Source organism: Narcine bancroftii, chromosome 11, assembly GCF_036971445.1.
Source record: "Narcine bancroftii isolate sNarBan1 chromosome 11, sNarBan1.hap1, whole genome shotgun sequence".
NCBI lineage: Eukaryota > Metazoa > Chordata > Chondrichthyes > Torpediniformes > Narcinidae > Narcine > Narcine bancroftii.
In genome coordinates, this window is record NC_091479.1 from 7439214 (window position 1) to 7582356 (window position 143143).

General features: G+C 45.9%; 4 protein-coding genes across 14 annotated transcripts in view; all 4 read left to right on the forward strand.

The window, feature by feature from the left end:
• The first annotated feature begins 3673 nt into the window (after positions 1 to 3673).
• On the forward strand, positions 3674 to 40957 carry fes (FES proto-oncogene, tyrosine kinase). 4 transcript variants are annotated; one of them, XM_069902428.1, is made up of 21 exons: positions 3745 to 3818; positions 3929 to 4058; positions 4157 to 4277; positions 6838 to 7071; positions 9560 to 9733; positions 12847 to 12943; positions 14755 to 14938; positions 19842 to 19979; positions 20992 to 21111; positions 22839 to 22961; positions 24387 to 24573; positions 25671 to 25748; positions 27016 to 27225; positions 28558 to 28680; positions 28870 to 28923; positions 29664 to 29782; positions 30551 to 30645; positions 31812 to 31935; positions 34119 to 34276; positions 36223 to 36345; positions 38215 to 40957. In XM_069902428.1, exons 4-21 carry the CDS (start codon positions 6847 to 6849, stop codon positions 38355 to 38357), a joined length of 2475 nt encoding a protein of 824 aa, XP_069758529.1. In that variant the 5' UTR covers positions 3745 to 3818; positions 3929 to 4058; positions 4157 to 4277; positions 6838 to 6846; the 3' UTR covers positions 38358 to 40957. The 4 variants fall into 4 exon arrangements, with proteins under 4 accessions (XP_069758528.1, XP_069758527.1, XP_069758529.1 ...); XM_069902427.1 differs by lacking the exons at positions 3929 to 4058; positions 4157 to 4277 and having other exon boundaries at positions 3674 to 3789; positions 24387 to 24435; XM_069902426.1 differs by lacking the exons at positions 3929 to 4058; positions 4157 to 4277 and having other exon boundaries at positions 3675 to 3789.
• Positions 40958 to 49180: 8223 nt separating this feature from the next.
• On the forward strand, positions 49181 to 105615 carry man2a2 (mannosidase, alpha, class 2A, member 2). 8 transcript variants are annotated; one of them, XR_011346258.1, is made up of 23 exons: positions 49182 to 49505; positions 57936 to 58190; positions 61370 to 61514; positions 63146 to 63317; positions 64187 to 64314; positions 65429 to 65602; positions 67150 to 67336; positions 68710 to 68887; positions 70069 to 70271; positions 70603 to 70785; positions 71860 to 71974; positions 75589 to 75656; positions 81129 to 81294; positions 81949 to 82179; positions 82797 to 82919; positions 86129 to 86243; positions 87584 to 87732; positions 91000 to 91141; positions 92607 to 92740; positions 96566 to 96760; positions 97739 to 97849; positions 102116 to 103319; positions 105505 to 105615. XR_011346258.1 is itself a non-coding variant. In XM_069902430.1 (22 exons), the coding sequence occupies exons 1-22, from the start codon at positions 49374 to 49376 to the stop codon at positions 102263 to 102265; spliced, it is 3456 nt and encodes a 1151-aa protein (XP_069758531.1). In that variant the 5' UTR covers positions 49182 to 49373; the 3' UTR covers positions 102266 to 104290. The 8 variants fall into 8 exon arrangements, 7 of the variants coding, with proteins under 7 accessions (XP_069758533.1, XP_069758535.1, XP_069758536.1 ...); XM_069902430.1 differs by lacking the exon at positions 105505 to 105615 and having other exon boundaries at positions 102116 to 104290; XM_069902431.1 differs by lacking the exon at positions 105505 to 105615 and having other exon boundaries at positions 87584 to 87717; positions 102116 to 104290.
• Positions 105616 to 110063: 4448 nt separating this feature from the next.
• On the forward strand, positions 110064 to 119255 carry LOC138745173 (uncharacterized). Its single transcript, XM_069902229.1, has 6 exons — positions 110064 to 110164; positions 110898 to 111120; positions 111475 to 112476; positions 116010 to 116121; positions 117210 to 117417; positions 118607 to 119255. Exons 1-6 carry the CDS (start codon positions 110064 to 110066, stop codon positions 118827 to 118829), a joined length of 1869 nt encoding a protein of 622 aa, XP_069758330.1. The 3' UTR covers positions 118830 to 119255.
• A 3767-nt stretch (positions 119256 to 123022) lies between these two features.
• LOC138745428 (protein unc-45 homolog A-like) overlaps positions 123023 to 143143 on the forward strand; it is a 45558-nt gene continuing 25437 nt past the window's right edge. Inside the window, exons 1-7 of the mRNA XM_069902437.1 lie at positions 123023 to 123113; positions 128476 to 128634; positions 128792 to 128828; positions 132023 to 132198; positions 132797 to 132889; positions 133291 to 133458; positions 141036 to 141204. Coding sequence (XP_069758538.1) covers positions 123102 to 123113; positions 128476 to 128634; positions 128792 to 128828; positions 132023 to 132198; positions 132797 to 132889; positions 133291 to 133458; positions 141036 to 141204 — 814 coding nt within the window. The 5' untranslated portion in view covers positions 123023 to 123101. The remainder of the gene's footprint in view (positions 123114 to 128475; positions 128635 to 128791; positions 128829 to 132022; positions 132199 to 132796; positions 132890 to 133290; positions 133459 to 141035; positions 141205 to 143143) is intronic.

Sequence of the window (143143 nt, forward strand, 5' to 3'; positions counted from 1 at the left end):
ACTTTAGGCCAGGACCACAGGGGTGGACGGAGGTGAGGAAGGGGCTGGCGACCAGGTTCTGGTTCCAGGTGGACGACATCTGGAATATATCAACTGATGGGGATCCCAAACTTCCAGGCAGAGTCTTAATAAAGCAGCCTGTATCCTCAAGGACCCCCCCCCCCCCCACACACCCGAGGCCATGTCCTCTTCACTCTGCTACCATCGGGAAAGAGGTCCAGGAGCCTGAAGACGAGCACCCAGTGGCACAAGGACGGCTTCCTCCCCTCCACCAGCAGATTGGTGCCTCACTTTCACCTTTTCTTTTATCTTTGTCTTGTACTATTTTTGTACGGTGGTTTACATAAATGTTTTCACTGTGACACTGCCACAAAACAACGAGTTTTGTGACACGTTCTCGACAATATATTCTGATTAGGTTGCAGACTGCGGCAGGGCTGGGCGCAGGGTCAAAGCCCAAGAGTTCTGTGGATGTGATGTTAATCTTGAAAAATAAGATGTGACAATTGTTGAGTTGACAAGAAAAGTTCAGGGAATAACAGCCAGGACCTGGTTTTCTCCCATTAATTTCATTGACCTTCTTCCTGGGACTGAGGACACAGGTTTGATTGATAGAAGGGGGGGAGGGAGTGGTGGGCAGTGATTGGATAGCCATTTTCCCTTTCTGATTGGATGTGGTAAATCCATGAGGTCATGGGGCAAGGTAGCGGTAGGTAGGGCAGCTGGGCCTGTGGGCGTGGGAGGGCTGGGCTCAGAGATAGCAGGTGGTGGGAGCCACTGGTGGCTCTGGAAATGACCCCTGAGGGGACAATCACTGAGCGGCAGACAATCCCAGGCCCTGTCTCCCCTGATAGAGTTCCCCCTGTTGAAGTTCTTCCCACACCTCATCTTCCTACTGGCCACCCTCCATCCAGATGGCATTAATATTGACCTCTAACTTTTACTATACACCCCCCCCCCATCTTCCCTTATCATCTCTCCATCTCCCCTTTCACACAGACATGTTAAAGTCTTCCCTTGTCCCTTATCATTATCCATTTACCACCTTTTGTTGGTCTGGATTCCTCCCCCAGCAGCTCTGTCTGAATTCTGAGACTTTCTCAGATTTCCTGTTTCTGCCTCCTTCTGCTTATTCCTCGAGGAAGGGCTCAGGCCCGAAACGTCGGCAACATATCTTTGTTTCCTATGGATGCTGAAAGACCGGCTGAGTTCCTCCAGCATTTTGGTGTGTTTTTACAACAATTGACAAACTTTTATATTTCACTTCAAGAGGATATAGACAGGATGGAGAGTTGGGCGGAAAAGTGGCAGATGGAGTTCAACCCGGATAAGTGTGAGGGGATGCATTTTGCAAGGTCAAACCAGACGGCTGAGTACAGGGTTAATGGTCTGTTACGAGCCCAGAGGACCCCAACACCCAGCAGCCATAGATATTCACCATGACAAAGGGTTACTTAAACAAAAGTTGCTTTTAATTATCTTTGAACATGAAAACAGAATCAAACTTTAACTTGTCTCTATTGACTTACTTAACCTCCCTTTAATTCTAAGTGCATGTGTGTGTGTAATGTGTATATAAGAGTAGAAAAGTTCTTTGGTTCACAGCCCAATCGCACTGGTTGCAGGCAATTCTTGTACTGTGCACAGAAGTTAACATTAATACAGTTCACCAGGTTTTGGTGCTTAACAGCTAGATGGTTACCATTCAGGAGGGTTCTTGTTGGCTTTCAGAGAGAGTTTTCCTTGTTCCAGGACATTCACAACTGATTCCTTGTTGATCAGTGTCTTGCTGAGGAAACTTGCCCACTTCAAGGTTCTCCAGATGATAACCTCTTTCTTTCAAGACACTACAGAGTTCCTTTCTGTTTCACCTATTCCAAGGGAAACACCAGACAGCCAGTCCTCTCCTCTGACCAGGCCGTTTTCCAAAGCTTGCCAGCATGTCCCTCTGGAACCAAAGTCTCTGTCTCTCCTCTCTCTCACTCCCTCCCACTCTGAGAGAAAAGCTGTTCCCCCTCTGCCTGCAAAGATCACCTGCTCTTCCAGACAGCAAACTGTTTTCCAGACAATGTTGCTACAATGTGGCCTCTTGCAAACAGGGTCCATCATGAGTCTGTGAGCACTTTGCAAAACTCCTGCAAAAATTCTGTCTTTTAAAGTGTTTGTGTGTGACCTTTTCTAACAAATCTTTTCCAATTTCTATCCCAAACAACTCTATATACTCTGTCACAGGTCAGAAACTTAACAGTGTGGAGGAACAGAGGGACCTTGGGGACCAAATCCATGCATCCCTCAAGGTCGCCGCACAGGTTGACAGGATAGTTAGAAGGCCTATGGGATATTGGGCTTTATTAATTGGGGGGGATTGAGTTTAAGAGGTCATGTTGGAACTCTACAAATCTCTGGTGAGACCACACATGTTCAGTTCTGGTTACCTCATTATAGGAAGGTTGTGGAAGCTGTGGAGAGGGTGCAGAGGTTCACCAGAATGTTGCCTGGATTGGGAAACCAGTCTCATGAGGCAAGTTTAGCAGATCTGGGTCTTTTCTCTTTGGAGCATAGAAGGATGTGAGGAGACTTAATGGAGGTCTACAATATTCTGAGAGGCATAGATAGGGTGGACAGCCAGCACCTGTTTCCCAGGGTGGGAGTAGCAAACACCAGAGGACATCTGTACAAAGTGAAGGGAGGGAAGTTTAGGGGAGACATTAGGGTTAAATGTTTTCACAGAGAGTTGTGGGGGCCTGGAATGTGTTGCCAGGAATGGTGGTGGAGGCTGGAACATGATAGACACTTAAGAAGGCACTTTCAGGTGTTCCAACGAAGATCATACACTGGCAGTCGTAGCTGGGGGAGTGCAGCCGGCATGTTCAGGTGGCCGCGGAGAGGACATCTTTCTGTCACTTGAACGTGCCAGCTGATGGATAGCCGTCAACCAGCAAACGCCGGCTCCTTGGGACTGTGGCCTAGTCCTGCCCATGCTTTGGATCCTGCCACGACCTCATTCAGTTAAAGGTCAGGGAAAGGAAGTGTGGGGGAAAAGTATCCTCCTTTGAAGAAGACCGCAGAGCCCACCTCACTGACAAAAGGCAAAGGAGGAAAAACCCAACACCCAACCCCAACCAACCAATTTTCCCTTGCAACCGCTGCAATCGCGTCTGCCTGTCCCGCATCGGACTGGTCAGCCACAAACGAGCCTGCAGCTGACGTGGACTTTTTTACCCCCTCCATAAATCTTCGTCCGCGAAGCCAAGCCAAAGAACTTTCAAACTAAAGTGCTTTGAAGTTTTAATTTTGGGAATGGTCAGTTTAGAATTAGCATAAACAAGAAAACTTGCAGATGTTTAGGTCTAGAGCAATGCACAAAACTACTAGAGAAATACAAAAATAGACTTTTCAGGCTCGAAACGCCGGTTGCCTTTCACTTTCTATGGACGCTGCCTGACCTGCTGGGTTTCTCCAGCACTTTTGCGCACAAGTGTTTTGAAATGACTCGTCGAGAGCAGAAAATGGGGCAAAATCTCGCCTCTTTGCAGGATGGTGCGGGGGCCCCACAGCTGGACACCAAACCCCATTGAGGAAGCCTACCATTATACGGCTGGAATTAGTAAACAAGGTTTATGGCGGAGAAAATAGAATAAACAAATGGCTGAACTAAGAATGGGATTTTTTTTTTCCTTCCGGATAGGAATATGTCGCCCCTGTGGCATGTTGGCGTGTCCGAAGCACCTGCTTTCTAAGACAAATGTTTTCCGAGTTGAATCCGAAGGGCTGAAGCCCAACGCATTGGTTAAGTACCTTTATCTTTGCTGTATGAAGTACGTTGTCTGACCTGCTGAATTTCTCAACCATTTATTTGCTCTGCAATCATGGTGTCTGCAGACTTTAGATCTGAAATGAGGAGTACTGCTATTTGTTTTTCCACCAGCAATCCAAATACTACCACTCAAAAGTATAAAGCGGATTATGCTGGGGAACAAGTTGGAGATGTGGTGCACCGTGGGTGCTTTCCCAACCTATTAACCATTGATGTGATGACTTGAACGGCCGAAGTGCACGTACGTTGAGTCCTAACCCCGACGCTTTATGGCGGAATCTCCCACTTTACACGAGCAATCTTCATTCCCTGCTCTCTTGTCTTGCGTTATCACTGCAGTATACAGGACAGAGTTGATGGCTGTCGACGTCATTAGCCCACCCCCTGGCAGCCCCTGCTGCTTTCAGCTGCAATGGGGAATACTCCGACCAGGATATTACACCTACTGGAGAAGGGTTAGGTAAGTAGACCTCCTGGCCGGGTACTCCAGTTTCAGGTGGTCACCCAACAGCCACACAGCAGTACAATGTGCATCTTTACACCTGAAAGTGGCTAGAGAATCTTTGGCAGGCCCATGGGTTAAAGAAAAATTAAGGGTTATGAGACAGGAAGGGTTTTGTATTTTTTGTTCGGAATGTATGGGTCAGTACAATAGCGAGGGCTGAAGGACCTGTACTGTGCTGGAGTGTTTGATGTTCTCAATTAAAATCGGGTATCTGATGGCCACTCATTCTGGTCTGCTGATGGCTTCAGATTTAGGGGTTTCGTCATTGCCAGTTCTGCTTTGACTGCTTCGTGCTTTCTGCCTTTTAAGATTCCAGACCACAGAGGCTCAGACTATTCTGTAGACCACACATGTCAAACTCTGGCCCGCGTGCCAAATTTGGCCCGCGATATAATTATATTTGGCCTGCAAGATCATTTTAAAAATGTATTAGAGGTGGCCCGCCCTGCAGTGAGAGCCGATGCTGTTTTTTGGTCATGTCACCCCCACCATCCTCCCCCTTCATTGCACATCCTTCCCCATTTTAACACGAGAAATTGTAACACGAGAAGTCTGTCGATGTCATCAGCCGGCAAGCCGGTTGAAAGGCTCCCCGCACAACCAGTCACTTCTCCCACCTGTCGAGCGGTGCGGCGGATGGGCGAGCGCCTGTGATTGCCTGTCGGCGCGACGGGCATGGCAGGCTGCGCACGGCCCCCGGGCAGCGCGAGCCCCGCGCGACTGGCACCGGACGGCCCTTCCACAGCGCGAGTGCACTTCTCCCGGTCGCCATGGCCTTCAGCGCTTGCACCCGCGCGGACCCCAGGGACGGCTGGTTCGGCCCTGCACGTGAAGAGAGAGATGGTGGCTGTCCGCAAAGGCTGATCGGCAGCGCGCTGGGCCTGAGTGGGCGGGTAAGCAGGGGTGGGCAGAGGGTGTAGGTGAGGAGTAATGGGCAAGGGAAGTTATGGTGGTGCGAGGGGCAGTTAGAGGGAGGGATGAGTAGAAGGAGGGGTGGATAGGGAAGAGGTAAAAGGGGAGGGGCAGGGCGAGTAGGGGAGGGGTGATTAGAGGGTGAGTGACGGGTAGAGGGAGGAACAGGTTGAGGGGAGAGGCAGTAGAGGGGCGAGTATAGGATGGGGTGGGTAGAGGCAGAGTGAGGGGTGAGTAGAGGTTGGGTAAAGGACTGGTCAGGTAGAGGGATGGTGGGTCGAGGGTGAATAGAGGCCTAGAGCCTGAGGAGTGAGCAGGAAATGCTGAGTCCTGATGCAGGCCAAAATGGACACAGCCTGTGAATGCTGACTGCATCCACAGGGACCAAATAGGTTTCCCTCAGGTCAAGCAAAGGGTGAACTTGAGCTACCTACTCCTGACCTGTAACATTATCCTCCTAAAGTTATATCCTAAAGTTTAACATTACATGTGTTGAAAGAAGAGAAAACATGCAGATGTTGTTGAAAATTTTCAATAAATATTTAGTTCGGCCCTCGACTTAGTCCAAGTTTTTAATTTTGGCCCTCCGTGAATTTGAGTTTGACACCCCTGCTGTAGACGTTCACTTTCAAATCCTCTGTCCATAAGACTTTCACAATTAGGCAGCCCAAAGTCCGACGCTTTCACTCTGTCGGTCTTGTCCTTCTGTTACGGTGAGGCCCATAGCATGCTTGAGGAAGCACCTCATTTTTCTGTCTGGGCACACAGTTCTCCAACTTCAGGTAACTTGACATTTCCATCTGTATCTTGTCCATTTCTGATAGTCTCCCAGCTTTTTTTTTCAGATTTATTGTCAGAATCACACACAACCCTGAGATCTGTGGGTGAGCCAGAATAAGAGGCATTTATTAGAAATGCCAAAAAATGGTACTCAACGTGTAAACAAGTAAAAGCAGGACGCTGGAGAAACTCAGCAAGTCAGTCTCCTATATAGAGCAAAGGTGAAGGTACAGAACCCATGTTAGATTTTGAAATCTGCTGCCTCTAAAGTTTTATTCATGTAAACATTAACATTATTTTAAGCAGGTTTAAGGGAGAAACCTTTTAAGGTTTAAAAAAACCTGCGAACTTGCAGCTGCAACAGGATATCAGGAGAGCAGATGTGACTGGGGTAGTGATGGCTGATTTGAAGGCCCCAGCATCGCCTCCACCTGCGGCCGTCAGTCAAAGAGCAGCTGATGGGATCAGAATCTCACCTTTAATATCACTTCGCCCCTACTGTGGGAGAGATGGTGCTGAGGGAGTTCCCCACTGTGGGAGGGGAGGTGCTGAGGGAGCTCCCCACTGTGGGAGGGGAGGTGCTGAGGGAGCTCCCCACTGTGGGAGGGGTGGTGCTGAGGGAGCTCCCCACTGTGGGAGGAGTGGTGCTGAGGGAGCTCCCCACTGTGGGAGGGGCGGTATTGAATGAGGGCCAGACTGGGGGGTTGGTGGTGGACGAGGCCGAGGGACACAGGCCTTTGGTGTTGAGCTCCAAACTGGTCACGTGACCTGCCTTTCCTGGCTCAGTGATTGAGTAACGAGTTTCCTTCTCCTTTTGGTGAAGGTGCAGACGATGGGATTCAGCTCAGATCTCTGGTGCCCGCAGAGCCACACCGTACTTGTGCGCCTGCAGGACTCCGAGCTCCGGCTGATGGAGGTGATGAAGAAGTGGATGACCAATCGCACACGGAGCGACAAGGAATACTCCGTCTTGCTCCACCAGATGTTCTCCCAAGCGGAAAAGCAGGAGAGCAGCCTGCAGGCAGGAGCAGGAGATTATATCAGTCAGCTTAGCAAGGTAGGCTGGAACCTGGGCGTAGCTGCAGCCACAGTCGGGCCCCAGGACCGCAGCCGGCGGGCCCCAGGACAGTTTGTTGTGGTTGAAATCCCACTTTGGCCACTTTGATTCTCAGCACAGCGCTGAGGGAGGGGGTGGTGCTGGGGGGAGTGGGTGGGGGGGGGGCGACACTGAGGGAGAGAGACTAATGCTGAGTTAATGTTTCCCATGGCTGAGATATCACGACCCAGGGTCAGTATCTGAATCAGTTCCATGCACAGATAAAGGGAGATTTCTTTCTGCAGAAGGAAATGAATCTTGGGAATCCTCTACCCAACAGACCAAAAAACTAGATATTAGAAAAAAGATCAGCAATGGCTTTTTAAAAAAAAAACCAAATAATCCCATCGGACAGGTACAGGAAACAGTAAATATGGAGCTAAAGTTCCTCTATTCTGTCCTGTCACACTATTCCAGGACAGATCAGTAAGAATTAGAAGTCATGCAGGGAATCTCCCAGTGGCTCCCCGTCCCGCTCCCCGTCCCGCTCCCCGTCCCGCTCCCCGTCCCGCTCCCCGTCCCGCTCCCCGTCCCGCTCCCCGTCCCGCTCCCCGTCCCGCTCCCCGTCCCGCTCCCCGTCCCGCTCCCCGTCCCGCTCCCCGTCCCGCTCCCCGTCCCGCTCCCCGTCCCGCTCCCCGTCCCGCTCCCCGTCCCGCTCCCCGTCCCGCTCCCCGTCCCGCTCCCCGTCCCGCTCCCCGTCCCGCTCCCCGTCCCGCTCCCCGTCCCGCTCCCCGTCCCGCTCCCCGTCCCGCTCCCCGTCCCGCTCCCCGTCCCGCTCCCCGTCCCGCTCCCCGTCCCGCTCCCCGTCCCGCTCCCCGTCCCGCTCCCCGTCCCGCTCCCCGTCCCGCTCCCCGTCCCGCTCCCCGTCCCGCTCCCCGTCCCGCTCCCCGTCCCGCTCCCCGTCCCGCTCCCCGTCCCGCTCCCCGTCCCGCTCCCCGTCCCGCTCCCCGTCCCGCTCCCCGTCCCGCTCCCCGTCCCGCTCCCCGTCCCGCTCCCCGTCCCGCTCCCCGTCCCGCTCCCCGTCCCGCTCCCCGTCCCGCTCCCCGTCCCGCTCCCCGTCCCGCTCCCCGTCCCGCTCCCCGTCCCGCTCCCCGTCCCGCTCCCCGTCCCGCTCCCCGTCCCGCTCCCCGTCCCGCTCCCCGTCCCGCTCCCCGTCCCGCTCCCCGTCCCGCTCCCCGTCCCGCTCCCCGTCCCGCTCCCCGTCCCGCTCCCCGTCCCGCTCCCCGTCCCGCTCCCCGTCCCGCTCCCCGTCCCGCTCCCCGTCCCGCTCCCCGTCCCGCTCCCCGTCCCGCTCCCCGTCCCGCTCCCCGTCCCGCTCCCCGTCCCGCTCCCCGTCCCGCTCCCCGTCCCGCTCCCCGTCCCGCTCCCCTGCTGATATTCCTGCACCATGGTTTCATGCACTGTTAGACTGAGACCGTCTGCAAATTGGAGGAACAACACCGCATCTTCTGACTGGGCCCCTTCCAGCTGGATGACATTAAAATCTACTTCTCTGGCTTTCATTAACACCCCTCCCAATCTATCCCTGTCTCCCTACCCCCAGTCGGTTCTCATCTTTCCTTTCTCCTGTGTCCCATCCATGATCCAATTCACACCCTCTGTCTGTTGGTCTGTACTCCCCCTTTTCCCTGCTCTTTCTTCCCTCCCCAGCCGTTTAATTCGAGTGCCTGCCTGCTTTTTACTTGAAGAAAGGCTCAGGCCTGAAACATTGAATATTTATCTTTAATCCCAATGGACACTGCCAGACCTGTGAGTTTTGTGCTTTTACTTTCATTCAGGTGCCTTGCCGTTGGGCGTGGGCGATCATGTCTCTCCCTCCATCATGATCTCTGACCCTCCGAATTGTAATTGTTGCCTCCCTTATTCTCCTTTGGTCAAGGCTTCAAACTTTGAGCTGAGACCATAGTCAATGTTGAGTTCCTGATTATATAAGGGAAGAATACTGAAGTGGTTTCCCGTTGCCTTCTTCAGTCGCAATGTCTGTACTGGACGGGTAACCCTGCCCATTGAATCTGCCCAGTGTTTTTAGTTTTACAACCATAATTTCCAATTTGTAGAATCTGCTTGTAAAAATTATCCACCATGTGATATCCATGGTCTCACATGACCTTGATTGGGAGGCTAAACAGGTCCTACACCTTGTCCAAGGGTGACCTGTAGGCTATCGGACGGAAGAAGCACCTTACACCTGCTTTTGCTGAGCAATTGTGCAGCCTCGACACCAAAAATCTTCGACAGAGAATAAAGCTCCTTCTTTGTTGGTCCATCACAAATTCCTAGGGCAGGGACCCCTTAGGCCAGAAATGAGTGGAGCCCCTGTGACTCTGTGGAGTTCCATCTCTGCGAACTTTTCTACCCAGGCCTGGTTTAGTGGAGATGGTTGGAAGATCCTCTCTGTGCTAGGATGTCACAGTGCGGTTGTTTGAAAACTTGCTCCTTGTTCTTGCAGTCCTGGACCACGATTGTGAATCAGACGGAGGTGCTGAGTCGACTGATGAGGAAACATTCGGAAGATCTGAGCTCGGGGCCGATAAACAAATTGACCCTCCTGATGCGTGACAAACAGCTGCTGAAGAAGAGCTACAATGAGCAGTGGCAACACATCCATCAGGAGGTCCAGAAGGTATAAGCCCAGAGGGGGATCTGTTCGGCCACACATCAGGGAACCTCATCCCAGAAAACTGTTACTCTCTGGGGACCGACTTTCCTCCCTCCCTCTAAGGGTAAAGGGGTGGATTGATCTGGTCAGGATTTTGACTGTGCACTCCCCTGTGAACAAATCTTACCCCCTGATCTCCCCTCTTCCAGTGAACAAATCTTTACCCCTGATCTTTCCCCCTCCTCATCCCCCATGAACAAATCTCTCCCCGATCTCCCCTCTCCTCTGTACCCCACCCAGTGAACAAATTCCAGAAACACATTCCCCAGAATGTGCTGACCTGTTTTCCCTGGTTTTACCGTGCATACTGCACCGATAGTAAATTGTATCTGATTCCCCCACCTGCACTCCCCTCGTCCTCAATTTCCCCATTCATATTAATGATACAGGGCTCTCTCCTCAGAGTCGATAAACCTACCCTGTGCACTTTCCCAAAATCCAACTGATCTTCCTGAGATCTGCATCCCAATATTCTTACCTGACGATTCATCACGCCAGTCCTGAAGCCTCCATGCCTTTTCAGAGCCAATCAGAAAGCAAAACAAAATTTGGACATTGAATCCTCCTACCTTGACTAAGGGCGAAACATTGGTTCTGCACCTTTACTATAAAGGACACTGTTTGACCTGCTGAGTTTCTCCAGTGTTACCTCTTCTTCCTGTCTTTGAATGGCAAAGAAGAGGTCATTCAGCCGATCAAATTCGTGCTCTTTCCCCCCCCCCCACCCCCCCCGAAGAACGATTCCATCAGTTCCAGCCCTCCTCCTTGTTTCCCCGTATCCCTCCAACTGATTTTCGTTGCGGTCGTGTTCTTGCCTTTGTCGGGAGGAGAAGAGTGAGTGGGTCAGGATCACCCGTGTGGTGGTGAGCCAGTGAGAAGGTCAGAGGAGTTTAGCTGGGTGCTATTTGGGGAGTTGAAGATGCCATGTTGTGTCCAGTGGCTGGTCAGAGAAAGTCATCGTCTGCTGGAAGAAATTCTCAATTTGTTTGAAGCTGCGGTAATTCAGTCATCTTTGAGTATCGTTTGCCCTTCACTGCCACCAGAGGCAATTCACAGCAACCAATTAACCCAGCAAGCCATCCGCAGGCCTTTGGGAGGAAACTGGAGCTCCCTGGGGAAACCCATGGTGGTCTCAGGGAGAACATGCAAACTCCACGCAGACAGCACCCGAGATCAGGATGGCAGCTGGGCCGCAGGAGTTGTGAGGCAGCAACATGGCTGTGATACCAGCCAGTCCATCTCATATGTTTTTTGGCATGTGTAAGCGCAAAGAAAAATGAATTGATATAGCAAATGTTTGCAGTCGTTCTCTTGCTCCTGGGTTTGACACCCGCTGAGGCAGTCCTGTTTCTTGACCACTGGTGTCCCATTCCAAGGCCCCAACAGGGTGATGCCCACTGCTGGAACAGCCGTCTGTGTGAATCATAGGCTCCGATCCCTGCCTCTACCCCTTGACTGCAGCCCACCTGCCTGCAGGAACCTTGGACTTCAACACCGGCACGTTTTGTTTATTGAAGAATTAATGTTTCCTGTTCCAAGTTCCAGCTTTAGTAAATGTTCAGGAAGTTGTGAATGGGTGATATGGGTGGAGGGCTTCTGTGGTATGACAGACACACCCTCCACGTTATCCCTGTGGCAGCCTGAGTCGCAATCAAAACACTTCCACAACCAGTCTGGTGAGGTGCTGCACTCCCAAATATTTGCCAGTGTGTTAATTAAGATAACCTGACCCTTTAAGACTGGAAGAAGCCACATGTTTATTAGAGAGAGCAGCTCAATAGGAAATCCAGTCAACAATGACGTACCATTTTCAAATCTTCATCGGTCGCACAGCCCACCGTACCTGAGTCGACTCGAGGAGAGAGCTCTCTAACCAATCCCACTCTACAGGGCCAACATTGCCTCTGTCCGGTTCTCTGCACCTTCTCCCATTTTTTTTCGTCTTGCCCCATTCCCCCCCCCCATCCCACCAAAAGAAGAAATGATTATTCAATGTCTCCTACAAAGAATTCCCTGCTGCTCCTCTCCACTGTTCTCCTGCACCTCCAAAACTGAGGCCATTTACAGCGATGGTGTTGAATCCCAGGTTTAATTCCTGTGGAGGATCAGGAGGGGCCTGTGGATGAAAAGGACTGGATCCTCCCACGGACATTCTCCCCATCACCCCTTCTCTCCCCATCACCCCTCCCTACCCACTGAACCCCCACCCTCTCCCCATCAAACCATCCCACCCACTGAACCCCTACCCACTCCCCATCACCTCTTCCCACCCATTGAATCCCCACCCTCTCCCCATCACCCCACCCACTGAACCCCCACCTTCTCCCCATCACCTCTTCCCACCCACTGAACCCCCACCCTCTCCCCATCACCTCTTCCCACCCACTGAACCCCCACCCTCTCCCCATCACCCCACCCACTGAACCCCCACCCTCTCCCCATCACCCCTTCCCACCCACTGAACCCCCACCCTCTCCCCATCACCTCTTCCCACCCACTGAACCCCCACCCTCTCCCCATCACCCCACCCACTGAACCCCCACCCTCTCCCCATCACCCCTTCCCACCCACTGAACCCCCACCCTCTCCCCATCACCCCTTCCCACCCAGTGAACTTCCACCCTCTCCCCATCACCTCTTCCCACCCACTGAATCTCCACCCTCTCCCAACACCCCTTCCCACCCACTGAACCCCCCACCCTCTCCCCATCATCCCTTCCCACCCACTGAACCCCCCCACCCACACCCCAGTAGGGTATTTTGAAATGTCATTCACAAACACTTACCCCCCCCCCCCCCAATGCTGTGTGATTTTACTCCTTGCTGCGCTGTTTACATCAAGACATTTTATGCCATTAACTTTCTTTACGGGGTTTTGCCTCCCTGATCTGCCGTTGTTTCAACTTCTTTTCAGTCTTGTGCTGCAGCTAATCCTCTAAATCTTCTCACACCTGACAAATCACCGTGGGAAGTTCTTGATGTCCTCCCGTTCACCAATTACAAAATACTGACTGAGTTTCTCTAAAAGTGAATGCTTCTCGAGGCTGATTTTTCGGGATTTGTGTTCTCACTGACAGAGCACGCAGAGTGAAATCGAGAAGTTGAAGACACAGTACCGGCAGCAGGCCAGGGAGGTGAGCGCAGCGAAGAAGAAATTTCAAGAGGCCAGCAAAGGTAAGTGTGATGGGGAGGAGGCAGAGAGAGGAACCATCTCCATGAACACCTGGAGACCAGAAGGAACACAAGCAGAAGTAGGCTATTCGGCCCATCGAATCTGCTCTGCCACTCTATCACAAGCTGATCCATTCACCCACTCAGCCCTGTTCCTCAGACTGTTCAGATACCTATCAATCTCTGTCTTAAATACATACAATGTCCTGGCCTCCACAGCCGCTCATACAACAAGTTCCAGAGGTTCACCCCTCTTTGGTGTAAATGGGCTCCCTTCAATCCTGAAGTTGTGCCCTCTTGTCCTTGACTCCCCTACCATGGGAAACAACTTTGCCACATCTACTCTGTCCAGGCCTTTCAACGTTCGAAACATTACCACATCATTGATGCCTGTGAATGTGACACTGGGTACTCTGACCCGTGGACCCTCGATTCCAGCGGATGTGGCACTGCACAAGCTAAAATCTTACCAATCAGTCATTCACCCTCTGGACCTGATATTGTGAAGTCTCCCCACAGTCCTTGGAACTTTCACCACTCCACCAATCACTCCTGGAAATGCAGCAGTGGGAACTGGCCACTTGAGCCATCATTCTTGGAGACACAGTGGTGATCAACTATCTCCCTGGCCAAATCACGCAAGATATTCTCCAATCTCTCCAAGTCACGTAACATTTGATACTCTGTACCCACTTTGGGATCGAATGATACGGTAAAACCCCTGGTGTGTGGAATTCGAGCAAATGGCAAAAAAAATGAGGAAAATAAAAAAAATTAAAATAAATAAGAATAGAATAATAGGTTAAAATACGTGTTTAAAATTGTAGAAGTAAATTTTCTCTGAAGTAACGCATTGACCTTTGGTGAAGATGGGAACAAATATTCAAGCAGTGGAGGGTCTTGGTCGGGCTTTGCTTGTAGCAGGATGAAGGCTTGTAGCAGGATGAAGAGCTGGTTGATGCCGCTCGCCATTGGGGTGACTCTCATTATCCCTGATTAGTAAGTCATCCCAGTCAGACGCTTTATCTGTAAATTTGGGAAGGGGTGGGGTTAATTATCGATTGTATCGCCCACTACCCAGGAAACGCCCCAGTACACAAAATGGCGGACGAACATGGTGATCTCGCAAAGCCTGTGCAGGCGAATGATTTTCCTTCCCGGCTGACAGCCTGCGCAGTGGGAAAGCCAACCAATCAGTGGCCGGATGCTGTTGATGTCACTTCCGCCGGCCACGGTGGGAAAAACCGGGCCCAGCAGAGGGAAACTGGGCCTATATAAGCAAGGGCAGGGAGAGTTACAAAGCAGTCTTGCTGATAACTGAACCGTGTGTGTCGTTCTCCCACCTTCTGCTGCAGCGCATGCTACACTATAATGATATTGTTCATATTTTGAGCGGCTCCGTGGAGGGGGAGGAACCTGCAGATGCAGCGACGGTTAAATGTTTTCAAAGAATGTGACTGAAAATAAAGTAAAATGCTTTAATGTTTATTTATTCATGCACATGGAGTTTGTTCAGTGCAGTATTTTTGTCTTTTAAACTGGATATTCTTAATGTAATGGTTAGACTGTAAGAATGAGTCTTGGGAAATCCAGCATATACCAATCCCCACAGGTGCTGGATACCTGGGGTCACATTGTAAATACAAGTTGTATGTGAGGCACTTGGGTTTCAGAATCTTGGCTAGGGGTGCTCAGTGGGATTTCTGTCTGACGATATCGGGCTCTGTCCTGGACTGAACTTAATGCTGACCGCAGATATTTTTTTTCTCCAAGCTTAGCATTATTTAATTATACAAATTTCTTTTCAAAATTAGACAGGGAACGAGACAAAATGAAAGACAAGTATGTTAAGGCCGCCATGAAAATGCACATCCTCCACAATCAGTATGTCCTGGCTATCCGTTCGGCCGAGGTTCACCATCAGCAGTATTACCAGAACGAGTTACCAGGGCTACTGGATGCCCTGCAAGAGCTGCACGAAGAGATGGTTCACATCCTGTAAGTACAATCCCAGCCATGTTGCAAGTAACAGGGAGGCTTGGTTTTGGATCCTAGACTAAAGCTCCCAACGTCTCCTGGTTCATGGTTGGCAGCGTTATGTTCCACTTCAGTCACCACAGCCCACACTCCCACAGTATGATGTCGACCATAAGACATAGGAGCAGGAAAAGGCCACTCAGCCCATCGAATGGGGCAGCATGGTTGGGTAGTGGTTAGTGCAATGCTGTTACAGCGCTAGTGAGCAGGACCAGGGTTCGAATCCCGGCACTGTCTGTAAGAAGTTTGTGCATTCTACCCCCGTCTGTGTAGGTTTTCCCTGGGGGCTCCGGTTACCTCCCATCGTTCAAAAACTTACTGGGAGTTGTAGGTCAATTAGGTGTCATGGGCTCATGGGCTGAAAGGCCCTGTTACTGTTCTATGTGTCAAATTTGAAAAGATTAAATTAAATTTAGAAATTAAATTAATCTGCCCTGCCATTCAATCATGACCTGATCTATTTTCCCACGGCACCACTGCCCGCCCTTCTCTCCATAACTGTTGATGCCATGGCTAATCAAGAACCGATTAAACTCTGCCTTCGGCATGTAAAGCCCTTCCTCATTAAACAGCCCTACACTGCCTCATTAAACACTCCCAGGGCAGGGACACAGGTTAAATACAGAGTGAAGTTCCCTCTACCCTGTTCCATCACACACTCCCAGGGCAGGGACACGGGTTAGATACAGAGTGAAGCTCCCTCTACCCTGTCCCATCACACACTCCCAGGGCAGGGACACAGGCTGGATACAGAGTGAAGCTCCCTCTACCCTGCCCCATCACACACTCCCAGGGCAGGGACATGGGTTAGATACAGAGTGAAGCTCCCTCTACCCTGTCCCATCACACACTCCCAGGGCAGGGACACGGGTTAGATACAGAGTGAAGCTCCCTCTACACTGTCCCATTACACACTCCCAGGGCAGGGACACGGGTTGGATACAGAGTGAAACTCCCTCTACCCTGCCCCATCACACACTCCCAGGGCAGGAACACAGGTTGGATACAGAGTGAAACTCCCTCTACCCTGTCCCATCACACACTCCCAGGGCAGGGACATGGGTTAGATACAGAGTGAAGCTCCCTCTACCCTGTCCCCTCACACACTCCCAGGGCAGGGACATGGGTTAGATACAAGGTGAAGCTCCCTCTACCCTGCCCCATCACACACTCCAAGGGCGTGGGTCGATGCAGAGTAACATTTCCTTTACGTTATTATAAGAACAAATGAAATAGGAGCAGGAGTCGGCCATTGGGCCCGTTGAACCTGCTCCACCATTCAATGAGATCGTGGCTGATCTGATGATGGGCTCATCTCCACCGACCAGCTCTTTTAACTTATATTTGTAGGTGTGAGTTCTTAAACAACACATGAATGAAGGAAAAGGTTCTTTACTTTAAAGTTGTTATAAACAGCACCATGAGGCATACCAAGAGGCTGCAAGCTTCCATTACAGCTGTGACTTGCTTTGTGTCAGCACCCTGATGGCAGCCAAGTCTGATCAAACGGGAACTATAATCAAGGCCTTGCTAGTGGCCATGCAAACATGATCAAAATCATTGCACCTGCCTTTTCCCCATATCCCTCAATTCCCCTACTATGTAAAAATGTATTCAACCTTGTCTTCAATAGATTCACTGAGGTCACCTCCATGGCTTCAATGGGCAGTAAATTCCACAGATTCACCTCCCCCTGGGAAAAGCAGTTCCTCCTCACCTCCATCCTAAATCTACTCCCCTGGATCTTTGACCCCTCTTTCTGGTCTCCCTCACTGCAACAACTGATCTGCCTCTATCTTTCCTATCTCATCTTTTATAATTTTATACTTTCTACAAGATCCCCTCTCATTTTTCTAAATTCTAGTGATTCCAGCCCCAGACGCTTCAATCTCTCCTCATAGGTCAACCCCTTCATCCCTGGAACCAATCTGGTAAACTCGTCTGCACCCATCGCACACTGATGATGTTGAGCGTGAATGACTGAGGTGGATGACTGCTGCTGTAGGGGGGAGGTTGGGATGTTCACTTCATGAGAGGACCCGTTGGTCCATGTGGGATCAAGAGGCTGCCCCTCTTGTGTGCCTGAACACCTCTGTTTTTCTCTTTCTTCTCTCGTATTGGTGACCTCCCCCCGTACCCAACTGTGATGCAGCTGGTCAGCACGCTTTCCACCATGGTTCTAGAAATTTGCCAGGGTTTCTGGTTTCATACCAAACCTTCGCAAGCTCCTGAGGAAGTAGAGGTGCAGACGGGTTTTCTTCATGATGCCATTAGTATGTTTGGTCCAGGAAAGATCTTCTGAGACAGTGACTCCCAAGAACTTAAAGATCCCCCACTGATCACTGGATTGTACACCTCTTGATTTCCCTTCCTGTTGTCAACAGTCAGCTCCTTGGCTTTGGTGACATGGAGTGCGAGGTTGGTGCTCCCTTCAGTCAAGCTTGTGGTGCCTGATGAAATGAATGTGGAGTTCATTTGAGTGGGAGCTGTCGGAACTGGATATGTTTGGTTTATCACAGCTCAGCCTCCCAACGCTGAACAGCCGGACTATTTTAAGAGCTGTTAACAGTGCGTTTGTCATTCCAGAGCTGAAGTTGTCGAACCACCACGTTTATCTGTCAAACACCAGCCCACCCAGCGATGACCACATCCTGTTGATTAACAAATTTTAAAATAAATGCAAGCTCTTTCTTTTTCGTCCATTAATGAACTGATTGTGTGTGGCCTCTCGTCCACTGTGGCACTGAGCAGTTTGATCTTGGGCCTGGCTGCGACAGTGCACACCAGACATCCTTCACCTGTGTCCAGGTGTGATGGGGAAAATGACAATGCTGGAGAAACTCAGCTGGTCAGTGTACTTGATGAAGCATGGTCTGGCTGAGAAATTGAAGGACTATCACACCAGACCTGAAAATTGGAGGGACAACGCTTAATTTTCTGTCTGGGCCTTCTCCCAAATGGATGGCATTAATGTCGACTTCTCCAGTTTCTGCCAGCCCACTCTCCGTTCTTCTTCTCTTCCCCATCCCTCTGTCCTTCCTCCAGCTCTCCACCCCCTTTCCTCTCCATTCACAGAGCCATCCTCCCTGTTGCTGCCATGCCTTCCCTCCCTTATCCACATATTACCTCCTTCCTGTGGGACTTGCTCCTCCCCCCCACCATTTTGTTCGTGCGCCTGCCGACCATTTGCTCAGACCTTGATGAAGGGCTGAAGCCCAAAACGTTGGCTCTGCATCTTTATCTTTGCTGTTTCAAGGACACAGTTTGACCTGCCGAGTTTCTCCAGCGTCGTGTTTTTACTTCAACCACGGGTTTTACAGGTGTGTTTGGAAAGCCTGGCCCAGAATGGTGGGAGAACTCAGCAGCTGACTGTGGCAGTGTGGGAGCCCACCCACCATTGCACCTTCCGATAGTCCGAGGTGGAGACAATAAAAAATTAAACCTGGGCACTCTGAGCTAGTCAGGTAGCACCTAAAGAACGAGAAACAGAGCGAACAATTCGAATAATCTTGGCCTGAAGTGACAACATTTATATCAAAGCTTTCACAACCTCTGTTAGTTACAATTTGTGGAGGTGTGATCTACTGTTTTCGAGTAAACACGACAGCTAATTTATTCAGACCAAGCTGTCAGGTGTAGCAGTGTGACACTGATCTTATCTGTTCCAGAAATGGTGACCAGGGGAATCTCTTCTCCTTCAACATGCTGAAAATGGGACAGAGTTAAATCTGGCCCTTGGTTTCGTATCGCACACAGAGCAACCTGTCGGGCTGCAGAGACACAGCCTGGGTTTTCCACGGGCTGGGGTTTGAACCAATAGCCGCTGACTGAGCTCCACGCTGGCCCAATCACTGAGCTCCCTCTGCTGGACCAGGCAATAGATTTCCCCTTTCTCCCTCAGCCTCAGCCCACCACCCATTCAGGTCCATTTATCAGCCCTGTCTACCAGCAATTGGATCGAAATGGTTCACCAAAGAGTGCCCAAGAGTGTGTGTGTGTGTGTGTGTGTGTGTGTGTGTGTGTGTGTGTGTGTGTGTGTGTGTGTGTGTGTGTGTGTGTACCTATGTGTGCATCTGACGTGTGAGTGGGTGTGGGTACCTATGCATGGGTCTGGGTGTGTGTGTTTATGGAGGGTGTAAGATTTTGCATTTACTTGTGGATGTTGAGGGGACTGGTATCAAAAGCATCGCTTGCTTGACAACAGTGAAACCTCGAGAGAGTGAGGAAGGGAAGGCGCTGACAGAGGTGGAGACCCAGCAGAGCCTGCAGACTTTTGTGTTTGCTCCAGCTCTCCATCTGCCAATCTCAGTAAACCCTCAGATGTGGTGGGGTGTGGTTGGGGGGGGGAAATGCGGTGGATGTTGGGCTCACAGTCTGACCTTATCCATGGCAAATAATTCCGGAGGAGGTGCAAGTGTGGAGATTGCGTTGAGTACAAAGTTAACTGTCAGCTCCCCTTATAGTCTGGCTGACCCTCAGTCTTTCGAGTGAAGGGAGTCTGCCTTCTTTGTCGAATTTAAAACCTGGCGTATCTCTGACTGGCACAGCTCTGATCGACTTTCCCGGAGAGCCATATATCCACAGGACACGAGACAATAACAAAACCATTCAATGAGAAAAACTTTGAAATATTAGCTGTTTCTCTCTTACACTTGCTGCCTGATCTGCCCACTGTTTCCTCTCTTCTCTGCCTGTGTTTCCCATTTCCAGCATCGACAGTTTTTGCACGGACAGCTACAACTTTCCACGAGCACCCGCAACTGAAGGGTGCAGTCTGTGCTGTGGGGAGGACAAAGGCGTTGCTCTCAGCTGTGTCCAGGCCACTAACGCTTGTCTTCCTTTTGCTCTCCTCATTTTTCTGCAGCAAGGAGATTTTTCAGGAGTACGAAGAGCTGACGAGCCTGGTGCAAGAGGAAGTGGTGACGGTCCACAGGGAGATCAGCAGCGCTATTGAGGCCATTGACCCACGCAAGGAGTACGACAGCTTCATTGAGCAGAACAGGTGTGCAATCCATCAGTCTTGGCCTCTGGCCCTCCACTCCAGTGGTTCCCCATCCTTAGAACATCATAGTAAACATTATTCTGCCTAGCCCCACTGACCTGCACCCAGTCCATAGCCCTCCATTCCACACTCCCACCACTCTCTGTGTGAAGAACTTCCCCCTAAAATTTTCCCCTTTCACCCTTTAACCATGTCCTCTGGTTTGCATCTCACCCACCCGTGGAAAAAGCCGACCTACATTTATTCTGTCTGTCCCCCTCATAATTTTAAACACCTCCATCAAATCTCCTTCATTCTTCTACACTCCAGGGAATAAAGTCCTAACCTGTTTAACCTCTCCTTGTAACTCAGTTCCTGAAGTCCAGGCAACATCCTAGTAAATCTTCTCTGCACTCTCTCTGCCTTATTGATGTCTTTCCAGTAGTTCGATGACCAAAACTCCACATTATGCTCCCACGTTTGGCCTCACCCCACTTCCTCTTGACGATGCACTGTTCTTTTCCCAGTGAAGGAGCCAGGACAAGGACAATCCGACCATGGAATGCATCACAACTATTTAGATATTTAGTTATACAGCACGGTAACAGACCCTTTCAGTTCACGAGTCTGTGCCATCCAATTACACCTTCTGGACGCTTTGAATGGTGAGAGGAAACCGGAGCCCCCAGGGAAAACCCACGCAGACATGGAGAGAACGTACAAATTCCCTACAGACAGCGTGGGATATGAACCCCGGTCCTGATCGTTGATGCTGCAACAACATTGAGCTAATTGGAATGCCAACTATGCCACCCTAATACTAACAGCTATGTTGGTTAATACCCATTGACCCGGCATCCTCCTTGATTTCTCTCCACGTTGACCTTGTCCTCATCCAGGCTGCTACTCAACTATCGGTTCCCAACAGCCTGCCTGGAAGAGGTGAGGCTGGACTTTGGCTGGAGAACCAGCCAGGCGACAACATTTAGCACAAAAGACCTGACCTTTGTTGCTGTTCTGCACTCTTACGCAGGACGATGACCGAGGTGCCCCCACTTGTGACTTTCGATACCAGCCTGCTGGAGGACATGGATGACTTGCAAGCAGGAGAGTTACAGGTCAATGACCTGACCATCGAATCACTGCAGCACAGGTGAGTGGTGCAACTCGTGCTCTGTGGGTGCTTTCTGAATGTGCATTGAAGCACCATGTCGGGGAATTTGTCTGGAAGTGCATGTGATAGAGTTTGGATTATTTATCTTTGTTGTGTCCAACGTGGGCAGTGATGTTGACTGGTCTGTGTCATCCTCACTGGGACCAAGTCCCACACTGGACCGGAAGAGTTGGTGAATACAAGGAGGGTTGTCAAAGGATGTAGATTTAATTTTTAAAAATTTTGTTTGAAACACGGTAGAAGCCATTTGAACCCGTTTCACCCAATTACACCCAAATTAACATCTAACCCCATACGTTTTGAAGGGTGGGAGGAAACCAGAGCACCCGGAGGAAACCCGTGGAGAACATACAAACTCCTTACAGACAGCACCAGATTCGAACCCGGTTTGCTGGCGCTGTATCAGCGTTGTGCTAACCACTCAGATGAGAAGTTGGGCTGGATGTTGGCAGGTGGAATTTAGTTCCCAACGAGGGCAAGGTAGTACATTTTGGGAAGTTAAGGAGATAGTTTGGTCCTGAGGAATGGAGGGAATCTGAGGTCCAAGTCCGAGCTCCCTGGTGGTAACATGCCACGTGCCATTTTACCACTGAGGGCCGACTTGTTTTCATCGGACTGGGTGATGAGTATCAAAATCAAGTCACGTTGCCACTGTACAGAATGGAGTATTGTGTGCGGTTCTGGTCACAGATTTACAGGAGGGATGTGGAGGCTTTGGAGAGGGTGCAGAGAAGCTTCACCGGGATGTTGCTTGGGATCGGAGAGTGTTTGCTGTGAGGAGAGAGAGGACAAAGTTGGATTGCTCCTGCTGTCTGAGTGTCGGAGGCTGCAGGGAGACCAGAGAGCAGTTTATAAAGTTATGAGCCATTGTTGAGGCCAAGTCAAGAGTTTTTTTCACTTTTTCAGAAATATTTTTATAGAGTTTTATATTTAATTCCTTCAAACAAAGTAATCCAACTAATAGCAAAGAACAAGTCATAGCCTGTACATATCGTATATTAACCCTATGATGTTCATCAAAAGCCAATTCATGATTTATTGTACTTTTTTCCTTTAAGGTATCAAATTCTACACATATAATATTCAACAATTATCCCAATAAAATTTGGGTAGAAAAATAGATAAGATAAAATGAACAACCCCTTTATTTAGACAAAGGATAAATTCTATTTTAATTAAGGATATAATCCACGACAAACCATTATTAAACTTGTGTTTCTCATAAAAAAGAGAAAAAAATTAAAGAAAACTAATCCTAAAACTGATCTAACCCCTCCCCCTAACCAAGGTTAACTTGTGAAGAAGTGGATTGAATAGTGACCCTCAGACATGGAGTCTCCGGAGCGTCCAGACAGTTTAAATCTTCCAATGACGATAATCAATGGATGGGCCCCAAGAATCTTTTTCCCAGGATGGAAATGTCATGTACCACCAGGTCCCTTCAATAGCTTTACTCAAGTTGATGTATCCAACGTCCACTCCCTTTCCCACGTCGCTTCCTCCAAAAGCTCAACCATTTGTAAGTTACGACCTCTCCTAATCAAAGCCCGCTGCCTGCCCTCCGTGAGTCCCTGCTTTTCCAGATACAAGTCAATCCTATCCCAAGCACTGAGGTGAGGCTCACATTTCAGCCCTTCTTTTTCCTTGTTTCCGATGAACCTTTGGGCACTGTTGGGTGTGGACTGACAGCCTTGTGTTCCCTTCAGTTTAACATCCATCGAGGAGGAGCTGCAGTCTCTGACCGAGACCATTGACAACCGACAGGCAACCAGCAGGCAGATCTCCACAGAAATAACAGCAGAGGAGCAGTCCACGGGCTTCCGGTCACGGTGAGCACAACAGTAGCAGGGCCCAGGGCTTATTTTTGCTGTTTTTAAGGACGTTTTGGAGAGTTATATAATGAAGGGAAAGACCGGCTGCTCTTTACAGATGAACAACTGCCCCAGTAGTATTAGCTTCCTCACTGCAGCCACTATAACATATGAAATGGGAGCAAGAGTCGGCCATTCGGCCCATCGAGCCATCTCTGCCTTCAATGTGATCATGGCTGATCTGATGATGGGCTCATCTCCACCGACCTGCCTTTTCCCCATATCCCTTAATTTCCCTACTATGCAAAAATCTATCCAACCTTGTCTTAAATATATTTACTGAGGTCACCTCCACTACTTAAATGGGTAGCGAATTCCACAATTTCACCCACCTCTGGAAAAAGCAGTTCCTCCCCATCTCTGTCCTAAATCTACTCCCCTGGATCTTGTACCTTAGTTCCAGTCTCCCCACCAATGGGAACAACTTACCTACCTCTATCTTGTTTATATCTTTCATAATTTTATATGCTTCTATAAGATCTCCTCTTGTTCTTCTAAATTCTAATGAGTACAGCCCCAGACGACTTAATCTCTCCTCATAGGCCAACCCCCTCATCTCCAGAATCAACCTGGTGAACCTCCTCTGCACCCCCCTCCAAAGCCACTCCATCCTTCCTCAAGGAAGGAGACCAGAACTGCACGCAGTCCTCCAGATGCAGTCTCACCAGGACCTTGTCCAGTTGCAGCGTAACCTCCCTGCTCCTAAATTCAATCCCTCCAGCAATGACGGCCAACTTTCCTTTTGCCTTCTTGACAGCCAGCCGCACCTGCAAACCAACCTATTGCGATTCATGCACAAGTCCTTCCACGTGGCTACAATCGCTTGCCATTTAAGTAACACAGAAGTTCCTCACTTAACGTTGTTGATACGGTCTCGGAAAGTGCGACTCTTAATGAAATGATGTTAAACAAAACCAATTTTGTATCTCGGTAAAAAATCTTGTTTACTTTTCATCAACAGTATAACGAAATGACATTGAATGAAACAATGTTATTCAAGGACTTACTGTTTTCTGATCTTCCATTTTGGGTCATAGTTTGGAAAGGTTGAGAGGGCCATGGGTCAAAAGCAGGCGAATGGGAACTGACCCAGGTCAGCAACTTGTTCACGAGGACGGAGAAGTGTGGGAGCTGGGAGATTGTTTCCTCAGGCTGTGGTCTTCAGCTGGGAGCAAAGTCTTGGAGCCTATGAGGAATGATCCATGGAAGAATCCTTGGAATTCTGTCCCTGCGACAGGGGGCTGTCCATCATTGATGTGGAAATTAGGAGATTTTTTGGACATTGGGAGTAGGGAAGGTGTGAGCTTAGAGGATAGTAGAGCAGGATAGAGGGGCCAAGTGACCTCTTTCCCTGATGTGTCGATTCTTCCCTTTGCCTTCCAGTGTGTACGTCTTCAGCAAGAAGTGTGCTCTGGAGGAGAGTCACCAGCAGGTGAGGGCACAGCTGTGCAGCAAGGCACGGATGGATGGGCAGAGATTGTTACTGCTCCACAAGCTGAGGGACCTGGGGGACAATGAGCCTCCTCCAGCCCTGGGCCTCGAGGAGGATCGGTGCTCCGTCACCGTAACGGTGAGTTGCACCGTGAGGCAGGCAGCGGGCTTGAGAAATGGGCATGCTGCAGAGGCACCCATGATGGAGCTGGTGGGTGAGGGGACCGGGGGGAGGGAGTGAGGAGGGGACCGGGGGGAGGGAGTGAGGAGGGGACCGGGGGGAGGGAGTGAGGAGGGGACCGGGGGGAGGGAGTGAGGAGGGGACCGGGGGGAGGGAGTGAGGAGGGGAATGGGGGAGGGAATGAGGAGGGGAATGGGGGAGGGAGTGAGGGGAATGGGGGGAGGGAGTGAGGAGGGGAATGGGGGGAGGGAATGAGGAGGGGACCGGGGGGGGAGGAGGGGACCGGGGGGGGGAGGAGGGGACCGGGGGGGGGGAGGAGGGGACCGGGGGGGGAGGAGGGGTCTGGGGGGAAGGAGTGAGGAGGGGTCTGGGGGGAAGGAGTGAGGAGGGGTCTGGGGGGAAGGAGTGAGGAGGGGTCTGGGGGGCAGGAGTGAGGAGGGGTCTGGGGGGAAGGAGTGAGGAGGGGTCTGGGGGGAAGGAGTGAGGAGGGGTCTGGGGGGAAGGAGTGAGGAGGGGACTGGGGGTTAGGGAATGAGAAGGGGACTGGGGGTTAGGGAGGGAGGAGGGGATGGAGGGAGGAGGGGATGGAGGGAGGGAGTGAGGAGGGGACTGGAGGGAGGGAGGAGCGATGAGTGGAGGAGAGTTGAACTGGGAGGAATGACAAGGACGGTAGTGATCAGAATGGGGAGAAGGATGGGTGGAGATTGAGAGGGGGTGGGGAGGGGGAATGGGTGAGGGGGAAGATGCGGATGGGGAGAGGAACGGGTGAAGTGTGTTCGGGGTCTGTGCAGTTCACTGAGATCCTGTGTGTGTGGCCTGTTTGGTGGGTGAGGAGGAGCAGATTCTCCTTTGATAGCCTCAGCACCAGGAATCCCCACCCTCCCATTCCCCACCCACTGTTCAAAGACGGAGGGAGAACAACATGCAAATATCTGACCATCCAACCTGTCCCTGTAACCTGTCCTCCCCAAACCCCCGATGTCTGCAGACATTTACCACCCCATATGTTCTTTCAGCAGAAAGGAGTTTTGATCTCGTTTGTCTCTCATTCCCAGGGCAAGGATGGGGTCCGGCCCTTGACTCTGGAATCGCTGAAGAACCACATCTCAGGATTGTTCAAGCCCAAGTTCAGTGTAAGTGACAGTTGTGACCAAGTTCAAGTTTAGTGTGTGAAAAGTTTGTTTTGCAAGCAGTCCACCTGGGCAACTCGTACATAGTGCAGCAAGTGAACACACCTCGGAGTGCAGAGCTACCGAGGGAGATGAGTTGATACAGACAAAAACACTCCGAGGAGATATTGGAGGAACTCAGCCGGTCCCACCCTGTCCATAGGAGGTAGAGATATATGAACAACGTTTCGGGCCTGAGCCCTTCGTCAAGGTACATGTTAAAAGCAGGGAGGCGCCTTAGTGAAAAGGCCGGTGGGGGGGGGGGGGGGGTGGGTGGGGGAAGGTGAGGTGGGATGGAGGGCAAGGGGGAGGAGCACAGTCTAACAGACAGAAAGTGAAAATTGGATATGGATGGGGCAGGAGAGAAGAGGTGAGAACTGATCGGGGGATGGGGTGAGCCTGTGAAAGCAAGCTGGAGAAAAGGAGCCAGGGAAAAAAGAGAGAGAGAAGGAAAGGAGAAATCGGGATAGATGAGCGGTGCGTGGATCCCCCAGTCGCCGCCCATTTCAATTTCCCGTCCCACTCCCTTGCTGACAAATCTGTTCATGGTTTTATGCTCTGCCAGACTGAGACCACCTGTAAATTGAAGGACCTTCCGTCTGGGCACCCGCCAGCCGGATGGCATTAACGTTGACCTCCGGTTTCTCTTAGCTCCGCCCATCTTTTCCTCTGTCTCCTTTCCTCTCCCTCCCTCCCTCTCTCCTTCCCTCCCTCTCACCCTCTCTCCCTCCCTCCCTCCCTCCCTCTCTCCCTCCCTCTCTCTCTCTCTATCCTTTCCCTCTGTCTCCCTTCCCCCCCAGCTCTGCATTCACCCAGTACCCCCTCTCCTGATCAATTCTCCCCTTTCCCCTCCTGCCCTCCTATCTATGTCTGTTGGTCTGTGCTCCACCCCCTGCCCTTTCTTTCCTTTTGCACAGCTTTTTAATTCAGGTGTCTACCTGTTTTTAATTCAGACCTTGAAGGCGGCCTTAGGCCTGAAACGTCGGTGAGATATCCTTCCCTTCTCTGGACACTGCCAGACCGGCTGAGTTCCTCCAGCGTTTCTGTATTCTTACAGACTTGTGCTTCACTTCAGTGGTGGAGCAGGGCAGATCGCTGACTCCTGCTGTTATTTAGGGGATTCCTCTCCACTCTTGACAACATCATTCTGTGTAGGGAGTAGCACTTGTGTAGAGCGGGGTGATAGGAGGGGGTTGAATGGTGCTGACGTGGTGTTCTCTGCCCCCTGCAGCTGCCTCCTCTGCTACCGATCGTGCCGGCAGTGCAGAAACCTCTGGGCCAGCAGGCCTGGTATCATGGTGCCATCCCCCGCATGGAAACGCAGCAGCTCCTGACCACTGAGGGGGACTTTCTGGTGCGGGAGAGCCAGAATAAGGGGGAGTACGTCCTGTCCGTCATGTCCATGGGCCAGTGCCGCCATTTCATCATTCAACACGCAGACGTAAGTGGCGAGTGTCTGCATATGCGATTGGTGATGTTGTTTCTGACCATCTCCGTGTAAGAGCAGCTGAATTATCCTGAGTGTTCCTGCGGAATTCAGATGCTGGTGGGAGAGGGGTGGGGTTTTCTTCTTGGGTAATCTCCCTCATTGCCTGAATCAGCTGCGTATCAGACAGTGGTGGGATTTGGGCGGTCCCTGAGGGCTCGGTGTTCAGCCAAAAAAACATTGACTGAAATGGTCCAATAAAGTGCTCTGTGAGGATGGCCTCCCATTGGGAATATTCATCAGAGAGGAGCATAGTTCGTGGGTCAGGTCGAGGTGAGCTTATCGGGTAGTTTCTGTTCCTTGCGGGGCCAGCCCCGACTGTTAGGAGGATTGGAACTGGGCTGCTTCACTCTGGGTCTTTCAGAGCTGGAGAGAAACCCTGAACGCACAGCTGCTGGTGAGATTCCCTGCCGGACAGAGACATGTGCCGCAAGTGGAGTGCTGGATGGTCAAGTCAAGTTTATGCTCATCCGATTGGACAAGTATAGCCCAACAAAGCAACGTTCTCTGGTCCTCAGTGCAAAACATGCAGACACACACACCCAGACATAATACACACAGACAGATAATACACATGCAGGATAAGTATTCATAGATATAAATAAATGAATAGTTTTTTTTTGTGAAAATGAGGGTCTTCACCCACTTCCCTCTCCATTTACAGAGCCATCACCCCCCCCCCCTCCATTTGCTGCTGTTCCCTTATCCACCTATTACCTCCTGCTTGTGGGACCGGGCTCCTTCCCCCCACCATTTTGTTTGGGTGCCTGCCGACATTTTTACACACCTTGTTGAAAAGGCTCAAGCCCGAAACGTTGGTTCTGTATCATTATCTTTGCTCCAAAAAATGCAGTGGACATCCAAAATCTGGATGCCAGAAACCAAGACCACCTGAGAATCTCGACTTTACAAAAACTCGCAAATGGTTTAAATGTAGTGGCCTTTTGTGTGCATGCGCCACAGATACACAACGGCAACAAACAAGTGTACTTACTTTGTTTTAATTTGCTTTAAAACTGCTCATTTTGATAATTGAAGTGCTCTGTATTTGCTAATTAATAAACTATCAAAATTTACCCGTTTGCCTTTTCTTTACTCCTCCCTAAACCTGAAATTTAAAAGTACTGCCCAAGAATCTGTAAATTCCCCACCGACCCAATCCACGAGCAGTGCGGAGTGTTCGCTGTTTGACTAACTGAATTTCTCCAGCATTGTGTTTTAACTGCAAGCATGACATCTACAGACTTCTGTGTTTCACTCGATCACTGAATCTTGTGTGTTTCCCAGTCGCAGTATCGATTTGATGGCAATAGTTTCCCAACAATCCCTCTGCTCATCGACAACCTCTTGAAAACTCGGCAACCCGTCACCAAGAAAACTGGAGCAACCCTGATTAGGCCTATTGTTAAGGTACCTGTTCACCTCTCCCAGCAAACACTTTCACACTCTCCCTTTCTCACATTCACCCTCTCACTCCTCTTTCTTTACTCGCATCTTTTTCTCACCCATTCTTTCAATCAATTTTCCTCCCCCCCCCCCCCCCAATTCTTGGTGATGTTCCCTACAGTTGAACATGTTGCACCCTCTGTTATTTTCCAGGACAAGTGGGTTCTGGACCACGAGGACGTCCTGGTAGGAGATCAAATTGGTCGGGTAAGTGTTGGCAGAGGATCCCATTCTGTGGCCCTATACAACAAAATGGCCATCTGCGGCCTTCACCCTTGAAGTTTGGAGAGCTCATGATGCCTTGTGGGGTCGAAGTGCTGTATAGGCTCAATGTCTAGGCTACTGTGAGACCACTTGGCTGACGTGTGGGTCCATAAATACACTCACTCCTTGACAACTTCCCCCACTATCTCCATGGGTTGACAGAGACCTGCCTCAGACTGGATCTCACATGGAACTCTGTCACCCTGGTCGCAATCTCCTTGCACTTCTTCCCTCAGGAAGAAGACCGAAGTCTAGGTTCAACTATAGTTTTTATCCAACAACCATCACTCTTGAATCTCCCCATACAACTGCTTCCACACCAGGGTGACCGAGTTTCATGTGAGATCCAGTCTGAGTAAAGATTTTTGCACTCCCCTCTCTCCCAGACCTGTAATTCCCTGTTTGACCTACCACATTTCACCAGACCTATGAGCAGAATCAGGCCATTCAGCCCATCGAGGGGTCTCTGGCATTTGAGTTATCAACTCCTCTGAACTCCATTCTCTGCCTTTTCTCTGAAGGGGCCAAGTGTCACTCTTGTGTGTGGGGCAGCCTGGGCAGTGGTGATGGAGCAGTGTAAGGGGAGATGTAGAGTTGCAGCTGTTGGGCCAGGGAAGGGTTGGAGAGGCAGGATTGTGGAGATTGGCTGGCTTCCCCTCACCGTGTAACCCTTTCCTTGCCAGGGCAACTTTGGCGAGGTGTTCAGTGGGAGGATGAGGCACGACAACACACTGGTGGCCATCAAGATGTGCCGTGAGAACCTGCCGGCCGATCAGAAGAACAAGTTCCTGATGGAGGCCAGGTCAGTGTCCAGCAACCATGCCACACACCCACGTCTTGGCCTGTCAAGTCTGGTCCTCTCCATGTTGGTGTCCAGTGGGAGTGACCACTGTGGTGTCCAGCAGGGGGTGACCACTGTAGTGTCCAGCAGGGAGTGACCACTGTGGCGTCCAGCAGGGGGTGACCACTGTGGTGTCCAGCAGGGGGTGACCACTGTGGTGTCCAGCAGGGGGTGACCACTGTGGTGTCCAGCAGGGGGTGACCACTGTGGTGTCCAGCAGGGGGTGACCACTGTGGTGTCCAGCAGGGGGTGACCACTGTGGTGTCCAGCAGGGGGTGACCACTGTGGTGTCCAGCAGGGGGTGACCACTGTGGTGTCCAGCAGGGGGTGACCACTGTGGTGTCCAGCAGGGGGTGACCACTGTGGTGTCCAGCAGGGGGTGACCACTGTGGTGTCCAGCAGGGGGTGACCACTGTGGTGTCCAGCAGGGGGTGACCACTGTGGTGTCCAGCAGGGGATGACCACTGTGGCGCCCAGCGGGGATGACCACTATGGCATCCAGCATGGGGGGGGGGGTGAGCTGTCACTATTTTCCCTCATGCACATGTAGAACTGGGGCACAGTTCCTCAGGCTCGTAACATTGTGCCTGTCCAATCATCCTTGCATCTACTGGGTTTCTACCTTTCCTGTCCGGCACTCTGACGTCCTCCAGCATTGAAACCCAGGCAGGTGGGATTGTCCGAAGAGAGGTGACTCACCAAAGGTTCTTCTTGGATTTTGTTTTCCAGAATCCTTAAGCAGTACGACCACCCTAACATTGTCCGGTTGATTGGAGTTTGCACCCAGAAGCAGCCAATCTACATCATCATGGAGTTGGTGCAAGGTGAGGGGATTGAGGACCGTTAGAGAGGGTGCTGGAGGCTGAAGGCTTGTTCACCCCCTGGCCCCCTGCCTATGCAGCCCCTGACAACACAGACCAAGGGGTCAGGAGAAGAAGCAGAACCTCTCTCCACAACCCTGGTCCCTGTACCTCAACCCACATGCTTCTCTGTGCAAGGGGCTAGTCACCACTCCACTTATCCCAGGAGTCCTCGAGTGATTCCAGCCCCTGCCAGTTCCTCTCCAAGTGACACACCAGCCTGACCTAGAAATATATCACCATCCTTGGACTAAATCCTGGAATGTCCTCCCCAGCAGGTCTGGAAGGCAGCTCTCTGCCATCTTTTCAAAAGCAAACCGGTTTGGGCAATAAACGATGCTTTTGCCAGCAATGCCCGATCCCGAGAAATGAATCCTGTAGGAACATGACAGAGGTAACACTGGACAATTTTTTTCCCAAAGGTTTGCTTCCTGAAAAGTAATTGGGGATTATGATAGAGATGTTCAGGCTGAACTCAAGGATAATTTCAGATTTGCTGTTTCACATAGGAAGTGGGAGAAACATTAAATTAACTTTTATTGCATTTAGCATGTTTAATGACGCTGACACGTTGCGTTAGTTCAAACGACCTAAAAATGTTTTGCTGCTAATTTTCATTTGTACTCAGCATCTGATGCCCCTCATGTCAGTGTCCAACAATAGTTGGCAGCATTGATGGATTCTAGTTGCCCTGATATTGGTTTTCCAGGGTCACAATGTCCTGGTGAAACCTTTCACCGTGTTTGTCTCTGACGGCACCAAAATCAGCGGGGAAGGAGTCCAAGTGCGAATGCAGAAAGTGAATTTTCAATGCTGCGTTGCCCTTCATGGTTTTGACTGCTTGAAGTAGACTTAAAATATGACAGGAAATCACAAAATGGATTATATCAGTGAAAAAGGTACGTGATAGGTAAATGTTAAGGTGATTTTTGAGATCAACAGCCCAAATCCCAAAAGTGTTCAGGAAGAAAATTCTTTGCTGTCCAGCATAATCTCTCCTTGGTCTAGGTGTAAAATGCTCTGGTCCACTCACGGAGACGCTCAGCATCTGTGGGGGTGGGAAACCTTGCAGAGAGTTGTTGAACAGTTTTAAATCATTCAGTGTTTCACTCGTAAATCTTTCCATCCAGGAGGGGATTTCTTGTCATTTTTACGAAATGAAGCCAACTGCCTCAGCACCAAAGATCTGATTAAGATGGCAGAGAATGCTGCAGCAGGAATGGCCTATCTGGAGAGCAAGCACTGCATCCACAGGTCAGTGGTGATTCCAGGGGCACTGCATCCACAGGTCAGTGGTGATTCCAGGGGCACTGCATCCACAGGTGAGTGGTGGTTCCTGGGGCACTGCATCTACAGGTCAGTGGTGGTTCCAGGGGCACTGCATCCACAGGTCAGTGGTGGTTCCTGGGGCACTGCATCCACAGGTCAGTGGTGATTCCAGGGGCACTGCATCAACAGGTGAGTGGTGGTTCCTGGGGCACTGCATCCACAGGTCAGTGGTGGTTCCAGGGGCACTGCATCCACAGGTCAGTGGTGATTCCAGGGGCTCTGCGTCCACAGGTGAGTGGTGGTTCCAGGGGCACTGCATCCACAGGTCAGTGGTGGTTCCTGGGGCACTGCATCCACAGGTCAGTGGTGGTTCCTGGGGCACTGCGTCCACAGGTCAGTGGTGATTCCAGGGGCACTGCATTCACAGGTCAGTGGTGATTCCAGGGGCACTGCATCCACAGGTCAGTGGTGATTCCAGGGGCACTGCATCTACAGGTCAGTGGTGGTTCCTGGGGCACTGCGTCCACAGGTCAGTGGTGGTTACTGGGGCACTGCATCCACAGGTGAGTGGTGGTTCCTGGGGCACTGCATCCACAGGTCAGTGGTGGTTCCTGGGGCACTGCATCCACAGGTCAGTGGTGGTTCCTGGGGCACTGCGTCCACAGGTCAGTGGTGGTTACTGGGGCACTGCATCCACAGGTCAGTGGTGGTTCCTGGGGCACTGCATCCACAGGTGAGTGGTGGTTCCTGGGGCACTGCATCCACAGGTCAGTGGTGATTCCAGGGGCACTGCATCCACAGGTCAGTGGTGGTTCCTGGGGCACTGCGTCCACAGGTCAGTGGTGATTCCAGGGGCACTGCATCCACAGGTCAGTGGTGGTTCCTGGGGCACTGCGTCCACAGGTCAGTGGTGGTTCCTGGGGCACTGCGTCCACAGGTGAGTGGTGGTTCCTGGGGCACTGCATCCACAGGTGAGTGGTGGTTCCTGGGGCACTGCATCCACAGGTCAGTGGTGATTCCAGGGGCACTGCATCCACAGGTCAGTGGTGGTTCCTGGGGCACTGCGTCCACAGGTCAGTGGTCATTCCTATGGCACTAGCTCCAGGAGACCTCAGCCCCCAAACCTCAACATGGCAGGTCTCCAATGGTATTGGTTCCTGGAAGTCCCATTGGACTTTTTCCAACATTAGCCAACTAGCCAAGTGCTCTGACATGCCCTTTGAAAGTATGGGTAGCAAAGCAGTCACAGAAGGGGCAGCGAGTTCCAGTGGTCAACCAGTCTTACCAGAGCATCCTGTCAACTCTGGGGACCTGTAGTAAAGCTATCTCCACAGCAGGGTATGTACCAAAACAGGAGCGTTCATAAACATTCTGCTAAATTTAATGGGGTGTCCAGGAGAAACCCCTTCATCCGATTTAGGTTTCAGATTTATTGTCAGAGTACAGACATGAGATCACATACAACCCTGAGATTCTTTTTCCTGCAGATGTGGCAGAATTAACACTTAATGGTTGTGCAAAAAACCTGTACTCAAGAAAGTATGTTCACATGTAAACAAATAAAGATATGTAAACAAACTGTGCAATATAGAGAGAGAGAAAAATCAATAAAGTGCACAGGTAAGAGTCCTTAAATGAATCTCTGACTGAGTTTGTCGTTGAGGGGTCTGATGGTGGAGTGGTAGCAGCTGTTCCTGAACCTGGTGGTGTGAGTCTTGTAGCGCAGATACTTCTTTCCTGATGGCAGCAGTGAGAACAGTTGTCCTACCAAACCTCCACAAACTCCTGAGGAAGTAGAGGCCCTGACGTGCTTTCTTCGCGATGCCATTAGTGTCACCCAGAGTGTGGTTGAGGTGATGATTGTGGGGGCAATGAGAGGATACAAGATTAAAAGCCCAGACTGTGGGAACATCAAAGGATTACTTGAAGAGGGAACGAGATGCATAAAGTATAAACCAAATGGGCAGAATGGCCTCCTCAATACAATTCTGTGGAACAGACCAGACCAGGAATTCTTTTCTTTCCCAATAGTGACAGCACAGAAACACGCCCTGCAGCCCAACTTGTCCATGCTGGCCGATGTGCCTTCCTGAGCTTGGGTTTGGACCTGATATGTTTCATTGTGGGATCTTGCTGTGCATGAGTGGGCTAATACTGTTTCCTTGCAGAGATCTGGCAGCTCGGAACTGCCTGGTGTCTGAGAAGAATGTGCTGAAGATCAGTGATTTTGGGATGTCCCGTGAGGAAGAAGATGGGGTCTACTCCTCCACAGGAGGAATGAAGCAAATTCCAATCAAATGGACAGCACCCGAGGCACTCAATTATGGTAGGTCATGAGGCACCGAGGCGAAAATAAGCCATTCAGCCCATTGGGTCTCCCCCATCATTTAATCATGAGTGGATCCATTCTGCTCCAGTGCCCAGCCTTCTCCCCATAACCTTGGATGCCCTGGCTAATCAAGAACCTTCAATCTCTGCCTTTAAATAGACCCAATGACCTGGCCTCCACCCATCCCTGTGGCAACAAATTCCATGGTTTTACCACCTCCAGCTAAAGAACTTTGTTCTAAGCGATGCCCTTCAATCCTGAAGTCATGTCATATCCCAACCAGGACCAATGCGTGGTCAACCAATGGCAACGGTCGTCCACCCAGGGATTGCAGTCAAATTGGAGAAGTTAACCAGTCATAGGGAGCTCAAGAAAATAGGAGCGAAGAGAGGCCATTCAGCCCCTCAAACCTGTCCAGCTATTCAATGGCTGATGTATGCTAGCGTCAACTTCTCTTCCATTGCAGTTCACCATCACCCTCAATCTTTCAAATATTTATCTATCCCCATCTTAAATATTTTGGGGACAGAGAATTCCAGAGATTCGCCCCCTCTGAGAGAAGAAGACTCCAAGCACCTCAGTCTGAAATGACTGGCCTCTTGTTTGTCACTCTCCCACCAGTGAAAGCTCTGGTTTGTGTGAGCGAATGAGCCCACCCCTTATTCTTCCAAACTCCAAGGAATACAGTCCCAAACGATCTAATCTCTCTTGATAGGACATCCTCTTGTGCCAGTAGTTGGCCTAGTGACTCTCCAGTAGTTACTATCTGTGTACAATATTCCAGGCTTTGTCTCACCATCTCTGTTACTGTAACAAAATCTCCGTTTTTTAGAATACATGTGAGTTCGGTGCTGTCCTCCCACACACGCACTCAGCTCTCTACTGAGTTTTCTTCTTTTACTCCTCTCACCCATCCCTGTGGTCAAACGATGTGGGGTTGGGAATGGTACTCAGCCTTCAGTTTCATGTGTGGGGGGGGGGGGTGGGCTGCAAAATATAAGGAGTCATGGGTCAAACAGTGTTATGTCCGGCTGCTTTCAACTACCGTTGGGTCCTTTAACAGGCCATTTAAAGCCTGTACAGGGCCCACGGCAGTCAGACACAGTGGGGGAGTGCTGAGACTTAGCTCCCCATGGATCCGGGGCAGCCAGCACCGCCGTGTTTTCTGCTCTCTTATGGGCCACTTACAGTTGGACTGTGATCAGACCAGGGGCCGTAGTTTGGCAGCCCCTGGGGTAATGCTCAGGGCCAGGTAGGCAGGTGCATTCAGCCAGTGGCAAAGTGGGCTTGCACCACACGTGGCTTAAGGACAACGTGGCAGCTTTATGAATCCTATTTAATCTTTAGAAGAGAACTCAGCTGTCCAAGATTGATGCCAGGAAGCACATCGACAAACTGTTGGAATTCTGCTGGCAGTGCAATGGGTAACAGAATGAACGACCGAATATATGCGTGTAACAGTCGATACCGTGTAAATGTCAGACCCCCCCTCATTTTTGGCCCTGGCCTGCTGCAGCACTCCCGAAACCTCGACCACTGACTCTCAATTCTGTTGCTGCCCATCTGAGCTCCCAAAGCCCTGACTGTGGACTCTTGCCTAGGTCCTGGATGCCTGCCCATCGGAACTCCCGGTTCCTCGAACCATGCAGGTACTTACTACGGTCGAAGTAGTATGCGTGTTACAGTCAACCTCCCCTCCTTAAATTTTACCATAAAAATTGGTCCACAACATTCGACTATTACACGAGTGTATGCAGTAACTATTCAAATGCAATGCACCAGTTTTAATCTGCGCTTGGTTGGGGGGGGAATGTGGAGCTGATCTGGGAGATGTTCCCAGCCTGTTGGAAGATTGAGCTGTGTTGTGTTGTCTGGACCTGGCTCGGTGGCCAGCGGATCTGCTCTTTGCCTCTGGTTTATTTACCGGGCTGGTTACATCACAGGCCGCTACACAACCGAGAGCGACATCTGGAGTTTCGGTGTGCTGCTGTGGGAGACGTTCACTCTGGGTTCAACGCCGTACCCAACAATGACCAACCAGCAAACTCGGGAGGAAGTCGAGCAAGGTGAGAGTCTGCGTCATTAACATCCACTTGCTTTGACAGGCATTGAGGGCTTTTGTACAATTGATGTTGTGCATCTGCTCCAGATTCCATTCGAGTCCATCTGCTCCAGATTCCATTCGAGTCCATCTGCTCCAGATTCCATTCGAGTCCATCTGCTCCAGATTCCATTCGAGTCCATCTGCTCCAGATTCCATTCGAGTCCATCTGCTCCAGATTCCATTCGAGTCCATCTGCTCCAGATTCCATTCGAGTCCATCTGCTCCAGATTCCATTCGAGTCCATCTGCTCCAGATTCCATTCGAGTCCATCTGCTCCAGATTCCATTCGAGTCCATCTGCTCCAGATTCCATTCGAGTCCATCTGCTCCAGATTCCATTCGAGTCCATCTGCTCCAGATTCCATTCGAGTCCATCTGCTCCAGATTCCATTCGAGTCCATCTGCTCCAGATTCCATTCGAGTCCATCTGCTCCAGATTCCATTCGAGTCCATCTGCTCCAGATTCCATTCGAGTCCATCTGCTCCAGATTCCATTCGAGTCCATCTGCTCCAGATTCCATTCGAGTCCATCTGCTCCAGATTCCATTCGAGTCCATCTGCTCCAGATTCCATTCGAGTCCATCTGCTCCAGATTCCATTCGAGTCCATCTGCTCCAGATTCCATTCGAGTCCATCTGCTCCAGATTCCATTCGAGTCCATCTGCTCCAGATTCCATTCGAGTCCATCTGCTCCAGATTCCATTCGAGTCCATCTGCTCCAGATTCCATTCGAGTCCATCTGCTCCAGATTCCATTCGAGTCCATCTGCTCCAGATTCCATTCGAGTCCATCTGCTCCAGATTCCATTCGAGTCCATCTGCTCCAGATTCCATTCGAGTCCATCTGCTCCAGATTCCATTCGAGTCCATCTGCTCCAGATTCCATTCGAGTCCATCTGCTCCAGATTCCATTCTAGTTATTGTCAAGTAATTAAAATGTTAATATTACACGAAACACTTTTCACCTGCCGTTGTGCAGACAATGACTCACTATTAGCATAGCCCAGCGCTGCTTATCTTCAGCGAAAGAGTCACCAAGTGTCCATGGATTCACACAAGCCTCCAGTTTCGTTCCAACCATCAAAGCCCTAGCCCAGATCCAGACCTCCGACACGATTTGGAAGCCCTCAACACCAGGAGCCCTCAGCAGCTTCTGATAACTGGTCCTCATGAGCCCGGAGCCCATGTGGGTTCATCACCCGCAAGTCACCAGCAGCTCGCTGCCTGTGCCACTGGGCCCCTCGCTGGTCCGCCGCTCCCCCAGAGTCTGCCTGCTTCTCCTCCTCTACCTCCCCGTTACTGATGCCCTGCGCTGGTCCGCTGCTCCCCCAGAGTCTGTCACTCCTCGAGGCCACTGCCGATCATGGGCACCGCCATCTTGGGCGCAGACCCCACAGTCGCAGGATTTTAAATGAACACCGTCGGCTCCTTTAACAGGCTGTGTAAAGCCTGCACAGAGCCAACGGCATTAGTTTTGGGCAGTAGGACCCTTCAGAGAAGTGCTGCAGCTCCACCCCCCCCCCACCCCCATTACAGCACCCACCATTTTTGTTCCTTAATGGCACAATGTAGAGGGGGTATCTAACCTCTGCTGTCTATGATCAAGGAGTGTGTCAACACTCTGCTGTGAATCCCTACCCTGGGAGGTCATGATGGGACAGTGTGAAGCATTTTATTGTCCGTGTGACCGTTGTTGGAGCCTGACTCGCGGTACGGGAAGGAATGGGCCACAGGCCTGGTCGTCCGACAGCCTGCTGGCCTGAGGAGCAGTGTGGGGTTGTGGTTCAAGAGATTCGATAACTGACTGGCCAGTTCCTGTCATTCTTCTCCTAGGCTACCGGATGAGTTCTCCAGACTGTTGCCCGGAAGAGATTTACAGCATCATGACCTGTTGTTGGCAGTACGATCCAAAGAAACGGCCAAGTTTTAGTGCCATCCACCAGGAACTTACAAGCATCAGGAAAAAATGGAGATGAAACTGGAAGGAATGCTTTTTGCAACCGTCAGCCCCTGTTGCTGTGAGTGTGTGTGTTCCACACAAAGGAGGATAGTCTGAGGAGCAACATTGAATGTATCACACTTTAGGGGTGCTTGTGTTGCTAAGAACGCACATGTAAAGTCATTCCAATTGTTTTTTGTTTTCTTTGCATTATATGATTCCAGGCAATTTGTGTCCTATCCAAACAGCTGCGGTGTGAAGCTGCCTTAATGCTGAGCCAGCAGTTGGGTTCAGCCTCGGCTAAGGCAGGGGACCTATGCTGTCCTCGCCACACACCTTGTTCTCCCATTGCCCCAAGGACTTGGTGTGTAGCTTCCTGTATTTTTTGTGGCCCGAGGATTCGCTGGCTTGGGACTGGGCAGGGAGGTAGCCCCGGGCATGTTGCAAGGTGTTAACTCATTTTGATAGGGTGATAACTGCTGGGCACTGGCTTTGAGTGTGACAACTGAGAGACAGCGCGGTTGGCACAATGCTGTTCCAGCGCCAGGCACCGGGGCTCGAATCCAGTGCTGGCCTGTGAGGAGTTTGTTCTCCCTGTGTCTGCGTGGATTTTCCCCGGGGGCTATGGTTTCCTCCCACTGTTCAAAATGTTCCAGGGGTGTGGATGATTTGGGTAGCATGGGCTCATGGGCCAAGTGGCCTGCTACCGTGCTGTATGTCTAAATTTAAATTTAAAATCGTTTCAGTGCCATTGATCACACAGATGGATTGTGTCCTGGAACAGGACAAACGTAAGAGGCCTTTCTCCAGTCCGATGGTCCTAATTCCCTTGATTTGGGGTACAGGCAGCGATCCTCTCTCTCACGTCATGAAAGAGGGCCACAGCTCTCTCGCCAGCAGAGGTTGTTGGATGCGGGGGATGGATGAGGAGGACAGGACAGTTGGTCCAGGGCGACATTCTGAATCCCACCAGAGCAGCCGGGGAATTTCGACCATTGAGATGAACCTGCCATAAAAAGCCGCTACCAGACTGTGGTCCTTTGGGAACGCTGGTTTCTTCTGGAAAGGAAATCTGCCATCCTTGCCCAAGCTAAGTCCAGGCTCTGTACTTAATAATATTTATTCATGTATGTAGTTTTAAAACTGGAAATTTGTATTAGTTTTCATAATCATAAAGCATGTACCGTATATACGCATGTAATAGTCCAAGTTTGTGGGGTAATATTTTGGGTGAAATTTCTTTGGCTTGGCTTCGCGGACAAAGATTTATGGAGGGGTGAATGTCCACGTCAGCTGCAGGCTCATTTGTGGATGACAGGCAGACACGGTTGCTGGTTGGGGTTGGGTGTTGGGTTTTTCCTCCTTTGCCTTTTGTCAGTGAGGTGGGCTCTGCGGTCTTCTTTTAAGGAGGTTGCTGCCCGCCGAACTGTGAGGCGCTAAGATGCATGGTTGGAGGCGAGATCAGCCCACTGGCGGTGGTCAATGAGGCAGGCACCAAGAGCTTTCTTTAGGCAGTCTTTGTACCTCTTCTTTGGTGCACCTCTGACACGGTGGCCAGTGGAGAGCTCACCATAGAACACGATCTTGGGAAGGCGATGGTCCTCCATTCTGGAGACGTGACCTACCCAGCGCAGTTGGATCTTCAACAGCGTGGATTCGATGCTGTCGGCCTCTGCCATCTCGAGTACTTCGATGTTAGGGTTGAAGTCGCTCCAATGAATGTTGAGGATGGAGCGGAGACAACGCTGGTGGAAGCGTTCTAGGAGCTGTAGGTGATGCCAGTAGAGGACCCATGATTCGGAGCCAAACAGGAGTGTGGGTATGACAACGGCTCTGTATATGCTTATCTTTGTGAGGTTTTTCTTTTGGGGTGTCTGGAACTCCGATGGGTGGGCAGAATCAGGTGGTAGGTCCAAGTTTGGTGATTCGGGAGTTCAGGTGGGCGAGCGGCCAGAGGCGTAGGGAACTCCGAGGGGTGAGTGACTGTGCCCTGGGTTAGCGTCCGCAATCTGAATGTCAGGAGCTCGGAGGGGCAGACGGCTGGGGCCTAAAATTGGTGGGGGGGGGGGGGGGGTCGACTTTAACATGGTATTGACTATTACATGCGTTTATATGGTAAACATAACAAATATTTTCAACGGCAAGCCAGGCCCACTAACACTACCAGGCTCGTCAGAGTCCTGTCTCAGTCAATGTATTTCTGCGAGTCGCAGTTTGGCCACCCCTGCTCTATCCCAACCAGGCAATCTTCCTGAACACACCACCATGTTGAATAATTGCCTTAGAATGAGTTGTATTCTGGTTCCAAAGCTCTGCCCTGCAGGGATTCCTTTGGCTCTGGCCAAATCTGACCTCCGCTCCACGTTCCAGTCCCGAGAAGGGGATTGTACTTTGAATTTTACAGATTTGGAATCTTGAAAAGTGTTGCCTTATTGCTTGATTAAAAATCAGAGCAAGATGGTCTGACAGGCATCAGCAATAGATTAATGAGAACATTAATTAAAGCCCCCCGGAGACTATGTAAAGCCAGAAATCTTTGACTGCTCCATGTCTGCTCTGTGCCCCATAAAAGCAAACTGCAATAGTGAAGTGTCACCATCTGCTCAGTAATAAAGCTTCGAATAAGAGTGTTTTAAATGTTTGGCTCGTGCGATGAAATGATCCTGTGTGGTATGCTGCAAAATAAACACAGCTGCACCCTCGTGATATGGGGATAGTGCTGGAGGATTGGCGCATTGCGCATGTGGTTCCGTTATTTAAAAAGGGTTCAAGGAGGAAGCCTGGCAACTATCGGCCTGTAAGTTTGACGTCTGTGGTAGGTAAATTAATGGAGAAAATTCTTAGAGATAGTACTTATAAACATCTGGATAGACAGAGTCTGATCAGGAGCACTCAACATGGATTTGTGGGAGGAAGGTCATGTTTGACCAATCTGATTGCATTTTTTGACTAGGAATGTGGATGAGGGTAGTGCAATGGATGTTGTCTATATGGACTTCAGTAAGGCTTTCGATAAGGTACCACATGGAAGGTTAGTTAGGAAGGTGCAGTCTTTAGGTATAAATTTTGAGATAGTCAAATGGATTGAACATTGGCTGAAAGGGAGAGGCCAGAGAGTGGTAGTGGATAATTGTCTGTCAGGTTGGAGGCCGGTGACCAGTGGTGTGACTCAAGGATCTGTATTGGGCCCATTGTTGTTCGTTATAGACATTAATGATCTAGATGATGGGGTGGTGAATTGGATTAGTAAATATGCAGACGATACTAAGATAGGTGGAATAGTGGATAATGAAGAAGGTTTTCAAGGATTGCAGAGGGATTTGGGCTGCTTAGAAAAGTGGGCTGAAAAATGGCAGATGGAATTTAATGCTGATAAGTGTGAGGTGCTTCATTTTGGTAAGAAGAATCAGAACAGGACATACGTGGTAAATGGGAGAGCATTGAGGAATACAGAAGAGCAGAAAGATTTAGGAGTAACGGTACATCGTTCCCTGAAGGTAGAAACTCATGTGAATAGGGTGGTGAAGAAGGCTTTTAGTATGCTGGCCTTTATCAATCATTGCATGGAATATAGGAGTTAGGAGGTGATGTTGAGACTGTATAAGACGTTGGTGCGGCCTAATTTGGAGTTCTGTGTGCAGTTCTGGTCGCCTAATTATAGGAAGGATATAAACAGAGTGGAGAGAGTGCAGAGAAGGTTTACCAGAATGTTACCTGGGTTTAAGCATCTAGAGTATAGGGAGAGATTGGACAGATTAGGTCTTTATTCTTTGGAGCGTAGAAGGTTGAGAGGGGATTTGATAGAAGTATTTAAGATTATGAAAGGGATAGACAGAATGGATGTGGATAGACTATTTCCGTTAAGAGGAGGAAAGATTAAAACAAGAGGACATGAGTTAAGAATTAAGGGGCAGAGGTTTAGAGGTAACATGAGGGGGAACTTCTTTACTCAGAGAGTAGTAGCCGTGTGGAATGATCTTCCGGGAGAAATAGTGGCGGCGGAGTCAATTGTATTATTTAAGAAAAGGTTGGACAGGTATATGGATGAGAAGAAGATGGAGGGTTATAGGCATTGTGCAGGGAGGTGGGACTAGAAAGGGGTGTTTGGTTCGGTGCGGACTAGAAGGGCCTAATGGCCTGTTTCCGTGCTGTAAATTGTTATGTAATGTTATGGATGCGAGGGGCACATGGATGCTTCATCCAGTAGTGATCAACAGGGCTTCTGCACACTCCTGATGAAGAGATTCTTCTCAAGAAAGATTTGACAAGGAATTTCCTAAGTTGGAGATGTTACACCCTTTCAAAGGAGTCTTTGATTACACCTCTCTTTCTGTGACAGAGCTCAGAGGAGGTGCTCAAATGTTGCAGTGTTTCCGCCAGAGGCGACTGAGTAAAATTCGAGTTTGGGATGTCAGCGTTGTGCATCCTTCCAGTAGATTGGGCGGAAGGTGCCTCTCTGATGGTTGAGGTGCCTGCTGTGGGCCATCCAGGTCTCAGCATCCTGCAGAAGTCAGGTGGACCATGAACTTGGTGCTGGGATTCCTGTTCATCAGACGGTGGGTTTGGGCCATCATGGTTAGCCCAATGCTGTTACAGCGCCAGCGACCTGGGTTAGACTCTAGCGTTGTCTTCTTAAAGACTTATATATTCTCCCCGTGTCTGCGTAGGTTTATTTGGGGTGCTTCGGTTTCATTCAAAAACATATGGGGGGGGGGTGTTGTAGGCGAATTGGTGTATTTGGGTGGCATGGGCTGGAAGGGCCTGTTACCAAGCTGCATGTCTACATTTATAAACCAGCTGGGGCACTGAAATCAATCAACCACTGATTTCCAGCTTCCTTGAAAAATGATTCCTGCAACGTGGGAAATACTTCATTTTCAAGGGAGTCGAGGCTGGACTTTACCATCAGAACGATGATGTGTTTCCTGTCAACACTGCTCCAGATACTTTGGTCAAGCATACATTTACACCTACCCCATTTCATTCTCACCTTCTCCCACAGAAGCCTGAAAGTCTGGTTCGAGGTCAGTTGTTTCTTTCCCAATACCTGTCAGAACCTCCCTGTCTTATTTGCCTCAAGATTCAGGGGAGTAGATTTAGGACGGAGATGGGGAGGAACTGCTTCTCCCGGAGGGTGATGGATCTGTGGAATACGCTGCTCATTGAAGCAGTGGAAGTGACTTCAGTAAATATATTTAAGACTAGGTTGGAATTAAGGAATATGGGGAAAAGGCAGGTCGGTGGAAATGATACCATCATCAGATCAGCCATGATGGGCTGAATGGCCACTCCTGCTCCTATTTCTAAAGTACTGCCCAAACCACAAGGTCCAACAGGACCATAAACTACTGAGTTTAACATTGAACGTCTCTTCTTTTTAATTTTTTTAATTTTTCACATTCTGAACTATATCAATCAAAATAAACACAAAAATTTCCCTCTTGAATATACACAGTGGCATTTTCTTCCTTTTTTTATCCCCTCCCTCCTTCACACCCCCTTCAACCCCATTAAACGTTCAACATATACAATACAATAAACCCATTAAACCATGTCATCACACAATGAAAATAAACAAGAAAATTGTGTCATCTACTTTTACCCACTGGATCAGGTCATTTCGTCTTCCTCTCATTCTATCATTTTAGGGGGCTGGAGGTCTGAGGCAAGCCCTCTCTGTGGTGTTCCATGTACGGTTCCCAAATTTGTTCAAACAATGTGACTTTATTTTTTTAATTATATGTTATTTTTTCCAATGGAATACATTTATTCATTTCCATGTACCATTGCTGTATTCTCAGGCTCTCTTCCATTTTCCAAGTTGACATTATAAATTTAAGACCTAATTCCTTACTTCTTATATTACTTAGAAGAAAGATCTCTGGATTTTTTGGGATGTAATTTTTTGTGATTTTATTTAATATCTGATTTAGATCTTCCCAAAACTTTTTCACTTTCTCATTGCCCAAATTGCATGTACTGTTGTTCCCGTTTCCTTCTTACAGTGAAAACATCTGTCTGATACTGTTAGGTCCCATTTATTTAACTTTTGGGGCATGATATACAACCTGTGTAACCAATTATACTGTATCATGCGTAACCTCGTGTTTATTATATTCTTCATAGTTCCAGAGCATAACTTTTCCCATATTTCAATTTTTATCTTTATGTTTAAATCTTTTTCCCACTTTTGTTTGGGTTTACAGCTTATTTCATCATTTTCCTTCTTTTGCAGCTTGATGTACATGTTGGTTATAAATCTCTTTATTATCGTTTTTTCTGTAATCACATATTCAAAGCTGCTTCCTTCTGGTAACCTCAGTCTGCTTCCCAATTTGTCCTTTAAGTAGGTTTTCAGCTGGTGGTATGCAAACATTGTACCATGAGTTATTCCATATTTGTACTTCAATTGTTCAAATGATAATAAATTATTTCCAAAAAAACAATTTTCTATTCTTTTAATTCCTTTTCTCTTCTATTCTCTAAAGGAAAGGTTATCTATTGTGAAAGGGATTAATTGATTTTGGTAGTTGATAATTTGTTTTTTTCTTTTCTAAATGAATCTTCTTCCATATATTGAGTAAATGATGCAGTACTGGTGAACTTTTATATTGCATCAGCTTTTCATCCCACTTATAAAGTATATGTTCCAGAACCTTCTCCCCTATTTTATCTAGCTCTATCTTAGTCCAATCTGGTTTTTCCCTTGTCTGATAAAAATCTGATAAATACCTTAATTGTGCTGCTCTATAATAATTTTTAAAGTTTGGTATCTGCAAACCACTTTGTTTGTACCACTCTGTTAATTTATCTAGAGCTATCCTCGGTTTCCCCCCTTTCCATAAGAATTTCTTTAATATTCCCTCTAGTTCATTGAAGAATTTATCTGTTAAGAGAATTGGTAACGATTGAAATAAGTATTGTATCCTTGGGAAGACATTCATTTTAATGCAATTTACCCTCCCTATCAATATTAGTGGTAATTCTTTCCAATGTTCTAAGTCTTCCTGTAATTTCTTCATTAATGGCTGATAATTTGTACAGGTGGCTTAAATTATTATCTAACCTGATCCCAAGGTATCGGATTGCTTGTGTTTGCCCTTTAAATGGTGATTCTCTTTTAAATTCTGTATAATCCGCATTATTCATTGGCATCGCTTCACTTTTATTTGCGTTGATCTTGTACCCCAATATTTCTCCATATTCCTTCAATTTCTTATGTAGTTCTTGATATTTCTGATTCTGTTAGGTATACTATGATGTCATCTGCGAATAGACTGATTTCATATTCCTTCTCCTTTATTTTTATCCTTTTTATTTTATTTTCTATTCTTATCAGTTCTGCCAATGGTTCTATTGCTAAAGCGAACAATAAGGGGGATAATGGGCATCCCTGTCTAGTTGACCTACTTAATTTAAATTGGTTCGATACATATCCATTTACTGTCACCTTTGCCAATGGTCCATTATATAATGCTTTAATCCAATTAATATATTTTTCTGGTAGGTTGAACCTCTGTAATACATTGAATAAATAATTCCATTCTACTCTGTCAAAGGCATTTTCTGCATCTAAAGCAACAGCCACTGTTGGCTTCTTATTTCCTTGAACTGCATGAATTAAATTAATAAATTTACAGACATTGTCCGCTGTTCATCTTTTCTTAATAAATCCAGTTTGATCTTGTTTTACTATTTTTGGTACACAATCAGCCAATCTGTTTGCTAATAACTTTGCTATTATCTTATAATCTGAGTTAAGTAGAGATATTGGTCTATATGATGCTGGTGTTAGTGGATCCTTCCCCAACTTTGGTATTACTGTAATTATTTACGTCTCCAGAATGGAGGACCATCGCCTTCCCAAGATCGTGTTATATGGCGAGCTCTCCACTGGCCACCGTGACAGAGGTGCACCAAAGAAAAGGTACAAGGACTGCCTAAAGAAATCTCTTGGTGCCTGCCACATTGACCACCGCCAGTGGGCTGATAACGCCTCAAACCGTGCATCTTGGCGCCTCACAGTTTGGCGGGCAGCAGCCTCCTTTGAAGAAGACCGCAGAGCCCACCTCACTGACAAAAGGCAAAGGAGGAAAAACCCAACACCCAACCCCAACCAACCAATTTTCCCTTGCAACCGCTGCAATCGTGTCTGCCTGTCCCGCATCGGACTGGTCAGCCACAAACGAGCCTGCAGCTGACGTGGACTTTTTACCCCCTCCATAAATCTTCGTCCGCGAAGCCAAGCCAAAGACATGAATCTGGCAAGTTTTGTGTTTCTTCTATCTGGTTCATTACTTCCAGGAGAGGAGGAATTAATAACTCTTTAAATGTTTTATAGAATTCTATTGGGAATCCATCCTCTCCAGGCGTTTTATTGTTCGGCAGCTTTTTTAATATATCCTGTATTTCCTCTATTTCAAATGGTTTTATCAGCTTGTTTTGCTCCTCTTCTTGCAATTTCGGCAGTTCAATTTTAGCTAAAAACTCTTCTATTTTGTCTTCTTTCCCCTCGTTCTCAGTTTGGTTAATTGTTCATAAAATTCCTTAAAGTTTTCATTAATCTCTGTTGGATTATATGTAATTTGTTTGTCCTTTTTCCTTGATGCCAATACAGTTCTTTTAGCTTGTTCTGTTTTAAGTTGCCAGGCTAATATTTTGTGTGTTTTTTCTCCTAGCTAATAATACTTTTGCTTTATTTTCATTATGTTCTTGTCTGCCTTATACGTTGGTAATGTTTTGTATTTTTTTTTGTCCGCCAATTCTCTCTTTTTTGTTATATCATCCCTTTTTACTAATTCCTTTTCTGTACTTATTATCTCCCTTTCCAACTGTTCTGTTTGACGTCTCCTTTCTTGAAGATGATCACAGTTGCTGACACTAAGTGCGTTGCCACCTATTCACGCCACTTGGGTGAATGGGGGGGGGGTGGGGGGAGGGGAGGAATCAGCTTCTCCACGTCGATATGATGGGGTGGGAGAACTGCTCCATCAGAAGCTGGAGGGGCTCAGCAGGGTCAGGGCAGTATCCACAGGTGGAGATGGTAAGAACCTTTGGAGTCAGGATCCTTAATCAAGGAAATCTGCTCCACCAACCATGGACTCACCCAGACTCACTTCTACAGCCATGTTCCTTTCCTCTCCACTTCCCCTCTCTTAGCTACCTATTACCTCCTGCCAGCTCATGTGACTGGCCCACGACTGTATCATCAGATCCAGCTCCAACAGTGTCATCAAGTTTACAGACGACGCAACAGTCGTCGGCCTCATCAGCAACAATGAGTTGCCCTGCAGAGAAGTGGTGGGAAATCTCGTGCAATGGTGCGAGAGGAACAGCCTGAGTCTCAACGTGGACAAGGTGATTGTGGACTTCAGGAGGAACAGGAACGACCACGACACATCAATAGCTCGAGTAGAGAGAGTGGAGAGCACCAGGTCCCTTGGAGTTCACTTAACTCGTGACTTATCATGGACACTCAACATCTCCTCACTTGTCAGGAAGGCGCAACAGTGACTACTTTCTGAGAAGACTGAAGCAGGAAAGGCTACCGGCCACCATCATGTCAACCTTCTTCAGGAGCTCCATCGAGAGCATCCAGCCGGCTGCATCACTGTGTGGGTACAGTTGCTGAAGGGAAATGGATTGGAGCTCAATCCTCAGGACCATAAGAGTGGCAGAGAGGATCACTGGAGTCTCCCTCCCCCCCCACCCCCACCATTGACGTGATCTACTGGGATCATTGAAGAGGGCGAGCAAAATCATTGAGGACCCCTTTCACTCCCCACACAGCATCTTTCAGCTGCTACCATCAGGGAAGAGAACCAGGAGGATCAGAGCCAGCACCACCAGGCTGAGGAACAGCTTCTTCCCACGGGCAGAGAGAATGTTGAACGACCAAAGGAAGTACTCACATGAACCCTCCAAAACTCTCATTCTCACAAAGCAATATTTATTTATTTGAGTAGATGCAATACTTGTCCTGCATATATATTGTTTGTCTGTACGTGTGTTCTGTCTGGTGGTACGTCTGCGTGTTTTGCACCGAGGACCGGAGAACACAGTTTCATTGGGTTGTACAATCAGATGACAGTAAACTTAACTGTAAAACATGAAAGTCTGCAGACGCTGTTTGTTAAAGTAAAAACACAAAGCTGGAAAAACTCAGCAGATCAAACAGGGTACTTTATTTCGCATAGATGATACATGAAAAACGTTTCGGGCTTGAGCCCTTCATCAAGGTATGGGAGAATGTTGGCATCTGAACAAAAGGCTTGGTGGGGGGGGCAGGAGTTGATAGGTGGAGGAGGGAGGGAGGGAGGGAGGGGATGATGGCGATGAGGGAGGGGACGGCTGGCTGGAGAAGTCAGGGGAGAAGTGGTAAAACTGGAAGCGGGAGGGGAAAGAAAAGGTGGGGAAGTTCGCAGAAAGCGGAGAGGTCGATGTTAACGCTGCCTGGCTGGGGCGTGGCCAGATGGGAAATAAGGTGTTGCTCCTCCAATGTGGACCATCAGGCCAACTCCACCATCAGGCCAACTCCACCAGGACTTGTGCAACTCTATCGATTGTGGCCCTCTCTCGTTTGCACAGTCAGGGGGTTGACATTTCTTAATTTGTTGACCTGTGTCCAGTTTTTGTTTTTGCACTCCCAATAAATGGTAATGGCCCGCAGGATAAAGAATCTCAGGGTTGTATGTGATATTATTTATGAACCCTGACAATAAATCTGAAATCAATGAAAGGACTGACCTGAGTTTCTCCAGCCTTGTGCTTTCTCCTCCGCACCACTAGATGGCAGCAAAGAGTAGGGGTTTTTTTTTTGTGTGTGCGAGAAGTGGGAGGTCTGGCCGCTAGGGGCGCTGCGCCGGGCGCCTGTGGTCAGTGGGAGGGAGGAGGCGCTCGGAGTGGTCCCCGGCCGACCCCCGCCCGGCGCTGAGGGAGCCCGCTGGCGTGCCGGGGAGGAGGAGGAGCTGGGGCTGCGCGCCACGGCCTGCAGGCCGAGGATGGAGCGGCGGCGGCGGCGGCGGCGGCGAGGGGCCTAGGCGCGGGCGGGACGATGAAGCTGAGGAAGCAGGTGACGGTGTGTGGCGGCGCCATCTTCTGCGTGGCCGTCTTCTCGCTCTACCTCATGTTGGACCGGGTGCAGCACGACCCGGGCCGGCGGCACGGCGGCGTCAGCTTCCCCCGGGTAAGGGCGGCGCACGGCCGGGCTGTGGGCGCAGGCGTCGGCGCCCGAGGGTGCTGATCACAGGCGCTCCCGGCACCATCCACCGTCACTCCCCGGCATCCGGCACCATCCACCGTCACTCCCCGGCATCCGGCACCATCCACCGTCACTCCCCGGCATCCGGCATCATCCACCGTCACTCCCCGGCATCCGGCATCATCCACCGACACCCCGGCATCCGGCATCATCCACCGACACCCCGGCATCCGGCACCACCCACCGTCACTCCCCGGCATCCGGCATCATCCACCGACACCCCGGCATCCGGCATCATCCACCGTCACTCCCCGGCATCCGGCATCATCCACCGTCACTCCCCGGCATCCGGCATCATCCACCGACACCCCGGCATCCGGCATCACCCACCGTCACTCCCCGGCATCCGGCATCATCCACCGTCACTCCCCGGCATCCGGCATCATCCACCGACACCCCGGCATCCGGCACCATCCACCGTCACTCCCCGGCATCCGGCACCATCCACCGTCACTCCCCGGCATCCGGCACCACCCACCGTCACTCCCCGGCATCCGGCATCACCCCGGCACCCACCATCACTATCCGGCATCACCCCAGCACCCATCGTCACCCTGGCTCCCGGCATCACCCCAGCACCCATCGTCACCCTGGCTCCCGGCATCACCCCGTATCTTCAACATCCCGCCAGCACCCAGCATCACCCTGTATCCCTGGACCCAGCTTAACCCTGTATACTACCCGGCACCCAGCATTACCCCAGTTCCCAGCATCATCCCGCATCCCCAGCACCCAACATCACTTCATCTCCCCAACACCTCCAGCATCACCTCAAACTCTAGCACCAATCCATAACCCCTGGAATCGCCCATAACCCCAGCCCTCAGCATCACCCCGTATCCTCGGGCACCCAGCAACATCAGGGCATCTTTCACCAGCAGGTCACCCCAGTCCTGCCGTCCACTTCCACCGCTGATGCCTTTTGTGATCTGATACTAGACCCCCGGCACCTTGTTTTGAACCTGATTAACCAGGATGCAACACTTAGCCTCAGCCAAACAGTGAGCTGAACTTTGTTCTCCTGCTGTCAGTCCTTTCACCGTTTTAAGCTGCATACTAAATTACAAACAAAACACTTCACAATGAGCAGTAATAATCTGGATCTGCTTGAAAAGCTGATGCAAGAAGATTAAGTTGTGTTAATAAAAACATTTAAAAATCTTGACCATTGCAAGGAAAGGGCGTCAGTCATAAGAGAACATTCAAATCAGTGAGCACGATAGACTTGATGATCTTTGGTCTTCTTAGAGCATAGAACATTGCAACACAGAACAGGCTCTTCGACCCATGACGTTGTGTCAACCTATATGAACCTCAGCAATATGAACCTTCCCTACCTAGTCCCTTTTTTTTGCATCCATGTGCACGTCTGAGTGTTTTTTAATTTCCTGGTCGTCCAAGCCTCCACTGCCACCCCTGGCAATGCATTCTAGGCACCCACTAGAGTTTTAAAACACCAAGAGGTGTTTTTTAAAAAAATCTTTCCCCTGACGTCTGCCCTAATCTTCCCTCCCCTTACACAGATGTCCTCTGGTATTTGCTACTGTAACCCCAGAGAAAAGGTGCTGGCTGTCCACTTGTATGCCTCTCATCATGGAGAAACCTGTTTGTATTTGAAACACAAAATATTTAATGCATTATTAGAAGATTAATGTTTTGTGTAAGTCACCTACTTGCATTTCCAATGAGAACAGTTGTCACAGTTTCTTGTTAGCACACAACAAAGGACAAAGCTTCCTCATAAATTTGGAAATCGGGATGTCTTCTGACCATGAACAATGCACAATTCCATCTGTAACCTCCACAACAAATTAAGCAGGAAATTCCGAGTAGCAAGAACTAGATAATGTTTGGACAGAGAAGACAAGTAACATTCAAGCTACAAAATGACCTTCAGTAGCAAAGATTTGAACAACCAACCCTTGACTTTCAGAGACGTTGCCACTGAAGGGTGCCTGTTATCAACAACCTGGAGAAGGATGTGGCTTGATATAGCCGCTTGCATGCGGTAGCTACAAATATGTGGAGTGACTTGCCTCCCACGTCGTTAGCACCATCTGCAAGGCTCAAGTCAAGAGTGAGATGGAATCTTTCTTGGATAACAAAAAGCTCAGCGCAATCCAGGCAGCTCTTGCGATTGGCATCTCATTCACCACCCTGAACTTAATTTCTCCCCTTTACCATTAGCTGTTGGGTGTGACATTTATAAAATGTGTTGGAGGTTACTCAGACTTCACCTCCCCACCCCAAAGGCGAGTAGCATCCTGGGCGACACCATTTTTATTCAAACACAACTTTATTCAAACAGCTGATATGAACAAAGTACGACCAAGTCCCTCTGCTGGCTGAAGACTTGCTCCCATCTTCATCAAAGTTTTAAAATTATTTCAGAGGACATTTATTTTTACAATTTAAAACTTATTTATTTTTGTGTTTTTTTAAATTGTAATTTATTTATTTCATCAGTTTTTTTTTTGCCGCTTACTTGAGGTTTTACTGTATCACCATTCCTTCATCAAGTACTTAGTCAAAATCCTGGAATTCTCCCCAGTAGCATTTAAGAGAACCGATACCTTCACCAGATGAAGTGCAGCAGTTGAAGGTGTTACCAGTGAATGCCAGCATCCTGAAAATTGACAAAAAACAAATCCAGAGATAAAAAGCAATCCTCTTATCAATCAGTTAAAGTACATGTTGGCTTGGTTAATTTTGTGGGAAAATAAATAAAATTTTGCTAAGTTGATTTTCCCTGTCTTTTTTTTTACGTTAAGATCATTAATAATTAAGTGCTCTTGATTTGATGCAAATACCTTTCTTTTGTGGGGTTTGGCTCTATTTAATTTGGTAATTTGCCTGAATGTCACTGCTCTATATTTTTCCCAGTAGGATTGTTAAATGCGAGCAGGGACATTGATTCCCTCTCCCCTTCACCTTGAGCACTTTCAGTCATTAAATATATGTACTCTCTCTCTCTCTCTCTCTCTCTCTCTCTCTCTCTCTCTCTCTCTCTCTCTCTCTCTCTCTCTCTCTCTCTCTCTGTGAACTCGACAGCCCAAGGATGCAACCTGAATGTGGCTCAATTCTGCATTATTTGAGGCATTAATCATGCACCTGCAAGGAAACGAGTCGTGCAGAGGACAAAACACATTCCATGGACAAATGTGTGTGTCCCCTGTTAGAGCTGCAACACAATTATTAACAAATGGATCAATCGTCTGTTGACAATAATAAATGTTATGTATTTCTTGAACCATTTATAATGCATTTTTTATCAAATATGTTATTTGCATTGCGTCTAAGACATCTGCTGCTATTGATTGCACTATAATAATGGATAATTAGTCTCTGTTTTCTGCCTATTACCTTCTCCCAGACAGCTTTAACCCCACCCCTCCCCTTCTGAAGGATCTGAATGAGGTATTATTTCACAATCACTGGTCACGGATTAAATGACAGATTTACTGCATTAGTAAACAGTTAGGGGAGTGATGCAAATGCACGTTGCCTCCACTTTGAAGTTCGTGAAGAATAGATCTGGACCTTGGTAACCCGTTAAGTTTAGCTGAGTTTTTACACTGGTGCCCAGGAGCAAAATATGAAAGTCTGCAGTCAATTTCAAAATATGAAAATGATTGTGCAAACACAAGGCTGGAGAAACTGTTCTTTATCGAGCAAAGATACATAACCAATGTTTCAGTCTTGAGCCCTCCCTACTTTTTGCTCATATCTTGATGAAAACACTGGTTATGTATCTTAATCTTTGCTCTATTAAGTACGCTGTGTGACCTCCTGAGTTTCTCTAGCACTGTGTTTTTACTTTTGCCCAGTATTCTATTCAAGTGGAGCTCTTGATTATCCTTGTCCTCTACATTGTGAATTTATTTCTTCATGTAATAGACTTTATCCTCTGTTTGTCTTATCTCAAAGACAGTTTTAGTCATTGGATAAACTTAGTTGGAGTTTTATGTGCAATCACAAAAGTAAATATTTATTTCAGGTTTGGCAAATTTATGGGCCTCCTGCCACTCGTGTGTGTTGCCCAGTGAACTAGTGACAGTTTGGACCAGCAGATTATTGGACCGAAACTCGTCCCTATCTGATATGTGATTTAATTATGACATATCCAGGCGGGCAGCAACCTCCTTTGAAGAAGACCGCAGAGCCCACCTCACTGACAAAAGGCAAAGGAGGAAAAACCCAACACCCAACCCCAACCAACCAATTTTCCCCTGCAACCGCTGCAACCGTGTCTGCCTGTCCCGCATCGGACTTGTCAGCCACAAACGAGCCTGCAGCTGACGTGGACATTACCCCTCCTTAAATCTTCGTCCGCGAAGCCAAGCCAAAGAAGATCCAGGCAGGTTATGCAGCAAGATCCTATTTCCCTTGCAGACAAGACAGTGATTAAGGATGGATTGTTGAGAGAAGATTGCAGCAGAAATTGTTTCTCGATAGATAGTGGGGCTCTGAAACTCACTGCCAAGTCCTACGTTAATCCCATTATTTATTCCCACCCACATACCCATCAACTCACCTGAGATTCACCCACTCACACGGGCCAAGTAGTCTACTGCCTCACACATTTGTCAGATTTCCTCTTGTAGAACCAGAGTTTTCAATAAATGGGTCAAGACCTGTGAAGCAAAATTAATTGGAATAGTTAATGTTTGGCTTGAACGGATAGCAATGGGATGCGCATCTGGAATATTAATTCCAAAATTAATTGGAATAGTCAATGTTTGGCATGAACGGATACAATGGGATGTACATCTGGAATATTAATTCCAAAATTAACATAACATATAACATAACAATTACAGCACGGAAACAGGCCATTAGGCCCTTCTAGTCCGCACCGAACCAAACACCCCTTTCTAGTCCCACCTCCCTGCACAATGCCCATATCCCTCCATCTTCTTCTCATCCATATACCTGTCCAACCTTTTCTTAAATAATACAATTGACTCCGCCGCCACTATTTCTCCCGGAAGATCATTCCACACGGCTACCACTCTCTGAGTAAAGAAGTTCCCCCTCATGTTACCTCTAAACCTCTGCCCCTTAATTCTTAACTCATGTCCTCTTGTTTTAATCTTTCCTCCTCTTAACGGAAATAGTCTATCCACATCCACTCTGTCTATCCCTTTCATAATCTTAAATACTTCTATCAAATCCCCTCTCAACCTTCTACGCTCCAAAGAATAAAGACCTAATCTGTCCAATCTCTCCCCATACTCTAGATGCTTAAACCCAGGTAACATTCTGGTAAACCTTCTCTGCACTCTCTCCACTCTGTTTATATCCTTCCTATAATTAGGCGACCAGAACTGCACACAGAACTCCAAATTAGGCCGCACCAACGTCTTATACAATCTCAACAACACCTCCCAACTCCTATATTCCATGCAATGATTGATAAAGGCCAGCATACTAAAAGCCTTCTTCACCACCCTATTCACGTGAGTTTCTACCTTCAGGGAACGATGTACCGTTACTCCTAAATCTTTCTGCTCTTCTGTATTCCTCAATGCTCTCCCATTTACCACATATGTCCTGTTCTGATTCTTCTTACCAAAATGAAGCACCTCACACTTATCAGCATTAAATTCCATCTGCCATTTTTCAGCCCACTTTTCTAAGCAGCCCAAATCCCTCTGCAATCCTTGTAAACCTTCTTCATTATCCACTATTCCACCTATCTTAGTATCGTCTGCATATTTACTAATCCAATTCACCACCCCATCATCTAGATCATTAATGTATATAACGAATTGGAAAATTAATTGGAATAGTCAATGTTTGGCTTGAATGGATACAATGGGATGTACATCTGGAATATTAATTCCAAAATTAATTGGAAAATTAATTGGAATAGTCAATGTTTGGCTTGAATGGTTACAATGGGATGCACATTTGGAATATTAATTCCAAAATTAATTGGAATAGTCAGTGTTTGACTTGAACGGATACAATGGGATGTACATCTGCTAGATTTGCAAAATAATTTTGGGTTCTTTCAAAGAAGTTTGCTTTGTTATTTCGTAGTGGTAGCCGGCTCAGTGGCCTATGCATCAGATGTTTTATTGTATATATGATGTAGTAGCAGCAAGTTTCATTATTCAGCCCTCTTTATCTACATGACTTTCATATAGTCATAGAGCTGTTCAACATTGAAGGCCCTCCAGCCTCATGATGTCTATCTATACTAATTGCCTGCAATTGGTGTGTAAGCCTCTCCTTTGCTATCCAAGTACCTGTCCAAATGCATTTTAAATGTTATAATTGTATCTGCCTTTAAAATCTCATATAAAAAGACTTGTCCCTTAAATCTCTTTTTTTTTTCACTTCTCAAATTTATGCATTCTAATTTTAATCTTACCTATCCTTGGAAGAGAAAATTGGTGATGTCTGCCTCATCTATGCCCCTCATAATCTTATAAATCTCTGTAAGTCACCCCTCAAACTACAGTGTTGCGGTAAAAACAATCTCTCCTTGTAACCAACACCCTGGGTTCCAGGCAATATTTTGATGAATCTTCTTCAAATGTTGCTACATCGTTTCTGTCGTGTGGGCACCAGAATGGAACACAATACTGGAAGTGTTATCTATCCAACGTGTAAGAGTTATCTGATTAGCCAAAGTGGAAGCTGTAAGGCCATGACATAAGATGCTATTACTAAAGAAGTGGGTGGGTGAGGCAAGGTTTTCAACACTAATAAAGAATAAAAGGATTGGGTGTATCTCCTTGAACCCGACAGGAAGGATGGGAAGAGGATACTGACCAGGATATGAATAGGCTTGTACCAGGTTAGTTGCTAAACATGAGCCATCGAGTTTTCTTTCTGCTACTGCGTAAACAAATTTAAAAAAACAACTGATGCTGGTTCAATGCCTCTTCTCATCCCTTCATCACCACCTTCCCAGCCCAAAGGAAGAGGATGTTTAAACTCCAAGGCAGGTTTTCTTTCACCCGTCCCAAGTGATCTTGTTCAGATATCTCTCATTATATTAATGTAACTATATGTCTTGAGTGGAAAAAAATGTCTTAAGAAGATGGGTGTCTTGATTTTTGTTGTTGTTGGAGAATGAGAAGATTATTTTTGGGTCATTGATCTTATACTTCTCTTTGTAATCCAATTAGCCCCACTCTCTTCCTCTTCACATTGAGCTCTGCTGCACTCTTTATCCAATACCTTGGGGAAGGTTGTGATGGAAAATGCTTCCAGCATCCTTGAGGCAATAAGTTCTAAAACACAACCACTTGCTGCATTAAAGAAAAGACCTTTTCTTATTTGGCTCCAATGCCAATCCCCTGTCTAAATCACCTGGTTTTCAATTCTTCGGCCCTTGATGTCATTTTTATTGACCTTGAGGGGACTCACTGACAAAAGGCAAAGGAGGAAAAACCCAACACCCAACCCCAACCAACCAATTTTCCCCTGCAACCGCTGCAATCGTGTCTGCCTGTCCTGCATCGGACTTGTCAGCCACAAACGAGCCTGCAGCTGACGTGGACTTTTTACCCCCTCCATAAATCTTCGTCCGCGAAGCCAAGCCAAAGAAAGAGGGGAGGGGCAGAGGGGTGCTTTCCTAGATTTTTGGATATTACTTTCAACTGTCCATCAACACTGCCTGCTCTAAGGATATTCCCCACTCCCTCCCACCGCTTCCCCAGTCAATCCATGTAACTGAAGTCCTTCATTTGTAGAATCATTCTTGTGAATTTCTTCTGGACTGCTTCACCCCTTTGAGTAATGTGCCCAGAATTGAACACTGTACTTATCATTGATAAGGATGGGAACCTTGCCGAGTTCATGAAATCAAGAGGGGGTGTGAAGGAAGAAGGACGAACTCGATTTCTTTGGAGGAATGGGGGTTTGTGAGTTTGGATTTTTCAGGATGCTTGTGTTCATATAAAGTACACAACACCGAATTAGTGTCAAGTAAACAGTCTTGAAGATTCTTTCTTATCCTTGTAAGTTTCAGGTGCCAGATCAGAAATGGGAATAGATGATTGGCTTGTACTTAACTTCAGTATCATCCTGTTGAGAATGAAATGTGTGTTAAATGATAGAACATATGCTCTTAAAGTTGGTGATTTGATCATGAATGGATTGACTTGCGTAGAGTTCTGTATTCCTTGCCAGAAAATGATGCACATGTGGAAGTGCATCTTGGGTCTATGACTTTCACATTATTTAAGCATCTAGAAGTGATTGTTGAAAATTTTTGAGGATATGTTGGATACATGTACAATATATTTTTTCATCTGTTCTGAAGACAGCAAATTAAAGCAGTAAAATTTGCTGAATGTACAATGTAAAATTCCCCAATCTTTTGTTTCGCCCGTGTAGAATCAGATCTCGGTGTTGCAAAATCGCATTGAGCAATTGGAGCAGCTTTTGGAGGAAAATCACCAAATCGTCAACCACATCAAGGACTCTGTCCTGGAGCTCACCGGGAATGCAGATGCGCATCCTGGTCTGCTGGCTTTGCAAGGAAATGGCTCCTGGGTTTTACCAACCGACAATCACCAGACCTTCCTCTCCGTGTTTCCACAGGATTGTCAGTTTGCCCTCTGGAATAAAGAACAAAATACTGACCTGCAGGTAGGGAAAGCTGATTGAATGCTCACCCTGCATAATACCGCTGGGTTGTATCTGTTTCTAATCCATATGGATCAGTGACACACTTCTTTATCCAAAGCTGTTTTGATGAGATTGTAAAACCGATTAGAAGGTACAATTAATTTTAAACTGTCAGCCTTCAATGTGACTGTAATTTTTATCCCGTTTTGATAATCTATCATATATGCCGACGTATAAGACAATCCCCAGAATTTCTACTTACAATGTAGATTTTGAGCTGTACTCGCTGTATAAGACTACCCCAAATCTGGCACTTACCATTGACCAGTGGAGCGATGCTGTCACAATATTTTAAAATCGAATTACCCAGTGAAGGTTTATATTTTATGAGCATATTTTAAAATAAACCACCATCGGCTCCTTCTGCAACCGCTGCAACCGTGTCTGCCTGTCCCGCATCGGACTTGTCAGCCACAAACGAGCCTGCAGCTGACGTGGACTTTTTACCCCCTCCATAAATCTTCGTCCGCGAAGCCAAGCCAAAGAAGAAGAGAGCTGATAGCACTCGTGGGGGAACCCTGATATTTCACTCTCAAGGTTTGGAGTTTATACTTGCCATAACAGGTGACCGCTGGATTTTGTGGTGACACTTTTAAGTTTCATGTCTCATCTTATACACTGGCATATATGTTCTGATCCTGCAGTCCCTTCCCCCATCACTGCCACTTTACTCAAGGATTTGGTGATATAACCTGGGTCAATGTTTGGGGGCAAAGCTTGGAATTTTTACACAGAAACTTCGTAATTATTTTTTAAAAAATAGCATACTGGACCCCCGTGTGTCCCAATGTGGTCTTTTCCACAGGGGCACTTTGAGGGCACTTTTGTACTGCCTTCCTGTGTTGCTGGAGTTTGTCAGAGTGGAACGTTGTATTCATTAGGTCTATTTCTATTGAGTGGCTGTGGTCATTCTACCCTGCTGCTGCTCTGTAAAAATGTGTAGGGGTCCCAGTGGAAAATTTGCAGGAAGGAATTTACACGATAAATTCCGTTGTGGCATTTTAACTCTGCCACCAAAGCAGAAAATGTCCTGTGTAAAAGTGCCCAGAGTCACGTTGCAAATGTCAAAGTAAATGTGAAGCCTTGAGGCACTATCTGAAGAATGATGTTGTATTTTCCTGGCCAGTGTTTATTCTTCAGGAAGCTGTTCTGTGAATCTTTGTTGTTGTATGTTTAAGTCGTACAAGTTCAAAACCAGTGTATTTTGTCTCAAGGCACTTTGAAGACATAAATGCAAATTTGTTCTCATTGGAGGGTGATAAAAGGTCTCCCATTAACTTTGAATGCCAACAGTGGTAAAAATCACCTGCTTAAATGTTAATCACCTTCTCGCCTCTGATGGTTTCTGTCTTCTTGGAGCCCACTGCAAAGCACAGCATTTTAGTCATTGTCCAGAAATTAAGAACCTCATTGACAAACAAGTTCAGTGCCCAAGCTTTGATGCTCTGACATTGGAAGCCATTCAGTGGAGAGCCGGGCTAATTCCTAACTTCAAAGTATTATCTGGGAGAAATGTGGGACCTACTCAGGAAGAGGCAGAAATGAAGTAACTATTTAGATTGACAAGAAGTGGAAGGAGAAAGGTAAATTAGAGAAGCAAATTCAAATCATGTCAGGCAAGTGTTCAAATCTGCAGAGGATTCATTTCAGGCAGGTATGTGTTCCTCAACCATTGATAAGTGTGGGTGATCTTCAAGTATGCTCATCTAGGCAAAACTAAAGCAGCTCTCTATCCTGTGTCCATGGATAGGGGAGGATGTTGGTTGGTTGGTTGGTTGGGTGAGGGGTGGGGGGAAGAGGAGGGTGAGGCATTTATTATTTCACTGTTACGGTTCTTCTGAGTGAACAGTGATGTAATGAACACATCATCCTCTTACACCCCCCCCCCCCCCACCCCAACACCCTAACACCCTCCCCTTGTGCTGCTTTGTATAGGTCCTCTCTGACTAATTGGTATTATGAATGAGCTTGCAGCATGGATGGGAATAATGATTCAAGATTCCTTCTTGTCATGTAATATTACAGGACATTAATATTTGCATGAAATTGTCTGCTGTAAGGCAGATTGAGAGTCGCCCGGTGCCCCTCACAGGACGAGAAAAAAGGGAAGCAAAAGAGAGTCCGATCAAAGTCATTGAGCATTTCTGCAGCCTCTGCACAGACCCCATTTGATCCATTGGGAGCCCGGGCTCCAACATAATCAGGAAGCCTTCAGTGCCCAAGGCCATTCGAGAGACCTTTTTGCCCTCAGCGACCTCTTGAATCCCAGCTCCGATGCCTGGTTCCCCGAGCCAGTCTCCCTCAGCCTGTGCAGGTCCCCCGATGGTGTCACCCGCAGCCTGTGTGGATCCTTCAACCGGTGAGTGAGCCGTGGTCACCGTCCTGTAGGGTTGTCTCTGCCTCTCCTGCTCAACAGTGGATGCTCTCCCCTGTTTCTGCTGCCCTGCGCCGATCTGCTGCTCCCCAGAGATGGCAGCCCCACCTGACCATTGCTGAGCAAAGTCGCCACCATCTTGGGCACACATCCAAGGTTGCAGATTTTAGTTAAAAGCACCATTAGCTCCTCTACAACAGGCCACTTAATACCTGTACACAACCACTGGCAATAGGACCGGGCGGTTGAATCCTTTGGAGCAACCCTGTGTCTCTTCTCTCCCAAGATCCACATCCAGTGGATTTTCTTCCCAGATTCTGCAGGGATGAAGGCACTTCCGGTAGGAGAGAGCAGGGCATTTCCACATACCTTTTCTTGCCATCTCCTCTCTCCTGAGCTGGGTTGAGCTAAGCAGATCCAGTGAGGTCACTGATGGCGACTCTTGCCTCGCCTGCTCTCTGTCCTCAGTCCCACAGCTGTTTCTGTGACTCGTGATCAAAGGAAGTAATCCGTGCTGATATTTGGAGTTAACATTTTCAGTCAGATACCAAATCCTGCAGTGTGCTTGGAGCATGAGTAAATAAAGGGATGCACAAGCCTATGGTCACCTGGGTTTTATCTGAGAATATTATGACTGCCTCATTCTCCCTTTCCCATGTTTCTGAATTTCTGGCAAGTGCCTTGGGGCACAGGCCAGTTGTTCACCTGTCAGTTTAATAATTCCAGACCGTCTTCGTCTATGTGTCTTTTTTTTTTGCGCTGATAGATGCTGGATGTTTATTCAGCCCTGAAGTTTGATAATGTGGATGGTGGTGCTTGGAAGCAGGGCTTTGAGATCACCTATGAACAGCACGAGTGGGACAATGAACCATTGCAGGTGTTTGTGGTGCCCCATTCTCACAATGATCCAGGTAAGGGGGACGTTTTGAAGGATTTCCAGAATTGCCTCAAATCGATATTATGATGAAATAACATGATGTCTTTTGTTTTGGGTGTTATTGTTTATTAGAAAATAGCTGGAGCTTTATAGGAATTGGGTTTTTAGGGACAGAATGATTGGTTAAATCCTTGACAGGGTTCCCGAATGTTTAGATTGTAAACTAAAACAGTAGAGATGTAAACTCTGGACACGTGCATTTGCTTTTGCTTTGGTGTTAGATGTGCAGCAGGTCAGCTTTGTTGAGCTGGTGAGAAGACCCTGCACAAAAGAAAGCTTACTGGAAGATTGGATTTCTTTATCAGACACTTCTTGCGTCTGACATTGGAGCTTCAAGTCAAGGGCTTCAGCACAGTCTTGGTTGTTGCAGTAAAGCTCCAATAATCCACCACCCTCAGAACTTTGATGCTGGACTTGCAGACTTTCTGGATGTTCATCCTACCAATACCTCGAAACACTTTTATTTCAAATTTTTTTATAACTTGTTACACAGTAGCGTAATAAATTTTCCAATGTACCTGGTGACTTAATAGAACCCAGTAAGCTTCAGCTTGTGTATTTCAAAACCAGCTGAAATACAAACCTAGCCACATCCTTGACCCTGACCCAAGTTCGAGCAGTACACCTGTCCAGAATCTGGACCTCCATCCCAGTTTATGTTGGTAGTCCTTTGATTTGAAGAAGATTCCCTGTTGTGCAGTTCATCTGTGGACTTGGACTGAGATGAATCGCACAAAAACCTGTGTGTGATGGAGTTTTAAGGGGAACAGCAGTTGCGCAGGGGCAGTCCCACTCTCTCGGGAGAAGAGAGTTTGATCCAGTGGCACAGAAAACTGTTTCACTGGAGATCTTTCTTGCTGCAGTGGATGACCAGTGTCTTGTCATGTTGTTAGCAGTCCTCAAAGCCTGCTGGGCCTGCCTTCTTGACTGTTGGACCATTAATCTCCTACCTCACCGAGGGGCGAAGACCTGTTGGCTACCCTAGCCTGGTTTAGCCTGTCTGCTGAGACAGGGGTGTGGCCGCTGCGCGTGCTGCAGCTACTTGGAGCCACAGGTGAGAGCTGAGTGCCAGGTGGGGACCAAAGGTGGACGAGCTGCCCAAAAAGAGCACGGAAGGCCTCCTCACCAGAGGTGCTACCTCTCCCTAGACACTCCATACACCCCAGTAAAATAACCCTTTCACACTCCATTCCCCCAGCTCACACTCCACACAATTGAGAGGGTCAAATATCGTGCCAGCCATCAGCATTTCAAAACAATCAGATAAAGGATTATTTCTGTTTTACTGAACTCTGTGTAACATCCAGGGAATATTGAATTGTCTTCTTTCAACAGTGATATTAAGTGAAGAGTCCAACAGCCTGATGGTTCTGCAAAGCATAGTTAAAAGGCACTGACCTTTGACATTTTGTTCAGCATTATGCTGTCAACCATCGTAGCAGATTCATGCAGTTCATGTGCTTGATCCTGCCATAGATTGTCATACAAATTGAGTTGCTTTGGCTGTATATCTCGTTGACTCTCTATGGATTTCCAATTGTTTCTGAGACATTTGAGAAAAATATACTGCACATTGGGACCTTCACATCTGATTCTGTTCTGCAGGATGGATTAAGACATTTGACAAATATTACTTTGACCAGACGCAGCACATCCTGAACAACATGCTGCTGAAGCTCCAGGAGGACACGAAGCGTCGCTTTATTTGGGCAGAGATCTCCTTTTTCTCCAAGTGGTGGGACAACATTGATGCTCAGAAAAAGGCAGCTGTCCGCCGGTATGCAAAGATGGGAATTTTCTTTTGTGAAAGCAATGCCTTGTTTTGGTCAAGGTGCACAGTTCCCTAGCCCTGTCCCATTACCCTTTTGTGCTGCAGACAGTCATCGAGCCGAGACAGGCTTTGGATGAAGAGGGACAGTAGGGGTCAGTCTTTCTTTTTTTTAATTTAAAAAAATTTTTCACACTATGAACCATATTAACCAAAATACACACAAACATTTCCCTCTTGAATATACAGTGTCATTTTCTCCCCTTTTTCCCACTCCCTCCTTCCCACCCCCTCCCTTCTTCCCACCCCCCTCCAAACCCACTAAATGTTCAACATATACAATAAACCCATTAAACCATGTCATCACACAATGAAAATAAACAAGAAAATTGTGTCATCTACTTTTACACACTGGGTCAGTTCATTTCGTCATTTTCTCATTCTATCATTTTAGGGGGAAGAGGTCCGCAGTAGGCCCTCTCTGTTGTGTTCCATGTACGGTTCCCAAATTTGTTCGAATACTGTGACTTTATTTTTTAAATTATATGTTATTTTTTCCAATGGAATACATTTATTCATTTCTATGTACCATTGCTGTACTCTCAGGCTCTCTTCTGATTTCCAGGTTGGGGGTCAGTCTTTCTGATGACATTGTCTATGTAGCCATTCTGCGATAGATGGCTAAAAACTAATCACACCTTTCAGAATACTTTGTCATGAACCAACCCCCAGAATTAATTCCACAGGATCAATTATCAGATGTTGATGCTGTTTCATCTTGGAATTAATTTTAAAGTCAAGGGGCGTCTTTCCTCCAGTTGAGTTTGTGCCGTGTGTGATTTACTGCCACTTTCCTCGATGTTTATTTTGGTCACCAGGCTGGCAGCTGAAGGTCAGTTGGAGTTTGTAACTGGAGGCTGGGTAATGACAGATGAAGCCAACTCTCACTATTTTGCAATGGTTGATCAACTAATCGAAGGACATCAGTGGCTGGAGAACAATATCGGTAACTATCTACGTTGACAAACCACGAAGTTGACAAACTGGTGCTTTGGCATCTGAGAGATTATGTTGAAGTATGGATTTCTTGTCAAAGGGCAGAATATTGATCTGAAACTGGGGTTCCCATTGTCAATTACAAGCTCCCTACAAAAAGGTATTTTCTAATCACAAATTATATGGCTTCTTCCCCATGGTTGGCAGCACAGGTTAGGTACAGAGTATAGCTCCATTTACAGGGCTGCATCAAATGGTCCAGGACAGGGTCAGCATGTCTTAGATAACACTATATCTCCTACACTGTCCCATCCAACATGCCTGGGAGAGTTGGAAACTCTGCAAGTTGACACATATACCCCGTTTCTTTGGATGATGAGGCAATAATTTTGGCTAGATGATTGCAGTTCAGATAACTCCCTAGAAGTGTGAGAGCATACAGAACAGTCCTGTTTTTGATTTCCCAAGCTCTATGCAAAGCATTAATTCTTTGCACAACTTCGCCGTGGACACAATATATACCATGTGGCTCATCTCGGATATTTTGGCAGTATCTCCCAGTCCTGCGAACTCTCTCACCAGAAAGGACAAGGTCAGCAATCTTAAATTAAATGACCACCTGTAGGTTCCTTTTTTAAGTTGCAGATTGTTATCATTTGGCAAAAGGTTGTTTCTTTGTGAGTTCGTGCTGCTCCATCTCCAACCTTGTAATGGAGTACCTTCAGCGCATTGACTGCAGCAATTCAAGAAGGTAGTTCATCACTACCATCTCAAGAGGAATGACCAGAGTGTGAACTTCATCAATGTTGTCCTCATCTTATCAATGAAAAGAAAATATTGTGAGCAATGATTCCCCCACCCCAGTTTCTAAACTTTCAGGCTGGAGCATTAAAGTTTCTGAGATTAAAACATCTGACCCTGACATTGGATCAGCAAGGATTCCCTTGAAGAGCCAAACTTCCATTCCAGAGCTTGAAGTTGGACTTTTATCTTAAACTTGTTCTCTTTGGGAGTGTTTAAAAATATGTTTGTAATATTACCTTTCCATGGACATGAGATGATCAACAGTTCTGTTGATTTGATGAGTATACCTTGTAGTGAGTTCCTGTATTTTGTATTTCCAGGAGTGATCCCAAAATCGGGTTGGGCAATCGATCCTTTTGGACACAGCTCAACCATGTCCTATCTGCTCAAGCGCTCCAACTTGACCAGTATGCTCATCCAGAGAGTACACTACTCCATTAAGAAACACTTTGCAGCCAACAAAATTCTGGAATTCATGTGGAGGCAGACCTGGGGTAGGTGAGAACAGCTCTTCAAAGAAGCCCTGTGAATTTGAAATTCAGAAAAAAAGCTGCTGGAGTGACAAGTGCCAAAATAAAAACTCAGCAGATTAGACAGCGTCTGTGAAAAGAAAAGCAGTTAACGATTTGGATGTGAAATCCTGTGTCAAACCAAGCAAGTTTTCAATAGGAGGAAGGGCTGAGCAGGGCAAATGGAACAGCTCCCCGAGAGGGAGATGCATTATTGCTTCATTGTCTGCATAATGTATCGTTGGCAGCAGGACAGGGACACACCCAGCAGACCAGGCCGTTCTTTAGAAACAAAATAAGCCAAAATGCTGACAGACAGAAAGAGTCCGATAGAGTCAGAGGAAAAAGTGAGTTCCTAAAGTTCAAAGATGTTCTGTCGAATCCAGACGGGTAGGTGAGTTATTGTTCCAAAAGCCTGCATTCAGTCTGCTGGTTCAAACAGTGAAGAAAGCCACAGACATAGGTCAGAGAAGGATGAAGACATGAAGTGGCCAGCAGCTGGAAACTCAGCATCACTCCTGCAGACTAAATACAGATTATCTGCAAAATGATCACCCAGTCTTCATTTGGGGCTGCATTGCACACAGCCGACATGGTAGACCAGCGTGGAAGAAGTACGAGTGAATTGGAAAGGCTGGGCTAGTGAAAAGAGAATTAGCGAACGGACAGGTGTTGCATCTTCTGTGATTTCATGGGAAAGTGTGGCATAAGTTGTGGAGTGGTTAGTAGCAAAAGACCTTCATCATAGTGACAGGAAGTGTAGAGATAGGACTACAGGTATCCCCCGCTTTTTGAAAGATCGCTTCTTGTCACTTCGCTTTTACGAAAGACCTTTATTAGTACCTATTTTCACTAACCGAAAAATCCGAAGAGGATTTTCACTTTTACAAAGAAAAGCGAAAATAGCGTTCAGCATTTGTTTTGCAGTGAGCCGTTATCGAGGCAGCGCACACTCCAAGCAGCGAGAGTGACATCACCAAGCTCCTTCACTGGGAACTACACTCAGCATCAAGCCGCCTTAGCTTTGAACTTTGTCTGTGAGCACCTGTGCTTTATCTCGATTTATTTTGTACACCCATTAGCAAGATGTGTCCGAAGATATCAGAAAAGCCTAAGGGAGCTCGTAAGGGTGTTGTGCTTAGTGTAAAACTGGACTGGGAAATTCCCATACAAATTAATGGTAATTGCTTCTTTGCTTTACGCCATTTTGGCTTACAAAGGTTTTCATAGGAATGCTGTACTTTCGGGTAGTGGGGGAACCCTGTACCGTGAAGATGAATTGGTTGGAAGCGGAGAAGTGGAAGCTGTAATTGAGGAGAGACTGGGCCAGGGCAGAAAGGACATGGATTATTTTGTATCTGAAAGTAGACTCTTCCAACTGCTGATTTGATCAGTTTCAATGTCGTATTTTGTTTCTTTTAATTCACCAATTTGAAGGTGCGAAAGGAATTCCATACAATTCAACGTTTCTCAAAACTGAAGTTTTTGACTTGAATATTTTTCTTCCCACAACCCCATGTTTTTTTTTCTAGACACTGACTCAAGCACAGATATCTTCTGTCACCTGATGCCTTTCTACAGTTATGACGTTCCACACACCTGTGGACCTGACCCCAAAACCTGCTGCCAGTTTGACTTCCGACGCCTCCCCGGAGGACGCATCAGTTGTCCTTGGAAAGTCCCACCTAAAGTGATAAATGATGCCAATGTGGCAGAGAGGTAGGAGCTGATCTAATGGACTATCATGGGTTCTGTGGTTATCGACTGAGTTCTCTCTTGTTCCTGAGATAACATTTTGGTTTGTCTGAATGGGTGGAGGAGCAGATAATGTGGAGAAAACACGAACACCACAGAAGGATTTAAACCAATTTGGAGAATGGGCGGAGAAGAGGGAAAAGAAATATAATGTCAGAAAGTGTCATTCACATGCTTTGGTAGAGGAAATAAACGGACAGATTATTTTCTAAATGGGGAGAAAATTAAACATACCCAGGTGCAAAGGGACCTGAGAGTCCTCGTGCAGGACAGCCTGAAGGTAAACTTTCATGTTGAGCCGGTGGTGAAGAAGGCAAATGCAACGCTGGCGTTCACTTCAAGAGGAATAGAAGACCAGAGCAGGGATGTGATTTTAAGGCACTGGTGAGACCTCACTTGGAGAATTGTGAGCAGTTTTGGGCTCTTCATTTAAGAAATTATGTGCTGACGTTGAAGAGGGTTCAGAGAAGGTTCACAAGGATGATTCCGGCAATGAAAGGGTTAGAGGAGGCTTATGGAGCCAGGTTTTGGGGCCGGGATTCGAGAGGGATCTGAGGGCTTCTCAAGGTTCCTGGATGCTGAAGGCTTATTGTGTCTAAGCTATGGATCTGGGCTCGGGTTGCCGATGGATTGAACTGAACTGGAATCTTGTGTGGCTGCAGAGGCTGCGAGTGTAAATCCTTGGACATTCGGACTCTCTTTTGCTTCTTTTTCTCTGACTGTAAGGGGCAAGGCTAATGGCAAATCTTAGCCTTATGGTGGACTAAAGGCAATTTTGTGTAATATTTCATGTCTGTTTTATTATGACAATAAAAAATAGTGTATCTGATCTCCCAAGTCTGCATGCAAGTAATCAAGATTGGAGTTTGTGCAGAGAGTTCCGCTCTATAATATAGGAAGTTGAAGCTTCAGAGAGGATGCAACTTGATTGGGATGCTGCAAAACACAGAAAGCGTGGTGAATATTTTGAAAATTGGTGGCTGGAACTGGGCAGATCGTGGGACATGATTGACGTGCAATTTTACCTTCATTTCTATGTTTCACATTAATATTGGAATCTGTCAGTCAAAATGAGTTAACCTTGTTTACCTGGTCCCAACACTTAGTGTGATCAAGACATCTCTGCCAGCAAGTGCTCAATTACAGCTTGATGTGTTTCCACAGACGTGGAATTTATATCTGTGTCCAAAATAATTGCCTTTATCAGTTCATTTTGGTATCCCTACTTGTATTAGTTTCTGCTGTCATTCACATTTCAAGGAATATTGAGATTGATTGGTATGGTCCAGTTGCCTTCTGTCTACACCTATTTGATTCTATTTTTTCTCTTCTCTCAGGGCAAGTTTACTTTTGGATCAATACCGGAAAAAGTCCAAGCTATTTAAAAGCAAGGTTGTACTGATTCCGCTTGGAGATGACTTTCGATATGACAAAGCTCTGGAGTGGGACCAGCAGTTCCAGAATTATGAGAAACTCTTCAACTACATGAACTCTCACCCAGACCTCCACGTGCAAGTAAGTCCTCTGTGTTTTTTTTTTTAATTTTTTATTTTTCACACTATAAACCATATTGATCAAGATACATACATTTTCCTTTTCAAATATATACAGTGTCGTTTTCTCCCCCCCTTCCCTCCTCCCCTCCCTCCCTCCCTCACCTCTCCTCCCACTTATTTAAAGTTCAGAATCTAAGATACATTAAACCCTTTAAACAATGTTGTCACTCAATAAAAATAAACAAGAAATTCCACTGAGTCAGTTCTTTTCATTCTCTTCTCCTTCTGTCATTTTAGATGGTAGATGTCCCCGGTAGGTTTTCTAAGTCCTCTGTGTTGAGAGCAGGTTTTGTTGGTTCAGATTCCTTTGGTTCATTTCTAAAGTCTCTAGCTATGAGCTGTGCTGATCAGAAATACCCCTATATGCTGTTGTCTAGGACAACTCATGTGAAGGATGACCCTGCCCCCCACCAAAATCTGGCACTTTCTGCTGACCAGCAGATGTTGTTAAAAGCCAAACCACAGTATTTTAATAAATTATCATTTAAAGGTTTATATTTTATTTGTATATTTTAAAATAAACTGCTATTGACTTGTGTAACAGGCCATTTAAAGCCTGTACCGAGCCAATAGCCGTCGGACCGGGCAGATGAACCCCGTGGAGGTGCGCTGAGACTTTGTAAATAACTAGTGGGGCATGCATGAGATTGTATTGGAGCCAGTGGGAAGATGGCAGCGGTGTTGAGGCTTTGTTGTCAAGGTAAGAATTTTAGACACTTAGTATGGACGATACAATTTTAAGGTGAAAGTTTAAGTTTCGGGTTATCCTATACAATGGCATATGCGGCATTTCCAATCCAATCTCTGCCCTCAGTAACTTAGCCTTGGTCGTGATTGGAACAGGAGGTTGTGGTGTCTGGGATAGTTGAGGGAAAATTACTGGAATTCTGTCTGTCCATTGCTGCTGGAGGAAAAAACCTGGAAGTACATGGCAGTTTATGAGGTCAAATTGAACTCGCCCTTGATGGCTTCCACTATTGCATCGTCTCTACAACACTCCTGGAAGAATTATCATCTCTGGTAAAAGTACTTGAGGACCACCGTAAAAATAAACTGACTTTTGAAGCCTATTGTGGGAATTTGAGGGTGAAAACGTTATTTGCTCATGGGGTGTCCTGAATGTCTCTTGTTCACTTCCAGATACAGTTTGGGTCCCTATCTGAATACTTTGATGCAGTTTACAAGGCAAATGGTGTCAGTCCCGGCAGCAAGCCTCCATCCTACCCAGTCCTCAGTGGTGACTTCTTCACATATGCCGATCGTGAGGATCATTATTGGAGTGGATATTTTACATCGAGGCCTTTCTATAAGAACCTGGACCGAGTGCTGGAATCACATCTCAGGTAAGGAGCCTCCACAGGGCATGTCCAAGCACTTCTGCTCCTGCAGCTTTCATAGTGTCGTACTGAAAACGATTGAGAAGCTCTTGAGAAAACAATTACAAAACAAAATGTAGTAGATGTAAAAGAAAGAGAAAACAAATGGGCAGAGAAGACGAGGGAGAGTTCAGAAAGAGGGAAAGTCAAACTTTATTTTTAGTGAGTGTCAGTCCAGGGATTTGGGCTGGAGTATTAAACTGAATGACTTCCACCTGTACATTTTTGATAATATGGAACGTGTCTGATTATTTTTGGGAAATAATATCAGCCTTCTGTGAATCCTGTTTTATTCCAGAGCAGCTGAGATCCTGTACAGTTTGGCCTTGAATCATGTTCGCCGCACCGGTGTGGGCATTCGCTACCCCGTTTCTGATTACCGCTTCTTGACAGAGGCCCGGCGAAACATAGGCTTGTTCCAGCATCATGATGCCATAACTGGCACCTCAAAAGAAGTTGTGGTTGTTGACTACGGGCTCAGGTACCTGTTGCTTTTAATGAAACTAAAATTCCCAATTTGAGCAATACTGGGATCTATTAGTTTGAAAGTCCATCACTCCATTCTGAATATCAAGTACACACACAAATGGTTTCTGTTAGCCTGGCACGAAGGCATGTGTGGTGAGATTGGCATGACCGAAGGGTTGGGGGCCCTTAAGTAGAATGTGAACAAAGGACACCATTGGTGATTAATCTTCCTGTCTTGCTTTTACTGTGTGGAATTTTTATTCCTGTTCCTCAGGGACAAGCTCTGCTGTTACAGAAATAAATAACTAGTGCGTAAATGTTCCTGACAATGAACTGTGCAGTAGTGGCCTGGTGTACGAAGACTAATGAAGTCTTATTGCAGCAATTTATACTTATTAATTTAACTCAGCAGGCTGTTATATAAAGTTCCCACTCTTAATGCCAAACCCGAGGATTTCAGAGAGTACTCAGGGGAACCAGCTGGGGCAGTACCGTATATGCCATTGTATAGAACGACTCTTGATAGGACGCCCCTCAGAATTTACACCTAAAACGATGGTTTTGAGGGATGTCACCCCCCCCCCCCCCAAAAAAGCTGGCATGTACCACTGACCAGTGTATACTGTTAAAAGCCAATCACAACATTTTAATAACAAATGGTCATTTAAAAGTTTAAATTTTATTTGGACATTTTAAAATTAACCACTGTCGGTACCTGTAAAAGGCCATTTAAAGCCTGTCCAGGACTGACAGCGGATGGACCCCACGGAGGAGCGCTGATACTTCGCTGAACCCTATCGGGGCGTGTGCTAGATTGCATCAGAGCTGGTGAGAAGACGGCAACGATGTTGAGAGTTTGTTGTCAAGGTAAGAATTTTAGACCCAGCGTAAAAGACAACCCCAATTTTAAGGTGTGACGTTCAAGGATCGTGCCATACAACGACATATACGGTGTAGAAACATGAGTATGACGAAGATTTGAAGAGCGACTGGACACTTGATAAGATGCTGGTGTGCCATATAAATGCAAGTCTTCATGCTGCGATTTGATGGGATGTTGTGTAATGTGGGTATTCTTCCTTTTCAGGCTTTTTCACTCTCTCATGAATTTGAAACGGGTGATAATTAACGCAGCTCACTTCTTGGTGCTTCAGAGCAAAAATGACTACAAATACGACGAATCTTCCCTTTTCCTACAACTGGTAAATTGAACCTGTGATATTTGGTGTAGCGGTTAGTGCAACACCTTTACAGAGCCAGTGATCGGGACGAGGGTTCAAATCCCGTGCTGTCTGTAAGGAGTTTGTACGTTCTCCCCGTGTCTGTGTGGTTTTCCCTGGGGGCTCTGGTTTCCTCCCACCATTAGAAACTTACCGGGGGTGTAGGTTAATTGGGTATAAATTGGGCGGCACAAACACATTGGCCAAAATGGCCTGTTACTGTGCTGTGTGTTTAAATTTAAAAAAATGTATTCCTTTTGAAAAAACTGAACATCCAGTGTGAGCACCTTTTTCTAAGATACAGGCTGTTTGTTCCTGCTGAGTGCAGTATTCCAAAATTGAGTATTAGACTCCAAAATTAGCACCAAACTGATTTGTCTGTGATGTCAACATACAAAGTTGTTCTAATCAGATGAATTGGCATTAAGAGCTGCCTGTTAGATTGCCTCTCATGTACTGAGTTTGTTTCTGAATGCGGTTCAGAGAATCATTGCATTAGTCCTCAGTCTCAGAGGGTTGAGTTACACAAAGACCTAACTTAGTACTGCCTTGAAAAGTGTCTGTTCATTATATTGCTCTTAGCTCTCCATTCAACACAGACATAACCACCTGTAAGTTAAGAAAGGCAGTTCATTCCAGGATGGCAGATAGCCCCCTTAGTTCTCCTCTAAATTTTGCACACCCTAACCCTAAATCTATCCTCTAGCTTTATTCACAACTGATAGGAGAAAAAGTTTCCTGTAGTCAACCCTTTTGTTGCCCCTCATAATTTTGTCAACCAAAATAATGTGCCCTCTTAACTTCCTGTGCCACAGGGGAACTCTCCTCAAAGCTCCATCTCAGCTCAGTGAATCTCCTGTGCACCTTCTCCAGTGCTATCCTATTTCTCCTATGGACTCCAGGGGCTTTGCAATTTAGATGTTGTCAGAGGCCTTACTGAAGACCGTGTGACCCACATCAAATATACTGTCCTCTTCAATGCATGTTGTAGTTCCTCAAAATATGCCTTCTCATTTGTTGGACATGATCTTTTCTGATAACGCCATATTTCTGTTTGTGATTACATTGGCTAGAAGTGCAAGTCCCTAGAAACACATCCTGAGTGAAAAATAAGGACCAATATATTAGTAAATGTGATGCCATTACGAGGGAAGGAGACAGAACTGTCCATCTACATCAGTGGGGGAAAAAAATGCTTGAATGTGCAATGAATGACTTGAAAAGGATAATAAGATTGAGCAGTATCAATATAGATTTAGGAAAGAAGAATCATGGTGGACTAATCTATTGGAATTCTTTGACGAGTAGAATAACAAAAGGGAGAAACGTGCGGTGGATGCGGTGTTTTTAGATTTCTAGAAGGCTTTCAATACCGGAGGTAGAGTTGGGGGCTAAAGTACAGTCATGGTGAGGATTGGTTGTTATTGGTTCAAGCAAACAATGGGAATAAACGGAGCCTTCTCAGGTTGACAGTCTGTGACCAGTCTGACACTCCAGGTATTGGTTCTTGGAGCCCTGGTTCACCCATTTATATTAACAATTTGGCTCAAAGAAAGAAAGGTCATATTTCCAGGTTTGATGATAACATTGAACTAGATAGGATTATGGAGCATGCAGAAAGATATGAAGAGCCTTCAAACTAAGTGAGCATGAGCCAAATTGACAGATGTAATAAAGTGCAGAAAGTTGTGAAGTCAACACAGAAAAGCAGAAGATTTGGTAAATTGTGAGAGATTGTTCACTTGTACATAGGTTAACCTGCAGGAAGGATTCAAGCTAGTAAATAATATCTTGGCATTTATTACAAGAGGGTTTAATTACAGGAGTAAGGAAGTCTTATGGCAACCATCTAAGACCTTGTGTGCTGATGTGCAGTTTTGGTCTCCTTACTCAAGAAGAAGTACTTATCATAGAATGTGCGCAGCAAAGATTCACTAAACTGGTGACAGAAATGGCAGATCTTTGAGGGAGGAAAGCTGAACACAATTAAGATTCCAGGAGGACCTTGCTGGTCATTATTTCCCTTGTAATAGAAGTTTCGTCTGGTGATTAAGGTAGGTCGAGGTACTCTAGTTGTGACTCTTGTTTCAATACTTCCTGACATCCTCTTTGCATAACCCGACTGCACATTTTTACTCCACATGGTAAGTGAATTATGGTGGAGTTGAATGGAAGGTCGACCTCTGTATAAAAAAAAAAACCCTCTGTCTATCCCTCTCATAATTTGATATACTTCTATATATCCCTCAGCCTCCCACGCTTCAGAGAAAAAAAATCCAAATTTGTCTAATTTCTCCTTGGAGCTAATCCTGTGTAACACCCTGGTGATCCTATCTGCACCCTTTTCAAAGTCTCCACCTCCTTCCTACTAAAGTTCTGGTTACCACACTATACCTCAAATGTGGGCGAACCAAAGTTTAAAATAGTTGCAACTTATATACTCAATCCCTCAACCGAAAAATTGCTCAAACTTCTCAGTGACTTCACTATTTAGTAACACCAAACAGAAAAGAAACGGCAGCAATCAAACCCTTGGATATCTGGGAATCACCTCGTTAGAAGTGAGGGGAAAAATAAAGACGACAAAGGATTCTTCAGATTTTTGAACTGACAAATACTTGTTACTGAGGTGATATTCATCCTTCATCCTAAATTAGATCAGATCATTAGACATTGTTTTGAGAACATCCACTGCAACCTTTATCGATCATCTTGGATGTGAAAAAACCAGAATGGAATATCATTACCAATGAACTAGATTTTGAGCTTGAGTCTTCAGGCTGTTAATAATAATAGCTCAACCTAAATACAGTAAAAACCCCTGGTATCCGGCATGTATAGGAATTGGTAGATGCCGGATAAGTATTTTCTGGTTGCTTGAGATTGTGTGATGGCACACCAATTTTAAACCCGTATTTTTTACCAATTTATTTCCCTCAAATTTTTTTGCCGGTTGCTTGAATTCCATATTACAGAGGTTTTAATGTGCTAAAAAACACATTACAAATCTTGTCATTTATTATTTTATTTTTTTTCCCCCCCCCCCTTTAATTTCATACACCTTGGGCCAGATGATTGCTGCTTCTTGGGTACTTTTGGGGACAGATAAATTGGTTACTGCTGAGTTATCGCAGACTTCTCAAAGCTGGGGTTGGGGTTACCTGTGATCCTGACATTACACTTGGTCTTGCCACATTGTTTTGATCTGAGTCTGCACCTCAGCCAGTTTTGGATATCCAGAAGAGAAGACTGCAAGAAATCCAGTGGCATGAGCTGTAGTCAAACTAACTATCATTTTTCCTGGGTTTCCTTTACTGTCATAATTTCCTGTTACTTTTTTTCTTAGCCAGTATGCCAAGTGAAATGGTGAGTCTGAACACTGACATAGGTGCTTTACACCTCCTCCCCTTGGGAAAGGCAGAGCTCATTCATGTCCCTGGCTTTAATTACATTTCCATTCTAAGGCCAGACGCCACAGTAGAAAGGGCACATGTTCTGTAATCTAGATCAGAGCTGGAGCCTGTCGCAATTCACAAGTGGCGTAGCAGATTTATCTATGTTTGAGAATTATAATGCCTTTTCTTTTTTAATTTTAGGATGACAGACGCCAAACTCATGATACACTTCCAGAGAAAACAGTGATAAAACTTGAATCTCTTCCCAGGTATAAATTTATATTACTGGTAATTAAGGCAACGAGTTTCATCAATTTTGAATAGAACAAGCCTCTGGACATCTCAGTGGACACTAGGATTTTCGAAATGCAGTTGCCTTTAATATGTGGAAAATCGAGCAGTTGACAATGTGCTCAAAGCAATAATGTGATATTGAACAGCTGATCTGCATGCTTTTAGGTTGAAGGTGAATATTATCTCACTAACTAACGAGAACCTGTAAGTTAACATTTGTCTATCCAACAATTTAAAGAACCTTTTGTTGTTGTTATTTCACCGCCCCCCCCCCCCCCCCCCACCATCCCTGAAGAGGTCCAGGTGGATCACAGTCACCTTGGGGTTAGATGGCTGTTCAGTGCCTTCTCTGTTAGCTATAGTCAAATATTAAACTTTTTTTTAATTTTTTATTTTTATTTTTTTGTTTTTCACACCATAAATCACATTAGCCATGATGTACACTTTTTCTTTTTCACACATATACAGTGACTTTTTCTCCCTCCCTCCTCCCACGCCACCCCCCCACCCCCCCCTCTCATCCATTTTAGGTATACAATCAAGGTTGCATTAAACCCGTCAGACAATGTTGTCATTCAACAAAAATACACCAGAAATTCTACTGAGTCCATTCTTTTCTTTCCTTCTCCTTCCATCAACTTAGGTAATGTTTGTCCCCGGTAGGTTTTCGCTATTGTATTTAATGTAAGGCTCCCATACTTGTTCGAATATTTCAATATCATTTCTTAAACTATATGTTATTTTTTCTAATGGAATACATTTATTCGTTTCTATATACCATTGTTGTATTTTCAAATTATATACCAAAGAACCCAGAGATCTTTCTCCTAAGTAACATAAAAAACAAAGAATTTGGAATTGATTTGGAGGATGCACAAAAAAGATTTGTTAAGATAGCCCTAGCCGTAGCAAAAAAATGTAGTATGTCAACCTGGAAATATTAAACTTTGAAGGAATTCACTTTTTCTGTGTGAGGAGGTGTCACCAATGCATTCAAAATTGTAGAAATGTCAATGACAGCACCTGAGGCCATTCCACCAAATATTTAACAATTGAGACTCATCCCACCTTTTAGTTCTTGTGCCATAGTTTTATTGGTCACAGCATTTAAACTTGTCATGCAGTACATTTTGAATGTAATAAGAATTTATGTCTTCATAATTCTTTCACGCGGTGCGTTCCGGAGCACCATGTCTCTTAGGAGAAAATAAAAATCCTCCTCTTTGCCCATTCCTCCAAGGATCCTAAACCTGCATTCTGCAGCTATCACCTCTCTGGTGAATAAATTTCCTTTCTGTGCATCAGCTCGAGACTTCTCAAGATTAAATCCTGTTTAAACCTCTCAAATAAACATCCTAGTCTCATTCAGAAATAACAGCCCAAAATGCTGGATTAACTCAACAGGTCAGACAGCATCTGTGGCGAGCGTGATCTTTCCTCAGTGGGAGGCAGTCTATCAACTTGTACAACCTTAAAAGATAACCTCCCTGATGCAGGTTTTAAATTTTCTCCTTGCCCCTGTCGTATTTAAATCCTTGGATAATACAGTACCACAAATGAGTGGTGGACTAGCCTCGCCAAATTAACCCAGCTTAGCGCCGACATTGGCGACTTCAGGGGTTTTTACGAGGCTCTAAAGGCTGTGTACGGCCCCTCACCCCAAGTCCAAAGCCCTCTGCGCAGCTCAGATGGCGAAGTCCTCCTCAGCGACAAGATCTCCATCCTCAATCGATGGTCAGAACACTTCCAATCTCTTTTCAGTGCCAACCACTCAGTCCAAGAATACACCCTGCTCCAGCTCCCTCAACAACCCTTGAGGCTAGAGCTGGATGAGGTCCTTACCCGGGAAGAGACATATAAGTCAATTGAACAACTGAAAAGAGGCAAAGCAGCAGGTATGGATGGAATCCCCCCCCCCCCCCAGAAGTCTGGAAGGCTGGCGGCAAAACTCTGCATACCAAACGGCATGAGTTTTTCATGCTCTGCTGGGACCATGGAAAGCTGCCTCAGGACCTTCGTGATGCCATCATCATCACCCTGTGCAAAAACAAAGGCAAGAAATCAGGCTGCTCAAACTACAGGGGAATCACGCTGCTCTCCATTGCAAGCAAAGTCTTCGCTAGGATTCTCCTTAATAGACTAATACCTAGTGTCGTCGAAAATGTCCTCCCAGAATCACAGTGTGGCTTTCGCGCAAACAGAGGAACTACTGACATGGTCTTTGCCCTCAGACAGCTCCAAGAAAAGTGCAGATAACAAAACAAAGGACTCTACATCACCTTTGTTGACCTCAGCAAAGCCTTTGACACCGTGAGCAGGAAAGAGTTTTGGCAAATACTAGAGCGCCTCGGATGCCCCCCTCAACATGGTTATCCAACTGCACGAAAACCAACAAGGTCGGGTCAGATACAGCAATGAGCTCTCCGAAACCTTCTCCATTGACAACGGCATGAAGCAAGGCTGCGTCCTCGCACCAACCCTCTTTACTATCTTCTTCAGCATGATGCTGAAACAAGCCAATAAAGACCTCAACAATGAAGACGGTGTTTACATCCGGTACCGCACGGATGGCAGTCTCTTCAATCTGAGGCGCCTGCAAGCTCACACCAAAACAAAAGAGCAACTTGTCCGTGAACTACTCTTTGCAGACGATGCCGCTTTAGTTGCCCATTCAGAGCCAGCTCTCCAGCGCTTGACGTCCTGCTTTGCGGAAACTGCCAAAATGTTTGGCCTGGAAGTCAGCCTGAAGAAAACTGAGGTCCTCCATCAGCCAGCTCCCCACCATGACTACCAGCCCCCCCACATCTCCATCGGGCACACAGAACTCAAAACGGTCAACCAGTTTACCTACCTCGGATGCACCATTTCATCTGATGTAAGGATCGACAAAGAGATAGACAACAGACTCGCCAAGGCAAATAGCACCTTTGGAAGACTACACAAAAGAGTCCGGAAAAAGAACCACCTGAAGAAACACACAAAGATCAGCGTGTACAGAGCCGTTGTCGTACCCACGCTCCTGTTCGGCTCCGAATCATGGGTCCTCTACCAGCATCACCTATGGCTCCAGAACGCTTCCATCAGCGCTGTCTCCGCTCCATCCTCAACATTCATTGGAATGACTTCATCACCAACATCGAAGTACTCGAGCTGGCAGAGTTCGCAAGCATCGAATCCACGCTGCTGAAGACCCAACTGGGCTGGATGGGTCACGTCTCCAGAATGGAGGACCATCGCCTTCCCAAGATCGTGTTCTATGGTGAGCTCTTCACTGGCCACCGAGACAGAGGTGCACCAAAGAAGAGGTACAAGGACTGCTTCAAGAAATCTCTTGGTGCCTCCCCCATTGACCACCGCCAGTGGGCTGATCTCGCCTCCAACCGTACATCTTGGCGCCTCACAGTTCGGCGGGCAGCAACCTCCTTTGAAGAAGACCGCAGAGCCCACCTCACTGACAAAAGACAAAGGAGGAAAAACCCAACACCCAACCCCAACCCACCAATTTTCCGCTGCAACCGTGCCTGCCTGTCCCGCATCGGACTTATCAGTCACCAACGAGCCTGCAACAGACGAGGACATACCCCTCCATAAATCTTTATCCGCGAAGCCAAGCCAAAGAAGAAAAAAAGAAAGAATACAGTACACACTGCTCCAGACGTGGTTTCCCTGATTCCATATTTATCCAAGAACAATTTTGCTGTTTTTTTAAATTTGGTTTCTCTCACAATAAAACAATTCTGTTAGCTTACTGATGTGTAATACCTGTAGCCCAATCTTTTGCAAGCCAAGAATCACAGATCCCTCTGCATTTGACTCTGCAATCTTAGACGACTCTAGTCATATCCTTTTTAAAATTTGTTCCAGCCACATTATTATCCTTTTTCTACTCACAATCTATCCATCTTTGTATCATTCGCAAAGTTAGCAATCATCCCTTTAGCACCTTGAAGTGGCACGGTTGGCCTAGCAGTTAGCGAAATGCCCTTACAGCGCCAGTAATCAGGTCCGGGGTTCAAATCCCAAGCTGTCCGTAAGGAGTTGGTACGTTCTCTCTATGTCTGCATGGGTTTTTCCCCAGGGACTCAGTTTCTCTCTGTGTCTGCATGGGTTTTCCCCGGGGACTCCAGTTTTCTCACACTGTTTGAAACGTACCAGGGGTGTAAGTTAACTGAGTGTAAATTAGGGGGCATGGACTCGTGGGCCGAAATGGCCTGTTTCCATTCTGAACTGTCAGTTATATATTCTGCAGTGGGGTCCCCCCACCACTCTGTTGCTTTGCCACTCATTATGTCTTGCATCCAAAAAAAAGTCTTATGTGTCTGTGGCCATTTTCCTGATAGCAACCTGATCCTTTGTCCTTGCCATTATGTCTTCTGCTATGTAGATCTTCAATCTTCTGCAATAACGTCTGTTACTCTCTGGAAATCTAAATACAGTGCATTCATTGGATTCCCTTTATCCACAGCAAGTATCACTTTTTTCAAGAAACTCCAAGAATCTGGTCCATCGTGATTTTTCCTTCACAAATCCGTGATGATAGTTTGATTACTTTGAATTTTCTGAAGTGCCCTACCATGTTTTGAACAATAGCTTCTAACATTTTCTCTGTCTGCCTATAATTAAGCAATTTTCCCTGCTCTCCTGCTATTTCTCAGTCCATTAGGATCTTCCCCAATAAAGAAATGTTGGAAAAATTAAAATAAATGCAGTAGCTGTCCTTCTGGCCAGTTCCTTTCAGACCATAAAAGTGGAATCCTGTGCATGAGCAGCTTCGACGATTTGATCGATCCCGCTTCTTTTATTCCTTCCTTCTTCATTCTAATTCCTGATTCATAACTATTTCTGGCAGTTTGCTTGTCCCCTCCATAGAGAAGAGTGTTGCAAAATTTCTGATCACTTCATCTGCTGTCTTTTTGTTTCATTACTAATTCCCCTGAATCCCTTCCTATGGGACCAACACTCGCTTTAATCATTTTTTTCTTTCTGAAATATCCGTAGAAACTCTTGAAATTTAAATTTCTGCAATATTGAAGGTGGCCGCAGACTCACTGCTAGTGAGGAATGATGGAACTGTTGGGTACTCTTAAAAGGAGCACCTTCCTTAACCAAACCAGCTTTCACACCTTGATGAAGGGCTCAAGCACGAAACGTTGGTTCTGTATTTTTACCTTTGCTCTATAAAGGACACTGTTTGACTTGCCGAGTTTCCCAGCTTTGTTTGTTTTTACTTCAACTAGGATGTCGACCAATTTTGGTGATTTATTACTTCATTGGTTCTAAAGTACTTTGGGACTTCCTACGGTTTTGAAATTCATCGTAACAGTGCCTTGCCACCTTGAATCCAAAGTCAGAATCCGAATTTATCGTCATGAAATTCATTGTTTTGCATGAGCAACACAGTGCAAAAGTTGGTAAAGTGAGGCTTGTGTTGTTTATATCTTTAATAGGTACGTGGTTGTCTTTAATCCCATTGAACAAGACCGTCTCTGTGTAATTTCTGTTCTTACCACCACACCACGGGTCAAGGTTACACTAATCGATGGCAGCAATCTCCCCACACAGATCAGTGCAGTGTGGAAATCTCCGACTGACATGGCAACAGATGCATACCAGGTGGGAATCTAAATCTGTTGGTGTGTTTTTGAATTTCGTTATCTGTCATGTTCCAGTTGTGTTCATTTTGATTGTTGCGACACATTATGGGACAGAAGGTGGGCCAAGCAGGTTGATATTTTGAAGGCCTTTGCAGCCACCCCCCCCACCCCACCCCCACAGCCATCTGATTCCCATGAATATGATCTTTCTCCACGTGGACAGAGATTCCCAGGAGTTACTGGGGATGCTTCATTTCTTCGAACCAGCACGGAAGGCAGGCCGTACTATTGATCTGCCTGGTCCCACTGACCTGCACCCAGCCCTCCATACCCCTCCCATCCATACACCTGTCTAAAGTTTTTTGAATGTTAAAATTGAACCTGCATTCACCATTTCAGCTGACAGCTCGTTCCAAACTCCCACCACTCTCTTTGTGAAGAAGTTCCCCCTAAACGTTTACCCTTTCACCTGAGCTCAAATGTTCTAATTTAATTTAAATTCAAGTAATTTAATAAATCTGGAATTCCAGCCAAAAATTGGTTTCAATGATCTTGTTCAGCAAAGAAAATCTCTTGATGGATTTGTGACTTCAATGAGTGAACCCCTTTATTTGGTACAAAATAATTTGTTGAAGCAATCTCCACTATAACATCATGTTGTCTTTCACTTCAGGTCTCCTTTGTTGCTCGCCTCCCTGCTCTGGGACTTGCTGTGTTTCAGCTGTCTGAAACATTTACCGCCCCAGTGAATTCCAACGTGGCCATCTACCTTCGCAACAGAGACGTAACTGTGAGTAAGAAGGAGCCATTCAGCGTGAAGATCCTGGAGTCTTCGATCAATGATTTCTTCATCGAAAACCAGCACATGCAAGTGTGGTTTAATGGAGTAACCGGTCTGATGGAGGTAGGTCTCAATTCAGAAATAAAGAAAATGCTGGGGAATATTGAAGTCAGTTGTATGCAATTCTTGATTGTCTACAGATATTTCTGTAGGAGAGCTGAACAAGATGGAAGCATTTTACCTGGATTGAGAGACTTCACTGATTTGTGCTTTTGGGTTTGTGGTTATTTCCCAACATTCTGGTGTGAGGCAAATCTGCTTGTATTGAAAAGCTTTTTTGTAAAACAAATTAATAAGTTTATACTTTCACAATTTGGAGGCTGACCTTCAATAGGTTATATAGTTTTAAACTCAGAAGGTAAGTGTACTTAATGTAGCAAAAATAACATAATCAACATTTCGGGCTTGAATATACCTTGATGAAGGCCTCAAGCCCAAAAAGTTAGTTATATATATATTTATCTTTGCTAGATAAAGGATACTGTTTCTCTGACGTTGTGTTTTTACTTCAACTACGGTGTCTGCAGACTTTGTTTTACAGGTGTATAGTTTTGTCGTTTGGAACTCAGAATTAGTGATGCATTTTTTCAGTCTGATGTATTTTATTCTTTGTTAATGATGTAGGTCAGATGGAATATGGCCATTCTGGTTGCTCATTAACTGTGCGATTTCTTTTCCAGAACATCAAAAGAAAAGACGACCAACAGGAACAAAAGGTGCGGACGGAGTTTGTTTGGTACGGGACACGGACATTTAAAGATAAAAGTGGAGCATATCTCTTCCTGCCAGATGGTGAAGCCAGGGTAAGAAGCTTTAAAGCTGCAGTCAAACTGGTCAGCACTTAAGTGTGGAGGGGCTTCAGTGGTGTGAGATGTTCTTTATGCATGTCGTGCAAAACCTTCACTGACACAGGAGAAAAGCTGTCAAAAGATCATTTAAAACAAAAGTACCTGTACTCTGTAATTTACTTGTAGACTCTTGTAAGTTTTATATCTGAATCTTTAAACAAATAATTGGGATTCATCAAAAACTATCCATTTTTGGGGGCTGTTGTCTCAAGGATATTCAGTTGGATTTTATTTTATACTCCAGTTAATCTACATTCTTTATAGACTCTCCATTTTTGGTGTTGTTCCCAGTTGACAGATTACTGTCTTGTATTACGGGATTGCTTGAACTCCTCAGTAATTCTGAAAGCACGTTTATGAAGTGCATAAATTGCAATACTTCATGCCTTCTTGACCAGTGTGCTGCTTCAGAGTAGTTTAGTGATTTCCTCCTGTTCAACTTCCCAGTGCTGCCCCCTGTTGTCAAACAGTTTCTGCCTCTCATCATTAATGAATCTTCAAATGTTTGGCTTGTCAAATTGAAGCAGCTCTCTCTCTCAACATATTCCGTTCAGATACTCATCCAGCTCCCTTTTTACTGGTACAATTGAATCTTTTTCTGGCAGAATATTCCAGCCCTAGCCATCCCCTGCATAGAGTAGCCTCCAGTCACGTTTGCCTTTGGCCGCCTCCTTCACTTTAATGGGCCCTAGGTTTTGATGCTTCCTCTCAAAATGGCACTGTTGGGAACAGCTTTCCATAATCATTACACTGAATGTCTGATCATTTTCGACCTTCCTTGGACCAGCTTCTCTAGTTTGTCCTTGCAACTGAAGTCCCTCATCCCACAAAACCTGCAGTTCACCTAATTGGGGCATCGAAACCTTCAATTCTGGCAGGGGTGGCGAAACCACACCTCATGAGCCACCAAGCAGCTCTTTGACATATATATGCAGATCCAGAAATATATTGGCTGAGACCATCTGAGCTCCCGGTGCCCTGACCGCAGACTCTCACCTAGGCCCTGGCCATCTGCCCATCTGAGCTCCCGATGCCCTGACCGCAGACTCTCACCTAGGCCCTGGCCATCTGCCCATCTGAGCTCCCGATGCCCTGACCGCAGACTCTCACCTAGGCCCTGGCCACCTGCCCATCTGAGCTCCCGATGCCTCGACCGCAGACTTAACCCTTCTGTCCCAGCTGTCTGCCCATCTGAGCTCCCGACACCCCGAACGATGCAGATACTTATAGGATCAAAAATAGATGACCCCCTAAATTTTGCCCTAAAAATTGGTCCACAAAATTCGACTATTATATGCCTATATACAGTACGTGTACTTTTTGAATGTTGAAACTAATACAAATTAGCAGTTTAAAAACTGCAGTACATGAATAAAGATTATTATGTACATGTATTTCTTAATATTTCTATAAAATTTTTGTAACAAAATGCATTTAAGAGTAAAGATTTTTTTATAAAAGAATAATTTTTTTCATGTCTTGTGGCTCTCAAACATCTGAAGTTTATCGTATATGGCTCTTGTGTGAAGTAAGTTTGGCCACCCCTGAGTTATGGCCAAACCAATGCTTAGTAAAGGTTGGTCCTTACTCTTGCATCCTCTTCTTCCGTGCACTAAGCCCAGGATCCCATTCTGATTTTTTTTTAATGTAAGCACTTCCTCCTGCTCTGCCCCTTTTCAAAAAGCTGTGCGCATGTCTCCCCACACCTCTCTGTCCTTGTTCCCCTCTGTCCCCACACCTCTCTGTCCTTGTTCCCCTCTGTCCCCACACCTCTCTGTCCTTATTCCCCTCTGTCCCCACACCTCTCTGTCCTTATTCCCCTCTGTCCCCACACCTCTCTGTCCTTGTTCCCCTCTGTCCCCACACCTCTCTGTCCTTGTTCCCCTCTGTCCCCACACCTCTCTGTCCTTGTTCCCCTCTGTCCCCACACCTCTCTGTCCTTGTTCCCCTCTGTCCCCACACCTCTCTGTCCTTGTTCCCCTCTGTCCCCACACCTCTCTGTCCTTGTTCCCCTCTGTCCCCACACCTCTCTGTCCTTGTTCCCCTCTGTCCCCACACCTCTCTGTCCTTGTTCCCCTCTGTCCCCACACCTCTCTGTCCTTGTTCCCCTCTGTCCCCACACCTCTCTGTCCTTGTTCCCCTCTGTCTCCACACCTCTCTGTCCTTGTTCCCTTCTGTCTCCACACCTCTCTGTCCTTGTTCCCCTCTGAGACTTGTGCCCTCTAAATTAAAGAAATGGCTCTTCTCATCTTCCTATGATGTAACAACTCAGAAATCCCAGCATTAAATATCATCTACAATGTGATTCACAGAGAAGCTGCTGGAACTAGACACTTTCTTTAATCTGCACATTCCCTATACAACAATGATAATATTTGGGAGTAAAACACAAGAGTCTGTGGGCGTCGTGGTTGAAGTAAAAGCACGATGCTGGAGAAACTCAGCAGGAAAAACAGGGTAATTTATCGAGCAAAGGTAAAGATACAGAACCAACGTTTTGGGCTTGAGCCCTTCATCAAGGTCTGGAAAAATGTAGACAGGCCTGAACAAAGTGGTGGGGGGAAGGGGTAGGGAGCACGGTCCTACAGGCAGGAGGAAATAGGTGGATAAGGGGAAGAAGGGCACAGCAGCAAACAGGGGGGTGAGGGATGGCTCTTTGAATGGCGAGGAAAGAGGGTGGAGAGTTGGAGGAAAGAAGGCTGAGGGACAGGGAAGAGAGGGAGGATGGATAGTGGGCTGGCAGAAATGAGAGAAATTGACATTAATGGTATCCAGTTGGAGAGGGCCTAAATGGAAAATTAGGTCTTGCTCCTCCAATTTACAGGTGGCCTTGGTTTGACAATACGAGGCCATGGACAGACAGATCAGTGTGGGAGGGGGAGCAGTATTGAGATCCCTGTCACTGATACGCACAGAGCGAAGCTATAAAATGTAACATTTTTAAGTGTTTGTAAGTCACCTGAGCCATCCTGAGGCAGTAAAATTCATTGTGGAAGTGCAGCCTTTTTCCTTGAGATACCATTAAAGCTTCAGCTCTGAACTAATTCCAACATTGAGAATAAATTCTTGAGGAGACATTGAAACAGTATTCTCACTTGGATGCTTTTTATCCAGTTTAATTTTGTTTTTCTGTCATGGCTGTGCATTTTTGTTTCTGGTTACAGGCCTATATTTCCAAACAGACTCCGATCACCCGCATTACACAAGGCCCTTTGTTCTCTGAGGTTATTAGCTTCTATCGGCATTTCCATCAGATAATTCGTCTTTACAATTTACCAGGTAATAGCAGCTTTCTTTGTCTATAGCACCTTCTCATGTGCAGAATTTCTCTGGAGTTGCAAGGAGGGGTAGGAGACACTGAGACATTAACTCGACTAATCACTGGAATGAGAGGTCTATCCGTCCATAAACTGATGAAAAAAGATTAATGTTCTTTGGAGATTAGAAGAATGAGGGGCGATCTGAACCTTTTGGATAAGGTCTCTACAATGCATTAGGAAGGCAACATTTGGAATACTGTGTTCAGTTCTGGAAAGTGCAATGAAAAGATTCACAAGGATGCTACCGGGGTCTGGAGGGCATCCGGAACTTTTTTTCCCTGCAGCAGAGGAGATTGAGAGTCATAGTCTTTTCCCCAGGGTAGGAAATTCCAAAACCAGAGGGCATGTATTTCAGGTGAGGGGAACATTTAAAAGGGTTCTGAGGGGTAAATGTGTCACACTGGATGGGTAAGTGCAATGTGCTGACAGAGAAAATGGTAGAGGTGGCTAAAACGAAGACTTTTAAAAGACATTGGACAGACACATGGATCGGAAAGATTGGGAGGTTTCAGGGCCAACAACAGGAAAATGGGTCATTATGGACACGTGGGGCCGAGAGGCCTGTGTCCGTGCTGTGCATCTCTGACGCTGAAACATCTTTGGATGGAACAACGTGGAAATGGCTCTTTAAATTTTTTAATTAATTTAAAAATTCTTTACAATACAATAGAAACCGATTCACTCATTTAAAACCATGCCACCTAATTTCACCTAAATTAACATGCGTCCTCGTACGCTTTGGAGGGTGGGAGGAAACCAGAGCGTCCGGAGAAAACCCAGGCAGACACAGGGAGAACGTAAAAACTCCTAACAGACAGCACAGGATTTGGATGTGGTCTCTGGCACTGCAGTAGCATCACACTAGCATTTCATTAGTAGGCACATAGTTAGAGATAGTCATTTAAAACTGAGGTTTTCATGAACAACCTCGCAGAAGATGGAGAATCACTGGAATATTCCACCTCAGGGTTGTAGAGGGTAGATTATCAGATATTTTAAAATAGAAAGGAGATATTTTTTGAAATTAGAAAATTGAGGGCTTCAGGGGACTGGCACAAAAGAGAAAATTGGTCATGGAACATATTGAATGCAGGGTAGGCTTGAGTGGGTAATGCATACTCCTCGTATCTTGGCACTACCTAACAGTACAGAGAAGCGCCTGGGATCCAGGAGGTTTGAGCAGAGAATGTTAAGGACTGCTGAAGCTGGAGCTGGATTGAAGGGAATGGTTCTGGTCATTATGATGGACTCTGTCAAATGCCTCTCCTTGTTAACACGGTGCATCCATTGTACTGACAGGAGCTGAAGGACTTTCGTTGGATGTTTCCATTGTCGTTGACATTCACGATCAGGTCAACAGGGAGCTGGCAATGCGACTTTCCACTGGTATTGAAAGCGGAGACATGTTCTTCACTGATCTGAATGCGTTTCAGGTAACTCCATCGAAAGTTAGTACACAAATGAAGTATCATGCAATGTCCTGGAAAGTTGTATATGGTGGATGGTCGAACATTAAACAAAATGTGTTTCAAAACAAATCCAGCCTTGATGTTAGCTATTTCTCCAGAGCAGCTCCACTTGGCAAGAAGGATGAGAATAGTTTTGTCCTATTATCTGAAGGCCTGACGGCTGTCCTGAGGTACGACGAATATCAAACATAGATTAGCTGCTTAGTCATCTATTATGGTTTAGGCCCATTAATGTGCAGTGTGATCTCTGTGTACAAAACCCTCACTGACCTTCAAGAATAATTCATTATGTGAAACACCAAGATATCACCATGTTGACAGGTGCTATATAAATCTATTGATTTATTTTTCAAACAGTGGACATATCATGGGCTACAGAGCCAGTCAAGGAAATTAATTAATAGGTATTTGATGGTAATGACATTTGGAACAGGATCCACAGATATAATCACTCCCTGTTGCATTTTGGCCTAATATTTCCCCATCATCTCTTCATTCAGAACTCACAATGGAATCAAATTGAACTTTTATTGCCCTGCTATTACACCTTCCTGGTGTTAAGTGAAGTCAGAATAATCGCAGCCTGCATTAGAAATACAGAAACCTAGTTTTGATGGAAAGTGCACGCAGACCATAGAATTTTATACAGCGTAAATTTATAGATGTTAAATGGATCCTCCATTCCTATCCCTGACTCCAGTCCACGAGAGATCAGATCTGGAATCTGGTTCAGTGGTTTCGGAAACGTCCAGTGGTGGGAGGGTACATGAGGGGCATTATACTCAACAGTCTGCCAATGTTATCCACTGCCTTTCTTTTTTGCACAAAGCCCGCTTCGTCATTATTTATTAGTTTCAGAAAATGTTTTGGCAATCAATTTGCCAGGACTTGGCAAGTATCTTATAGTCTGTGTTTAAAAGTGAAATGGGTCCATAAGAAAATGGCGTTAGCGGACCTTTGTCTTTTTTAAGATTGCTGTCAAAAAAGATTCTAGGAGGGTATGGGTCTCCATTGCCTGGTCTACCACCTCTATATAGAGGCATCAATAAATCCTTAAATTCCCTTATAAAACTCAGGTGGAAACCCATCCTGTCCCTGGAAACTTGTTAGTCTGCAGTGAATTCAATGCTTCCCCTAGCTCTTCTTCCGTGAAGGGAAGATCTAGCCCTTCCTGTTCTTCTGGGTCTAAATTTGGTAACTCTAATTTGGACAGGAACTCATTGGCTTTATCGGACTTCCCTGTCAATTCTGATTTATATAAACCCTCATAGGATTCCTTGAAGATCTCCTTAATCTATTTTGGTTTATGCGAGATCCTGCCATTCCCTGTTGGTGTCACATTGATTGTCTTTGAGGCCTGTTATGTTCTCAGCTGCCAAGAGAGGACTTTGTGGGCTCTCTCTTCCAATTCATAGTATTTTTGTTTTGGCCATAATATGGCCTTTTCCATACTATACATTTGGAACATATTGTATCCTTTTGTAGGCAAGTAATTTCCTGTTCTAATTCATCCACTTCCCTCACTTTTTAAAATGTTTTGTTTTATCCAATTATTTGACCTCTCAAATAAGTTTTGAGGGTATCCCATTGAAGAAATATATCTGGGGTAGAGGTACAGTTGATCTCACAGAACTGCAAAACTCCAGCTTCTTTAACAATTTATGAAAATGCCATCTGTGTACCGTTTCCTGCTTACCTGGAATTTCTATTGTTAGTACCAGGGGTTCTCAGCCTCCATAATCCTACTCCCTACCAGGGCTGAAGCCAGAAAAAAATAATTCTAGAGTAAGAGTCGTGTTGTTTTGAGTAGAAGGAATAGTCCCTCTCCCTTGGATGTTTCTGCCTCCACACGTCTATTAAATTCCGCTCCTTCATACAGTTAATGGTAGCCCTCGCTGCCTTTGTTTAGTTATCTTCTTTGTTGATTTATCTAGGACAGGATTCAGACAAAAATTTAAATCTTTTCTGACCAAGATGTTCTCTTTTCCTCTGCCAATCTCAGGAAAGTGGCCTGTATAAACTTTTTGTCATCAAAGTTGGGGGCATACACGTTTCTCACAGTGCACCATTCCTGTTCTATCTGTAATCACATTCTGCACTCTCACTGGAACACTCTTCCCTATCAGGATTGCTGCCCCCTCCCCCTTGCCTTTGAGCCAAACGGGGAGGATATTACCTGGCCCGGTCATCCCCTTTTTAGTTTTGGTGCTTCTGTTCTGTTAAATGTGTTTCTTGGAGAAATGCCAGATCTGCTCCCTTTTTTTTAATGTGTCCCAAGACTCTTTTCCTCTTCACCATCCTGTTCAGACCAAACATTTTTTTTATTCTTGGCCATTGCTCCAGAGACTCTCAGACCTGTGTTTCCCTCACACCTCCACCGTGCCTGCTCCAACCCACCGGGCCCGCGGCAAAACCTGGAAAGATAAAACAAGAACAAAGACAACAAAACCACAAGAGTCAGATAAAAGAAAAAATATCTGACAAAAAAAAAGGGAAAAGCAAAGACAACACATAATCCTGCAACAAACCTCATTCCCTTGCCATGTTCCCTTCTCCTATCCCCCCTAAAACCAGGCCAACTCTTACTAAGTAGGCATAAGGAGACACTTTAAGAGAGTCACCCAAACAGCAAGTGCCATCAACCAACTCTTCATCCTGGGTGGCGCCATTGCTGCATTTATGGAAACTGCTGCGACAAGCAAAGGCCCTCCTCCGCTGGCTGAATATTTGCTCCCATCTTCACCAAAGATTTACAAGTTACTTCAGAGAACATTCACTTTCCTCATTTTAAACCTGCTTATTTTTACCTATTATTTTATTCTTCTTTATTTTAATTTTTAAAATTTATTTTCCTTAATTTTTATTTTGCCAATTGCTTGAGATTGCCGGTTGCTTGAATTCCTGATACCAGGTGTTTTATTGTAAATATTTTCTTCAGTCTCTGTTTTCCAGAATCCAGCCATCATGAGTAATCCTCCATTTATTACCCATCTTGAGTTGTCCTTACCAGAGCCTTTCAGAGAGAGCAAGCAAAGTTCAACAGGTCTGGAGTTGCATCAGGATCACACATTCCTTCCCTAAATGGCAGTGATTTAAGTTAGGTTGTATAACAATTTTGCCTTTTCCTGGTTATTGCAGTAACACTCTGATTTCCAGATTTTTGCATTTAAATTCCCAATTGATATTATTATTTCAAATAAAGAAGATTTTGCACGGTAGAATGGATATTTCTCTAATTTGATACAGATTCAACCGAGAAAATACTTTCAAAAATTGCCACTTCAAGCCAACTTCTACCCAATGCCAGCCATGGCCTATATTCAGGACAACCATTCTCGCCTCACGATACACACGGCTCAATCTCTGGGCGTGTCAAGCCTACGGAGTGGTAAGTAACTTTTATCACAACTCCTGGACACCATTAGAGCGGGAATAAAATAGGTTTGTGGTAGAGGTGGAAATTATGACCTTCCCTCTCTCTGTGGTCAGTAGCAATCCCAGGGTCAATGTAGTTGGGAGAGCTTGAAGGTAGCATTGTGAAGTCCTGTGCTCTAGGTTCAGAAAATGATATGGTTGCAATATAATTTTTGTACACCTTTATTTTGCTTTGGCTTGCTACACAAGCTGTCTTGCTTCAAAAAGAACTGATTTCAGAATTCCTCCTGAGGAAGGTAAGGTCCGTTAAGAAAATATATAAGCATTGAAAGTGGTCCAAAGGAGATTTGTCAAACCTAATTCCTGAATCGAGAGCATTGTCCTATCCAGAGAGGTTAAACAGATAGGCTCTCTATTCATTGGAGTTTAGAATGAGGGATGATCTTATTGAAACATACAAGATCCTACAGTGACCAACATGGTAGATGTTGAGATATTTTCACTGGTGGGGGTGTCTCAAGCAAAGGGACATAGATAGAAGAGACCAATTTAAAACTGATGTGCGTGGGAGCTTCTTCTTGCAGAGGCTAGTGAATTCCTGGCATCCTCTGCATACAGAGTTATGGTAGCTAGATCATGAGAAATATTTAAATTTAAATAAATATATTTTTGAATTGGAGAACTGAGGGCTATGAAGAAGTGGCATATAGGAGGAGTTAAGGTCTCAGGTAGATCAGCCATGATCGTAATGAGTGGGGAGCAGGTGACCTATTCCCATTTAGTTGTGTTCTTATGTGCCATGTTCATACAGACCAGAGCTGCGTAAATTCTGTCCATTTTTAATAATATCATGCAGGGTGGGGAATAGTAAACAGGTAGGAGCATAGAAGAATGAGGGAAGATTTGATGGAGGTTTACAAAATTATGAGGGGTATAGACAAGAAATGCGAGTAGGCTCTTTCCACTAAGATTAGGAGAGATAAATACGAGAGGACGTGGCTTTAGGGTGAAAGGGGGAACCTTTTCACAGCGAGTGGTGGGAGTGTGGAACCAGCTGCCATCTGACATGGTAAATGCTGGCTCACTCTTAAGTTTTAAGAATAAATTGGATAGATACATGGACGGGAAAGGCCTAGAGTATTATGGAACTGGTTCAGGTCAGTGGTATGATGTTTTGGCCTGTGCTCGAGTGTTCTATGGAATGGTGGTGTGACTGCTTGGAAATGTCCCTCATGTTGGTCGCAATACAGAGAATTTGTTTCACCATCCTGTTGTGAGGGAGCAATGGAGAATTTCCGTGATCCATTGACAAAGTTTTTCATCATTATTAACCACTTGTAGGCTTTATTGTGGTTGCACAGTTAGCAGTGAAGAACTATAAAACTGTCGGGTAAATTTATAAAGCCCCTTCCGTGAGGACACCTGTGATGTTTCACTGTCAAAACCTGAGTTGATATGTATCCCCCTTTTATTCACAGGTCAGTTGGAAATTATTTTGGATCGTCGCTTGATGCAGGATGATAATCGAGGCCTGGGACAAGGGCTAAAGGACAATAAATTGACCTGCAACAGATTTCGTATCTTGCTGGAGAGGAGAGTGACATCAAACAAAGTATTTATTGCTTTGCAAACTGTTGTGAATGACCCATTGCCTCTGTGGAGAGGAGATAGATTGAAATTAAAGTGTTGGTTCTCAGTTTCAGTTTGGATTAACGATCCATTTGACATTGGCTTTCAGAGATGTCCATCCATACCTGGTTTGAATTGAGGCACTAATGGCCTTGGTGTTTGAGAAGTTGGGAGAATGAGAAGATGTTGAGATGCACCTGCTGTTGTCCAGTGATCTTACTGGCTGAGAGCAGGGGAGGTTTCACTTGAAATCCTGCCTGAGATCAGTGGGCCACAACAAATACTGGGTTTGCAAAAGTTGAATGCAGCTTGAGGAAACAGGATAGGATGGAAGAAGAGAGGAAAGGAACAAATTGGGGAGATTGGCGTGGACTTTATGGAATTTGTTTTCTCTCTGTTGTCTCCTTTTCACACTGTTCTGAATTTAGTAAGTTGTGTGGATGTTGACGTGTCTTTAAAAAAAAAGACGAAGTCCGAAGAGTATCTCTTGTCTTACATTTCATGCCAGACAGCCGCTCCCATTAATGATGTTGCTTTAATGACGTCCACGTGAGCCAATGTATGAAAGGGGAAACCTATTAAATATCACTGAAGTTCAGTCTGAATGCAGGTGTGTGAGCATGTATGCTCAGGGAAGGAGCATGTGGGGAGATGCTGAGTATTTTATGTATCATCTGTGGCAGAGTCTGCAGATCCCATTAGGATTCTTCATCTACCTTGGAATGTGCAGAACTCAAATGGAAAAAAAATCATCCTTTACCCTGAGGGACTGGCTCAGGAGAGAAGCCTTTGTGTTTCAGTCGGAGTGTCAGCTGAAATTTTTCATGATCAAACTTTATTTTGCTCCCTTTATGACCAGTCACTGATAAAAGAGTGAATAAGGAGTCAAGGTCACTGTGCAGGTGGATAGGATAGTTAAGAAGGCCTATGGGATGCTGGGCTTCTTTTTTTTTAATTTTTTTTTTCACACCATAAATCACATTAACCATGGTACACACTTTTTCCTTTTCACACATATACAGTACCATTTTCTTCCCCCCCCATCCCACCCTCCCTACCTCCCCCCTCCTGTCCATTTAAGGTATACAATCTAGGATACATTAAACCAGTCAGACAATGTTGTCATTCAATAAAAATACACCAGAAATTCTACTGAGTCCATTCTTTTCATTTCCTTTTCCTTCCGTTAACTTAGGTAATGATTGTCCCCGGTAGGTTTTCGCTATTGTATTTAATGTAAGGCTCCCATATTTGTTCGAATATTTCAATATTATTTCTTAAACTATATGTTATTTTTTCTAATGGAATACATTTATTCATTTCTATATACCATTGTTGTATTTTCAAATTATCTTCCAATTTCCAGGTTGACATAATACATTTTTTTGCTTGCTGGGCTTCTTTAGTCAGGGGATTGAATTCAGGAGTTGAGAGGTCATGTTGCAGCTCTACAAATCTCTGGTGAGAACACACTTAGAATATTGTGTTCGGTTTTAGTCATCTCATTACAGGAAGGATGTGGAAGCCGTGGAGAGGGTGCAGAGGAGATTCACCAGGATGTTGCCTGGACTGGAGAAATAAGTCTCATGAGGCAAGGGCGGCAGAGCTGGGACTTTTCTCTTTGGAGCAAAGAAGGATGAGAGGTGACCTAATAGAGGTTGACAAGATTCTGAGAGGTACAGAATAGAGTGGACAGCCAGAGGACATCCATGCAAAGAGAAGGGAGGGAAGCTTAGGTGAGACATTGGGGTTAAGGTTTTCACTCAAAGTTGATGGTGGTGGTTGAGGCTGAAACATGAGACGCATTTAAGAGATTCTTAGGTAGACACATGGATGAAGGGAAAATAGAGGATTATGAGGAAGGAAGGCCTTAGGTTTTTTTTTGGTAGGAATGTATAGGTCAGCACAACATGAGGGCCAAAGACTTTTTTTGGTAGGAATGTATAGGTCGGCATAACATTGAGAGCCAAAGGGCCTGTACGGTGCTGTAATGGTCTAAAATGCCCTTTCTGTACTACACATTAGCAGAGGTTGAAGGAAAAGTTATGGGAAATGTCGAAGCAGTGAAACCAGTGACTGGTGCAGAGCAGACACCTGTAAATAGTTGGGGAACAATTAATACGAATTGCTTGGGCTCAGGTCTGAAACATCAGTAATATATCTTTACCTCCTATGGTCTCTGCGAGACCAGACAAGCTCCTCCAGCATTTCTGTGTGTTTTTATTACCATCACAGCATCTGCAAACTTCCGTGTTTCTCTCTATTGTCAATTGTTGTGTCTCAGATTGGAACCTGGGTTTCACAAATGTAAGCCAACTATTGCGTTCCAGGGTATAAACTGCCTGGGGGTTTGCCAGGCTACTTGTTGGGGGAGCTCATAAGGAAGCTGCAGATTTCTCCTCTGGCAGGGCGAGGAGAGGAGATTGGTGGTTTTGGGTATGACTGGTGGATAATGTGTGACAGGCAGGATTTGCCCATTTGCTGTACTGCTTTCCGACATGTTCATTCTTTTCTTCATTCCCTTTGCTGCTCCTCAGCACCAAGGCTGTACTCCATGTTTCAGGCACTGACAGCCTCCGTCTTTCCCCAGAGCAGCATGCATCAGGTAACCTTTCAGCGAGAAGCCTAGGTCATAGTATAGTTTGCTAGTTAACTTTGACCTCCTCAGTCCCATCAGTTGTAGCTGCCTGTGCAGTGTAGCCTGTAGCTGCCTCTCTGTGTATGTGTCCCAGTCGCTGCTTAGCACTTCAACTTTGCCCCACGTTGGTAAGCAAGATCACTCACTCAGCAACTCCAATAACTCACTGCTGTTCCCTGACCCCTGCTGTGAAATTCTGATCAGGATGGGTTGGCTGTGACACTTGAGAGAGATCTGTTAACAGTGCCAATTTAAGGTAGAGTGAACTGCAGCTGAGTTCCCTCCAGCTCAGTGTGTTGTCTCTAACTCCCCAAGCCATATCAGTGGAGCTGATCTCTGGCTCTCCCATCCTGGTTGAATCTGATGGTTTGGGAGTGCAGTTACTCACTGGAAACAAGCTCCAGCCTTACTCGAGTCAGTTGTTTGCAGACATGAGAACTGATTAAGACTGAATTCGGCAGGTCAAGCGAGGAATGTGGATTATGTTTGGATACTCTCTTGGGGGAAAAAAAACACCCGTAAATTGGAGGAACAACACCTTATCTTCCAACCTGATGCCATTAATATTGAATGCTCTGGGTTTTATTAAACCACTCCCCACAACCCCCTGCTTCTTCCGGTCATCTCTCCATTCCTGTCTCCTTTCACACAGGCATAATCAATTCTACCTAATATTCATTTAACACCTTTTGTTGGTCTGGATTCCTCCCCCATTGTTTGAATTCTAAACTTTCTGATATCTCCTACTTCTGCCTTTTCTCATTATTCTTTGAAGAGGGGCTCAGGCCCGAAATGTCCGCGATATCTCTTTGACTTCTACAGATGCTGAAAAGAGCGGCCAAGTTCCTCCAGCATCTTGGTGTGTTTACTACAATCACAGCTTCTGCAGCCGATCACGTTTCACTCTCAGCAGGGCTGAGATGGTGCAGTATTGATGTTTCTGGGGGTGGTTAAATTAATCCATTGGCTTCTGGGAGTCCAGGGTGGAGTTTAGGGATTGGTGGATTTGGAAGAGTTCTCCTCTTCAACTCCCCCAAGGATTAGCTGAATTGGAGAACTGAGGGCTATGAAGAAGTGGCATATAGGAGGAGTTAAGGTCTCAGGTAGATCAGCCATGGTCCACTGCAGGCTATTGGTCTCACTCCAGATGTTGATCTGTGTCCACTGCAGGTACAGGACAGCAGGCCTGTGAGCTTCCCCTCTCTGCTTAGTCACATGACATCGATGCTGATGAACCATGAGGTCCTGGCGATGCCTGTGGTACCTCGGCCAGAAAAGATTCCACCCATCCGAACCTGGCACCCGCTTTCCACCGCTGTTCCTTGTGACTTCCACGTGCTGAATGTCAGAACTCTGCAGTCTGAGGTGAGAAATGTGATGGGGAGCTGGGCTGGTCACTAGCCACCCCACGCCGGAGTACCTCTTTGCCCAAACATGGCAAGTTGATGGTCCTGGAGCCTCGTAATTCACCGAGTTTCTCATGGGGATCCCTTGGTTCTTCAAGCTTTGCCCTCCTGCAAATGGTCCGACAAAGCTGGGCAGAGCTTTCCACTCTGCACGGGAGAGTTGGGTCAAAACAGCATTGGAGCAATCCTTGCTATGTGGACGGTAGCAGTTGAAGAAAGCTGGGTCATCACATCTTAAGGTTGGCTATACATCAATCCCACAGATAAAAGACACTGTGGGATTGAACAGTGTCCAACAGGATGCATGTGCAAAGCATTACTGCTCATGGTAATTTGAGTATGGACACTGCTTTTGATCCCCCAGCCCCAGCTGGACATGGTGTGAAATTTTAACTGAGTGAATATCCTCCCCTAACATCACGCAATCCCAACATGGATACCTCTCACACCCTTTGTCACTCTCTCTCACCACACCTCTCTCTTGATTCAAAAATCTGTGGATGTGAATGTCACTTCCATGCAGATATGGCTCTCTCTCTCTTGCATGCTCTGAGTATCTCTCCCCCTCTCCTCTCTCTCACAGGAGCCTGAAGACGAGCACAAGGCGGCACAAGGACTGTTTCTTCCCCTCTGCCATCAGATTTTTGAATGAACAATGAACCATAGACATTATCTCACTTTGTCTTTTTCATGCACTATTTTATTTATTTTGTAAGGTGGTTTATATAAATGTTTGCCCTGTGATGCTGCCACAAAACAATGAATTTCGTGACGTTTATGACAGTAAATTCTTATTCTGATCACTCTCTTGCATCCTGTGTATGTATTTCTCACCCCCTTGTCTCTCTCTTTCACCCCTTTGTCTCACTCTCACTCTTTGTATCTCTCTCACCCCACCTCTCTCTCTCTCTCTCTCTCACACACTTTCTTGCTGCAGGTAGCTTCAGCCCCTGGATTAGAGGCTGCGCTGATCCTTCATCGGAAAGGCTTTGACTGTGGGCTTGAGGCCAGGAACCTGGGCTTCAATTGCACAACCACGCAGGGCAAGGTACGAAACAGATTACTGAACTCGGTCGAAAGTCTGATCACTGAGCTGAAATCGATGAATCACAACCTTTACACAATTTTTACTTTTCCCAGACATGGGTCAGGCACAGTCCGTTATGCTGTTATCTAATTGTGGGATCCACGATTCAGCCGCTTGTTTCAGAGGAACTCCTAATGTTTTCTGCAAATTCCAATTTTAAAAGAAGCAGTGGCTGATTTTCACAAGCAATCTTGGTTCTCTTCATTTTGATATTTGTCTCCCAGATGAGGCTTTGCCCAGTGACTTCCTTAAAAATGCTGTGTCCTGTGGTGGATCTGCCCACTAAGGGGCAAAGGGTCCTGCAGTTTCTTCCCCATATCTGCCCACTACCTCTATCCTGGGTCTGGTACAGATGCTCAAGTTGGCAGCACTGGAGAGGGAGAAAGGACGATCATGGACTTGCTGTCTTTAATGCTGATCTCCGGCTGCGTGCATGTGGAACTCACCTCATGCTGAGCCATGGCAGCAGCAGGTCGACCTGTTGAGCTCCTACCCTGTAATTGAAAAGCTGGGGATGCCAGAGACCTGAAATAAAAGCAGAATGGTGGAAATATTTAGCAGGTCAGAGAGAAAAAGCAAGAGTTGATGACCATAGAACATTACAGGATAGAACAGACCCTCGATTTGTGCTGACCTCTGTATTCCTGCCAAAAAACGAAACCCTTCCTACCTCGTAACCCTCTATTTTTCTTTCATCCATGCGCCTCTCTAACTCTCTTAAATACCCCTAATGTTTCAGCCTCCACCACCATCCCTGGTAAGGCATTCCAGAACCCCCCAACTCTCTGTATAAAAAAAAAATTACCCCCTATGTCTCTCTTAAACTTTACTCCCTTCAGTTTGTACAGATAGCCCCTAGTGTTTGCTATTCCCTGGGAAAAGAGCGCTGGCTGTCCACCCTATCTATGCCTCTCAGAATCTTGTAGTCCTTTATCTCTTCTCATCCTTCACTCTAAAGAGAGAAATCCCTGCTCTGCTGACCTTGCGTCATAACTCTTATTTTCTAATCCAGGAAACATCCTGGTAAATCACCTCTGCACCATTTCCACAGCTTCCACATCTTTCCCAAAATGAAGTGACCAGAACTGAAAACAATATTCTTAAGTGTAGTCTCACCAGAGATTTACACATGACCTCTTGACTCTTGAACTCAATCCCTCTATTAATGAAGCCCAACATCCCCTAGGTCTTCTTATGAACCTGTGCAGCAACCTTGAGAGATCTATGGATTTTGACCCCAATGTTTCTGTTCCTCCACACTTAAAGTAACCGACCATTAACTCTGTACTCAGCCTTCTGGTTTGTCCTTCCAAAATGCATCACCTCACTCTTATCTGGTTGAACTCCCTCTGCCACTTTTCCTCCCAACTCCGCATCCTGTCTCTATCCTTTAGTAACCTACGGTAATCTCAGCCCTCTCCACATCTCCTCCAACTTTCGTATCATGACCCATCTTTCCACTTCTTCATCCAGGTCATTTATAAAAATCACAAAGACCAGGGGTCCGAGAACAGATCCCTGCAGAACTCCACTGATGGACTTTCATCAAAATTATTGATCTTTCCATCCATAGATGCTGTTGGATATTTCTAGCATTTTAGTCTGAGTTTCCCACTTTTAACTGCTGATCAAACGGGTGGATAATGGTCTGCCTGGGGAGAAGGCGATAATTCTTTAATTTCTAGTTAAATCTCTTGTAAAGCAGTGTGTCAAAACTCATCTAAAGTTTCAAGTTGCTGTACATTGGTTTATAATTCCAAAAGCACAGCAAGAACTGGAAAAATAAATATATATATTTTGTATACACAGTAGATATGTGCCTGTGTATGAGATATATATATTTTTGCTCAGCAAGAGGAGATGTAAGGCGCTCATTCTGTCCAATAGCCTACCGCTCACCCTTCGTCAAGGTGTTGAACCTGTTTAGCCTCCCAATCAGGGTCATGGATTGCAGATGGTGGATGGTTTTTACAAGCAGATTCTACAAATTGGAATTTATGACTGTGAAACTAAAACCCTGGGCAGATGAATCTGCTGATCAATGGGCAGGGTTACCCGTCCAGTCCGGACACTGCGACTGAAGAAGGCAACGGGAAACCACTTCAGTATAATCATGAACTCAACATCGACTACGGTCTCAGCTCAAAAGATGTCAGGGGAGGCAAGAACTACAATTCAGAGCATCAAGTGATTGCAGAGTGAATTCAGAGTGAATCAAGTGAATTCAGAGCATCAAGTGATTGCAGAGTGAATTCAGAGTGAATCAAGTGAATTCAGAGCATCAAGTGATTGCAGAGTGAATTCAGAGTGAATCAAGTGAATTCAGAGCATCAAGTGATTGCAGAGTGAATTCAGAGTGAATCAAGTGAATTCAGAGCATCAAGTGATTGCAGAGTGAATTCAGAGTGAATCAAGTGAATTCAGAGCATCAAGTGATTGCAGAGTGAATTCAGAGTGAATCAAGTGAATTCAGAGCATCAAGTGATTGCAGAGTGAATTCAGAGTGAATCAAGTGAATTCAGAGCATCAAGTGATTGCAGAGTGAATTCAGAGTGAATCAAGTGAATTCAGAGCATCAAGTGATTGCAGAGTGAATTCAGAGTGAATCAAGTGAATTCAGAGCATCAAGTGATTGCAGAGTGAATTCAGAGTGAATCAAGTGAATTCAGAGCATCAAGTGATTGCAGAGTGAATTCAGAGTGAATCAAGTGAATTCAGAGCATCAAGTGATTGCAGAGTGAATTCAGAGTGGATCAAGTGAATTCAGAGCATCAAGTGATTGCAGAGTGAATTCAGAGTGAATCAAGTGAATTCAGAGCATCAAGTGATTGCAGAGTGAATTCAGAGTGAATCAAGTGAATTCAGAGCATCAAGTGATTGCAGAGTGAATTCAAAGTGAATTCAGAGTGGATCAAGTGAATTCAGAGCATCAAGTGATTGCAGAGTGAATTCAGAGTGGATCAAGTGAATTCAGAGCATCAAGTGATTGCAGAGTGAATTCAGAGTGAATCAAGTGAATTCAGAGCATCAAGTGATTGCAGAGTGAATTCAGAGTGAATCAAGTGAATTCAGAGCATCAAGTGATTGCAGAGTGAATTCAAAGTGAATTCAGAGTGGATCAAGTGAATTCAGAGCATCAAGTGATTGCAGAGTGAATTCAGAGTGAATCAAGTGAATTCAGAGCATCAAGTGATTGCAGAGTGAATTCAGAGTGAATCAAGTGAATTCAGAGCATCAAGTGATTGCAGAGTGAATTCAGAGTGAATCCAGTGAATTCAGAGCATCAAGTGATTGCAGAGTGAATTCAGAGTGAATCAAGTGAATTCAGAGCATCAAGTGATTGCAGAGTGAATTCAGAGTGAATCAAGTGAATTCAGAGCATCAAGTGATTGCAGAGTGAATTCAGAGTGAATCAAGTGAATTCAGAGCATCAAGTGATTGCAGAGTGAATTCAGAGTGAATCAAGTGAATTCAGAGCATCAAGTGATTGCAGAGTGAATCAAGTGAATTCAGAGCATCAAGTGATTGCAGAGTGAATCAAGTGAATTCAGAGCATCAAGTGATTGCAGAGTGAATTCAGAGTGAATCAAGTGAATTCAGAGCATCAAGTGATTGCAGAGTGAATTCAAAGTGAATTCAGAGTGGATCAAGTGAATTCAGAGTGAATCAAGTGAATTCAGAGCATCAAGTGATTGCAGAGTGAATTCAGAGTGAATCAAGTGAATTCAGAGCATCAAGTGATTGCAGAGTGAATTCAAAGTGAAATCAGAGTGGATCAAGTGAATTCAGAGCATCAAGTGATTGCAGAGTGAATTCAGAGTGAATCAAGTGAATTCAGAGCATCAAGTGATTGCAGAGTGAATTCAGAGTGAATCAAGTGAATTCAGAGCATCAAGTGATTGCAGAGTGAATTCAGAGTGAATCAAGTGAATTCAGAGCGTCAAGTGATTGCAACAGATAGAGTGACAAGGACACTCATGCCGAATGGCAAGGTACCTGAATGAATGAATGAATGATATCTATATCTATACAGTAGATATATTGATTTACACGCTTCATATTACATTATTCACTTCTGTATTAAATATTATTTCAATTATTGTGACGTGTTTTATGTACTGAAAAGCTGTAGCAATAAAGCCGTTCTGTACTTTATACCTATGTATGTGACAAAAAAAACATTCAATACTTGATTACAGCCTTATGTGTCTTGCTTTTCTGTTGCAGTTATCCTTGGGCAGCCTGTTTCAGGGTCTTGATGTCGTGAATGTGCAGCCAACCGCCCTGTCCCTCCTGTATCCCGCCAAGCCCTCCAACAACAGCCTTGTCTTCCTGAAACCCATGGAGATTTCCACCTTTCGTATCCGGATGGTTTGAGCGATTTAACAACATTGCTTCTTCAACTGGAGCTTGGAGTTGCAAGATAGGTACCAATTACCAGTAGGAACCATAGCTCTTGGATCCATAACCCCCAAGGAGTTGATGGGGAGGGGAATGGTTGTGGTGCAGCCGCAGACAGAGCTGGAAAATGTGGAACTGAACAAACCTCAGTTTGAATCAAACCGTGGATTTCAAGTTGCTTATGTTGTGACAACAGAGAACAACCACCCAAACCAATGCACTTTCTGTAGAAGCTCTACATGCAGTTTATGCATTTGCCACTCAAAGTATGTCACTGCATCACTTTAATGGGCAGGCCTGATGTGACTGTAAATTAATTCCTTGTAAAGCAAGGTGTAGAGTTCTGGGGAATGTGAAAGAGGTCAGTTTACATGTCTCAGTGATACAAGAGTGCAAGAACAGACTAAGCAGGTGTGAACATGTCATTTGTGTGCATGGGTGTCCGAGTCGTCAAAGTCAATGTGTGGACCTGACTTGTGCAATGCATTTCTGAAAGGACTGACAGTGAATTTTCTCCTTGAGCTCTCTCCCATTCAAAGCTAGGGTGGCGGTGTGGGGGTAGTTCTTTGGAAATGATTTCCCAGTTACAGTTGGATTCAAAGTTCATGTCCTCGCCTTCCTGCTGCATTTTGTCACCTAAATCCAAGGCCAGTTGGTCTCCCAGTAACACACTGTTCAGGATGTTTTTGTTCTAGTGACTGAACATGCAGTCTTGGTTTCATTCGTTGACATCTCTTGGGGGCGTTTGTGCCATGAGTATGTGGTTTTGCTGAACGTTCAGAGCTGAAGAGTGCGGGCTGTGCTCCAGTCTCTTCAAACTCAACTGAACTGCACTCTGCCTTGTGACTGTCGTAATATTTATATCCAGCACAAAGACCTGAAGTGTCCTAATCAGTGACATTTGGAAAAAAACGCTGGAACTGTTCAGCATGTCTGGAACCAAAAATACCGTGCCATGTCTGGGCTTTCCTGTCCCGCAGTCACCTGAGCTCTCAGATAGGAACTTCTGGCTTTCCACTTTCTGAAGGAGGTGCTGTGTATTTTCACCATTTCTCTCATTCATTTTTCAATGTTCTTTTGATGTGATATGATTCACAATGTGTGCTGTAGGATCATTTGCAAACTGATGGGAATAAATTCTACTGGAAGGTTTTTTTTTGGTTTTTTTTAAATTTTTTATTACTGGAAGGTTTTTTAACGTTAATTTACTGCTCTTGGAGTTTTTAAAAATAGATGTCAAAGGCAATAGGGAATATATTAGGAAAATGAGAATTGAAAATTATGAAAAGTATTCCTAATTGAAACTAGGAAAATGTCCAGAAGAAACTTAAAACAAAAAAAAAAAATCCAGAATAATTTAGTCTTGTGTCGAAGCAGCTGTAAGGCAAAGTATTCTTTGAAAAAAACAGTTCTGTGGAAAAATAATGTAAAGGCATCCAAGTGTGAATAGTTACTAAAATTAATTTAATTGACTGATCTTCTAAAGGAATTTTTTTCTTGCACTGATGAGAACCAGGCTTCCCGAAATGGGGCTGGAATTTTAATGTCTTCACTTTAGCAGGTCAACTTTTGTCTCCGTCCTTTCAAAGGGGAAATGTTGGAGAAGCTCATTGGAGCTGAACCTGAAGCTTGGGGTAGAGCCTCACACTCGTTGAGAGTCATTTGGCACTGCCTAAGAGGGCAAGTTAAAGGTCGATCAATTCATTTGTTTATTACCATGGTACCGACCCTTTATACAAGAATCATATCCTATTTGCTGCAGTTGCCTGGTGTTTTTGTTGTAATATCTTCAGTTTAGGGGCTACTTTATGAAAGTCTAGATTCAACCATCCTCCGTTTCTGAAAAAGACCCACAATTCTCCTGATGGAATCGGACCGCCGTCTCCTGCTGCCGGCAGTATTGCCTGAACTTGGGGGGTATTTGATTTTCCACTGTGAGAGTTGCATTTTTGTCGGCGCAAAACACAGTTGCAAATACTCAATAAAACTTCAGAGAAAGTGGGTACTGTGGATTGTGAGCTTTGTGCACCTGGAGCTGGAGACCAAAGAGAGAGTACAAAACATTGCAATGCTGGAGACCTAAAGTTGACAATGCGCAGATCTGTGGGGAAAGAAGGAAAAGAACATTTCTCCCTCTAATGGTGCTGCCTGAATCTTGCTGCCGCTTTCTGTTTGGGTTTTGGTGAATGGAGCTCACTTCCATTTCTGGCTTTCACCACTCAGATAGAAAAGGGCCCCACCATAAACTCGTGGCATTAAAGAGGTGTTACACCCAAGCACTGAGAAAACTTCAAAGTGAGTGGTTAGTGCATGGCTGATGCAGTGCCAACAACCTGGGTTCGAATCCAGTGCTGTCCGTAAGGAGCTTGTATGTTCTCCCTTTATCTGCGTGGGTTTCCTCCAGGTGCTCCTGTTTACTCCCACTGTTCAAAAACGTACGGGAGTTGTAGGTGAATTGGGGTGTTTGGGCAGCACAGGCTCATGGACCGGAAGGGCCTATTACTGTGCAACGACTACATTTTTAAAAACATAATCGGGCGCAGAGACAACATGATTTATAAAAGGGATAGTGCGTTTGAATGATTTATCGGAGTTGTGTGAAGAGATAACGAGTGGTGGGTAAAGGGGGAACTGGTCGATTATCCTCACATTTCTCGGAGTCACCTCAGAGGTTATTAAGGGAGATTGGAGGAGGAGGTAATATTGTGGATAAAAATCTGAAACTAAAGAGAAACTGATGTGCTACAGGGATCAGTGCTGGGACCTTTTTAAAATTCATACAACTGACTGGATAAAAGCCACTGAAATGGTTCCTAAATTGCAGATGATGCAAGATAAGAAAATTGTCGAGAGAACACAAGAAGCTATAAGGGGATAGAGATGGGCTAAGTGAGTGAGCAAAGATCAAGTGGAGGTGGGAAAATATAGAGGCTTGGGAATCAAATGCTTGATGAACAAAAGATCAGTATGCAGGTACACAACAGATTGTTAGGGTTTCCGACCTGAAAAGTTGGTTCTTTTTCTTTTTCCACGACTTATATTTTCATGAACAGTAATACATCCAACCTTGACAGGTTGAGATTACAAGTGACACTCAAGCAAAAGTTTGAATCTGGATGAGCAGATCCATTTTTCCAGCTGCCATCAGCCTCTTCTAGCTAGAGCCTGTCGTGTCCGTTGCAAATGTCCCTTAACTCTTGCATTCTTCCTGTTAGAACGTGTTCAACTAACTCCATGCGTGCCAATTAGTTTTGGAAAAAGAAAACTGCAGATGCTGGAAGGATGCAATGAAAACTGAAGAAAAGGGTAGCCATGTTCAGCAGATCAGGAAACAGCCGCAGTGGAGAGAGAAGCGAGGTCAGTGTTTCAAGTCGTTGACCTTTTGCCAGAACTTGGAAAAGTTGGTTATTACATTAAATTAAATTTAAAGTTTCAGATAGGGCGAAAAGAACAATGTTCGCAATAGGTCGCTGTCCTCTTGAAATTGGGTCTCTATCTTTTCCCATTTTGGATGAAAGGTAACAGGCACCAACTCTCCTTCTCTCTCCATGCTGCTTCCTGATCTGAGATTTTTCCAGCATTTGCAGTATTCAGCAATTTAAATTTTAACATTTAAGAACATTTTGGTCAGGTGCATGGGTGGGATATGGACTGGGTGAAAATCCGTGAGACGAGGCAATGGCCTTTTTTTTGTGCTGTCATGTACTATGGTTCTATTCATGAATCTCCTGTAAAGATTCTCCTCCCTGAGGTGATGCCAGCTTTTATTTTTAATCATGCCCTTCGGTGAATTATCGGATGCTAGGCAGGAACGTAATGAAGCCCAGAATCCAATGAGTAATCAATATCGACCCCCTTCATCCAGGTCCAAGGCAGTCAGAAAGGGAGGACTCGGACACTTTAGTTTCCCAGAACAGTCGCTCGCCCCTGAATGCAGGGGATATGTTCCCAGATTCCAGTGGATGCCTGAAACTGCGGATGGTACCTATATACATTCTGATTTTTCCTATACATAAATACTATGTTAAATTTAATTTATAAATTAGGCACCATAACTAATAATAAAATAGGACAATAGAAATAAAGGGTTACCTGAACACAAGCGCTGCGATACCACGACAGTTGATCTGATAACCGAGACGGCTACTAAATGACTAACGGGCAGGTAGCTCATACAGCGTGAATACGCTGGACAAAGGGATGATTCATGTCCTGGGTGGAACAGTGTGAGATCCCATCACGCTACTCAGAACAGTGCTCAAATTTAAACTTATGAATTGTTTATTTCTGGTATTTTTATTTAATATTTTTGGACCACGGTTGACCGCGGGTAACTGAAACTGCAGATAAGGGGTCCACTATATTCCTTTATGTACACACAAGTTTGGTGGGATGTCCATCATGTTCCCCCTCCCCGGATCCAGCAGATCACCGAACATCAATTTGTTTACCCCGCCACAATCAGATTGACCAATCAAGAAACTTTCCCCCCATGTGACAAGTATCACCCTATCAGGATTAAGCTACACATTATTCATCTGCAAATGGGATGATTATGTGAACCAATCATGTAACCAGGTTCCCCCTTTCCTCTGGCATTGTTCTTACACGTAACCTGATCTGGGGAAACTCCAGGCTTATGGAGATTTGGCCTCACCAATGTCTTATACAACTTTACCATAACATCCCGACTCCTATACTCAGTACTTCGATTTATGAAGGCCAATATGCCAAAAGCTTTCTTTACAACCCTATCTATCTGTGACCCCACTCTCAGGGAATAATGTGTCTGTTTCCAGTACCCTCTGTTCTACCGCATTCCTCAGGGCCCGACCATTTACCGTATACATCCTTTCTTGGTTTGTCCTTCCAAAATGCAAAACCTCACACTTGTCTGCATTAAATTCCATATGCCATTTTCAGCCCATTTTCCCAGCTGGTCCAGGTCTCTCTGCAAACCTTCACTGTCCACCACATGTCCCATCTTAGTGTCGTCTGCAAACTTGCTGATCTAATTGATCACATTATCATCCAGATCATTGATATAGATGACAAACAACAAATGGGGGCATTCTACCAGTACTCAACCTAGTCTGTAATGGTAATGGTATTGGAGGTGGGGTGCCGTCCGTCATTAAACACATTGATAACCAGTGACTCCCATCTAGCTGGTTTATGTTTGGCAACCATCAGTAATAGGGTCGTTGATCTTCAAGTGTGAAATCCACTCAGAACGACACATTTCTCTTACTGAGTGGTTTACAGTGGCAGAGAGGGGTGTCATTTCTCCAGATTTCCTTCTCATGATGGCATTAATGCATTCCATGTTTGTTGTTAGTTACCACTGTTCTCTGTAAACATGGAAAATTATTCCATACAGTCACTTGAGCATTGGCAGAAGGCAATAATGTGAAGCTGGTTGACAGAGAGTGGTAAGTGGAGAAGCCTTGAGAATTGTTCGTAGCAGTGGAAATTCAGCAGGAGACCATTTAGCACAACTCGTGTATAATCTTGAAGGTGATTCAACAAGTATCCTGCACTGAACTGTCTGGAATTAAACTTATTTAAGGGCTTGTTAAAGCAGACTTAAGATTACTTAACAAGCGAATGCAAATACGGCTACAAATTTATGGTTGCTTTGCAAAGCGCGAGAACTCTTGTTACAGCAAGAGGCATTGCCACCTGCAGCTAGGGAGTCTGGCATGTGGCTCATGGGTTGCATATTTCTACAAACTTTCAGCTTTCCAGAACATTTGAACATAATTACACAGAAACATTTCCATGTAAATACATGTTTCTAGGACTCGTTATACTGCACCCCTTACCCAATGGTCAATTGTCTACTGTCTTTGCCAAGTAAACTTCACAATCAACCTTCACCTTGCTGAATCATCGCCAATATTTTAAGATACATTCTCACGCTGGCCCTTTTGGATTCATTTGGGGGTTGTAAATCCTTGGAATTCCCTACACCAGCTTTCAAATTTAATAGATTTTTGAATGATGTGAAATCTGGGATTGAGTAGGAAAGTGGAGTTTTGGTTAAGTAGCTTTGACCTTTGTGAAAGGTGGATGAACAGTAACACATTTTATTTTTGTTAAAACCTCAACCCATTTTAAAAAGTTACAGTACCATAAGAACGAGCAAAGTGTATTGTTTTTCCAACGAGCTAGCACGGGGCTCTTGGGCTGAAAAACTTCAAGTATTACATTTCCGTGGGAGTTCTAGGTGTTGTTCTGGTGTTCCTGGAAATTTTACTCCAGTGAAAGTTGGCATTCACTGCATTGGGGAGGGAAAACTTGGGTTGGGGTCCAGTCATAAGAACTTAAGAAATAGGAGTAGGGGTCGGCCATCCGGCCAGTCAAATCTGCTCTGCCGTTCCATGTGATCATGGCTGATCTGATGATGGGCTCATCTCTACTATCTGTAAAAATGTGATAGTCGTCCAATCCTTACACCTAAATTACTTCTAGTTCTCTGCAAAGGTTGCACATCTGTTCAATTTTGTTTGTTACGGTCAGATCAAGGGAAGTGTATTTGTAACCTTTCCTTATCATTTCAGTCGGCTAAATGTCAATCATCCTGTGATTGTGAATAAGGTCAATATAATGAAGTTGACAGTCGTGTGAAAGCTGAAATGGAAATCTTTTTTTATAAATGCTGTCAGGATTGAAAGATGTGTATGGAATGCAGTCAATGGGAAGCAAATTATTCAGCCAACTCCATCAATGCTGACATTAATGTCAACATTTCCCTCTCGACCCGTTCTAACCTTCACTCCAGTCCCAACCCCCCCCCCCACCCCACCATCTTCATACCAATCTCCTTTCCCCCCTCTCTCTCTCTTTTCCCCTGTCTCCTTTCACAGAGCCAAAATCAATTCTCACCTCTTATCATATCCAATCAACACCTTTTGTTTGTTAGTTTGGACTCCTCCCCCATTCTTCCCTCTTTCTCGCCTCAGTCTTTATTTAGATGTCTGCCTGCTTCTTGCCTATACTTTGAAGAAGGGCTCAGGCCCGAAACTTCGGTAATATACTTTGACAGTGAGATCCTCCACCATTTCTGTGTTTTTACGACAATCACCATCATGTTGCACTCCTTTTAAAGCTATTCATTTCAACTCTCTTTGGCAGCAGTGAAAATCAGTCTTGCTATTCCAGTGTCTGGAGACCGCCCTGTATCATCATAAACCCCCAAATAATTTCTCACCATGTCAGCCCACCTTACAGCTCTTTTTAACTCTTCCAATCGACATCCCCAGGGCCAACCCATAGAATTAATTTCACCTCATCCTCTCCATTAAAGTAGTGATTACTTTTCAGACGTATTCAGTGATGACAGTGTTCTCACATCGTTATGGTGAGGTGGAACTTGTCAGAAGGAGGAATTAATATTTGCCTGGTAATTTGGTGAATCAGAAGAGGGTACAAGTTAGAAGGAGCATTAGGGTGAGGGAGCCAATGGATGACAGGAAGTGAAGAATTGGGAGAGGCATTTATTCAAAAACCATATTTGGAGAAAAAAACGGGCTGATGTCAGACTTCTTTCATTGAAAGGAATTGCTCATAAATTTCAAATATGTTTCTGTATCTGTAGGATAATGAGTCGTCAGGTTTATTGTCACCTGATTGTACAAGAACAACCCAGCGAAGAAGCGTTCTCTGGTCCTCAGTGCAAAAACACGCAGACACACACCCAGACATAACACATACATACAGACAAACAATGCATCTATAAATAGATAAATATTATTTTGTGAATATGAGAGTCATGGAGGGTCAGTGTGAGCTGTTCCTTTGGGCGTGCATCATTCTCACGGCCTGTGGAAAGAAGCTGTTCCTCAGCCTGGTGGTGCTGGCTCTGATCCTCCTGTACCCCTTCCCCTGATGGGAGCAGCTGAAAGATGCTGTGTGTGGGGTGGAAGGGGTCTTAAATGATTTTGCACGCCCTTTTGAGACAACAATCTGGGAAAGGGGTAGGAGTGGAGGGAAACACCCGTGATCATCTCTGCCACTCTTATGGTCCGATGGATTAACCTCTGATCCATTTCTCTGAAGTAGCCGTTCCCCCCTGTGATGCAGCGGCCTGGACGCTCCCAATAGAGCTCCTGTATAAGGTTGACATGATGGTGGCCTTGCCCACCTCAGTCTTCTCAGGAAGTGCAGTCGCTGTTGCCCTTCCTGACAAGTGAGATGGGGGACGTGTTTGAGGAAAAGAGCTGATGGCAGAGAATTCAGTAACAACTCTGCACAGCTTTGTATTGTTGACAAGACTCCATTCCTGAGCTTGACAATGCACTCCAGTGGACAAGTGCAATATCCATGAGGGTTGGCTCCGCGCAGGGCAACACAGTGAGTTTACTTGGCACTCCATCCACCAATGAAGAGTAGCTAAGATGCCTGTCGCCGTGGAATGCACGATGACAACTTCCCAGAATAACTTAGTTTGAATCTCTCAAACTTGTGATCCCCTCCATTGACCAGAGCAAGGCCATTATCTCCAAGCACGGGATCGCGGCCTCCACTCCAGCAGTGCCGTTTGGATGTTCTCCCCATGACCACGTGGCTCTAATCTTGGTTCTTCAGTTCTGCCCACATCCCTAAGATGTGATGGGGTGTTTGCTGCAATCCACAAACGTGCTGGAGAAACTCAGCAGGTCACGCAGCATCTGGAGGAAGTAAAGGGTGACCTGCGTTTTGGGCCAGAGCCCATCGACTTGGGCTCAGTCGATTGCCCCTTGTGTGCAGATTTCAGATTTATTGCCACCACATTGTGGTCAATGGCTGTCATGTATAATGATCTAGTCAAGCAAGCCTATTGGTCGGTTGTACCTGTGGCCCCCTGCAACTCAGTGCAGGACAGCTCAACAGGATGGATGTGCTGTGTTCTCAAGTGAATCAAAGCCTTTTGGTTTCTCCACAATCATCTCCTGAGTGCATCAGACACAACCCCAAGGTTCTTTTTCCCGCCGGCGCGGCAGAATTTCCACTTATTAATAGTGCAAAAAATCTACTCAGCTTATACAAGTAAACAAAGAAAGAAAGTAATCAAACTCTGCATCAGAGAAGTGCACAAGTTCGAGACCCTGATGGAGATTATTGTTGAGGAGTCTGGTGGTGGAGGGGGAGCAGTTGGTCCTGGACCTGGGGGAGTTAAGGTGATATGTGCGAGGGGGAGGTAGTTGAGAACCACAAGGTTAGTGGGATTTCTGGGTCACTGCCAGGGACCCAGGGATGGGACCTTGCCAGCCTCGCTCGCATCCTGTCCCACCAGGAGCCAGCCAGTTTGCCGGGGTTTGAACCGCAGTTCCCCTCGACGTGGCAAGTCTGAGCCAGACTCCACCTTAACCCGGGGCTCCCCTCTCCCTGGGACGGTGCCGTCACTCCCCTCTCCCTGGGTCGGTGCCGTCACTCCCTTCTCCCTGGGTCGGTGCCGTCACTCCCCTCTCCCTGGGACGGTGCCGTCACTCCCCTCTCCCTGGGACGGTGCCGTCACTCCCTTCTCCCTGGGACGGTGCCGTCACTCCCCTCTCCCTGGGACGGTACCGTCACTCCCCTCTCCCTGGGACGGTGCCGTCACTCCCTTCTCCCTGGGACGGTGCCGTCACTCCCTTCTCCCTGGACGGTGCTGTCACTCCCCTCTCCCTGGGACGGTGCCGTCACTCCCTTCTCCCTGGGACGGTACCGTCACTCCCCTCTCCCTGGGACGGTGCCGTCACTCCCTTCTCCCTGGGACGGTGCCGTCACTCCCTTCTCCCTGGGACGGTGCCGTCACTCCCCTCTCGCTGGGACGGTGCCGTCACTCCCTTCTCCCTGGGACGGTGCCGTCACTCCCTTCTCCCTGGGACGGTGCCGTCACTCCCTTCTCCCTGGGACGGTGCTGTCACTCCCCTCTCCCTGGGTCGGTGCCGTCACTCCCTTCTCCCTGGGTCGGTGCCGTCACTCCCCTCTCCCTGGGTCGGTGCCGTAACTCCCCTCTCCCTGGGACGGTGCCGTCACTCCCCTCTCCCTGGGACGGTGCCGGTTGCCGAAGAGATTGGAGCGGCCGGAGAGGTTCCTCGCTGGCTGCCGTGGCGATGAACCTGAGACCCGGACACGAAGCTCTTCCCGCTGCATCCGTGCCAAGCGGAGGATCCGCGCCGAGACGCGGTCCAGGCTGGACGAAGAGGCGGCCGCTCAGACTGGTAAGCAGAGTTGCAGAACAGCCTTGGGGGGTGGACGACTGGGCTTCGACCCTCTCGCACCCTCCTTGAATTCAACGGCACAAGGCAAACTCCCTCGGTTAAGGGCTCAAGCCCGAAGCGTCCGTTCTATATCTCTCTTTCCCATGGAAAGGACTTTGAGCTGCGGGGTTTCTCCAGCGCTGTGTGTTCAATCAGCGCCTATGGTTGAACTCTTGAAATAGCGACTTGGATCCAGGTTCGCGAACGGGAGAGGTTGCATTTAATTCTCGGGGCTGAGTGGCCACCAGTGACCTTCCACCAACCTCCTGCTGCTTCGGAATCTCTCCATTTCTGCAAAGGAAGAGAGTTCCAGGACACTCAGTGATTCTGAGCGGATCCTCTCTCTGTCATCGGTGCTCTGTGGAGAGTAAGGGAGGACTTAACGTGGATGTGAAGAACCCCTGTCTGACTGGAAGGGCGCCTGGCAAATCAGAACTTATTCTCATGAACAAGTCGTGAAATTTGGGGTTTGCCGCAGCATCACAGGGCAGACGTTCATAGTATAACCCTCTTACAACATTACTGTAAAAAAAATAGGGAATGAAAAGTAAGGCAAGGGTCTGTGGTTCACTGTTCATTCAGGAATCTGATGGTGGAGGGGAAGAAGCCGCCCTTGAGCCGATGGGAACTTTTTCCCCATGGTTGAGTGAAGAGGGCCTGGCCTGGGTGGTGGGGGTCCTTGAGGATAGAGGCTGCTTTCTTCAGACACCGCCTCTTGTGGAATTGTCCTCAATGGACTAAAGGCTGTGATGTAGCGAGCTGAGGTAACGACCCTCTGGAGATTTTCTTGTCCTGAGAGATGGCACTGCTGTACCAGACAGTGATACAACCAGGCAGAATGCTCTCCATCGTACACCTGTAGAAGTTTACGAGAGTCTTCAGTGACTGATCAAATCTCCTCAAACATCCCACAGAGTATAGCCACTGGTGAGCCTTCATCCTGATTGCCTCAACATGGAGGCTCCAGGCAGACAAAAGGGAAATTGTGTGTAAAATTACATTTTCTGTTTTATGACATGACAATAACTGAGTCTTGTCCCTCTCCAAGGAATGGCAGGGTCAGTGGTTGTTGCTGGACCATGATCCAAATCCTGCCAAAGAATTTCAACAAAGCAAATTAATGCCAAATTTAAAAAAGAACAAAAGTATTGGCAGTGAACAGGGAATGACTGGTTGTTGTAAGCGCCCCTCAGGTTTTGAAGGGAGCTCACCCAGAACAAAGGTGGAAAAGAGCTTATGGCTGAGGCTGGTAAATCTCTGGGTCACCGGGTGGGGGGGGGGGGGCGCAGAGAGGAGGCGGACATTAGAATGCAAGTTTTAAAGTAGAGACTAAAATAATAGGAACGTTCCATGGTAGGTTTTGGTCGTTCAGCAAGATTGAAGAACAACAACGGCTCCATATTTTAGCGTTAAGAGACACGACCTGATTAACAAATCCCAAGAAAATTTTAAGGGATACGGAGCAGTCTATTAGAATGTTCTAAAAACCCAAGGGGGAGGTCTGATGGTAGAGATATAGATTTATGACGTGTAAGCCACATAGCAGAGCAGACTCTCTCGGGGGTGAGACTAGCTTCTTGTGACTGTGCTTCTTGCTGTAAAGAAGTTCTCACACTTTGCAAAGTGATTAAAGATTTGCATCACTGACTGGTACAGCGGTAGCGGTGTTCAATGTGGGAATGAAAATGAGACAAGCCTGGCATAGCCTGTAACTTCAGGGATTTTATATGTTGACAAATTGCACACTAAACCCTTTCATTTTTTTCAGCATATTTTCCAAGCAATTTCTCATTGTTAGATTGAAAACTAATACTAAAAGTTACGCCTTAACATGCAAAATAACGTGACATTGTTGGAAGGTGTTCAGATGGAGAACAACTCCCTGTGCAGCAGAGAGGATTTCAGAATCTGCAGGTGAAATCATTCCTAGAAACGCAAATAAATCAGAACCAAAACAAAACAGAACAGGAACAAACCGATGTAGAAATGGCACATTCATTATATGAAAAGGTATTTTTGCTTCAAAGAATAATGGAGTGCGAGGAGAGGCCCTTTGGGGACAAGGGGATGCTTGTGAGCTAACATTCATTCACGAGGCCAAATGTTAGGAACTATGTCTGGAACGTCACTCTGCATCAACGCTGATTCCCTCTGAGGTGACATTTAATCATGTTCCACTGGGGAAGGGGTGTTCCAACATGAGAGTCTGCAGACACCGCGGTCGAAGTAAAAACTCAATTGGAGAAACTCAGCAGGTCAAACGGTGTCCTTTATACAGCAAAGATAAAGGTACAGAACCAACATTTTGGGCTTGAGCCCTTCATCAGGGTATTGGGGAAAAGTTTGTCTGGTCACTAATGGGGTAAGGACTGCAAGAAGTCACCAAGGATGTTCATGAACACTAGAAGACAGAAGCAGGAGTAGGCCGTTCAGCCCCTCATTCCTACCCCAATAATTCAACATGATGTTCAGGGACTTAACTTCCATTCTGCCCTAGTTCCCTGCTGCCCTCTTATCCCTAGAGCTTTCAAATGTCTATCTGTTCAAGTGGGCCTTTGGTTGTTTGAAAACAAGCATGAATACAGCTGAAAAAACACCATCAATGCTGGGGGACGGTAATTACAACATGACAGTTATGTGATACACGTTAGCATAGCAGTTAATTGCAGAAATAATCTTAAACGTATGTCTTAACAAATTGAACCAATCTCAGGGTTCAAGCACACCCTGGTGTGCTTTTGAGCATATTCCACATCTTCATGACTGCCATATAGTTGAGAGATAAACTAATAACACATCAAAGTTTTGATTGGTCCGGAATTACAGATGGGGGGGGGGGGTCAACAACCCTTTATTCCGTGTTAAGTTTCTGAGGAACCAAAAGAGAGAGAGAAAATAACAAGCAATATTTCCCCGTGGCGGAGGACCCGGATTTAAAGAAAGGACAGTGAGGGTGGATTGGGGGAGGGCTTTTTCACTCAGAGCGCGATTGGAATTTGGAATGTACTACCTGAGAAAGAGGGTAGGCGCATTTAGACGAGCAGATGAAGTGCCAGGGTCAATGGTCATAATGGGCCCAAAGGCCTGTTTATCTGCTATATATTTAAGAAAAGGTTGGGTCGATATTTAGGGGAATTAAAGGATATGGGGAAAAGACAGGTAGGTGGAGATGAGCCCATCATCAGATCGAGATTGGTTCAATTTGTTAAGATTATTTCTGCAATTCTATGCTAACATGTATCACATAACTGTCATGTTGTAATTACCGTCCCCCAGCATTGATGGTGTTTTTTCAGCTGTATTCATGTGAGCTCATTGAATGGTGGTGCAGGATCGATGGGGCAGGTGGCTGACTCCTCCTTGTGTCTTTATATGTCTGTCTGTTAACTACAATTGCCCACTTTACGTGCAACTTCACCTGGCCGCAAGAAGTCAGGTCACAGGTGGAAGTGGTGAGTGAGTAGACAGGAAGTAAATGGTTTACTTTGTTGTAGGGTTTGGTCCCGGCATTTGGGATGAAAAGTAGGCGCCCAGGGTGTGGGAGTTACAAATTGTCGCACTCCAAACAGTTCCAGATTTTGCTGCTCTGTGGGTTACTGGCAACAGGTGAGTAGAGAAAGCGGTTTTACCACCAACACCTTTCACATCTCGGAATTCCCCAATGTTCCAATCCAACCTGCTCCATGACCACTTTTTGAAGTCCTATTTCAGAACCATTTTTACACAATGTTTCACAAATGGCTTTTTAAATGTTATTCATCATATAAATATATTTTTTGAGAAGGAGAAAGTGGAAAGCTCTTTATATTCGTGGTGTCAGTCAGTGTTACTGGTTCTGTCAGTCATTTGTTGTACGTGGCCACTTGTGTCATTTGAGGGACTTCTCAACCTCAATCCCTCCAAGATGTGGATTTACGGATAGATCTTGGCTGAAGGAAAGTGGTTGTCATCTTCAGTGGAATTTCTTGCCTCATTTGGAGACGAGGGCAGAAGCATGACCTGAGTTGGATGTGTTGTCTGACCGATGCCACCTGCAGTCATCTGGCTGTACTCTCTGCACATGACTAGAATGCATCTTTTTTATTGTCCACTTCAGAACCATAGAATATTACAACACAGAAAGCAGGCCCTTCGGCCCTTCTACTCTGTGCCAAACTACTATTCTGCCTAGTCCCACCGACCTGCACCCAGTCCATAGCCCTCCATACCCCTCCCAACCACGTACCTGATCACATACTTAAATGTTAAAATTGAGCCCACATTCACCACTCCAGCTGGCAGCTTGTTCCACACCCCCACCGTTCTCTGTGTGAAGAAATTCCCCCTCATGTTCTCCCTAAACATTTCTCCTTTCACCCTTAACCCATGTCCTCTGGTCTGTATCTCAGTGGGGGAAAAAGCTGACCTACATTTACTCTGTCTGTCCCCCTCATAATTTTAAACACCTCCCCTCATTCTTCTATGTTCCAGGGAATAGTCCGAACCTGTTTAATCTTTCCCTGTATCTCAGTCCCTGAAGTCCCAGGGACATCCTAGTGAACCTTCTCTGTACTCTTTCTCTCTGAGTGATACCCTTCCTCTCATTAGGTGACTAAATATCCCCGGCCTTGTGAACCAGACTCTCCCAAATCACAATTAGGCCACGAGTCTGTCAGTACGAACAATGATGTGACAATTAACCCTTCCCTGCCCAGTTTCCTCCGTGAAGTGTGGGACCTGTGAGCCGTATTTGGATGCTGCAGGAACGTATCACTTTGGATTCCACTGCCCACGGCTGAATGATGAGAGGAGACAGAGTTACTGCTGTCGACAGAGTAACCAGACCCTGAAGTACTGCTGCAGCAAGTCAGAATTTCAGAGCATGATGAGAATCAACCAGACTGTGGCTGCCAGGAGCCCCATGTATGTATGGGTTTGTTGATCACAGTGTAACAATTACAGCACAGAAACAGGCCATTTGCCCCCCCCCCCACCGCCACAGTCCATGCTGAACACTTTCTCCCACATAGTCCCATAGGGAATGCTGGCTGCTGCAGAGGGTTCGGGTGTTGGTGGGGGGGTTAACCATACGGATTGGTGATGCAATCCGTGAGTAGTTCAGGTGGACTGTGGGCTCAGACAGGCAGGGGAAGAGGTAACCCATCCTGTGGGCCACACCATTCAGTGACCGCGGGGCCTGTGCAGGATTAGTGTAAACCACAGCTGGTGTGGATTCGATAGTTCACAAACCCTGTTTCCATGTTGTCTCACCCTGGGGACATTTTGGCTGACCCATGACCTTAAAATTGCTTGTTCAAGTTCAAGATTATTGTCACCTGTGCCAAGATGCAGCGATGGCATGATGTTTTGCGGGCACCCCAATCAGACATCTCGTATGTAGTACAAGTATGGGCCAGTTCAGGAGCGGAGTTAAAGAAAGAGAGATCAGTTGGCATGGGGCAGATGGTGGGGGGGGGGAAGGATGGGAAGGGGCAGAAGGTAGTGAGAGTGAGGGGGTGAAGGTAGGATGGGGTAGGAGGTAGTGAGAGTGGGATGGGGGTCGGAGGAGGGGAGATGGTGGGTTAAAGGGAGAGGTTGGGGCTGCAGGGAGGGTGGGGTTGGGGAGGGTGAGTGAGGGAAGGAGGTAGGAGTGGGATAGGGGAGATGGTTGGGGTGGGGGTGGGGTGAGGTGGCAGTGAGGGAGGGGATGTGGTGGGAAGGGAGTGGGGGTGGTGTGAGGTGGATGAGGGTGGTGGAGGGTGGGGTGAGGGTGGTGGGAGTAGGGTGGGGAGCAGATGACATTGGGTGGTGGGTCTGGGAGGGGTAGGATGGCGTCAAAAGGGTGTTGGTCAGCAGATGTTCCCCAGCTGTGAGCTGCCTGTTGGAGCCATCCCCACCTCCACATCCAGCCTGCTTGAAGTCAGTGGTGACTGGCCATGCTCCCCCCCACCCCCCATCCCCCTGGAGCACTGAACCATGACTAGGGTCAGGGCTGAGATCTCGGCCTCCCTCTGCTTGGGTAGCACCGATCCCCATGGCCCTGGGCAGGGTTGGGGGGAGGTTGTCAAACTGTGTCGGTTGGTGCTCACTCTCCCGCTCTCTCCCCCTCCAGTGACTATGGCCTAATGGCTGCGGTGGTGCTGTACAGCGTGGGAGTCACGGCTCTGCTGCTGACGGACTTGCTTCATTACTGCTTGGCGAACCGTCACCGCATACGGCTGTGCCCATCTTCCGCCTCCCTCTGTGGTGATCACAGAAGCAGCTCTGAGGTTTGGGTCCCGACACCGGGTCAAGAGTCAACGCTGGGACAAGAGGCATCTCCACATCCCTGCTGATGAAGGCTCCTTCCACTGGTGGGCAAGGGCACAGGTTACTGCCACTCACATCGATTCGTCACCTTTATTTATCATTCACACCTCGCTCTCACGGTAAAGACGAGATAGCGTTTCTCCAGGACCACAGAGCAGATTTACATAAATATAAGTTACATTAAAATATGAAGACATATACACTACACTAACCAATATACAAGTCAACTTAAAATATGACAGGAAATCACAAAAATAGGTTATATCTAAAAATTAGTACGTGATAGGAAAGTTTAAGGTGATTTCCATGATCAGCAGCCAAAAATGTTCAGGAAGTAAAATCTTCGTTGTCCAGTAAAATGATTGACGTAGATGAGGTGACATATAGACTGTGTTCGTCTGCTGAACAATATTGAATAAAACCTCCGGTTGTGTGTAACTCACATCCAATAACTGAATCTTATTTTATTGGAATGAATCTCTGGAAAGTGTCATTTAATTACACATGAAAACAATGTTTCCCTGGACCAGAGGTGAAGAGAAATGTGGTGAAGATTATTTCATCAGGAGGAAGAAGCTATCAGGAGGGCCAAGTCACCTGTTGGTGAAAACACTGCAAGATAATTTTCATTCATTTCGGGATATTAGTGTAATAAAACAGGAATGTAACATAGCACGAAATTGCCTTCAGTCTGCCACAAGGCAGGCAAAAATTCACCATTAGCGTTGTCCGGTGCCCCTTACACTCAGAGAAAGAGAAGCAAAGTGTCTGTGTATTTGCCTCCAGGGCTCCCACGGCCGCCCAGACCCCAGTTTAGTTCAAATCCTCAGCAGCTGGAGCCCAGATCCAAACCTCCGACCCGATCAGCGCCCAGGGCCCTTCAGGAGGCCTCCTTGCCCTCAGCATCCTCTCGAATCCCAGTTCCAAATGATCCCGTCTCCAGAAGCCGACATCCTGGTGTGAGTTCCCATACCTGACAGTCTTCAAAAAGGTGGTAGTGAATAAGATGGTTTGGTTCAACTAAGTGGTGAGGTCATTACTATGGCAGATGATTGGAATTGTCACATAAAGGTCAGGCTCGGTGGGGATGACACATTTCTCTCCTGAAGGGCCCTCATGTCGGAGGTTTGGATCTGGGCTCCAGCTGCTGAGGATTTGAACTAAACTGGGGTCTGGGTTGGCTGCAATGAACTGAATTTAAGTTATTCAGTGATTGTGTTGGGATTTGAACAACTCCAGAGCAAGAGTCCAGGTTTTGGATACAATTTCACCACAGCACGTACTATCAGAATGTATCCTTTGTAATTCCATCTCACTTATTTCTGAAGAGTTGTTCAGAATGTTAAATTTGTGGACTTAGGAAAGAGAAATGTTTGAGTAAAGTTTTCAAATATAAACCAAGTTAACTGTTCTCTACGGGTAAAGGCACAAATATCAAGACAAAAAGCAGAGTTGATGGATAGGGAGAAGTCTGAGGCTTTGTAACACCACAGGTAGACGTGATGTAGACTCAATGGGAGAAAAGGCGATTGAGACTTTCTGTCAGGCCAGTGCACCCAAGAATTCATGGACTGAATCACAGCAAGATGTCATTAAATCAAGTCATCCGATTGTTCAAGTACAGCTTGACAATACAGTGTTCTCTGGTCCTCAGTCCAAAATACACAGACACACAACCAGACAGACAATATATATGCAAGACAAATATTTCACCCATATCAATAAATAAATGGATATGAGAGTCTTGGAGGGTTAATGTGAGCAGTTCATCATTCTTACTCCCTGTGGGAAGAAGCTGTTCCTCAGCCTGGTGGTACTGGCTCTGATCCTCCTGAATCACTTTCCCAATGGGAGCAGCTGAAAGATGCTGTGTTCAGGGTGGAAGGGGTCCTCAGTGATTTTGCGAGCCCTCTTCAGACAATGATCCCGGTAGATCACATCGATGGTGGGGAGAGAGAATCCAGTGATCCTCTCTACCACTCCTATGGTCCTATGGATTGATCTCTGATCCATTTCTCTGCCGCAGCTATACCCACACTGTGATGCAACTGGCCAGGATGCTCTCGACAGAGCTCCTGTAGATGGTTGACATGATGGTGGCCGGTAGCCTTTCCCGTTTCAGTCTCCATAGGAGGTGCAGTCACTGTTGCACCTTCCTGACAAATGACAAGATGTTGTGTGTCCACGATAGGTCACTAGTTGGAGGGACTCCACTGCAACACATGGATAAATTAATGAAGCTTATTGTCAAATGCTCAGGTACAATGTGCAGATACATTGAAAGTCTTACCTGCTGCACCTGCAGTTTATGTAAAAAACAGAAACACAATTAAGAAAAAATAAGACGCCACAAAGGTAAATGGGAAATAAAATAATAATGAATATTCATAGAACAATTACAGCATGGAAACAGGCCATCTTGGCCCTTCTAGTCTGCACTGAACTGTCCACTCCTCTAGACCCACCTACCTCCACCCTACCCATAACCCTCCATTCCCTCCCATCCATATACATATCCAATTTTTCCTTAAATGACAAAATTGACCCTGCCGCCACTACTTCTCCCAGAAGCTCATTCCACACAGCTGAGTGAAAAAGTTCACCCTCATGTTACTTCCAAACTTTTGCCCATTAACTCTTAACTTATAACCTTTTGTTTCAGTCTTTCCTACCCTTAAAGAGCTTATCCACATCGACTCTTATCTATCCCCTTCATAATCTTAAATACCTCTATCAAACCCCTCCTCAACCTTCTACGCTCCAAGGAATAAAGACCTAATTTGCTGAATCTTTCTTTGTAATCTAGATTCTGAAACCCAGGTAACATTTTTGTTAATCTTCTCTGCACTCTCTCGAGGTTGTTGATAACCTTCCTATAATTCGGTGACCAGAACTGCACACTGTTTTCTAAATTTGGCCTCACCAATGCCTTGAACAGTCTCAACATCACTTTCCAGCTCCTCTATTCTATGCTTTGATTTATAAAGACCAGCATACTAAAAGCCTTCTTCACCACCGCACCGTCCACAGTGTATGTACCAATTGTACAGATACCTTGTAGACTTGTGGTGGTTTTCCTGGATCCATGATCGAGAGAAGAGGTAGAAAATCTTGTGAAATGGGGTGAGAGTCTCAATGTGGACAAAATGAAGGAGTTATTGTGGACTTCAGGAGGACCAGGAACAATCATCCTCCACTACACATCAACTCTGTAGCAGAGATAAAGGAGAGCACCAAGTTCCTTGGAGTTCACTTAACTAGTGACCTATTGTGGACACAACAGTGACTGAACTTCCTGAGAAGATTGAAGTGGGCAAGGCTACCTGCCACCATCATGTCAACCTTCTATAGGAGCTCTATCAAGAGCTTCCTTGCTGGGTGAATGACAGTGTGGTCTGGTTGCTGCAGAGAAATGGATCAGAGGTCAATCCACAGGAAGAGTGGCAGAGAAGATCACTGGGGTCACTGTTTCCCCCCCCCCCCAATCGACATGATCTACTGAGATTGTTGTCTGAAGAGGGAGTGAAAAAATCATGGAGGACCCCTTCCATCCTGCATACAGCATCTTTCAGCTGCTCCAGTTGGGGAAGAGATCCAGGAGGATCAGAGCCAGCACCACCAGGTTGAGGAATAGCTTCTTCCCACAGGCAGTGAGAATGCTGAACGACCAATGGAACTGCCCACACTAATCACCCGAGACTCTCATATCCATGAAACAATATTTATTTATTTGTATAGATTAAATACTTGTCCTGCGTGTGTATTGTTTGTCTGTGTGTTTGTTGTCTGGTTGTGTGTCTGTGTGTTTTGCACCAAGAACCGGAGAGCGCTGCTTCATTGGGTTGTACTGTGCAATCAGATGACAATAAACTTGACTTGGCTGTGGAAGTGGAGGGTAGGGGTTTAAGTGGGTAAAGAGGCATCTGAGGGTTAACCTTCTGCTCAGAGGGTGGTTGTTATCAGGAACGAGCCGGTGGAGGGAACTGCAGAGACATTTGACCTATCATGGATTGGAAGGGCCTGCAAGTGAGACTTGGCCAGAATGCCAATGGGGCCAGTACAGAATCAATGGGCCAAAGGGCCTGTATGGCCAGAGTTTGGGTGAGCACTCCTTCCCTCCATCTGACGTCACCAGCTGCGGGTCACATGGACTTGGCACCCTTAGTCCCGCCCCTTCGTTGAGTGACAGGCATCTCCTTTTATGGTAGCAGCTCGCCGGTCTCTTCATCTGACGTCATCAGCCCGCGACGGCGGGCAGGTCTTGGGAAGGGAAACGCGGTCCCGGTGACCGACGCGGGATGTCGGGGACGGTGAGGGTCGGGGGGGGGACGGTGAGGGTCGGGGGGGGGACGGTGAGGGTCGGGGGGGGGACGGTGAGGGTCGGGGGGGGGACGGTGAGGGTCGGGGGGGGGACGGTGAGGGTCGGGGGGGGACGGTGAGGGTCGGGGGGGGGACGGTGAGGGTCGGGGGGGGACGGTGAGGGTCGGGGGGGGGACGGTGAGGGTCGGGGGGGGGACGGTGAGGGTCGGGGGGGGGACGGTGAGGGTCGGGGGGGGACGGTGAGGGTCGGGGGGGGACGGTGAGGGTCGGGGGGGGACGGTGAGGGTGGGGGGGGGACGGTGAGGGTGGGGGGGGAGGACGGTGAGGGTCGGGGGGGACGGTGAGGGTCGGGGGGGGGACGGTGAGGGTCGGGGGGGGGACGGTGAGGGTCGGGGGGGGGACGGTGAGGGTCGGGGGGGGGACGGTGAGGGTCGGGGGGGGGACGGTGAGGGTCGGGGGGGGGGGACGGTGAGGGTCGGGGGGGGGACGGTGAGGGTCGGGGGGGGACGGTGAGGGTCAGGGGGGGGGGGACGGTGAGGGTCGGGGGGACGGTGAGGGTCGGGGGGGGACGGTGAGGTTCGGGGGGGGGACGGTGAGGGTCGGGGGGGGGACGGTGAGGGTCGGGGGGGGGACGGTGAGGGTCGGGGGGGGGACGGTGAGGGTCGGGGGGGGGACGGTGAGGGTCGGGGGGGGACGGTGAGGGTCGGGGGGGGACGGTGAGGGTGGGGGGGGGACGGTGAGGGTGGGGGGGGAGGACGGTGAGGGTCGGGGGGGACGGTGAGGGTCGGGGGGGGGACGGTGAGGGTCGGGGGGGGGACGGTGAGGGTCGGGGGGGGGACGGTGAGGGTCGGGGGGGGGACGGTGAGGGTCGGGGGGGGGACGGTGAGGGTCGGGGGGGGGGACGGTGAGGGTCGGGGGGGGGACGGTGAGGGTCGGGGGGGGACGGTGAGGGTCAGGGGGGGGGGGACGGTGAGGGTCGGGGGGACGGTGAGGGTCGGGGGGGGACGGTGAGGTTCGGGGGGGACGGTGAGGGTCGTGTGTCAGGGACGGTGAGGGACCCAGACCCATTGGGGGGGGTGAAGAGGGATTGGGGGGAAGTGGGGGACGGTAAGGAGACAGGTGGTGATGGGGATGGTTAGGGGGTGGGGAACAGGGGGACAGTGAGGAGATGGATGGGGATGGGAGACGATGATAGTCGGGGAGAGGAGGGGGTACAGGGCTGGGGAAGGGTTGGTGAATAGGGCTCTTGGGGATGAGGTGGCTCCCAGCGAGAGAAAAGGGATGGGTGGGTTAAAGAGAGTGGCCTGGGGACAGGCTACTGTCCCTGATCTCCATTAGATATGATTAGAAATAGGCTGTTCAGCCTATTGAGTCTGCCCCACCATTTAATCATGAGCTGATCCATTTCCCCACTGCCCGGCTTTCTCCCCATAACTTTTCATGCCCTGGCTAATCCAGAACCTATCAATCTCCCCCTTAAATACACCCAATGACCCGGCCTACACAACTGCTTGTGGCAACAAATTCCACAGATTCACCCCCCTCTGGCTGAAGAAATTTGATGCATCTCTGTTCTAAGTGTTTTTTCCATTCTTTGGCTTGGCTTCGCGGACGAAGATTTATGGAGGGGGTAAAAAGTCCACGTCAGCTGCAGGCTCGTTTGTGGCTGACCAGTCCGATGCGGGACAGGCAGACACGATTGCAGCGGTTGCAAGGGAAAATTGGTTGGTTGGGGTTGGGTGTTGGGTTTTTCCTCCTTTGCCTTTTGTCAGTGAGGTAGGCTCTGCGGTCTTCTTCAAAGGAGGCTGCTGCCCGCCAAACTGTGAGGCGCCAAGATGCACGGTTTGAGGCGTTATCAGCCCACTGGCGGTGGTCAATGTGGCAGGCACCAAGAGATTTCTTTAGGCAGTCCTTGTACCTTTTCTTTGGTGCACCTCTGTCACGGTGGCCAGTGGAGAGCTCGCCATATAATACTATCTTGGGAAGGCGATGGTCCTCCATTCTGGAGACGTGACCCATCCAGCGCAGCTGGATCTTCAGCAGCGTGGACTCGATGCTGTCGACCTCTGCCATCTCGAGTACCTCGACGTTAGGGGTGTGAGCGCTCCAATGGATGTTGAGGATGGAGCGGAGACAACGCTGGTGGAAGCGTTCTAGGAGCCGTAGGTGGTGCCGGTAGAGGACCCATGATTCGGAGCCGAACAGGAGTGTGGGTATGACAACGGCTCTGTATACGCTTATCTTTGTGAGGTTTTTCAGTTGGTTGTTTTTCCAGACTCTTTTGTGTAGTCTTCCAAAGGCGCTATTTGCCTTGGCGAGTCTGTTGTCTATCTCATTGTCGATCCTTGCATCTGATGAAATGGTGCAGCCGAGATAGGTAAACTGGTTGACCGTTTTGAGTTTTGTGTGCCCGATGGAGATGTGGGGGGGCTGGTAGTCATGGTGGGGAGCTGGCTGATGGAGGACCTCAGTTTTCTTCAGGCTGACTTCCAGGCCAAACATTTTGGCAGTTTCCGCAAAGCAGGACGTCAAGCGCTGAAGAGCTGGCTCTGAATGGGCAACTAAAGCGGCATCATCTGCAAAGAGTAGTTCACGGACAAGTTTCTCTTGTGTCTTGGTGTGAGCTTGCAGGCGCCTCAGATTGAAGAGACTGCCATCCGTGCGGTACCGGATGTAAACAGCGTCTTCATTGTTGGGGTCTTTCATGGCTTGGTTCAGCATCATGCTGAAGAAGATTGAAAAGAGGGTTGGTGCGAGAACACAGCCTTGCTTCACGCCATTGTTAATGGAGAAGGGTTCAGAGAGCTCATTGCTGTATCTGACCCGACCTTGTTGGTTTTCGTGCAGTTGGATAATCATGTTGAGGAACTTTGGGGGACATCCGATGCGCTCTAGTATTTGCCAAAGCCCTTTCCTGCTCACGGTGTCGAAGGCTTTGGTGAGGTCAACAAAGGTGATGTAGAGTCCTTTGTTTTGTTCTCTGCACTTTTCTTGGAGCTGTCTGAGGGCAAAGACCATGTCAGTGGTTCCTCTGTTTGCGCGAAAGCCGCACTGTGATTCTGGGAGAATATTCTCAGCGACACTAGGTATTATTCTATTTAGTAGAATCCTAGCGAAGTGTACGCCCTTACCATATAACCATTTACGGAGCGGAAACAGGCCATGTTGGCCTTTCGAGTCCGCACCGGTTCACTGATTTTATGCGCCCTCTTCAGGCAATGGTCCCGGTAGATCTTCATTCAGTAACGATGGATGAATTCAATGCAGGTGGAATCAGTCGTAGAAATTCTCTGGCTTATCTATGCTATATTTCTAGAAAAAAATGCTGGTCCTTCAATCCTGAAATTGTGCCCTCTTGTCCGAGACTCTCCCACCATGCAAAACAGCCTTTCTACATCTGCTCTTGTCCATGCCTTTCAATATTCAAAGTGTTTCAATGAGATCCTCCTCATTCTTTTAAATTCCAACAAATGCAGGCCAAGAGCTGTCAAGCGCACCTGAAATGATAACCTTTTATTCCTGGAATCATCCTCGTGAATCTTCTCTGAACCCTCTCCAATGCTAGCACTTCCTTTCTCGAATGAGGGGCCGAAAATTGTTCACAATACTTCATGAGGTCTCATCAGTGCTTGACAAAGCTTCCACATCACATCCCTGCTCTTAAAATCTATTCCTTATGAACTGAACGCCAGCATTGCATTGGCCGCCTTCACTATCAACTCAACCTGCAAGTTTACCTTTAGGCTGTCCTGCACGATGACTCCCAGGTCCCTTTGCACCTGGGTATTTTCAAATTTCTACCATTTAGAAAATAGTCTGCCCATTTATTTTTTCCTACCAAAGTGCTCGACCGTACAGTTTCCGACATTGTACTTCATTTGCCACTTCCCCGCCCATTCTCCTAGTCCGTTTAAGCCTCTGTGTTTCCTCAATACTGCCTGCCCATCTACATACCTTTGTAACATCTGAAAACTTGGCTATTCATCCCCTCTCTCCCTGCACTGTTTTCTTTCAGTACTATGTAAGGGGTGACTAGTTGGGCTGTTTATAAAATAAATTGCCTCACTACGTCTCGGAAATGTGTGCTCGCTTGATGTGAAGAGGTGTCTAGGCTTGGGTAGCAGCTAGGTGCAAGTGATGAGACCTTTACCCAGAGGTGTAGATCCATGGGATGTTGGTCTGATTCCTTGGCTGAGTTAATTTGTGGGTTCAAGTCTAACTCCGTGAATTTTTAATGTTTTAAAATTTTGGACATGGAGCACAGAAACAGGCCCTTCTGGTCCTTGTAGCCCAAATACTCCAATTAACCTACAAAACATTTGGAAGGTAGGAAGAAACCAGAGCAGCCGGAGGAAACCCACGCAGACGTGGGGAGAACATACAAGCACTTTACAGCTGGTACAGGATTCAAGACCCAGTCCCATTCGCTGGTGCTGCTCATGGCCCACTGGCTAATCACAGCATTTTGTCAGAATCCGAGTCAGGTTTTATTGTCATGCATCATAAAATTTGTTGTTTTGAGGAAGCAGTGAAGTGTAGAACAAGGTGCAAAATGCTACAAATTACAATTTTGTAAACACGAGATTTCAAAAAGTGATGCAAAAAGAAAAGAGAAAAAATGCGATTGTATCCATCGTTCATTGTCTGTTCTGATACCTGATGATGGAGGGGGAAGAAGTTGTTTTTGTAACATTGAGTGTGTTTCTTCAGGGTCCTGTACTTCCTTCCTATTGGCATCAGTGAGAAAAGGGCATGCTTGGCTGTGCCTTTATTTCCTGTCTCACTCGTAAAACACTCCTGGGGTAGAATTAGCATGTCTCACAAGGGCACAAGTAATAGGAGCAGGAGCCCGTCATTCAATGTGATCAGGGGAGATCTGATGATGGGCTCATTTCCACCGACCTGCCTTTTCTCCATATCCCTTAATTCCCCAACTATGTATAAATCGATCCACCCTTGCCTTAAATATATTTACTGAGGTCAACTCCACTGCTTCAATGGGCGGTGAACTCCACAGATTCACCCCCCTCTGGGGAAAAGTAGTTCCTCCTCATCTCCATCCTAAATCTACTCCCCTGAATCTTGAGGCTTTGTCCCCTAGTTCTGGTCTCCCCAGCAATGGAAACAACTTACTTATCTCTGCCTTCCATAATTTTTGATAAGATCCCCTCTCATTCTTCTATATTCTAGTGAGTGTCGGCAGGAGTATGACTCACGTACTTATTTTGGAAAACTTTCCTCTACTTTTTCTGCCTAAGGTTCATGGTTTTGTTCGAAGGCGGGAGAACAGTTGATGATGGACCCTTGAGGAGCAGGATTGAAACTGATGTTCTCATCCATTTCTTGTCCCAGGCCAGTGTGGCACGTTTGCGGGAGGATGGGAATGCACATTTTAAATTGGGAGACTATGAGACGGCCCTGTCCTGCTACACACAAGCAATTGAGCTTTCGCCAGAGTTGGCCGAACTCACAGTCCTGCGTCGCAACAGAGCAGCTTGCTACCTCAAGCTGGTGAGTTCAGTATAAAATGATCTGATAGCGTGAATGACCTTTCCTTAAAGAGAGTGAATTGAATAATTTTATCGGGAATGATTCTCTAAATTGTTTAGCTTTTGTGGGCACCATACATGATTTTCCTGATTTAGTTTTCTCTCTCATTGATTATTAGGAACAGTATTCAAAAGCTGAGGCTGATGCTTCTAAAGGTAAGTGAGGAAAATACATTTTGTGCTGTGTCTTGCAGTTCCCCCGGTGCCACGTTCACCTAGTCATTCCCAAATGTTTTCCTGTGCAGGACTGAAATGTTCTACTCTGTCGGGTGAATATAAAATCCCTTCGATCTGTCAAAGCAGGGAGATTCCACCCCCACAATAGTTAAATGACCTCCAAGGAACTTGGTCCTCTCCACTACAGAGTTGGTGTGTAGTGGAGGGTGGTCATTCCTGATTCTCCTGACGTCCAAGATCATCTCCTTCGTCTTGTCCACGTTGAGACTCGGGTTGTTCCTCTCAAGCCAAATCACGAGATTTTATACAGTGCGACTCATCGTTGTTGCTGATGAGGCCGACGACTTTGTGTCATCTGCAAACTTGATGACACTGTTGGAGCTGGATCTAACGATGCAGTCGTGGGCCAGTCACGTGAGCAAGCAGGAGGTAATAGGTGGCTAAGTGAGGGGAAGTGGAGAGGAAGGTTACGTGGCTGTAGAAATGAGTCTGGGTGAGTCCATGGTTGGTGGAGCGGATTTCCTTGATTAAGAATCCCGACCTGCTGAGTCCCTCCAGCTTCTGACAGAGCAGTTCTCCCACCCCATCCCATCGATATGGAGAAGCTGATTCCTCCCCCCCAATTCAGCCAAGTGGCGTGAATAGGTGGCAACGCACTTAGTGTCAGCCAACTCTGATCATCTTCAAGAAAGGAGACGTCAAATGTTAAGACAGTAGTTTATGAGCCTCCAAATTGACAAACAAATTTCCACCACTACTCTCTGGCATCTCCCATCCAACCATTGTTGAATTCATTTCACTACTTCAACATTAATACCTAATGCTTGAACCTTCCTAACTAACCTCTTATGCGGAACCTTGGCAAAGGTCTAATTAAAGTCCATATAGACAACATTCACGGCCTTCCCCTCATCAACCTCCTTAGTAACCTCCTCGAAACTCTAAGATTTGTTGAACGTGATCTACCACGTACAAAACCATGTTGACTACTCCTAATCAATCCCTGTTTTGATTGTATGTTCTCTCACTAAGAACACTTTCCATAAACTTAGGGTTAGATGTAAGACTCACAGGCCTATAATTACCTGGTTTACTTTTGGAGCCTTTTTAAAACAGTGGATCAATGTGAGCCACCCTCCAATCGTCCGGCACCTCCCACGTGGCCAGTGACATTTTAATATTTCTGTCAGAACCCCCACTATTTGTAAACTAAACTCCCTCAGAGTCCTAGGGAATATCTTGTCAGGACCTGGAGATTTATCCCCCTTGATCCTCTTTAAAATAGCCAGTACTTCCTCCTCATTAATCTATATATTATGCATGACCTCACTACCAGATTTCCTTACTTCACCTGACCCAATATCCCTTTCCTTAGTGAATACTGAAAAAAAAAACATTTAAAATTTCCCCCATCTCTTTTGACTCCTCACGGAGCCGACCCCTCTGATCCTCAAGGGGCCTAATTTTATCCCTCATTGTTCTTTTATTTTTAATGTAGCTGTAGAAACCCTTTGGGTTTATTTTTTACCTCGTATCTCCTTTTAGCCTTTCTAAATTCTTTAAGATTTTTTTTGCACTTTTTGTATTCCTCAAGCACCTTGTTTATTCCCTGCTGTCTGTACCTGTGGTTCACATCCCTCTTCCTCCGAGCCAAATTCCCAATATCCTTTGAAAACCAAGTCTCCCTATATTTTCAAACTTGCCTTTAATCCTCCCAGGGACAGACAGACAGACTCTGTACTCTCAAAATTCCCCTTTTGAATATCCTTCATTATCTGCTACATCCTTCCCTGAAAATAAATTCTCCCAATCCACACCCTCAATCCTTTCACATCTCTTCGAAATTTGCCTTATTCCAATCAAGAATCTCAACCTTAGGCCCAGCCCTTATCCTTCTCCGTTATTAACCTAAAACCGATAGTATTATGATCCCTAGACCCAAAGTGTTTCCCAACACAAACCTCTGCCACCTGACCTCTCTCATTCCCTAATAGGAGATCCAATACAGTCCCCTCTCTGTTCAGTTCTTTGATGTATTGATTTAGAAAACTTTCCTGAACACATTTGACAAACTCCAACCCATCCAACCCTTTTATAGTCAATGTGTGGAAAATTAAAATCTCCCATAATCACCACCTTATGTTTATTACACATATATGCTATCTCCTTACAAATTTGCTTCTCTAATGCCCTCAGCCCATTAGGTGGTCGATAATACACCCCCATGAGCGTTTCCATGCCTTTCCTATTCCTCAATTCCAGCCAAATTGCCTCACGGGATGAGCCTTCCAATCTATCCTGCCATAGCCCTGCTGGAATGTTTTCTCGAACAAGCAATGTGACGCCTCCACCGTTTATCCCCCTGTTATATCACACCCAAAGCACCGGAATCCTGGAATATTTAGCTGCCAATCATGCCGCTCCTGCAACTAACTCGATGCACATCTGATTAAATAAGTATAACCTGATGAAACCGCGTTCTCTGGTCCTCGGTAAGACACTACAAATGCATAACATACTTTCAGACAGCGATACATCGACACTGATCTTATCTCCAAATATTGAAATAAGTATTGATGTTAAATAAATAGTTGAGTCACGGAGGGTTAGCAGTTCATCAGTTGTTCAGCATTCTCAATCCCCGTGGGAAGAAGCTGCTCCTCAGCCTGGTGGTGCTGGCTCTGATCTTCCTGCATGTGTTCCCCGACAGGAGCAGCTGAAAGATGCTGTGTGCAGGGTGGAAGGGATTTTCAATGGTTTAGTGAGCCCTCTTCAAGCAAGCATCGATGATGGGGGGGGGGGGGAGAAACCCCCAGTGATCTTCTCCGCTGCTGTTATGGTCCCCTGCGTGACCTGCTATTCACTGAGATGCAGCCAGCCAGGATGCTCTCTGGTTGACGTGATGGTGGCCGGTAGCCTTGCTTGCTTCATTCTTTTCAGGAAGTGCAGTTGCTGTTGTGCCTTCCAGACAAGTGAGATGTGTCCGAGAAACTTGGTGCTTTCAATTCTCCACTAGCGAACTATGTGTAGTGGAGGGTGGTCGACCTGCTGCTCTTGAATGACATCTCTTCAGGCTTGATTTACTCAATCTCTTATTTGTTATTCAAGTTGTTTAAATTCTTGCCTGTCGACCTGCATTTCCTCGGCTGTAATGGTTGTCCCTCTCTTCTCAGTCATTGAGGCTGACGGCAAAGATGTGAAGGCTCTTTTCCGCAGGAGTCAGGCCTTACAGGAGCTGGGAAGACTGGATCAAGCATTTGCTGATATCCAGAGGTGTGCTGTCCTGGAACCCAAAAGCAGAGTCTTCCAGGAATCCCTGAGGAAGATAGCAGCAACGATCCAGGAGAAGGTGAGGGGAAGATGGAAAGTCAGAAGCGGCGAGAGTGGGGCTGGTGCTTAAAAGTAGCACGTGCAGGTGCTCAAGTGGTAGGTGAAGCTACTGTTGTGGGAATCCTGTCGCTATCCATGTTGTGACTTCTATTTAGTGCAGCCATACGCATGTTCGGGAATATTGGAAACTCTGATTTGTAAATTTTTTTTAAATTTAGACATTCAGCACAGTTCCAAACCCTCTCTGCCCACGAACCCGTGCCACCCCTGATACATTGTGAATGGGGGTGGGAGAGGAAACCAATGTAGACACGGGGAGAACATACAAACGCCTTATAGACAGCGCCAGATTCGAACCCTGCTTTCAATCACTGGCGCAGTAACAGCGTTGCGCTGACTGCGCCGCCCTTGAAATGGTCGTCTTGAAATTGTAGAGGATGCTCTTCCTGACGTGGGCTTTGTTGGAGAAAATATTTGGAATCTGTGTCACTCAGAGCTTGAAGTTTTTGAAATGTTCTTTTCCAGAACCCTGCGTTTCCAGTGTTCAAGCCACGACAGCATCACTGGTGCTGAGCTCCAGTTGTCAGAACATAATCATCCCATCTAATTTGTTCCAGGTCCAACTGCAGTCCTCCACTGATTCCAGAGTGGAACAAATGTTCAACATCCTCTTGGATCCTGCGGAGAAAGACGCTGACAAAAGACAAAAGGTCAGTGTCTTGTGGGGAATACTGCTGTCAGCTTTAATGTTCTGATCTGAAGGTAGCGCTTTGGTTTGCCTCTGGCTCTTGGAAAGAAGCCCGCCGCTTTGCATTAGCGAATAATGTGGAGCCTTTGATCTTTTCAAAAGACGTTCTGTGAACAGTGAAAGTTCAAGTAAAAACACAGAGATACTGGAGGAACTCAGCTGGTCCCGCAGCGTCCACAGGAGGTAAAGATGTATAACCAAAGTTTTGGGCCTGATATACATTTTCCTCAAGCCCGAAATGTTAGTTATGTATCTTTATCTTTGCTACATCAAGTACACTGCTGAGTTTCTCCAGCATTATGTTTTTACTCTTGAACAAGTTTTCATCCTTGCAGTACTTTAAACCTTTCCCTTCTCTTGCAGGCTGTGCAGAATCTGATTGTTCTTTCTCGTGAAGACGCTGGAGCTGAGAGGATTTTTCGTAGTGATGGAGCACGTCTCCTTCAGAAAATGCTGGACACTGGAGTTGCGGATATCGTGCTGGCTTCACTGCGCACACTGGTGGGACTGTGTTCGGGGCACCAATCTCGGGTAAGTCAGAGTGGGGAAATGTTGGGAGATTCCTCTTGATTGTTTTAAATCACTGGTTTTCAAACTGCTCCCCCTGAACTCGTATTCCACCTTAAGCAATCCCTTTGCCATCGGTGCTCTGTGATTAGTTAATGGGGTTACTTAAGGTGGTCTGTGAGTGGGAAGGGAAGGCTGAGAACCACTGCTCTAGACCCAATTGTTACTGAAATATTTTGCTTGAGAAAAATTGTAATTGACCCATTTCCTTTGGAGTTGTGAAACCATGCGCACAAGGAGTCAATGAGGTACCATTAAAACGGTGGTTTTCAGACTTTTTCATCCCACCTTAAACTATCCCTTACTAACACAGAGCACCTATGGCATATGGATTACTTTTTTATATATAATTTTTATTTTTCCCACTGTGAACCATACCAACCAAAATATATGCAAATGTTTCTCATTAAAAATACAGTGGCATTTTCTCCCTTTTTTCCCCCCTACCCTCCCTCCCCCCCCTTCCCATCCCCTTCCAAAACCAATATATATTCAACATATACAATAAAATAAAACCGTGAAACAATGTCTCCACACAATGAAAAATAAACAAGAAAAATGGATCATCTACTTTTACACACTGGATCAAGTCGTTTTGTCTTCTTATCATTTTAGGGGGTGGAGGTCGTAGGCAAGCCCTCTCTGTAATGTTCCATGTACGGTTCCCAAATTTGTTCTAATAATGTGACTTTATTTTTTAAATTATACGTTATTTTTTCCAATGGAATACCTTTATCCATTTCCATGTACCATTGCTGTATTCTCAGGCTCTCTTCCATTTTCCAAGTTGACATTATACATTTTTTTGCTACTGCTAAGTCTATCATAATGAATCTTTTTTGCGCTTTATCCCATTTGAGGCCTAATTCCTTACTTCTTATATTATTTAGAAGAAAGATCTCTGGATTTTTTGTGATATATACCCTGTGTAACCAATTATACTGTATCATGCGTAACCTTGCGTTTATTATATTTTTCATATTTCCAGAACATAACTTTTCCCATGTTTCATTTTTTATCTTTATTTTTAAATCCTTTTCCCACTTTTGTTTGGGTTTATAGCTTATTTCATCATTTTCCTTCTCTTGCAGCTTAATGTACATGTTCGTTGTAAATCTTTTAATTATCACTGTGTCTGTAATCACATATTCAAAGCTGCTTCCTTCTGGTAATCTCAGTCTGTTTCCCAATTTATCCTTTAAATAAGATTTCAGTTGATGATATGCAAACATTGTACCATGTGTTATTCCAGATTTGTACTTCAACTGTTCAAATTATTTCCCAAAAAAACAATTTTCTATTCTTTTGATTCCTTTCCTCTCCCATTCTCTAAAGGAAAGGTTATCTATTGTAAAAGGGATTAGCGGATTTTGCGTCAATAATAATTTTGGTATTTGGTAATTCGTTTTTTTCCTTTCTAAATGGATCTTCTTCCATGTATTGAGTAAATGATGCAATACTGGTGAGTTTTTATATTGCACCAACTTTTCATCCCACTTATAAAGTGTATGTTCTGGTACCATCTCCCCTATTTTATCTAGTTCTATCTTAGTCCAGTCTGGTTTTTCCCTTGTCTGGTAAAAATCTGATAAATACCTTAATTGTGCGGCTCTATAATAATTTTTAAAGTTTGGTAACTGCAAACCACCTTGGTTATACCTCTCTGTTAATTTATCTAATGCTACCCTCGGTTTCACCCCCTTTCCACAAGAATTTCATTATTATCCTCTGGTTCATTAAAGAATTTCTCTGTTAAGGGAATTGGCAACGATTTAAATAAGTATTGTATCCTTGGGAACACGTTCATTTTAATGCAGTTTACCCTCCCTATCAACGTTAGCGGTAATTCTTTCCAATGTTCTAAGTCTTCCTGCAATTTCTTTAATAGTGGCTGATAATTTAGTTTGTACAGGTGGCTTAAATTATTATCTAACCTGATCCCTAGGTATCGGATTGCTTGTGTTTGCCATTTAAATGGAGATTCTTTTTTAAATTCTGTATAATCCGCATTACTCATTGGGATCATTTCACTTTTATTTGCGTTGATCTTTTACCCCGATATTTCTCCATATTCCTTCAATTTCTTATGTAATTCTTTTACTGATAGCTCTGGTTCTGTTAGGTATACTATGATGTCATCTGCAAATAAGCTGATTTTATATTCCTTCTCCTTTATTTTTATCCCTTTTATTTTATTTTCTGTTCTTATCAGTTCTGCCAATGGTTCTATTGCTAAGGCGAACAATGTAGGGGATAATGGACATCCTTGTCTAGTTGACCTACTTAATTTTAATTGGCTTGATACATATCCATTTACTGTTACCTTCACCAATGGTCCATTATATAATGCTTTAATCCAATTAATATATTTTTCTGGTAGATTGAACTTCTGTTATACTTTAAATAAATAGATCCACTCTACTCTGTCAAAGGCTTTTTCTGCGTCTAAAGCAACAGCCACTGTTGGTTTCTTATTTCCTTGAACTGCATGAATCAGATTAATAAGTTTACAGACATTATCCGCTGTTCGTCTTTTCTTAACAAGAAAACTTTAAGGAATTTTATGAACAATTATACCAAACTGAGAATGAGGGAAAAGATGATAAAATAGAGGAATTTTTTTTACTATTTTTGTTACACAATTGGCTAATCTGTTTGCTAATAATTTCACTATTATCTCATAATCTGAGTTAAGTAGAGATATTGGTCTATATGATGCTGGTGTAAATGGATCCTTCCCCGTCTTTGGCATTACTGTAATTATTGCTGTCTTACAAGTTTTGTGTTTCTTCTACCTGGTTCATTACTTCTAGGAGAGGAGGAATTAATAACTCTTTAAATGTTTAATAAAATTCTATTGGAAAATTCTATTAAGAGATGGGGAAGTGCAGAGAGACCTAGGGGTACTTGTACATCAGTCTCTGAAGGCGAGCATGCAGGTACAGCAGGCGGTTAAAAAGGCAAATGGTATGTCGGCCTTCATATCAAGAGGGTTTGAGTCTAGGAACAAGGATACCTTACTGCAGCTGTACAGGGCCTTGGTGAGACCCCACTTGGAGTATTGTGTGCAGTTTTGGTCACCTTATCTAAGGAAGGATGTTCTTGCAATGGAGGGAGTGCAGAGGCGATTCACCAGGCTGATACCTGGAATGGCAGGAATGACTTATGAGGAAAGATTGCGCAAATTGGGATTGTACTCGCTGGAGTTTAGAAGATTGAGAGGGGATCTCATAGAGACCTATAAAATTCTGGCAGGACTGGACAGAATGGATGCAGATGGGATATTTCCACTGATGGGAAAATCCAGAACCCGAGGCCATGGTTTGAGGATAATAGGCAAACCATTTAGGACCGAGATGAGGAGGAATTTCTTGACCCAGAGGGTGGTGAATCTGAGGAATTCATTGCCACAGAGGGCAGTAGAGGCAGGTTCATTAAATCTATTTAAGAGGGAATTAGATCTATTTCTTCAGTATAAGGGTATTAAAGGTTACGGAGAGAAGGCGGGGACGGGGGACTGAACTTTAAGATCAGCCATGATCTCGTTGAATGGCGGAGCAGGCTCAAAGGGTCGAATGACCTACTCTTGCTCCTATCTTCTATGTTTCTATGTTTCTATCCATCCTCTCCTTGTGCTTTATTGTTCGGCAGCTTTTTTTTAAATATATCCTGTACTTCCTCTATTTCAAATAGTTTTATCAGTTTGTTTTGTTCCTCTTCTTGCAATTTTGGCAGTTCAATTTTAGCTAAAAACTCTTCTATTTTGTCATCTTTCCCCTCATTCTCAGTTTGATACATTGTTCATAAAATTCCTTAAAGTTTTCATAAATCTCAGTTGAATTATATGTAATTTGTTTGTCATTTTTCCTTGATGCCAATACAGTTCTTTTAGCTTGTTCTGTTTTAAATTGCCAGGCTAATATTTTGTGTGTTTTTTCTCCCATTTCTTAATACTTTTGCTTTGTTTTCATTATGTTCTTCTCCACCTTGTACATTTGTAATGTTTCGTATTTAATTTTTTTGTCCGCCAATTCTCTCTTTTTTGTTATATCATCCCCTTTTACTAATTCCTTTTCTGTACTTACTATCTCCCTTTCCAACTGCTCTATTTCCCGATTGTAGTCCTTTTTCATCTTAGTCACATAACTTATTATCTGCCCTCTAATGAAGGCTTTCATTGCATCCCTTAATATAAATTTCCCTTTCACTGATTCTGTGTTTATTTCAAAATATATTTTAATTTGGCGTTCAATAAACTCTCTAAATTCCTGCCATTTAAGTAGCATGGAGTTACCCTCCATCTATATGTTCTTGGTGGGTCCAGTTCTATTGCTAATTACAGGGGTGAATGATCTGATAGTAGTCGAGCTTTATATTCAGTTTTCCTAACTCTCCCTTGAATATGGGCCGACAACAAAAACATATCAATCCTTGAGTATGTTTTATGCCTACTCGAATAATATGAATATTCCTTCTCTCTTGGGTGTTGCCTCCTCCATATATCCATAAGTTTCATTTCCTGCATTGATTGAACCATAAATTTGGCTACTTTATTCTTTTTGCTAGTCTTTTGTCCAGTTTTATCCAACATTGGGTCCAAATTAAGGTTAAAATCCCCTCCTATCAATATATTCCCTTGCGTATCTACAATCTTCAAAAAAATATCCTGCATAAACTTTTGATCCTCCTCATTAGGTGCATATATATTGAGCAAATTCCAAAATTCTGAGTATATCTGACACTTTATCATAACATACTCCCTGCCGGATCTATTATTTCCTCCTCTATTTTGATTGGTACATTTTTACTAATTAATATAGCTACACCTCTAGCTTTTGAATTATAGGATGCTGCCGCTATGTGTCCTACCCAGTCTCTCTTTAATTGTTCCACTTCAGTTAGATGCGTTTTAATTTGGTTATGTATTCCATTAATGTTTATAGTCATATATTTCAACGTGGCCATCTTGTATCTTGTTTGCACCTCATTTCCGCTTCCTCACCACCTCCATCCCCATTGTCATCTCTCAGTTTTCCCTTTTTAAACTCAATGTACGACAACACATTTAAAACATAAAATACTCCAACAATTCCCACATCCAATATTACCTTAACCCCAAATGCCTCCACCCCCCCTTCCTGAGTTACCCCTTATCCCTTGCTGGGCAACCACATCTCCCCTTTCCATTTGGATTGCGATCTTGCTCGCAAGTGTCAACTGATTTCGCAGTGACGGTTATTTTCTCTCCCCCCCAACACCCCCCCATAAAACACTTCTTTTTACACATATAACGAAGCTCTCCCTTATTTCCCCTTCTTTCCTTCCCTTCTCTTTTCCCTCTTTAATTCTTTACATATACATTGTTTTTACATCCTTATATATATTTTATTGCCATTCTTCATTCTTATTACATCTCTTCTCCTGTCCTGCAAATGCTCTGTGAATTCTTGGATCTGAGAACAGTTTGTTTTGCTCCCCAGGTATAAATATTTTAAGCACGGCTGGGTGTCTTAACATGAATTTATAACCTTTTTTCCATAGGATCTATTTTGCTGTATTAAACTCCTTCCTCTTTAAGAGTTCAAAACTTATGTCTGGGTAAAAAAATATTTTTTGAACCTTGTATTCCAGTGGTTTATTATCTTCTCTAATTTTATTCTTTCCCCGTTCCAGTATATTTTCTCTTGTCGTGTATCTCAAAAACTTTACTCAGACGGATCTTGCTTTTTGATGTGTCTGTGGTTTCGGAGCTAATGCTCTGTGTGCCCTTTCTATTTCCATTTCTCCCTGAATTTCTGTCGTTCCCAGGACCTTCGACATCCATCCTTTTATAAATTCCTTCATGTCTGTGCCTTTTTCACCCTCCTTCAGGCCCACAATTTTTATGTTGTTTCGCCTACTATAATTCTCCAACATATCAATTTTCTGAGATAACAACTCTTGTGTCTCTTTAATTTTTCTGTCTCTTTCTTCCAATTTTTCTCTTATCATTCACTTCCATTTCTACAGCCGATTCACACTCTTCCACACTACTCTTTTCTCTATTTCTGTCATGACCCGTTCTAATCTTTGCATTTTATCTTCTGCTCTTTTCATTTTCCTTTTAATTGCACTAAGTTCTAATGACAACCATTCTTTTAATGATCTCATTTGTTCTTGGAAGAAAAAACTATCTATATTCTGTCCATCTGTTTTACCTTCTATCTCTCTGTGAAGATCTTGGTCTTCTTCCTCTTCTTCTGTGTCTGTACCTGTGTTTGTGTCTTCTTCTCTTCTTTGTATCTGTGTCCCTTCTGATTTTCCTGATGAGTTGCTTGATTCACTTTGTCAGGCCTCTTCTTGCTGGGCCTCTTGCTGTTGGTCCTCCCCTTCTGGGCTGCTCATCTGTTGGGCCTCCTGCTGCTGCTCCTCTTGCCATCCTGTCAGCTTTCCTCCTCGCCTGGTACCTCACTCCCTCTTCTCCCGCCTTCCTCATCTTACAGCTGAGAGCCCTGGTGTCAGACGTCCCTCAGCTGGTTGCGTCGTGGTTTCCCGCTCCTCGGCTGAGCCCCTCTCCCGTCGGTTTTCTTTTACCTTAGATTCCACAGTTGTGCACTTTTGGCTCAGAGAGCCGTTTTTGCAGTCCATCAGTCAGGGGGTCGCGACTCCGAAGGGCAGGCACAAACCTCGGAGAACGGGCGTTCTTCGCCACCACGGCTCTCTGTTCCTTCATGCAGGTAAGGCCTTCTTCTTTATTTTCCGGTGACTTCTTTTTTTCCCCGTTTTACTTTTTCCTTCTTGGGTGCCATTTTCTTTCTCTTCTCTGCAACTTTATCTCTATTTCTTATATTTTATATTTGTTGAACTTTGTCTTGACTTTTTTTTCTTCTGGAGAGGGCTGCTATTACCCTACCGGCCACTACTCCATCACGTAACTCCTTTGGCATGGGGATTACTTAAGGTGGAATGTGAGTTTAGGGGGCAGTTTGAAATCCACTGTTTTAAATGAAATAAACATCCTTGATGTTGAAATTTTGCTGTTACATCATTCTCTGGGGCCTCATCTCATCTGCATGGTGACAAGTGACTAAACAAGCTTGAATGGGAAATGTTGCAACAAACGTTTACTCAATTTCAATCAAAACAAGTTGAATTCAATATTTTGGTCGTTAAGCTTCCAAGGTGGTGTATTAAACAAACCTGTCCCAGACCACTTTAACTCGCTCAGGGTTGAGAATGCCTTCTCCCTTGCTCACTTTACAAAGCAAACCTCTCTGCTTCCTGATTATATTTAATGACTCCTCTCCCATTGCCCTCCACAGATCCCGGGTGAAGTAATTTTTCTGGATCTCAGTGTCATGTTTTTATTACCACTGACGTTACTTTAATATGCAATCTTGCAGCAGAAGGGGCTGTTGAATGTGTGTCAAGTTCTTTAGTGTGTGGCCAAAATGGGATGCATCCAATTTAGGCAATCCCTGGATTTTTGGAAAGAAAGATGCATTTATCTATCCCCTTGCTTTTCATGCAAAAAGTTTTAAAGTTTTGTGCTATGCTTGTAGGCCACGATGATTTTATACACCGTTGGAATGGACAGGCTGTGCGGTGTGATGGGCAGTGACCACGAACAGGTTTCCCTGGCAGCGTGCAATGTTCTACAGGCTATTTTTGACTCATTGAAAAGTGGAATAAAAAGTGATGTTCGAGGAAAAGAGGAAGCTGTGGTCCTTGGTAAGAGAACAGTGATTTCAGATTTATTGCCCGAGTACATGCATGACATCAATACAACCCTGAGGTTCGTTTTCTTGTGGGACAGGCAGAATTACCACTTATTGGGAATGAAAAAACTGTACACAACGTATACATGTAAACAAAGAAATGTTGACCAGCTGCAATATAGAGAGGGAGTAAAAAATCAATCAAGTGCAAAAGTATCCCAACAATTTACAAGAATGTTATTGAAATGGGTTGATGTTCATCTGGGAGAAATAGAAGGAAAAGAGAATAAAAACCTTGACCGAAGGAGGGTTGTTTTTTAAGTTTGTGCAGAGGATAGATGAGCTCAGGGCTTTGGCAGTTAAAGGTATGACTGTCATTGTGGGACTGAAGGTGTCCTGGGTAAACTTGTACCTCTCACTATGTTCATTTTAGATTGGTCACAGTGTTTGAGCTACCGAAAGAAAATAGACACACACGCCGAGAGCACTTCAGTTTATACAAATCTTTATTACAAAATCTAAAGCTGATTTCAAACTACAATATGCAAGCCCTTCACAATTATACTTATCAACGCCTGGACTGGTCCCAACTGCCAAAGCGGGACAACGACTGCACTCTTATAGTAGGTTGACTCTCCACCTCCCCCGACCGGGACGTTGGCTGGACTCTAGAAGTTCTTCTTCTTGCTGAGAGATGTTGCCACCTCTCGGAGAGTCTCAAACTTCAGCAGCGGGACCATGGCTTATATTACCCAAAAACTGCTTACCCAAAGATAAGCGAGCAAGCTAGCATGCTAGGCTTCTATCAAATAACACAACTTTCAAATTATCACTTTGAGTACAATGGTTTATTTTGCATCAAGGTTAGGTCTGTGACGAGGAAGTCACGTGATGGAGTAGTGACCGGTAAGAAAATACCAGCCCTCTCCAGAAAAATAAAATGGTAGAGAAAAAACAAAGTCACTAACACAGAAACCAGAACAAATTGAAAGTGAAAGTGTGGAGAAAATGGCAGCAAAGAAAGAAAAACCAGAAACAACAGGAAGAAAAGAAGAAGGAAGGACGTCGGAAGAGGAAGGTGAAGGCCTTACCAGTACGAGGAAGCCCGCCGTGGAGAGAGAAGCCCGCTCCCTGAGGTCAGTGGAAACCCCGAACTCAGGACTACAAAGATGGCTCACGGAGCCAAACAAAAGTGCAAATCCTCGCGCATGCGCGATGTACAAGACAAAAAAAAACACCAACGGGAGGGGGGACCAGCTGAGGAGTAAATCTCTACAGCCGAAACAGACAAGTATAACACGACAGCAAGACTCTCAACAGGAAAACATAGAAAATAACGGGAACAAGAAGGAAGAGAATGAAAATAGGAATTCAGAGAAACAACAGATGACCAACCCAGAGGAAGACGACCAACACCAAGACACTTCTAATAAAAATAAGAAAAACAAAAATACCCAACAAAATAAAACAAACAACCCAATAAGAAAACCAGAAGAGATAGAGGTAAAGGACACAGATCCTGGAGTGGACTCAGAAGAAGAGGAGGGAGAACACAGAGAAATGGAAGATGAAGGGAAGGGCAAGTACATGGATATATATTTTTTTAAAGAATATATGGAATCAGTAAAAGAATGGCAGCCACAAGAATTCAGTGAAATAAAAAGAGTAAAAAGTGCAGAAGAAAAAGTGAATAGATTAGAGATGATCATGACAGATATAGGAAAAAGAGTAGACAAGGTGGAAGAACGAGAAACAGCCATAGAAATGGAGGTAGAGGACTTAAAAAAGAAATTAGAAGAATCTGATAAAAAAGTTAAAGAGACACAGGAGCTGTTAGCTCAGAAGATAGATATAATGAAAATTATAATAGAAGAAACAATATAAAGATAGTGGGCCTTAAGGAAGATGAAGAAGGCAAAAATATTTAAGAATTTATAAAAGATTGGATCCCC

Coding starts and splice junctions, on each gene's coding strand:
- LOC138745173 (XM_069902229.1), top strand. CDS start 110,064: ATGGAGGGTCAGTGTGAGCTGTTCCTTTGGGCGTGCATCATTCTCACG. Junction 116,122..117,209: donor CTGTGGGTTACTGGCAACAG/GTGAGTAGAGAA, acceptor TTCCCTGCCCAG/TTTCCTCCGTGAAGTGTGGG. Junction 117,418..118,606: donor GTGGCTGCCAGGAGCCCCAT/GTATGTATGGGT, acceptor CTCCCCCTCCAG/TGACTATGGCCTAATGGCTG.
- fes (XM_069902426.1), top strand. CDS start 3,709: ATGTTGGCGTGTCCGAAGCACCTGCTTTCTAAGACAAATGTTTTCCGA. Junction 3,790..6,837: donor GGCTGAAGCCCAACGCATTG/GTTAAGTACCTT, acceptor CTTTTGGTGAAG/GTGCAGACGATGGGATTCAG. Junction 22,962..24,386: donor TCCACGGGCTTCCGGTCACG/GTGAGCACAACA, acceptor TTTGCCTTCCAG/TGTGTACGTCTTCAGCAAGA.
- man2a2 (XM_069902430.1), top strand. CDS start 49,374: ATGAAGCTGAGGAAGCAGGTGACGGTGTGTGGCGGCGCCATCTTCTGC. Junction 64,315..65,428: donor GTGGCTGGAGAACAATATCG/GTAACTATCTAC, acceptor TTGTATTTCCAG/GAGTGATCCCAAAATCGGGT. Junction 81,295..81,948: donor TGGCAACAGATGCATACCAG/GTGGGAATCTAA, acceptor CTTTCACTTCAG/GTCTCCTTTGTTGCTCGCCT.